Consider the following 144,179-nt stretch of genomic DNA (forward strand, 5'->3'; position numbering starts at 1 on the left):
TGAGACGCAGGATGCAGAGAGCAATTCTCTCCCTCAGGACAGTCGGTCTCTGCACTGCTTCCCGCTGCATGTCCTCTGCATCTCTTGAGAACCGCCACTTCAGCCAGAGTTTCTTCACGGCATCTCGCTTTCAGCAACCCGCACCAGAAGGTCCTTTAAATATTTAAAGGTCCCACTCATGTGTGGTTTATTACAACCACTAGACTGCATACTATGGTCTGGTAGTTCTGAACCTCTATTCCTTATCCCAGTACTTGTCCTCGTCCAACTGGTTGCCCTTTAGCACTCGACTAGCCCAGGGGCCCAATCCCCCTGACCCCTCTCCATCCCAAGAACTTGCATGCTCTCCACTCTTTCTTTCCCATTTTAGCATTAACGCATTCCGCTCTGACCGGCAATCCCCCCTCTCCCCTGCACTTTTTGTTACTGCACTTGCATGATCAGAATGACACAAGGCCTAGTAGGGCCATTTTTTGTTATTCTTCGCCCCCTCCACAATCCACCCTTCTTTGTCTTCAGGCACCTTGAAACACCTTTCTGCTGTATAGGCACATTATAAATACTCAATAAAAAAAAATAATAACATAATGGGACTGGAAGCCCATAATATTCTTAGTTGAATTAACATGAAATTCTTCAATATCTTTTAATTCAAATAGGGATTTATGAGACAAATGTTTAATGGAAGGTTTTAAGGGAATTAGGGCTCCTTTCTTAGGTTTATAAACGGAACCCCGTGTAGAATCAGTACTACTAAAAGTAGCAGCATTTATTCCCTGCTTTTGATGTACATCCTTTTCATGCTCACAAAGAAGTATATTATATTTGGTACATTGGCGAAGACTGGGGGGGGAGGCCCTACAGTGACAATATGTCATTAAATATTCAGGCCTTAGAAAACCCTCATCTCCATAAGAGGATGAATACTGTGTTTCTCATTAAAGAGTCACCACATTTCCTTGATAGTCTTCTCCTCCCATGTGATCCCCCATCCCACGATACCTCCCCCAGGGTTATGATTAGGATGTTTCTGCCTATCCCTGGCTACATGGCAGGGAGCTCTAGGCTGGATTCTGGGATGACTCTGCAGGGTTCATCGCATATACTTCCCACATTACAGTACCCAATGCATCTAAATTCAAACCTTTTTAGACACACTTTCTCTGTAGCTCACCCACATTTGCAGAATTCGCTGTCTACCAGCTTCTTTTTGGCATAATGTCTGCTTCAATTTGGTAAAAAAAAAAACCTATAGAATTTTGAATATTCTGCTTACTTTTATTGCACTGATCTGCTTCTTTGTAGATATTTTTTCCTGCACACTGATGCCCACTGGTTAGGATGCACATTATAAATATTTTAACATAAAATAACATAGCGGACATACCAACATGGACAACTTCAGGGTTATGTCAAAGTGCAGATTCCTAGCAAACCATAAAAATGACAGGTTTCTGGCCCTAGTACATGCGGGAATCAGACAGTTCCTCTATCTGGTATGACATGCCATCTAACAGCGGCCAGGGCACTGCTTCAGTGTTTATCCTGCTGCAACTTTGTCAGCCTACGATTTTGAGAACATGAAATTCCACGGTCCTGTTTATTTGATCTCATTAATGAATCCTATATCTCTGACTCCAAACAGTGCCTCTTTGGGGTTGCCCAGGGCGCCTCCGTTTCACCTCTTCTGCTCTATCTGTCCATTGCCCTGCATTTCAGAAATCTCTGACCCTTTCCTTATGCTAGTGATACACAACTAATCGTGATAGACATCTAATCCATGAACCTTCTAATACCAACCTCACTGATTGTTCCCACCAGATTGACCAGTGGATGGTGGGTAACATCTTGCTTTTTAACCCACAATAAACAGAGATCATGATTACAGGAAACATTCCCTATGTCCTCCCTTTCTAACCGAACTAGAGGAATCTTCCCTCACACTTGTGTTTTCAACCATCATGAGGAATCTGTATGCACTGGGACCCAAGATTGCTGCTGTAGCCAGACAATAGTATGGCCATTTTAAAACACGGAGAAGAATGATCTCATCATGCCGAAGCAGGACTCTGCTAATAGTCTAAGTCTGGGCGCACTTGCAGATCTACCTCCAAGATTGCAGAGTGTACGAAACACAGAAGCTTATCTGCTCTTCACGATAGGGCATAGGGAACATGGTTCTCCTACAATAATTTCAGCACATTGATTGCCTCTAGTAAAAGAATCACTTATAAAGCCTATGCATTGAATGATATTTGGGGGCAAGATCTGGAGTCTGTCATTCTAACTCAAAACAATGTTTTCCCACTTGATATATAAGGTCCTCTACACATCTAGGCTCACAGTCCCAACAGATGAACAACTAACATCTTTGGAGGGCTCCTATGTATCTATTTACCTTAGATTGAAAGAATGGATACTCCCTTACAACTAGGTCCACAGACCCTCCACTTCCCACCCTATCTGAGATATCTGAGGTGATCTGATCCCCACTGTTTCCTCCGCTAGTTGTTTTTATATCCCTTGCTGAAAATTGCCTGCCCCCCCTCCATTGTTAGATCCCTGCTTCCCCAGAGTGTTCTTTCCCCTATGATTGTAATTCGATCTGTTGTCTTCCGAAGCTAGGCGTGCGCTCAATAAATGCCCTAATAACAATAATAATAATATCAACAATTAATAATAGCTCCACACATTTGCAATTCAATATCACACAATATCATGTCCATCAAACAATTAAGCAGCTGTTAAGAAAGCCACAAACAGCTGACTATTTCCATACTAACACAAAATAGTCATAGGCGTCCCTCTGCGAGAACAAACATGGCTAAATGACTTGTTCTTTGGGAAGGCACCCACTTGAGAATCCGCAGCCACACTTTAGCTCACTGTACCTTTCACAGAAGGGAAATATCCAATTGCACATCAGTCCAGCACCAAAATGCTCAGGCAATTCCTTTCTGAACAAGAGTACAAAAAGCAAACCCATGCACGTGCTTCAGCCTTGTTGGGCCTCATCATTGAGGTGGAGCTGTGCCTCTCTGAGTACAGTGAGCAAGGGGTTCACGTCCGGATGACCCTAGAAAGCGTAGCGTGATGAAACCTAAGTCCCTTAAACAATCATAAAATAGTTGCTGTTGGTACTCTTGTTCAGAAGAGTATTGCCAGAGCATTTCGGTGCTGGACTGCCCATGTGGGCGGAACAAAAACTGAAATGCAAATGTATATTTCCTTTCTATGAAAGGTACAGTGAGCTAAAGTGTGACTGTGGACTCTTGAGTGGGTACCTTCCCAAAGAACAGGTCATTTAGCTATTTTCGTTCTCGCAGAGGGGCGCCTAAGACCATTTTTTGATTATTTCCGTACTAATCCTTTGTCTAGCTCTATAGGGCTCACTTTTGGGGGGAATGAATAGCAATAATTAAGCTAATAACCTCAATTATGGCCAGTTATTTTACACTGAAGTTCTCAAACCATCCAGATATGTAACTAGGAGGGGGCGAAATTAATAATACCGAACGAAAATCAGCAAAATGTGCACTCAATCTGCTTAGCCATGAAACAGTTTTCTTTTCATCATTTCGTCATTTTTTTGTCGAATTTCATGTTTTGCCTGAATTGTTTGATTTTTGCTTAAATGCTATTCAGCCCCCTAATTGGCTGAAATGTTGGTGTTTTATGTTTTATGCAAAAAAAGTTCCCAAAATATTTAATTTCGTAACAAAGGCAAAGTTGCCAAATCCGATGTATTTTGCCCATAGTTCTTCAATTTATCGGTGTAGTGAATGTTGGCCATTTCACATCTTCTGTTAAGCCTGTCATGATTCTATGACATGCTCAAGTATTTGCCATCGGTTCTTGCTCATTGCCTTATGCTTTATGTTTGATATGCCTTAAATATCGTTGTATTTAATAATATTCTTGTGCAATGTATATGCTTCTGCATGCCACAATTTGTTTTATGCTCAATCATTTTTAAACATTGATTTGCTTAATGATGGGCTTGTAGGATAATCTTAACCAGATGCTACTCACTGGAGGATTACAGTTTTATTTTTAACATATATACTAAATCATGCATCAAATCACATTAATGACATGCTTCTGAGATGTGCTTAAGGGTATGCTTTATTCTGCTACTAGATACCTTTTGCATTATGCTTGATACAGTTGAAGTAGGGACTTGCTTAATGAGAGGCCTTCAAGATGCGCTTAAGGATGTATTACTCACAGTGTGATTAGAGGATGATTTTATTTATTCTATCCTGCCCTAAATCATAGTAGCTTAGCCACCTTGCATTTTGCTACATCTGCTTTTTCCTCAGGGATTTATTACACGTTTACTCGTTATTAAACACATCACAATATGAAGATATTTCTATCCTTGTTTCCCCAGTGTGTGGACTCTTAATTGGACATAGTGGCACAGGCCCCAAACCTATTATAGACTATCACACCTGCACTGGTAACAGGTGCACTAACTTATAGATCTAGACAGCGAGGTGATCAAACAATTCAGACATTTGGTTGCCAAGACCTGCTTCACACCGAGTAAGACAGATCCCCTTCTGCCCTTGCCTTCCTCCATGGCTCAGTGCACTTACACCTGCCACACTGTCTATTCTGGACTTGGCTACTCCTGGCCTTTAGCTTTCGGTCCCAGTACTATGCTGCCATTGGTTTAGTCACAGACATTAATTGCATTCACAGACACCAAAAGCCTCCACACTTCAAAGTGTCGCTTCAGCACATCCCCTTACCCATCATTCAGCCGTACACTACAAGTTAACATTTTCCATGTTGAACCTGCTATAAGGTAAATCACCAGACACCTTCAAACCTTCTCTTAATGTTCTGCTAATTTTTCTAATGTTCCAGGCGTACTGAAACATCATGCTCCCAAGATTTTACAAACATTACCCCTCTCTCTTTTTACCTACTTGCTGATTTCGGTCACTGTTCAGCCCTTACTTATTAAAACTTTGGGCCTAATGCACAGAAGCGTTTTATAATGATACAACTCCATTGGGAAATGCTCTGTGAATTAGGCCCACTTTTCTCTGCTCCCTGCTCCTTTTCCCTTTCCCCGCCATCCGGGAAACCCTCAGCGGGGGCCAATATTTCCTTTTTCGGACAAGCTTAGGCACTCTGACTCTACTACAGTGGTGCTTTGATGCAGTATAAACATATTTTTATATAGCATAGCATGACTACCTCTAATGGAAAACCAGAACCTTGCAGCGCTGAACACACAGACAGCGCACCGTGCAAAGATTCCATACTAAACCCAGGAACCCAGGGAGCTCTGTCCAAACGATTTACACCACCAACCCACTGCAGCAGGGATGAGTTGAGACGTACTACAATTTTTGGAATAGAATGAACAAATGCATTTTTTTTTTTTTTGCATTAATGCCATTCATAGGCCACAGAAGGAAGCAACAAAAGCATCATTGTGCCATATTGCAGGACTTGGAAATAAAATGTGGCGGATAGAAATAATAGGACAATTGTGCTTACAAACGCATATAGCACAGAATAAGGCAAAGGCCACTGGGACTCATGAGCAGGAAATCACTGGTCATTCCACAGGAAATGTGCAGTTGCTTCAGTACAGATATGGTAGCAGACACAGGAAACAATCAGTGCAGTGACAGCTGCTGTGTGAGAGGATGTTCTATTCAATTTCCCCAGTGCTAGAACCAGTAATGAGGATCAGTGACTTAGCCAGTGTGCAGCATGAGGTGCAATGCCCACCCACATTGCCCCAGACCCCAGCCTACGATTCTGGAAACAGCTGAGCTGTTTTCAGATGTGTTCCTGACAACTGATGAGGATGCATATTTGCTAGTTTGGCAGTCAGAAAATCATTTTCATTGTTTTTGTGGAACTGGAAATGTTATTAATGTTATGCATTACAGTAAGCTATGTTAATGGCGACTGCAGTCATGTGACTGTCCCAGACAGAAGCTGTTCTGGTGTGTGTTCACCCCATTGTTCAGGATATTGGATTGTCCAGTGCCAGGCCTGAAATATTGGGTGAATAAGGTTGCATGGGTGTACGGGCAGGTAGATGGATGAAGTGGGGGTATATAGCTACACTGGCGGATGGTTAAAGTGGGGGAATAATGTTGTATGGAATGTGCGCTACATTGACCCACTGAGCAGAGTTTCCCCAAAACCAAGCTGCATTTGCGCAGAAACAGCAAAATGGTTATGCTGGCTCCTGTGAACACCATGGCCTTAAAACAGTGTTTTGCAGCAACACAAAAGATGCCTGCACTGTCTTGCCATGCGTACATGGGGCAGGATGGAACAAGGGGACACAGAGGGAGCGTGCCAGTGTTTTCTGACCTATACAGATGGAATAAAGTGAAAAAGCAGTGTTGCCTTGCTGTAAGCCCAAAATCGTTATTAAAAAGGAAACTTTTCACCTTTAAAAAATGCTGCTGTGATGCTATTTCCATCTGTTTTTCCTTAAATCACTGTGATTAATAAAGGCCCTGCCATGCCCAGTATCTCTCATTGTGCTTCAGCAAAACCAGGCATGATTTATGAATGACAGGCCCTGTCAAATCAACTCTGAGAAAAATCAACAGGGAACTCCACTTTTACCCCGCACAGGAAAATGCGTTCATTTTCTTTACAAAGTATCAAAGCTTAGTAGTTCAAAGAAACTCCAGCTATGCAAGCCATGTCAATTTCAATGCATCTCTGCTTCAATCAAAACTCCTGCATACCAGAAAATAACTATAGCTGCAAGACATCGTGGGAATCCAGAGGGATATGCAAACATGAATTTAAAAAGAAATGCCAGATTTTCACCACACATGTAAAATGGGCTTTGCAAACTCAAGGTGAAAGGCCTGTTTTAAAAGTAAACTGTTGAATGAAAGTCTGCCATTATCTAGCAATGTGAAGGGGTTTGTTGCTGGGGAAAATACACACATGGGTCATTTTTTTCAACTGGCTTGTTTAATGCAGGACCAAATATAAGAAAGTTAAACTGTTAAACCATATTGGCTGGAATTTGCAAGTTCCATAAGAAAATAGGTTTCTGTTTGGGGGGATGCAACCAACTCCAGGGCCTCTCTCAGCAGATACTAACACCCCAGTGGTAATTATTAGGTTGGACAGAATCTAGTCTAGGCTGAACCCACTGCCAATGGGACTTCCAAGACAAGGAAGTGTGAAGTGGGGAAGGGGCAGTCAACCTGCAATCCAGATGGGAAACTCCCACATTGCTCTGGAGGAAATTACAGTTGGTGGCAGCTGAAGAAATAAATAAATTGGCCAGTGACAGAAAAAGGACTGACATTTGCTTACAAAGACTATTTATGAATACAAATGTAAAGACTTTTATCTCTGAAGCAAGACTTTGTAAAAATGTAAAAATGTTGCAGTTTAAAAGTAATTTTATGGGCTTTTATTTAAGACATGGTAGAATTCACTGACCCTTTGGGAATAGAAATGGCAAAGAATCAGGGATTACAAGAAAAGTATCCATGATGCCAATGCACATTTTCATACTTACATCCCTTATGTTAATCCACACATGTGTATAAAGTTGTGGATTTTTAGGCCGAAGCGTTCATACTCAAAATTACCAAAAAGTAGTAGAAGGGTGAAACAATGACTTACGGATTGCAGAGTTGGAGTGCTATGCCAACCTGTGTATATAATTTGCTAACAGATTTCCACTGTATAAATGTACCGTTTGTGGCAAAATTGGATTTTGGCTAAAATAACTGTGGGAGGTTTTTTGAACATTGTAAACTCACACCATAAATCTGCCCTCCTGTTTTGAAATCCAACCAGTTGAGAGTGAGGCAGAGACTAGCACCCCTGACCAATCCCATCAGTTAGAGGTGTGCTTAGCTAAGCCTGCCCAGCCATATACTTGGAGGATGGCACTCTGCATTATAAATAAGAGTCCCTGACAAGACTCCAGACACACACAGTCACACACTTCCTGAATTTCTTGCACTGGCGTTCCTGTTCTATTCATCCTGCTGAGTCCAGATTCCAACTACAATGCCAAAGCACTACTGACCCTACTCCAGGGACCACTGCAAAACCCAAGCAGTGCTGATCCTATTCCAAGCAAGGCCACTGATCCAGAATCAACCCACTAATCTCCCATTATAAAGGGGAAAGCTGTGGTACCTTTTGCATCATGAACCAGCCTGGTTTGCTGCGCACTAACTGCTTGCCCAGTAACTGCAACCAGGGGTACCTGTGCCATCCAGTGACCAGAATTACCATCCGGTGACCCGACCTGCCCAGCTGTCTTTTCCCAGCTGTACTTTGCTAAGCGCGCTGCCGTGTTGTGACTAGAACCTGTTGACGATCCAAAAATCCCAAAACTAAAAGTGGACTTTAAGTATAAATCCTACCCCATAGAAATCCATAGTCTACTGTGTCTTGAATTTGTCCTTGTCCCACTCTCTAAACCATCCGAGCCTGATCCTGGTAACTTGTTAAAACTGTCAGAATTCTCTGTGTTCTTGCCCTTGATCTCCAAGCGTTAGCACCACTTTTCTCTTAATTTCTGTCTTGCATAAATCATAAGTCATTAGCGATATTGTGTTTAAATAAATACATTTTCCCTAAAGAAAAGGGGTACACTGCATGAAGGGTTACAACTGCAGTGTAACTTTGATATTCACGGGTGGCGTTCCTCTTTTCTTAGCCATTAAATCTAGTTTGAGTAAAACTAGCCTTTCACTTTCAAAAAACAATTTCTCTTTTTCACTGCTGTATTTTCCTAAAAAATGAACCACACTCTACCTTCCAAATCTCTCTCAATTCACCAGCTAGTGACCTATTTTCATCTCTGTGTGGTACCTGTGTTATATATCTATCCTCCAGCCCAAAAACTGCACTCAAAAGCAGAGCATTTCACTCATTTTTATTAAGAATCGTTTTGAGTAAATTTACACAGAAATTGAAAGGAAAAGCCACTTTTACACGTGTCATTCTGCTGCAACTTGTTTTAAAATTTCCACTCAGTTTTTAATTGTATGCTCTTGGCAATCCATTGCTGGTGATTGCTAGTGTCTATGCATTGGTGCTTTAGTGAGAAATTGTATTTACCTTGGAGTTTTATCCACACATTAATTATTTATTTGTCCATTTCCGAGTGTCATTTCACAACATTGCAAGGGGTTTGAAATCTGTTTTCCACTCTTATTTGGCGAGGGAAGGTCAGATTTGGATTCTGCCTCTTATTCCTAATTACCTGCTGTGTCTTTCTGTCCATTCAGAATAGATTATTTGTGGGTTGGGGGAACATTGCAGGGGGAAATCCTAACTTGGGTGCTATCTTTCCTAAATCAAAAAGTGCTCCTATTCCCTGGTGTTTTGTATATGTTCCACTAGAAGGTTAAACCAAGTGTATTGCTTATATCCTAATTGTAATTATCACCTGTATGATTTTTTTTGAATTTTTAAATAAATAAATAAATATTGCATTTTACCAACCAGCCTGGTTCATGGTCTATTGTGACCCGGGATATTTGAAAAGGGTGTGTGATACGAGTGGTGTACCATCTCAAATTGAATCTGTATAAAATAAGGAGAAAAGAATCTCAGTTGTGTGCTACATACTAGGCCGAGACCAAGGTGTGTGTCACCTGATTGAAATCCTTAACAGAAAGGATGAGTGTGCATATGGTTGGATTGAGGGATTGGATGAGTGGTGAAAGTGGTTCTGTGGGTGGGTTGATGGACGGCAGAATTAGTGAACAAGGTTGTAGATGGATTAGAGGTTACACAATGTCTGCATTAGTGGGTGTATGAATAAGCGAATTTGACTCTATGGCTAGATGAATGAGTGGGTGAATATAGTTGCAAGGATAAATGAGTAGGTGGCTGTTTGTGTGTGTGTTTAGTATAGCTTTACGAGCCCAGATAAAAGCTTTGACCAAAAGAGAGGACAAACACAAGCCCATCCTACTGCTCAACTATCCTAAAATTATAGTTTTTTAAAATAGGTTTACAAAAACGCACCTGAAGGGACAACACCATGTACAGGAGTGTGGACAACTGCCTTCCTGCACTGCCCCTGTAACCCTCAATGTTTGGCTGGTAGGGACTGGAGCACTACGACTCCTAGTATGCTGTGGCAGACAGCACAGAGCAATGAGCGGTCTACTGGTGACTTTGAACAATGTTGTTTCACAAGGTAAGTGCCACCGTCCCCCATAGATTCTTGTTCCATCCCAAAAATCATAGTTGCTTTTCCTGCCCCCTCCCAACCAGCAGTGTCACCCCTCTTGTGTTCCCCACTCCCTCCTGCCTTCCAACAAAAAACGGCCCTGGCCCAACCCCTCCGAATCTGGCATTGCCTCTTCCAGCCTCCCACTCCTCCCACTCCCATGCTTGCCCAAAAACACTAGCCTTGTCTCATACTCACTTCCCATCCCATGGCTTCAAGGTGTTTAATCCCTGTTGCTTTAACAAGTAGCTCTTGCCTTCTTCCATCAGACCCAGAAAGTTTTGTTCCACAGGTAATGGAGGGGACAAGAAGGAAAGAGAAGCCCAACAGAAAAGCAAGATGCCAACCCCCTTCTCACTTCCTCTGCTGTCCTCTCTGGCTATTGAAATCCCACTCCATTCTCAAGCCTACAGTTCAAAGTCCCTTTGGGGTTCAACGCCCTGGTGAGAGACTGGCATTTGAGATGCGGGTGCCTATTTGAAGTATGGTTCAAGCCAGGGCCATCTTAAGCACTTTTGGGGCCCTGGGTACGGATATCTTTGGGGCCCCCCCTCCACCAAACCAAAGGAATTAAGGGATCAACAATACTGGTTGCGCTGCCCGCCCCCAACCATCGCGCTCACAACCTACAGGTTGATATGCTGTCTCGCCGCATAGTAAGCACGTTTACTCCCTTTAAGTCCCCTTACCCTCTTCATTCTTGCTCTAATCATAATGATAAACAAGTAGCATTTGAAGACCAATACATTATCAAACATGACCATTTTTAAACAAAATATTATAGAAGGGTGTTATGCAAAATGGGAATGATTCTAGCTTAATTCTCTCCATCATCAAGGGAAGTATATAAGTATCAGCACCCCAATCGATGTGATTTAACAAATTTAATCTGGGTTTGTCTTTTGTATTTTAAAGCTTTAAATACTTTCAAACCAATGGCTTGTGACATTTTCATTTATAAACCTGCATCAAAACCTTTGACTTTTACCAAAAAGCAAACCGTTTCTTGTGTCAAACAAGCAGACCTTACAATATGCTTGCCTGAGGCCTGCAACATCTGGTCCTCTCTCTTTTGTCCACCAACCCTTCCACTCAAATGGCCTACATAAGAAGAAAGATCAAATAATGGGCTAAACGATACCAGCAGCATGCAAGAAGGCAAACCTCACAGAAGACAGCACAGTAATATATTTTCTATGATTTGACCAGGATCACTGTATCGTCTGCTGGCAAATCCAGGATACAAGCATGAATGCTTTCGTTCCATAGTGATGAATTTTAATAACAGTTTATGCCATTGTTGGAGGCAATTGCTTAGGTTTTACAACACCCCAGCTGAACAAAGCGATTTCTAGACCGTCACCATACGGATGATATGTTCCTTTTAATAGCAACCCCTATCTGGTGCAGGTACATTGCTGATAATAGCAGATGTTGTTCTGCAAAACCAAGTACATATGCAGGCAGGTTTAGAAACTTCAGAAATAGGAAAAGGCTCAGCCAGCCTTGCTGGAATGTGATATTCTAATTTTGCATATGAACATATATCTCTGCAAAGGGTGCTTCACACACTGAGCTAACTACTGAACCATTGTGGCACTCAATTTATCAATATGCATTTCACTGTTGCCTATTGCACATGATCAACATGATTCCCACAGGAAGGAAAGAATGCTACAGAGTTGTGCCGTAAGGAACAGACACACAATGTATACCACAGTGAACACAGAAAGCAATACATGATGAATTGATCAAGGCAGAATGTACTTGTCAATACAGAAAGGCAGTGGGTTTAGAGCCTCAGCAGCACCCCATAAAATATCCTGACGTGTGCTATTGAAGACTGGTGAAAAATTGAATCTTACTTCTTCATATCAGGCAGCCCTGTGGGGCCCCCTCCAAGGTGGAGGCCCTGGGCAAGTGCCCATTTTTCCCTCCCATAAAAACGTCTCTGGTCCCAGCAGATCTCCTAGTGAGATTTCCTGGGCTCGAGGCAAAGTGCTACTCATCCTCCCAAAGAAATAAAGGAGAGAAGCTTTCTACCTATTGTCTCACTTCCTGAAGTGGAAACAGGCAGGATAGCCATAAATCCAAATAGACTTCTCATAGCTATGTGTCTCACAGGGTTGGCACTTGTATGATGCCAATTTCATTTGACTTTATAATAATTGTGGGCTCTTATCAATCACCATACTAAAGCCAAGAATAATTTATTGATAGAGTTTGCTCTGCCACCAGACTGATAGGGCCAAAGTTATGATGTTTTGATTAAGAGGTGTAGACGTCTAATGCAGCCTCTGTCTGCAGTGATTTTAGACCAGAGAAGCTGACAGAATGTACATGTGACCTTTGAACCGCACTGTGCTACTGAAAGCATGTTCTGCAGATGTCAAGATACTGATACAACCGGGCTCAAGTATACACTACGCTTCAGGCACTAGGTTTTGTGAAAGGGGGTCTGATTAGCAGACCACACTTTCTGAGACAAAATTAACTGCAATTATTTTATTATTTAATACAAATCAATAAAGCTGCGGCTTTAACGCTCTCGCCAGATGCCAATCCTTCATAGAGTGAATCTGGTTGGATGGCTGGATTGGTGAATATGGTTGAACAAATGGATAGGTGAATGGATATGTCGAGTTGGCAAAGCACTTTGCATATGCATAGTAAGCACAGGATGGACTTTTTTTCAAGGCTCTGCTACGTGTGCGGAAGGGCCGGTAAGCACTAGCAAACTCTCCCTGTTCTTCCTCACAACCTCTCATGTCTATTATTTTGTGGCTGTCTCCTAGCCACAAGAGAGGAAGAGGGTGTCATAAATGTACTAGAGTAGGTGGTGATGGCTGATATCTACCCTCTAAGGAGCTTAGTGGTCAGGCACGAAAGTAAACAGAGGCGAGCAAGGTTCCGAATATGTTTCAATGAAGGCGGGAGAGTTTGTTTTATGACAACAGATACTAAGGGAAGTATGCAAATACATAAAATAAGTTTCGTGGTGGCAGACAGTTTTCCTCTCTGTGGAAAGTTAGGCTGGGATAAACTCAAGTAAATGGAGGCTGAGACGGGGTTAGCAGCTCTTGAAACTGAATGGGGGTCTGGCAGCAGGGCTTTAAATGGGCCAGGGCTAGCCGGAGCAAGCTCCACCAGTCTCCAGAAAGGGCTCCCGATCTAGTCCCAGCCATGCCAACACCTCGGGCAGACGTGTAACCGAAGCACTGCACAGTTACAAGGACTACCTACAGGTGTCAGGACTTCAGAAGTACTGACATCTGCAGACACCCAGTGTAAAAGTGGCTTCGGCTACACGGCTGCCAGATAACTCTGAACTCCGAAACAGGAGGTGGGCTGGAGGGCCCAGTCTCTCCCTTTGTTTCCGACTAAAGAGTCATCACGCAGCATGAGGCCTGTTAAATGAGACTTCATGATGCGTGTTGACTCGTTACTTGGAAACAAAAGGAGAGACTGGGCCCTCCAGCCCTCCTACTGTTTCAGGCGTACAGTCATCACGCAGTAGGCAGCCCTTTAATTCAAGGGGCCTGTGGTTTTTAACCATGCAGCGCCTTCAATGTAAGGGCTGACTGCGTGTCAGAGCTGGGGCACACTGGGGTCACACCTTTGGTGCGCCCAGCATCGAGCGGCTGGGTGGACCAAATCTAAATGCCTGTGTTCCCCAGCTCCCCTGCATTCACCAGCCCCTGTCCCCCATTGGTGAGGAGGGAGGGTCTTGTTAGGGGGTGTGGCTTTCGTATACACATATAGGCCACGCCCGCCCCAATGAGAGCTCCCGCCCTCGATTTAGCATCCCACTTAATCCACTGGCTGGCACTGACAAGCCTTCCCTTTCCCCCTCGCAATTCGCAGTGTCCATCCAGTCGCAGCTCCCACTTGTCACCATGGGAGTAATTTTAGGGGGGACAGGGGTGTTTGCCCCCCCAACTTTCATGGCACACCATTCTGTCCCCATTAATTTGGCTGGGTTACCTTTTCTTCAGATGTCATGTCCCCCCAAACATTTTCAGCAAAGTTACTCCACTGATTGTCACACAGGGGGAAGAGTTTTCCAGAAATAAAATAAAGTGGGTGGTGGCAACCGATATCTCCTCCTCTTCAGGAACCTAGATGGGACACACATAACTATAGAAGGGGTGAGCGAAGGAAAGCGGATGTGGCAATGAGGACGTGACGTGAGATTATTTTTTTTCTCGGAAAAGTCATTTAGGAGGAAAGTAAGAATAAATAGAACACTGTGGGTGGTGGCGCCCATTATCCTTTCTCTGTGGGAACTTGTTAGGGATAAATAGAAGTAAAAGAAGGGTGAACGAGGGTAACGGCGTGACATACGAAAGGGGAGCCTAGTGTAGGTGCGGCAGCTGTAAGGCTGAGGGATAGTTAAGCTATGTCTCAAACCGCCTCAGACTTACCCTTGCACTCGATACAGTGCAGTTCACCTATTGATCCTGCGCTAATCTCGATTCACCACACACTATGCCACTGCTCCATCACCACCACACCACTCTCAAGAACATCCATATAAATGATGCCACCAGGCCGTCACCACTGCTCAACACTTTTCTCCACCTGACTCATCCCTGCTGCCCAGGAGTACAGGGCCATACAACCCGATGGCCACTCGACCATACCTGCCTACGTTTGAAAAATCAAAATTCCTGAGATGTATGCCCCGCCCACAGTCACACAAAACTCTGCCCATTTTCGCATGACTCCGCACACATGTCAAAAAGGTAAACTCTGTGACGTCAGAAATTTGCAGTTCATATTGAAATATGCACATTTCATTAAATTGCCTTTTCAGAACCACCCACATTGCATAGGACAAAAGGCATTCGCCTTCCATAAAATCAACACTTTAAAATGTGCACATGTAACCTCCAAGAACCAATACAAAGGTTTTCCCTGAATTTTGCACTGCCGAAATTGGACATTTGACCTTAGTTGTTTTTCATCAGGTTATTTAGTGCAGTGGTGAGTTGTTCAGCCTGCAAACCTGTTGGCTGTGATTCAATGAGGCTGAGTGCACCCTAACCTGGGAAAAACGAATGAAAGCAAAAGAAACGCGCGTCATTGAAAGTCGGCAAAAAACAATGAAAGGTGAAGCAAAATATCGCGCATTTATTTTGCTTCACCTTTCATTGTTTTTTGCCGACTTTCAATGACTGCATTCTTTTTGCCAATGTGCTGGAAGCGTTACAGTCATTGCTGCAGAGACAAAGCCACACTCAGGCAGGGAAACCGCGGTGGCGCAGTCCTGCAAGCATAACAAAAACAAACAAAAAACAATGGGCCTCATTACACGGTAGGCGGTAAGGGTTTACCGGTACCGGTATTTTACTGGTACCGGTAAACCCATACCGCCTTACTACGAGGTCCCTTTGCGGGTTGGTACATTAACACCTGCTTTTAGCAGGCATTAAAAAACGAACCTGCAAAGGGACCAGGGTGCTAATTAGCGCTTTCCCCATTCCCATTATGCCCTATGGGGCAAAAATGGGAATGGGGAAGGGCAATGGAGGAAGGAGGAATTACCGCCTTCCCAACCTTGGAATAGGGGCGGTAATTCCCCTTTCCTCCAAGGCGGTACCGGTAAATTACCGGCATGAACCATGGCGCTAATAGCGCCATGGTTTACCGCCTACCGTGTAATGAGGCCCAATCAGTGAATGCTGTCCCCCACCAAAATTCCTGAGATTCCAGGGTCTTTCTCGGAGACCCGGAGAAATGGTTAAAATTCCTGAGTCTCTGGGAAAAATCTGTAGGTTAGGCAGGTATGCACTCGATGCTCCTGTCCTTCAGATACATGCCAAGACCAACGTTCCTTCATCCATCAAGACCCAGTGGCAGTCCTGTGGGGAGAGGGGAGGGCGGGAGAGTTCCATGTAAGATGGTGTTGGGGTTAGGTACCAAGTCATGGCAGGGAAGAATATGTTGGTAAAACTGTTTAAAAAAGCAGGGCTAAAATAACACTCAAATATATAGAGTTGAATTGAAAGGGGAAAAGATGCCTACATAAAGCAACCTGGTAACATATTTCTGTTATATTTGAAGGCTTTTATACTGCCTCAATTCACCCCCGTAGTGGTCTTAGAGCGCCTGGCGTCTCTGTAGGTTGGCACAAAAAAACTGCCTGTCTAAAAATTGACAAGTTACCCAGTCAGACTAATGGGGAAAGAATACAATCCCTCTGTTGTATTCCTCAAAAGAAATGTATTCATACTAAAACACATTGCACATATATAATAATGGCAAAGCAATTCATGTACATCAAAATGTTTTCATTTTATCACCATTTTTGATTGGGAGAATTAGAGTAGAAGTCATATATCAGACCAACATTTCATTTGCGGCATCTAACAACTCGGCCGAGCTCTTTAAAATCTGCAAGGAGCTTGCCAACCCGGCTGCAGTCTCTACCTCTCCTGTCCCCTCCCAGGCCCTCTGCACTGCACTGGCCTCACTTCATCTGTAAAACTCAGGACATCCTGTCCTCACTCTCCTCCTATCACCTCCCTCCCTCTCTTCCTGGCTCTTCCTCTGGCCCTTCTGCAGCCACCCCTCCTCCCTCCTTCTCTGCCTTTCCCCTTTTTTCTGCTGACGAGGTTTCCAGACAAGTCCGATCTATGAAAGTCTCGTCTAAACAGGTTCACCCCTGTTCCTCCAAAACTATCAAGGACCACATCGACTCCCTGGCTCCTGCCCTGGCTGACTTTTGCAACCACTCCTTCGCCTCTGGAGTCTTCCCATCCCCCCTTAAGCACTCCCTTGTGCACCCTCTTCTTAAGAAACCCTCTTCTGACCCCTCCTGCCCGGCTAACTATCGCCCAATCTCCATCACTCCCTTCCTGGACAAGCTCCTGGAGAAACTGGCCATCTCCCAGCTTAACCTCCATGCTGAATCTGCTGGCAGTCTTCATGACCATCAATCTGGCTTCAGAGCTGCCAGAAGCACGAAAACTGCTCTCCTGAACATCTGTGAAGACCTGCTCTTGAACCTCGACTCCAACACTCCGTGTGTTCTCATTCTGCTCGATCTCTCTTCTGCCTTTGACACTGTCAACCATGCCATCCTGCTCAACCGTCTCCGTGATAACCTGGGTATCACTGGTCAGGCTCTGGCATGGCTGACCTCTTTCCTCTCCAATCGACCCTCCCAGGTCCAACTGGGGTCCTTCCTCTCTGACATCTTTTTCTCCACCTGTGGTGTTCCCCAGGGATCAAATCTCTCCCCCTGGCTGTTCAACCAGTATCTGGCACTCCTTGCCCACCGCATTGCCGCTCTCTGCCCCAACTTTCAGTGCTATGCGGACGATACCCAGCTCATTTTCAGGCTACCCTCGGCCTCCTCCTCTCCTTCCCTCATCTCTGACTGTCTGTCTGCTATCCAGGAATGGTGTGCCGCCAATGACCTCTGCCTTAATGCCAGTAAGACTGAGATTCTACTCATCGGCACACCCACTCCCTCCTTCCCTGCAGCTCTCTGGCCGGCCTCTCTTAGCCCTCTTTCTGCTCCTACCTGCAAGGCAAAAAACCTCAGGGTTATCTTCAACTCCACACTCTCCTTCTCTCCTCATATATCTGACGTCTCTAAGAAGTTACACTACCAGCTGCACCTCCTCAGAGGTATTCTTCCCTTCCTCTCCTTCCCCCAGAAGCTCACTGTCTCACGAGCCCTGGTTCTCTCAAAGCTGGACTACTGTAACAGCCTCTATCTTAATCTGCCTGCCTCCACTCTCCGCCCTCTGCAACTCATCCAGAACAGAGCTGCGAGACTTGTCCTTGGCCTCAAGCCCAGGGACCGTATCTCTCCAGGACTGAGGTCTCTACACTGGCTCCCAGTGGCTGCGAGGATAAAGTTAAAAACCCTCTGCATTGTCCACAAGCCCTTCTAGGGCCTTGTGCCAAAATACCTTCAACTCTCTCTTCCTAAATATCTTCCTTCCCGAGCCCTTCGCTCATCCGTCTCCAACTCCCTCAGGGTCAGCCGCTTCTCGAAGCAACGAGCTGGGGGTAGATCTCTCTCCGCGGCAGGGGCCTCCCTCTGGAACAGCCTTCCTGCCTCCCTGAAACTTGAGGAGAACCATCTCCGGTTCCGGAAGGACCTCAAAACCTTCCTGTTTGCTTCTGCTTTCTCTCTCCCTCTCCCCTGCTAATTCTTCGCTGAAACTGCACCGAATCTGCAACTGGGCCACTCTCACCGACCTCGGTCCTGGGCCCAGCCACTCTCCACTTGCACTGCCTCCCTGGCAACCCCTGCACTGCGGGACTGTCTCTGTATCCCTACAGCCCCCCCTTCCCAGCACTTGTCTGCACTTACCTTGCACTTGCCACCACCTGGCCCTTTATTTATTTTATTCTACTTACCTTGTAATGCACTTCCCCCCTCCCCTTCCCCATGCACTTTCTCCCTTCCCCCTACCCCTGCACTTGCACGATCTGAATGACACCTGGCCTAGTAGGATTGTTGTCTGTCTTCCCCTTGTTTCCCCCTCCCTGCCTCGTCGCGCCATGAAACACTTGTGTATAGGCGCGTTACAAATGCCATATCATATCATATCATATAATTTCTAAGAAGAACACACACAGAAAAAATAACAATAAGATTCATTCATCTGTATTAGACAATCAATAAATATATTCATTGATCACCATATTCTTTTGTGTGTTATTGTCTTATTGGATAACAATCCTAGACTCATGTCTGTAGATTGGTGCATTGTATCCCCACCTGGGGTATCCGGACCTTAACCTGCAGAGGACATAGGAGAAGGGATAAATAAAAGGATCGGAAAACAGCTGAAATGCTGCATCAACAGGGACGGGGTGATGTAGAAGGGGGAGAGGAATGTTGTGTGTTAACTTGGGGGGAGTGGATCCATTAAGGTGCACAGTAGACCCCGACTGCAGGAAGTGTGTTATATTCTAATCCTGATTAGAATCAAGCTGAGTGTCTATGTGAAGCAGTTTTTTATAACATTTTTACCAAAAAGAGCATGTTTGTAGCTTTATGTTCTCCATCCTCAATGTAAGTTTAGGAGTACTGTTGTGTTCTACTCTGCTTCCCTTCTGGTGAGCACTAGTGCTATAGGCCCCACACGCCATCCACAGAAGTGCACGGAAACAGGGAGGAACTCAACTGCTCTTTATTAACCTCTACAGAGTTCTGCCTTCCTCTACTAGCCCCTCCTCTTCTTTCCCCCTCCCCTTGTCCATGGCTTCCCTCCTCTTCCCTTAAGGTGGATCTCCTCTTAAGGTGGGCTGGCCCTTTTGTATGTCATAACAAGTACCAGCATGGAAAATAATGTGACTCAAACCTAGATTTTACATCTCTACTGTCAAGACTGAAAGAAACACAGTGCACAAATAACACATGAACCTATCAACTGATTCTACTTATTGCTTCACACAGCATGCAGCTTAACAAGATACAGAACATGCAGCCTCATTCTGAGTATGCCGGTATCCTGGCGGTAGAGCCACCAGGACACCGGCATCTGGTACTGACCTTTACCGGTGGCATTGCTGCCGAATAACGAGTGCAGTATTACGAGTGCCGGTAGGACTGTGTAAATCCCCATTCATGGAATCTCATAGGACTCCATGAGGGATTTGCCATCCGGGCGCGGTAATTAAGGCTTTTATTGGCTGTAGAGCACCTGGGTTACCCCCACCTTTTAGCTGGAGGTAAGCCAAGGTGGCCCACCAGCAAACCCATAGTCAGCTGGTCCGGTAAAGTGCCGGTATCCACGGATACCGGCACTTTTTTACCGGACCGCCAAACTTTAAATGAGGCACATAGCCACTCCAAATTACCATTCATTGTTGTGCCTGTAGTTCACTAACGGGAACCACTTCCTATTTTAAATGCCCTGCGCTAGCAAAGAAAAATTGGATAGGCTCATATTGTGAGCGAAGCCCCTGTGCTGCCCTCTTTCACATATATGCTAAATGTAAATGAAAAAAAATGAACCTTAGCAGGGCTTTTCTGATGTTGCAAATTAGTCTATGATCAGGCCTCCCAGCATACCACTGGTGTTGCAATGCTATATGGCTGTCTGGTCTTGGGCTTTTGTTTCCCCAGAAGCAGGTATCGGGAAAACAGTTCTTGGATAATTAAGGATCTGGGGAGATCCGGCTCTATTCGTGCCCTATGCACACCACAACATGGTGTGCATTTTCGACCTTAAATAGATGATGTTGTTATAAAAAGAAATCAGTGGGGCTCATTCTTTTATCCCTGGAATGATGAAAGACATACTGGGTCATTACATGTTCCCCAGTCCGGAAAAAATGCTGTTAAAAGATCTGGGACCATAATTTTTTCCAGACTGGGGAAACACAAGTTTGCTGACTTACCACCAGGTCTGACCTGCTGGTAAATCAGGCCTCCATTGGCAAATAAATGCCGGAATTACCAGCACCGGTAGTGCCCTAATTCTGGCAGTCCTCTCCATGGAGTTCTATGGGTCCCCATGGAATGTGGATTTACCACCCTTTCCGCTGCTTGTATTGTCCCAGTAATACCAGGATATCAGGTGGTGGAAACATTAGGGGAAGTTTGCAGGCGTCTCTCCGGAATTACTTGCAGGATACCGGCACACTTGTAATGAGCCCCATAGTCTGCCAGGATTGAGTGCTTTGACAATCAATAAACACAGAAACACTTTAATTAAGTGCTCACCTAGAGGGCTCACTTACACACTGGATGACATTTCATGCATTTTGTAGTTTGCAGTAGGTCAGTAGCTATTTAAGGTAATGTTTTTCACATATTGTATAAAACAAGAAAAAATAAGGGCACCTGGCAGGGTCCTGATATACCCAGGAGGGTACATATGTAACAATCAAAAAAATCAGGATGAGAGGTCCTACAAGCAATGTGCGGTTCTGAACATATAACTATATTTCAAGAACATCAGTTTATTCTTAATTTAGTATACAAAACCTTCGATAAGCACAAAAGTAAAATGACAACGGACAGGTGTGATTCTAAACAGTGGAAATACCAAGTGTGTATAAACCTCTATAATGTTGAGGTAAAGACTCCACAACAGGGCACAGACACATATGACAGTCGGGTAGACCTATAGTTAGACCAAAGTACACCCTGGACAGGGGATGGTCTGGGGCGTAGTTAACACATAGTGCACACAACAATATCTACATAACATACACAAGGAAGGGTTTTGGTTGTGTCACGGGGGGGGGGGGGTGGGATCGACACAGGTGTGTTTCGGCCAAGGAGGGCTGGATTGTAGCCTGTCTGGATAATGGCTTTCTTCAGGATGGGCACCGGTTTGAGGTGCTGTCGGTAATATCTGTTGACGAGATAAGATAAGGCTTGTAAGGATCTCAGGGTAATTTAATGATTCAGGGATTATTGAATAATGGCTTAATGATGCCGTGAGGATACATCACTTGGTGTATCAAAGTACAGCTTACCTGCTGCTGTGTTCGCAGTGGTGATGCTGTATGTGGGACAATCCTTGATTGATTGTAGGATTGTTGGTGCAAAGCTGCACATTGGGGTAAGCCGTTGGTTCCTGATGGCTGTCTCAGGATCCCGTGGGCTTGATGAGGGCCTGAAAAGGTCCCTATCCTATGAAAAGAAGTGGACCGTATGGAGTCAGTGTGGTCACAATTCATGTAAAATGGCTCGGATGGAGGAGCCCATCTGGGGGTAGGTTAACCCGTGCTACAAGTCGACTCTGAGGCTGGTGGGCAGGTGCTCAGTGTGACCTGGGGGGTCCAGGCATGGTGCTGGTGGAATCTACCTGTGACTTAATAATGCCGATTGGATGTGTGGGAACAAGACCCGTCTCTGTCTGTGAGGAATGGAGGACCCATGCATTCGGGGTGCCACACAATGTGCTGTGGTGTGACTTACTGCTGGGCCATGGCATTTTTGTGAGATGGGTTCCAGTGGACTGGAGTCATTTAAACCAAAAAATGCGTGCCACGTGGTTCGAGAGAATGGCAATGGCTGAGTGAAATATTTTCCTGTTGCGCTCTCCCAATGGAGGTTGCGTGATCTGTGCAACGGGGTGCCAGAGTCTCCAACTATGGAGTAGAGGGGCATCCAAATATCAAGTATATAGTATAAAACAAGGTGTTGTCCCTTTTTTTCCTTCAAATTTTGATTGAAAGGGGAACAGCAATTACAATAAATCACTTCAAAGTATTGTTTCCAGCTTCCCTTCCTTTCACCGCTTGCCTGTCCCCCCTTTGTGACACAGCTAATTCAAAAATCACATGAAATAGGTCAAACGACAGCACCTACGAAAAATTGGATAACAGTAACAATGCATGCAATCATCTATCAGTCTAGGGGCCTCATTACGAGTATGGAGGTAGCCATGCCGCTAAAAGCAGCATGGCTACCCCCATACAGGGTACCAGGTATGGGTTCCTGGAATGGGGAAAAGACCGGGCCATTCCGACCTTGGAGGGCCCGGTATTCTCCCATTCCAGGAACCCCGACCCGGTACATCTCTATTTCCATTTGAGCCCCTATAATGGGAACAATGCTAACAATGGGTTCCTTAATTACGGGCCCATTGTTAGCATTCTGGTCTGCTAGCGGGTCCCGCTAAGGACGCCTGGCTTTACCAGACGTCCTTAGCGGGACACGCGAGCAGACCTCGTAATGGGGCGGTAGAGGGTTAACAGCGCCGGCACCTCTACCGGCGCCATTAACCCTCTACCACAATCCTCGTAATGAGGCCCTAGGTCTCTAAGGAAGCGCTTATCAAGACGGTGCAGAGGAGCCTCCAACTTTGTACTTGAGAATGAACGAGGACCACCCCACTTCTCCGGATGGGCTACACTCATGTAGTATACCAGTCAAATTCTCCATTTCTAAAATCTTCCGGACCAAGCACACCCATTCTCCCTTGATCTATAATCCATCCCTCTTCCAGGTAATGGTTAGGCAGGCCCTAGCCGCTAAAAAGATAAAATGAGTCAAGTGCGGCAGGGGTCCCCAAGACTCCCCCCTTCCCTTGAGTCTGAAGTGGGTCAGTATCGGATCTGCTTCCCTGTGAATCACATCGAGGTCCCTAATCCACCCAAGCATCTCTTTCCAATAGTTCTGTACCTTTGGGCACGCCAATCACATATGCCAATAACTGGCCCTTTCCCCACATGTTCTCCAACATAGTGGACTCAGTCCCAGGAACATCCTGGACAACCTAACCGGGCTGGACTGCCCCCAATGGAGTAGCTGAATAGCATGGACTCTACATGCTATTGATGTCTTGTGGGCACGAGTGCACACCAATCTCCAAGTATCATCCACCAATTCCATTACCAAGTCTGCTTCCACCTACTTCTCACCCCCAGCGTCTTGTTCCCCTTTACAATCACCTGAGACTCATAGAGCTTTGAGATCAAAACCTTCAGTATCAATTCTTTCTGAATTAGTTACCTTTGAAGATGTTGATTCCATTTATTGGCAGTAAGCACTTCCTTCACCTGCAAGTAACTAAACATGGACAGTTTTCCAATGTTCAGTTGTGCCTCTAAGTCATATATCAAAATTAATTCACTGGCCTTCCAGAGACGTCCGACGCTTTCTAATCCTGCCTTGTACCACTTTTGGAATCTGGACAAATTCGGGAGTTCATCTCTTAATAGGGGCCCCATATATGGCTTAGTGGCAAAGGCCAGTGGTGATCCCCTCCATTGCTTTACCGTTTCCCCACAATAGCCAAAACATACCCAATATACAGCCATCCCTTATTTGTTTGGGTATCTTCCCTTAACCATTCTCGAACAGTCACTGGTATCAACCATGAATTTTCAAGGTATACCCATGGCTTATCTTGATCCATTCTGAGGTGTGGGATCAATGCTCTCATCTGTGCTGCTCTTAAATAACATCCTAGGTCCGGGAGACCCACACCTTTCCCTAGGAAAGTGAGAACATCATTTCCAATCCTCTGCTTCTTCCATTACCAAAGAAAGTAGGTTGTTTTACTCTGAGCTTCCCTAAACATCGATTCTGGCACCTGCACTGGCAGCATTTGAAACAAATAGAGAATCTTGAACAACAACAATGTAATTTTGAGAGCGTTCAATCTACCCATCCATGAGATCATTAATTTTACCCATACATCAAGATCCCAAAACAGTTTATTAAACAATGGTGGGTATTTGATGCACATAGTTTCCCAATAGTCTTAGTAACCACCACTCCCAAGTATTGTATGCTATCTCATTGGACCCTCAGCGGTCATCACTATCCCCTCTCCCCTTCCTATCAAAATGGAAGAGGATAGGTTTCTGTATATTAACTTAAACCGTATTCCTGGACGATGGCGAGGGATGCCGGAAGGTGCTCAATGCGGAACACAAATGTGGCATTATGTCATCTGCGTACATCCCCAATTTGAATTCTCCACCACCCACTCTAATCCCCTCAATCAGAGCAATAGGCCTCATTACAAGTTGTTGGTGTGGTAATAACGTGGCAGTAATAACGTGTACCAGCATGTTACCACACCGGCCAACTACAGGTTTGCTGATGGGGCACCTGATTTACCTCCAGCTGAGAGCTGGGGGTAAATCAGGTGGCTAACCAGCAAACATTGCTTGTATTACTGGCACCAGTATTACTGGGCCACTAATACTGCCAAATCCCCTCATGGAGTCCAATTGGACTCCATTGAATAGGTATTTACAACCGTTGTTGCCACTTGTAATCCAGAGGTAATACAGCCGGACGTAGTGGCAGTAATGGTAATACAGTTCGGTGGACAAAGGACAACCCTGCCTCATACCTCTTTCTCAAATGAATGGACTCAAACTTTAATACTTTACCCTCAACCATGCCCTGGGGTCAGTATATACTGCCAGAATACCCACAAGACTCAATCAACAAAACCGTATTTGCCCAGAACGGCATAAAGAAAGTGCTCGTTTGAAGACTTTTCCAGCATCTAACGTGGGAAGTACCGGTTCGTCTCCCGTCCCCCTCGCTAATTCCATCAAGTTCAGGGTTTTCCACAGTGTGTCTTCCCCCTGGCAGCCTGGGATAAAGTCCACCTGGTCTGAGTGAACCAGTTTGGGCATAATCCCCTTGAACCTTGAAGCAATGGATCTCGTGAAAATTCTTTCATCAACATTCAATAATGAAATAGGTCTATATGAGGCACAATTGGCGGGATCACTCCCATTCTTATATATCACTGAAAGATGGGGGGGCACATCTCATGCTCAAGATGTAGTTAAATACCCTGGTCAAGTGTGGGAGCAACACGTCCAAACATCTCCTATCAAACCCTGTGGAGAATTCATCCTCCCAAGGGGTTTTCCCAGGCAACATTCACCTGATGGCTGTTCCAATCACATGCTTAGTCATAGGGGCCTCTTCTCGGGAAAGAGCCAGCAAGACCATTGTCTCTAAGAAGGGAGATATCTCCTGGCACTGCCCTCTCACTTCTGCACAATAGAGATTGCTGTAAAACAGGCTAAGCAGTTTGCAATATCCCCAAAGCTAGTACACGACTCCCCACTTTCTTCCCTTGTCTCCCTCACTCTTGGCCCTCCGTCCATGGAGCAATGCTTCCAACATAGATCCAGCCTTATTTCCCTTCTCATAAAATGTCTGTTTTAGAAATCGCAGCTTCCTTACTGATTCTCCAATCCACAACACCTTCAAGTTGAGTCTCTTCTGCCTCAATGTTAACAAACACTCTTCACTATGTCCTATTCCTTCCAAAACCTGTTTCCTCCTGGGTACAAATCTCCCTCCTAAGAGCATCCTCAAAGAAAGCCCTTTCCATCTTCTTTCACAACCACTCCCTGATCAGCAGGCCTCTCCATGTTGCCTTTGCAGCTTCGCACACTGTCTCCAATGCCACATCACCTGTATCATTAAACTGAAAGTACTCCTTGATTGCGTCTCCTAACACTCTCCAAAAACCCTATTCCACCATAAGGTATAATTACACCTCTAGATGAAGTCTCTTCTATCAAGCCTATAGGTGATCAGATTACCATATCATGATCTGTCCAGCCTACTGGTTGTATTGTGCATGCACTTATCCTTCCTCCAAGTTTATTCTCAATAAGCAGTTAGTCAATCCTAGTGTAAGTGTTAAAATGAGGAGAAAAGAAAGTGAAACCCCTCTTCTCGGATGCTTACATCACCATATATATCGAACAGTCCCTCTGCCTCACGTATACTTCTGAAGCCATCCCTCAAAAGTGATCCCAAAACAGTGTTGGTTGTTTCCAGGGATAGTTTGTCTAATTTTGGGTCTGCCTATAAATGAATGTCTTCTCCTACTATAATCAAATCAGCTTCAACACCCAGAAAGTAATACAATACCTGCTTACTAAATGCTAGTTGACCCTGGTTGGGCAGTAGATAGAGGCCACAGAGATTCTCATGCCTACCAGTCACCAACGCACCCAAACAAACCTCACATCTGCGGATCTATTCACCCCTAATTCTTGAAGGTCCAAATATCTATGGAAAATAATCCCCACTTAACCTTGCTCGGCATCCCCTGAGGCCAAGAATGTTTGCCCCAATTAAGGCCTGTTGGGGTATCTTATCAGACCCAAAGCCACAAGGCTACCTCATGTTATTCTTATATTGGTATCATGAGTGGCAAGCTAAAAACCTCACCCATTTGGCAATAGTTGGCCCACACTCTGCTATCTTTGGCCTTGAAACTTAGCATTGTCTTGGCAGCTTAAAGTCTACAGTTATGTTTGAGATCTGCTTCTTGGATGGTGAAGAAGAACACATGATAATAGCTATCTACCTTTGTAGTTGTTAAAAGTTACTCACACCTCACTTGTACTTTATTTTCACCTAAAGAATGCTTGAGATATTCACACCAGCAGACTCAGCGAAGAATAGGTTCAGTCTGTCCTTGGTCTCAGCATGGCTGTCTCTGCCTCAGGGCACCCTCCTTCCTCTGGAGCAGGCCTCTCTCACTACTGCTTGGCTGGTCAGTGCCCTCTCATGGAGAACACTTCTTAGCTGCTTCTATCATTCTCAGCAGGGCAAACCCAGCAAAACACTTGCCAGATCCTCAGTCAGCAAAGGCAGCAGCTCCTCCGGGAATCATCCCCCCAACTCTCTCTGCACTTCCTTTTAAAGGCCTCTATCAGTGATCTGCCCCTTGATGTATGGTTTCCTACAGAAAGTGTAAGAATTGCCTGCCTCTGACTGTGAAGCCACATGCCAAACAGACACCACCTCCCAATTGGTCAAACCTCTAGAAGGTTCTAGAGGACACAGGTTTCACCGTTCCACCGCAATTCAGGACAGATGCCAAAGAGCTACATTTCTCTATGACGGCTTCCTGAAGCAGAACATGAACAATGGCGCTACTTTGAGCAGTGTGCCTTTTCACATTCCTCAGCTCTCATCTTCATTACAGAAGCAGCTTTTCCTTGAATTTTTCATGCAACACAGCACAGTCTCTGCTTGCAATCTCATGCAGTGGGCCAATTTGTACCAATGATCTGCACCAATATTTTCAACCAATGAGCTATGGACTGAGCTGACTTCAATATTAGTAAGGAATTCAAGAATAGTAGGTTAGGGTATTGATAGTAATTGTTAGTCTAAGGCTTTATTGCAACTCAGTCCATGCTATATCAAGGTGTGGCACTATGCTACGGTATGGCTACCATGCAAAGCCAGGTTCACATTTTTCTATTTTGTCTCATGTGAATTCACAGTACTGACTCGCACCAGATACACATCAGAGTCTCACACCACAGCCTCACACCTCTTGCTGTTAGAGTCTGAGTCCGTGATACAATTCTGCCACAGATGAAATACAGAACCTCTCTTTCCCTACAGGTCCCACAAGTCTATGCTCCCACACAGTTTTCCACTTAGTCTCTTGTAGAAAAATGATATCCATTCCCTGCCTAGAGAACTCTCTTTCAACTAATGCTCTCTTTGTCAGGGAGTGAAGCCCCTTCACATTCAAGGTCCCCACCCTCAGGCAACCTTCACCTATCCCACCCCTTCCGTTCACCGCCATTGAGAAGATCATGATGAGGCAGAGGAATATGTCATTACCAACCTCTGCCCCATTATCGCAAAGGCGAAAAACATTACAAACTGGGACATCCTTAACACCCCATGAACCTGGGTGTTGTTGACAATATCAGTTAAACCGAGCTCCATGAAATAATATGCTTAACTAAAGTGAATGTACATGCAATCTGCCATAAAGGATTAGTTTGGTTGTGTGACACAAGAAAGGACTAAAAGGAGGTTGTAGAATGCACACATAGTGTGTAGTATAAATAGTGAAACACAGTATAAAAGGACAGGAGTTTCCTGTGTACCAAGAGAGGGACTTGTTACATTGATTGGGTGGTTGGATTATACGTAGATAAGATGCTGAATACACGGGCAGGGATACCATCATATGGCAGACATACAAGATGAATAGACACGCCGAGAGGTCACCACTATCGATACAGGAAGACAGAAGTACAGCCATTTTTACAATGCGGAGGCCGCAGCAGGTCTTAGAATTAGCAAGGCCTCAGAACCCAAGATGCTGAATTTACAAAAACACATGTATTATAGAAACTTGTGCAGAGCCCGGACAGTAGCTCATGGCCAGAGCCAAGGTCAAGAACTAGGAAGGGAGTAATAGATTAACGGAACACAGCTACCAGATAACATTGCCCAGGATGAGAAGTGGTAGACTCCTAAATTAATACATTTTAATAAGAGCACAAACAACCATTGATGTCCAGATGAATTAGTTCAGTAGGTCAAAAGACGTTTTAGAAAAAAATAACTCACTAGTGTCCCAAATTGCAGCAAAGAACAGAATATGCACATCAGAATTGGCTAAAACCTTAATAAATAGAAGGACATACACTCTCAGACACAGTACCCTAACACCTGATCCAGAGATAAGAAACACTGGCTGGTCACTATGAGCCAAACACAGATAAAACACCAACAGAACTCCCAAAGCACACACGCAGACACCAGACAGCACACAAGACCAAGTACATAGGAAGGGGAAGGCCTCATCGCCCCTGGATGACCAGGAGTATTGTTTAATTGGTATTATGGCAGATGACAGAATTCTCTTCCCCACTTATGTCTTGTGAATATCTTGACATCTCGTCAAAGTGTCCAAGATTGCTAAACTAGGTGCCAACAAATGGGAATTCCCCTTGCCACGTCGCCTATAATGGATAATGCTAACAAATTACCCATCCCTGTAATGTTATGTTATGTTATTTGGCATATATATAGCGCTCTATATATCATTGGTATGATCTCAAAGAGCTTGTGGGTTGAACGCCCTTGGGGACCATAGTCCAGGTCAGTCGAGAGAGTAGGGTAGTATAGGGTGTTTGGGGGCACTCAATATGTGTGCAGCTAGTGTGATTTGCCTGATGGTAGCTGCATTCTAACATTAGGTGTGGTGGTAGTGAGAGATCAGTTGAATGTGTGCAGTCAGGTTGTTGGTCTCCGAAACCGCATTCTGGTGGCATTAGGCTTGTGTAGGACATTTATGTGTGCAGCTAGGCTGATTTTTTTATGGGGTATAGCTGCGGTCTAATAGGATGTTGAGGTGTTCAATGATGTATTAGAAATAGCATATATGATGGGAATGGTCCAGCCATCACATAGGCATAGACCAATAAAGTCTCTAACTCCTATGCATCCTATATGTAGTCTGAGCTATTAACCAACCCAACTTCCCCATAGGTGTTGTAGACTGATAGTGTAATGTGATGTCATTGCTGACATAGTTTTGGAACAAATTTTGCTTGTAATCATTGTAAATGTTGAGAGCTATGAGAACATGATGATTGTATGCTGTCCCAGCTAGGATTCATTGTTTGAATAAAATTGTGTTTTGACGTGCACCTGAGCCCTCCATCATTGAGTATTATTCTGACTAATTGTGTTGTCTTGGGTGCACCTTTACAGGATCCTCAAATGACAATACATCGTTGCTCCTTCTCTTCCTGCATTGTTCTATCAATCTGAACATCATAAACCGTCCCCCTGCACCATGTGGCATTACTCAACTCCCCCATAACCTCTCCCTTCTCAGAAAACACAACCCCCGGCCCCCACCCCAAAACCAAGAGACGTCCATATCACTATGGGCCACTAGGGACGAACACTCCCTCCCCAAGCCAAGCATAATGAGTCAAACAATCAACGGCCACCCATATTCATGTGTCTATTCGGGACTTTGTAAAAAACACACATTTTATGACCCCTGCAGATGGAGTTCTTAGCAAAGTAAAGGATTCCAAAGTCACGTCACTGGTGACTGGGTCCCCAGTTGCCTACATTTTCCATCACCAGGTATTCTCTTCCATGGCATAGGGTACCACAGAGTTGTACGGGGGTCTTTGAAAGTTAATTCTGTTGCCAGGGGGACACCACCCTCATCTAGACCTGTGAGATGTTGTAGAACCTGGGTTGCTTCCACCCCTGCCGCGACCCTATAGTTCATTCCTCCATATTCAAAGATCAAAGAAAAGGGGGAAGGCACACTGTAAAGGACTGGTAGGGGGTGTCTGTACTTCTGCTCTCTATATGGTAAAAGAGAGGCACAGAAGACCCCAGCCAAGATTCTCTATTACGGTAGCAATGGACGAGCAATCAAGGCCTAGCTTCTCAGGAGGTGATGCAGGCTGGTTCTTAAGTACAGTGTAGTCCCCAAGCCCCCACAAAGGAATGTCCACACACTGTATTGGTTAGAACACAGTCTTTATATAATCAATATTCAAGGTTATGTACACTTATCATAATAACTCACTTTGTACTTAGGAAAATCAACAATGGCAAATGTATACAATTCTAAAGTGGTACCACCCTTTGTATTAGATCTCTTTAAAGTGCATCAACAATACTGTAACAATGTCACACAGATCAATAGAGTGAAACCAGCAATAGAGAGAGGAGAGAAAATAAGATGGTTGAGCAATAGTTAGAATACTGGCCCCTATCACTAGACACAGTTCTGTGTGGAGATCCCCCCACCTGAGCAACCTGTAAAATAAAGATATAGCACAAGCCCAGTCCATATATTGCTCTGCAAGTCTTATTCCCTCCTATAATGATTTTACCCCCCCCCCCGATGTACCTGGTGGAGTCGAGTTCTTTGAAGAGGCGTCGACAGATCCTTCTTGAGCGACCCCCTTTCAAGCGGGAGTCACGGATCGTCGAGAGGCGTCGAGAAGCGTCGAGGAACTCGGCGTTCGGCGGCGGGGAATCGACGGCCCTTCTTGAATGCCTTCCCTTTCAAGCGGGAGACACGGGGCGTCGAACGTCCGTCGACAAACAGGGTAGAACGGCGTCGATGAGGCGGCAGCTTCGTCCGAGCGGTGCTCGTCGGCGTCGGAACGTCGGCGTCCTGCAAGGCAGAGGCGTGCGGGGCACCTCGGTGACAATAGTTCTGGACCGCAAAGATTGTGGAGACGGAGGCCCAGCAAGGGCGTCGAGTCGTTCGAGTCTTTGTGGTCTTCGGGTGGCGGGAAACCCACCGGCAGGTTTCTCCTCGGCGCGTTGGTTCAGCATGGAGCTGCCACCAGCCCATACCCTGCTCTGTGGGCCACCCACAGGTGCCCAAAAACATACACTAAGGGCACAGGGTTGTACCCCAACCCATGGGTGCCATAAGGGTATCCCATGGGTCTGTTCACCAAACCAAAAGAGAGAGCTGCACTGCCAGGAGTCCCACATGGACACCTGGGCAGAAAACATGACAGAACACACAATAAAAAGCAATAAAGGACAAGGATTCAGAGGCCCTGTCCCTCTGATGCATTTCCAGCATCACAGTCGCCCCCCGCAGACTGAGGTGGAGGGTGTCTAATCTCCCACGGGATAGACACCCTCATCCAGACGGTCAACATACCTTCTGGAAAGGCCATCTGCATTATCGTGACTCTTCCCTGGTCTGTGCTCTATGGTGAAGTCTAGCCCTTGCAGGCTAATGGACCACCTGAGCAATTTCGGATTCTCACCCTTCATCTGCATAAGCCACTTCAGGGGCTTATGATCTGTTTGGACCTTGAAGGTAGACCCCGTAAGGTAGGGCCTAAAATGCCTAAGGCTCCAAACTATGCTAAAACACTCCTTTTCAACAGTAGCCCACCTAAGTTCTCTACCCTTGAGTTGTCTACTGATGAATATGATAGGATGTTCTCTCCCTTTGTCATCTAACTGGGACAAGACAGCTCCAATTCCGGTGTCGCAGGCATCCGTCTGGACGATAAAGGGTCGGCTGTAGTCAGGCGCACACAACACAGGTGCCCTACACAGACTTTCTTTCAAGCCGTCAAAGGCCCTTTGACAGTCTTTGGTCCAATTAACCTTCCTAGGCTGTTTGGGTGAAGTTAGAGCTGTCAGAGGTGCAGCTATGGTTCCATAGTCTGCCATGAAATTGCGATAATACCCAGTGAGGCCCAAAAAGGCTCTCACCTGGGTTTGAGTAGTGGGAGTCTCCCAGTTCTGTACATCCTGTACTTTACTGGAGAGAGGTTGGATTTGACCCCCTCCTACCTCATGACCAAGATAGGTAACTTTCCCCTGAGCTATCTGGCACTTGGTGGCCTTGATAGTGAGGTTAGCCCTTTTCAAGGCCTGCAACACCTTATCCAGATGTGTCAAATGCTCTTCCCAGGTGGAACTGTAGACGGCAATGTCGTCTAAGTAGGCCACACAAAAGGCTTCCAGCCCACTGAGCGCATGGTTGACCAATCTCTGGAAGGTGGCAGGGGCATTCTTCAACCCAAAAGGCATGACCCTAAACTGGTAGAGTCCCTCAGGTGTTGAGAAGGCCGTCTTTTCCTTGGCATGGTCCGTCAGAGCTATTTGCCAATAGCCTGAGGTAAGGTCAAAGGTGCTCACAAATTTGGCAGCACCTATGGTGTCCACGAGCTCATCAGCCCTGGGGAATGGGTGCGAGTCAGTTTTGGTGACGGCATTGACTCCTCGGTAGTCCACACAGAACCTCCAATCCTTGGTACACGCCTGGGAACTTGCCTTGGGGACAAGGACCACTGGACTGGACCAGGGACTGGTTGAGGGTTCAATAACACCCAGATCCAACATCTTGGCGACCTCAGCCTGGATGTGGTTCTTGACGGTATCTGACATACGGTAGCACCTGCTTTTGACAGGCACACTGTCACCAGTGTCAATTTCATGCCTACACCACGGTGTAAGGCCTGGCGTCAGTGAAAACAGAGAGGCATACTGTTGGAGCAAAGCCCTGCAGGCCCTCTGTTGCTCTGTTGTCAAATCCGGAGAGAGATGTACTCCCTCCACTGAGCCATCCTGAGGGTTGCTATGCAGCAAATCAGGAAGGGGCTCACTCTCATCCTCTTCTTGCCCTGAAGCTAGCAAGAGACATGAGACTTCTGCTCGCTGGTGGAAAGGCTTGAGCCTGTTGACATGGAATATCTGAGGGGCTACCCCAGAGGCTCCCATGTCAACCAGATAATTGACTTCGCCCATCTTGGAGATGATCCTGAAGGGTCCAGTCCACTTGTCTGCCAAAGCTCTAGGCTTGGTAGGCTCCATCACAAGGATTTCCTGTCCCGGAGTCCAATCCACTTGCGAGGCTTTAAGGTCATGGCAGTACTTATTCAATTCCTGGCTGGCCTTGAGATTTGCGGTTGCCTGACCCATCATCTGTCTCATCCTCCGTCTGAGGCCTAACCCATAGTCCCCCACTTGCTTGGCGGGACCTGGAGGGGTGGCTTCCAAGCCTTCTCTGATCAAGGCGAGGGGCCCTGTAAGGATCTGTCTTCTCCTGCATCCTAGTGGAATCTGGAGTGAGTGTTATGAGTGACATTGGAATGTTACTGGATGGAATGTTTGTGTATGACTGGTGTTCTCTGGAGGGGAGTTGAAGATGTAAGCCTGAGAGAGAGGATGCCGGTGCTTGCCTATGTGAACTGGAATCTACTATCTGATTAATATGACTCTAGAAACTGGATGTTATGCTTGGAAACATAATAAAGAAGTCACTCATCCATACCATGATGTCAGAGTCATTCTACCTGAACCCAGATTTCCACATTGGCGACGAGGATGCTGGCTGTGCTGGGGGGACAGCACAGAAGAAGAGACAAGCACCGCCCCCCCAAACCAAGGAAGACCCTCTCTCTCAGGTAAGGCGAGCGCTAAATGCAGTAGGCGCAGAAAGGCCTAGCGCCAAGGGCACAGGCGAAGGCAATATAGGTCATTGGCGTGTATAACAAATTGTTTTTCACACAGATGGTCTCAAAAGTGAATTACAGTGTTGATTGACCAGGATGGTAGAGAAACCTCGCTCAAGGTGATATGACACGTGTTTGCTGCACTAATAATTTTCTTTTCCAGGATGGACATTTTAGTTGAGAGTGGAAAACACTGATGTTTTAAATTCAAATGCTATGACTTGACTAATATTTTAATTTTTCAGGTGGATCGGTTTATACATGCTAGAGTTTTAAGAGTTTTAAAGTAGTGTGTACAATGTTGTCATTAAGTGCAATGTTAGGAACATTATATGTGAAGATTAGGTAATGAGTATAACGTGAGTGATTCTAGTGATATGTGATACACTAGTGGTATGTATGTAGTGTAGTACTCCCGGAGTTAGGTTTTTGTGTGAAGAGAACTTTCAACACAGGCAAATGAGGGTAGTGGGGTCACTGAGTTTGTGAAGTAGTTACCCGAGTATTAGATATACTCAGCCTGGTTGGAAGTGGTGTGTGTTTAGGCACACCTGGGTCTTGTGATTGCAGTGTGTAAGGGAGTTAAGTGTGTGTTCTATTGTGGGATGTTGGAGTTAGGATTTGTATGAGAGGTCTGGGTGCCTCTATGTGTGGAAAGTTTAGTTATGGTATTTCAGTAGTCGGAGGTGCCTCTTCTTCACTTAGCCGAAAGGGGAAGGGGCATTGTTTTAAAGTGTGTCCCACGGCTGTGAGGACGTTCATTGGTGTTGGGAAGTTGTTTGCAGAATGTCTTTGTTTGGTGAGATGATGCATGTGCATTAAACGTGTAGGTGTCTGTGTGTGTGGGTGTTTTATATAGCTGTCATGCTGAGTTAGCTGGTCGTGTTTTTGATATCTCTAAGGAGGGGAGATATGTAAGGATCTGTCTTCTCCTGCATCCTAGTGGAATCTGGAGTGAGTGTTATGAGTGACATTGGAATGTTACTGGATGGAATGTTTGTGTATGACTGGTGTTCTCTGGAGGGGAGTTGAAGATGTAAGCCTGAGAGAGAGGATGCCGGTGCTTGCCTATGTGAACTGGAATCTACTATCTGATTAATATGACTCTAGAAACTGGATGTTATGCTTGGAAACATAATAAAGAAGTCACTCATCCATACCATGATGTCAGAGTCATTCTACCTGAACCCAGATTTCCACAGGCCCCCTCACGGGATGTCCAAAGAGTAACTCAAAGGGGCTGAAACCAACACCCTCTTGAGGTACCTCTCTGTAAGCAAACAGCAGGCATGGCAGGAGGAGATCCCATTTCCTCCTTAGGGGTTCTTCCAAAGCCCCTAGCATGCCCTTGAGAGTTTTATTAAATCTCTCAACCAGACCATTGGTCTGGGGGTGGTAAGAGGTGGAGAACTTGTAGGTTACCCCGCACTCTTTCCACATGGTTTTCATGTAACTAGAGATGAAGTTGGATCCTCTGTCAGAGACAACCTCCTCGGGGAATCCAACACGGGTGAAAATGCCCAGGAGAGCCCTGGCAACCACCTTGGCAGTAACAGTCCGAAGGGGTATTGCCTCAGGGTACCTGGTGGCATGATCTACCAAGACCAGGATGAACTGATGTCCACCTGAAGTGGGAGGGTCAAGGGGACCGACGATGTCGATGCCCACCCTCTCAAATGGTGTGCCAACCACTGGCAATGGCTGCAGTGGGGCAGTGACACTGCCTCCAGTCTTGCCAGACAACTGACAAGTTGGGCAGGTCCTGAAGTGGGACTCCACCTCTATTCCCATCCGTGGCCAGTAGAAATGGGCAGAGAGCCTCTGCTTAGTCTTCTTGGTCCCAAGATGACCAGCCAAGGGCATCTCATGCGCCAACTGCAGTAGGAAGGGCCTGTAAACCTGGGGTACCACCAACCTCTTGAGGGCACCAGGTTCAGGCTTAGTGGGCTCACTAACAAGGAGCTCACCCTCCTAATAAATCCGGAATGTCCTAGGCACTTCTCCTTGTGCCTGGGACAGGGCCTGTTTCCTCAGTCTCTCAAGAGAGTGGCACTCTCTCTGTCCCTTACAGAAGTCTGCCCGGGAGGGGCCCCCTTCAGCTAACAAGCATTGAAGGTCGGGATGATCCTCCGGGTTGAGAACCTCTCCCACAGGAGAGTCTTCTGTCTCTTCTCCCACAGGAGTTGAGTTTGGGTTTTCCACTGGACCCAGCCCGTCCGGAGCATGGATCACAATGGGTGCTGTCGGAACAGCAGGAAGAGAAGGTGTTCCCTCCACAGAGGTGGCCTTCTTGGTCTTCCTTCTTCTTGCATTAGGCCTCGCCTTTGGCTCGGGTACCTGACCCACAGCCAGACCCGGTGTCACCTGTGACCTAGTGACTGCAGCAGCAGTCATGGGAAGACCATCCGAGATCAACCCCAACTCTACTAGATCATTTCCTAACAGAATGTTAGCAGGGACATTGTCCTGAACCAGGACAGGAAGCTTTGCTGTCTTGTCTCCAATCATGAGTGTGACTAAGGTTACAGGCGATAATTTGGGAGGCCCACCAGCTAACCTGGTGGTTCTCAGAGGAGCACCTACATAGTCCTCTGGCTTGAGCAGGGTCCTGTCCACCACTGTCATGCTTGCCCCAGTGTCTCTCAAACCAGTAGAAGGCTGGCCATTCAAGAGGACACTTCTCAAAAACCTACAGGTGTTCTGTGGGATAGTCGCCAGTACTTCTGCATACTGGTCCCAGGCCCCAAGGGACACTAAGGAAATCTCTACCAGAGCACCAAATGTGATCCCAGTAGAGGAGGGGAGGACAGTGGCCTCCACCTCAGACACGGGGTAAGGGTAGGTCAGGCTGACAGCCTGTACTCCAAGTGCCTTACCTTTACACTTGGAGTCACCCCTTCTGTGATCCAGAGCCCCACAGTCCCAACAAGCGCCAGGAGTGCGAGGTACGGTACTGGAACCACTGGGAGCCTGCTTTGCAGCAGGTGGACCACTACTCTTATTCCCACCCACAGATGACTTATCCCCATTAGATTTTTGGGTCTTGGGAGAGGAAGGTTTAGGTTTACCCGACTGTGACTGCTTGTGGGACTCCTCAGCTTTCTGAGAGGCCCCCTTTTCTTTGTCCTTGTCCTTCCCACTGGAGTCCTTAGGGGACACCCGGTGGGAGACCCACTTGTCAGCCAATCTAGCCAGCTTAAAGGGGTCCAAAATGTTCTGGTCAGCCACATACTGACGCAGCTCTGGTGAACAGGCTTCAGAAAAATGCTCAAAAAACAAGAGGTGGGACAATTCAACAAAAGTCTTAACTTTGTATCCATCGATCCACCCCATCATGTTCATGTGCGCAGCACTCACCCAGTCAACCCAAGACACATTCTCTCTTTTCTTAAAATCCCTGAACCTTCTAAGGTATTGGGTAGGTGTCTTGCCAAACTTGGCAATCAAAGCAGACTTCATACACTCATACTGACCCCTTTCTTCCACACTCAGCTTCAGAATACAGTCATATCCAGTTTGAGGCACTCTGCTTAACAAACACTTAGCCCAATCTCTTTTATCAACATCATGAATCGCACAAGCCATTTCAAACGATTCAATCCATTGGAGAATATCTGAACACTCCACAAATACACCAACCAAATCTTTCATAAACTTGGTGGCTGGGGACCTGACACTCTCACTGGTTTTAGCTGAAGTCTCCACTCTAGCTTTCTCTAGCTGGATTCTCTGACATTCAGTGTCCTGGCTCTTGAGTTCAAGGTCCTTATTTCTGAGTTCAAGATCCCTATTCTTGAGCTCCACTTGTTGAGCCAACTCCTCTTTCTTAAGTTCAGCATCTATTTCCAACTTGCGGTATTCAAAGGCCAATTTCATCCTTAATAACTCAAGCTTCAAGGAATTGCTGGGGTTTGGAACAGAGGCAGCAGGAATGGCGGCATTCCCAGAAACAGATTCAGCAGAAACCCCAGGGGCAGAGTCCTCATTGGTTGCATTCCCCCCCTCATCAAGAGTTTCACCATCAGTCTGGTAGTCCACCAGGGCAGCTATCAGCTCAGCCCTAGACTTATCCACAAAGTCTAACTCCCTGGCTTCACAAGCACTCTGGAGAGCCTCCAAGCTCATCCGTGTCAATTTGCCATTTGCAATAGACTCCATTGTTTGTAATGCAGTTATCTTGTACACAACTAAACCTTAATTTAATAAAGTGCAGATATTTTGTAAGTGGCACGGTTATACACTGATTCTTAAAACCATAAGCATCCCACCGCTGCCACCAGCTGTAAAGGACCGGTAGGTGGTGTCTGTACTTCTGCTCTCTATATGGTAGAAGAGAGGCACAGAAGACCCCAGCCAAGATTCTCTATTACAGTAGCAATGGACGAGCAATCAAGGCCTAGCTTCTCAGGAGGTGATGCAGGCTGGTTCTTAAGTACAGTGTAGTCCCCAAGCCCCCACAAAGGAATGTCCACACACTGTATTGGTTAGAACACAGTCTTTATATAATCAATATTCAAGGTTATGTACACTTATCATAATAACTCACTTTGTACTTAGGAAAATCAACAATGGCAAATATATACAATTCTAAAGTGGTACCACCCTTTGTATTAGATCTCTTTAAAGTGCATCAACAATACTGTAACAATGTCACACAGATCAATAGAGTGAAACCAGCAATAGAGAGAGGAGAGAAAATAAGATGGTTGAGCAATAGGCAGAATACTGGCCCCTATCACTAGACACAGTTCTGTGTGGAGATCCCCCCACCTGGGCCACCTGTAAAATAAAGATATAGCACAAGCCCAGTCCATATATTGCTCTGCAAGTCTTATTCCCTCCTATAATGTTTTTACCTCCCCAATGTACCTGGTGGAGTCGAGTTCTTCGAAGAGGCGTCGACAGATCCTTCTTGAGCGACCCCCTTTCAAGCGGGAGTCAAGGATCGTCGAGAGGCGTCGAGAAGCGTCGAGGAACTCGGCGTTCGGCGGCGGGGAATCGACGGCCCTTCTTGAATGCCTTCCCTTTCAAGCGGGAGACACGGGGCGTCGAACGTCCGTCGACAAACAGGGTAGAACGGTGTCGATGAGGCGGCAGCTTCGTCCGAGCGGTGCTCGTCGGCGTCGGAACGTTGGCGTCCTGCAAGGCAGAGGCGTGCGGGGCACCTCGGTGACAATAGTTCTGGACCGCAAAGATTGTGGAGACGGAGGCCCAGCAAGGGCGTCGAGTCGTTCGAGTCTTTGTGGTCTTCGGGTGGCGGGAAACCCACCGGCAGGTTTCTCCTCAGCGCGTTGGTCGTCCTCGACTTTCTCCGGCAGGATAAAGCGGTCGACGGTGCGGACGAGGGAGTCCTTCGATTCAAATGTTCTTAGGCAAAGGAGCGGGCGGCTCCGTTCGTCGGCGGCACGGCGTCAAGTGGTTCCCACGGCTGGGCAACACAACTTCGACGAGCCTCCAGCGGTTACACAAACCTGCGAACCCTGGTCGACGGCAATGGACTTCGACGGCGGCGATGTCCGGGTGCTTCACTTCGATCTACTCGGCGGTCCCGTCTCGGGTCGGCAGCCTTTCGAGGGTCTGTCCTTCAGGGCGCTTTGGCGAAGATGGAGCGGTGCTCGATGGTCCCTCGGAGCACGGGAAGAGGGCGCCTTACCAGGTCCTCTCTCGGGTCAGTCTTCGACGATTTCGGCAGCCTTCGGATCGGTCGAAGCAAATGCAACAGCAAGTCTTCTTCCTCCAGCTGGACGTCGAGGATCAGCAGTTCCAGTTACTCTTAGAGTGGAGACTCAACTCCAGAACGCTTCTGAACGCTTCTGAACAATTACCAGTGGTGAGAGGTCCCCAGATATACTATTCTGTCTCTCATCCACACTGCTGGCACACACTCAGCAGCCAATCATACAGAAGGGCATTCATGCAGTCAGTCAGCCAATCAGGCACACAGTGCATTCAGGCCACACTCCTTCCTTTCAGGCACTCACAACAAGGAAAGATGGATTGGGACAAGTACCCAGCCATTCAACACTACACACTGCATTCAGGCCAGTTTCGGGCAGGGCTGTCTCAGTCTTTGTCTCTCATGCCAGAAACCAGACAACCACAACAAGGAGTGTATATTGGTCACACATTCCATTCACCCAGGTCCCACCCACAGGAGGTACCCACAACATACAGTCACTGGGAAGGCTCCAGTCAGTCTAGCTGGGCCTTCACAACAACACCATATATGGAACTTCCACCCAACAGCCAGTCAGGGGGAAGGGACAGAGTCAGGGCTTCCCAGGACTTTGGGAAACAAGGTAACAGGCAATAGAAAGCAAGAGGCCACAGGGGCCATCTTGTTTCCTATCAGGAATCAACTGATCCCAATGGCAGGGCCTGGGTATCCCAAAATGGAGGACACCCAGAGCACCTGTCAAATTCAACATGGAGCTGCCACCAGCCCATACCCTGCTCTGTGGGCCACCCACAGGTGCCCAAAAACATACACTAGGGGCACAGGGTTGTACCCCTACTCATGGGTGCCATAAGGGTATCCCATGGGTCTGTTCACCAAACCAAAAGAGAGAGCTGCACTGCCAGGAGTCCCACATGGACTCCTGGGCAGAAAACATGACAGAACACATGATAAAAAGCAGTAAAGGACAAGGATTCAGAGGCCCTGTCCCTCTGATGCATTTCCAGCATCACACACACCAATATCTTACATTCCTTTCAGATAACCACATGGTAACCTGCCGACAATCGCATCTTCAGGAAAGCGTAAGGCTCTAGAGATCTTGAAAACTTGTGATGGCATCCTCTCCATATCAGATCTCCTTCTGTTGCTTTGCCCAGGCTAGAATTTCCACATTATCCAGATAATGGTGGAACCTCACCACAATCGACCTGTTCCATGTGATAATGTCCCGGCAAAAATGTCGCCATACAAGAATGGTGCTGTTTTTTTGCTGAGACATTATCATAAGGAACATGGGGAGCGGGGGACACCCCCACAAATCCTTCTCGCATTTACCCCATATATTGTCCCCATATATAATGTTGCCTATGCCATTTCCTGTTAACTATATTTATGGCAACATTATATACGGGACGATATTACCTGATACTGATCGACCTGCGGCCTCAATTGTTACTTTGTCCACCCCTGTGTACTGTGTTGATGTTAACGTCACGCCGACCTTCTCCTTGAAACAACTCATTCACAATGCCCTTCACCACCATTTCAATATCCTTTTAGGTACTCGACCATACTCTCCTTCAGGCCAAACATCTGTAGATTCTGCCTCCTCTCCTTATTTTACAAATCATCGACCTTCAACAAAATGTCCTCCTCTCTTGTTTCAAGGTCCTGGAGCATGGCATCCAACTTCTTTTCTATCAAGTTTCCACTAAACTGGTTGTTCCCGGGGAGTCCACCTTGCCTCTCAGCTCTGCCACAGAGAATTGAATGTCCCCACAGAGAGCCTTGACTTCAGGAAGCAGGTCTCCATTGTGGCCAACTGAAGCTGGGTTGCACTGGATTCCTCAGCTGCCATACGGTCGCCTCTCCTCTACTTCTGTAGGCCTTGTATAAATGCACTACCTCCACCGTGCTCTGCTGCATTCACCTCAGGCATAGGCCCCAGCACCCCACCCCTCTCGATCCTGCCAATGGTGCTCCACTATTAGAATGTGTCTTCAATCACGGCTTTACAGACTGGGAAGCGCTCCACCAGGGCACCACCCTCCTAGGGCGGGCACCACCGACCACACAGTCCTCCAAGGGCTCAGGAGGGGACCATCGGGCCATGCCACATCGCCTCCCAGCGACGCTCCTCACCTGCCCCTGTCCCCACACTGTCACAGGTTTTCGCAGTACTTCGGCTGCGGTCTTCAGAGAAGCGCCTGGAATCACGGCAACTCTGCTCACTTTCCTTACTCATGCAGCTCACAGGTTTCTCTACAAGTTGATCTGAGCACCACGTTCAAGCCTTATCTGCAGAGCACCTCTTTATCTCCTGTCACACTGATGCGAGAGGGAGAGGCGGCCACTGGCATTACTACTCGTTCAGCAAGGAGGAGAGGAGCAGTTCTGTATGCAGTCATTTAGGTCTGCGCCCCCTAGTGGTCTCCCCATTTTGTCACTTTAACATACCTGCGAAACTTGAGAAACATTGCTAGTGGTCAGAAGCACTGCAACACATGTATTTTACTAAGGTATCTCACAGATCAATAGCGGCTCAAAGACTCCAGAACAGTCCGGATGATTGGCAGCCATAATCTAATCCTCTATTGTTTTTGTCTTTCCCACCTCATCACTTCCGCGTTCTATATTTGCTCAAATTGCTGTGGGAGGCCTGCAGTTCTGCTGAGAGTTTCTGTCACCACCAACCAGAGTGAGAACCTGACAGGTGACATATTCCTCTATAATACATCAAAATGAGTCCCCTGAGAAGGCAAATGTATGTATTTACCGTGTTTGTTTTAAAACGTTATTAACAGTTTTGCCTTGGTCTGGCCCCTGGGGGATAACTGAGAATTAGATATTTTGAAACGGGTTGCATTTTCCATGAAGCCGGACAGGAAATAGGCAGAAGGTCAGGCAGCATGTAATGTAAGTCTTGTACAGGCAGCTATTTGGGAAATGGGCAGGGTTTGAGTTAATTTGAAGAAACGACAGAGGCCCGATGCAATCGTTCTCTGGGTCGGAGTAAGATGCGTAGGGTGTTGGGTTAGAGCACAGAGCGTCTGTGTTGCTAGAGGGGGCCGCCGGGTATTGTCACCCCGATTGCCTGCTTGCAAGTGCCGCCCTGTGAGCATGGTTGGGCTGTGCAGAGGGTGGCGGTGCAGAATGGGCTGGTAGTGTGTTGCAGAGTTTGCTGGGTGTTGCTTCTGAGAGGGGAGAGCTGCTAGCAGCAGCCGGCATGCTGGAGTCAGTTCCTCAATGGCTGAACTTGAGTGGTGTAAGGCGGAGACATATAGAATGAGCGGTTTAGTGAGGTGGACAGATGCTTATTGGAATCCATTGCACTGTTTCTGTGGTGAGGGTTGCACTGCAGCAAGAATTGGACGTGATGGTCCATGGGGCTCGATTGCATCGGTACATGTGTGCCATGCCATTAATATCTTAGTACAGTGCTGATCCATGCACGCAGGCAGGCTTGCAATGTAATGGCCCATGGGGCTCCACTACACTAGTATAGTGGAGACCGCTGTACTGCAGCAGGTTTACAAGGTGGTCCATATGACGCTACACTAGTTAACTGATGATATGACTGCATGCACTACAGTAGTGTCTTGGTGATACCTGCTCAGCAGGAGAAGTTAGCCCGATGTTCCATGGGCTCTACCACACTATAGTATATTAGGGCTTACATGGCACAGCTTTGGGTCCTCTAAGATTAATCGGGTATGTATCTGGATGGCTTTTTTCAATGGTATTGATGGCTCCTCTGCCTTTCCATATGCCTACCCCCACTGCTCCCATTCACACAACCCCCCTCCCAGCCCCCACCACTCCACCCTCCAAGCACCGGCCTGAGTTTACCACTGCCATTTTCACTTTTCCACCTATTCTCTCTCTCTCTCTCTCTCTCTCTTTCTCTGTCACTGTGCTGCAACGTTCACGTACAGTGGGCAGGTAAGAGCAGAGGGGCAGCCTGCAGTTCAAAAGGCTCTTGGGTTCTTGGAAAGATACCTTTTAATTGGAAAAGAACAAGGATGCTATTTGAAAATGACACGTGTCAGTGCCGCTATCGAGTAATTATGCATGCTGTATTCCCTTTGCTTTATTTTTAGTTTTGGCTGTTAGGTGGAGCTAAAGTGCCACGTATAAGCCAAAACTATTGCAATAGAGCGCATCTAGGAAGGAGCACAACACTTGAAGGTGTTGTTTGGTTATTTACCCCCCATTGACTACCCACGGCCATGCTAGTCCCTATGGCCATCCCACCCACGTCGTGCGTTGCCCTCCACGCCTAAAGCATATCCTCCTGGGATCTCTTTGAGCTATCTTTATCAAGCTTTACCATGTAACTTTGTGATCGAAGTGCCTTTCAGTGGTATTTTTTCAAAGCAGTCTTCTGAGAGATAATAACTTAATTGGTGCTGTAAACATAATACTGGTGTAATAAAAGTGTCTTAACCAGGCCAGTTAAAAACACTTGCAAAGTCAACAGTTTGGTCCTGTGTATAAGTATTAGGCATTTGCCAGGCATTGCTATTAGCTGCCCAGGTACACACAGCATTTTGCAGCTGCTACCATGAATGGCTAGTTAATACCACTACGGCAGTGCCTGACAAATGCCTTTCCAATGTCTCCACTCAAGCCAAAACTGTTAGTTCTGACTCCTCCTTGCCACTCATCTAAACACCTGCCCTTTCGCCCTGTGAATTGTTGGTGAAATGGAATGCCACTACCAGCATTTTTAAGAGCTGACTGTAAATGGCAACAGCGAAAGCTAATACCAAAATAGTGCTCCCTGGATATGGGGATGCAAGCCCCCCTGCTTCCATTTTTAGTAGGCAGGGGGCAGGCTGAACATATTCACAGTTCTCACCATTGCCAAGCCCCGGGGCTGTGAAGAGTGTGCTTCCAACAGATTCGGGCAAGCTACACTGTTTGTTACTATAAATGTGTCTTGCTGCCTTTAACAGGAGGCAGCTGCGAAACAACTATCTCCTTAGAACCTGGTCTCAAACACCCTAGGCAAACCTGGCATTCTGATTGACGAGTGGAATTAAAGGATGAGTTAATGCACTTTGGAGACGTTTCCATTGTTTCGGGTCTGGCTGCCGAGTGACATTGTCAGTTCTAGTCCGAGTAGCTTGATTCGTGGGAAATGTGTTTGGGTCACAGACGGGGCAAACTGGGACAGAAAATATTGCCTTGCAGAAACAACAACAAAAATGCAGCCCACATTTGTGAATCTCAGTTGTGCACGGTGGCAAGTCGTGCATTTTAAATCACCTTTGCCAAGCAACGTTGCTCAAAATGATCTGTTGCACAGTACACCAAATCAGGAAATCGTCTATTGTCTTTTTTTCCCTTTGGCGGGTCATGCAGAAATGGAACCTTTCATAGTCCGGATTGAAATCTGGCTTGAATTTGCTGGTTAATGCTAACTTGTCTGTGTTGTAATCGTCTGCAGCTCTGTTGTTAGGGAGCGTATTAAATAGGCGCAGTGCTGCCGCACCAATGTTCAGTAAGAGGAGTGTCAGTTTCCTTTTTCCTTCAGTGATGTCCCTTGTTTGTACATGCAGTTCGAACTGTTGTATATATATGGCCCAACGGAGCACAGCCCCTGTGGTGTAGGGGTCAAATGGCCCCATGAGTGTGGTCTGTGAGGTACTTGGTTTTCTGGTCTGAATATGTTGCTCCTTCTATCAGTAGTACAGCGCCCTGTTCTGAATGGGCTAGCATTTGGGCTCGACATATTTGCCGCCTGTTCTGAGCTTGCAGACAACGTGGTATTCGTGCTTCCCACATTTTCCTGTTTGCGATGGAATGTGTGCACACACGCTTACCAAGGAATCTTTCCTTGCTCTGAGGGGGTTTGAAAAGTTTCTCACTCTTCCCACTGTTGAGGCTAAGTATGCGCCATGTTCCTGCTTAGAAATTGTCCAGTGGTAAGGTTTGTGGGTTGGGCCATATCCTTAATGGGCCATGCTTGCTAATCACTGCTGTGTGACCTGAGCGGTCAGCAGGCAGCGCAGCGTTGGGATTCGGAAAGACTTTGCAGCGGTTGTGCTGCTTACCGGCATGTTGGTGTGGTCGAGTGGAGCGTTTCGAGTTCTTGTTCTGAAACGAGATATAATCGCTTCAAGTTCGTTCCTTGTCGGCATGTAGAACGCCCGAGTAGAATGCTGCGGTCTTAGCGTGGGCACTCAGTGCCTTGCCTTCCCCCCCCCTGCTTTATCCGGCCCTTCTTGCCCCCCCCATCCCTACTACCCCCCTCACCCCCCTCTCCGCATCAGTCATCCCATGCAGGCGGAAGCAAAAAAAAATTGACACGACACCAGTTTATGATTGGAAGGTTAACATGCCTCAGCAGCTTTATTTGCATAAAGTCTTGGAGTTATCTTAAAGGCGACCCGTAATTCACCGTCACTGATATACTATTCCAAGTGCGGCTACCTAGGGCTTACCCCCCTCCTCCCCCTCCCCATTGTCCTCGTCCGGTGGACGCCTCGGATTGAGCCCAGCCCTGGCTATCCACCTCTCTCTACCCCGGCCGTTGGTGATGTCAATTTTTGCCCCATTTCCCCCTGCCCCCCATTTTTCTAGGTCTTTGTTGCGGATGCCCGACCCCCCCGCACACTTCCCCTTGTCCTAATCGGGCTCTAGCTAAAACCGGCAGCCACGCGGTGCCTCGCTAATGTTCAGGTTCCTATACCGGCACCACCACAAATGCCCTTACAATTTCCTATACCGGCACCACCACAAGTGCCCTTACAATTTATTTACGTATCCGTATTTGGGCCGGCACCGCCCTCCGATGCCGTCCCCCACTTTCTGCCTGCCTAGTTGGTCGTCGCTTGCGACGTCCATCTAACCTTTTCTTACCAAACTTTACTCAGCCCCCCCTACGCCTTCGCGTTGTTCCGGTTATTGGCATCCCAGTCCTACCCCCACTATGCAAACCCCCCCCCCAGGTCTCCCTCCTGTGTCCCCGAGCCCCCAGAAACTTCGCAGGTCCCACTCACTAAAGGCCCCCCCCCTCCAAATGCAGCCTTAGCAGGTGTCCCCCCCCCTTAGCTGGTGTCATATCTCTTCCGGATTCCCTGTCCCTCGTACTATCTTCCTTTCCCAACTGTCTCCCCCATTCCCCCCGGTCCCCTTATGCTGCGCCCCGCCAGGCCCCCTCTTTCCTGTCCTTGCTGGCCCTCCTTGTCCGAGCCCCCCCCCCCCGATGTTCCTACCTTTCTTACTCCCTCCTCCAGCTCCCCCCCTCTTGCCCCCCCTTCGTGACGACTTCCCCCTGCTGTATTTTTGTCCCGGTAGCATAACCCCCCGTATTCTCCTCTTGTTCCCCCCCAACCAGCTTCACTTGCTGCCCTTTTTTAGTTTGTTGTTCGTTCCCTCCCCCCCCCGCAATTTGGGTCTTGGAATTGTCTCCCAAGCCCCCTACATCCCTCCCCTTTTAACCCAGGGCCTCCCCCAAGCCTATTGCTCTTGGGGCGCCGTGCATCTAAACTCTTGGCTGCTCATTCCCCTGTGGGTCTGCTGGCAGTGCTTCGTAAGGGGATCGCAATGTAACTCCGCTGGGCGACCTGTAAAACAAAAGAAAACATTTTTCATTCACATACTTTTTACCGGGCGGGTGGGTGGGAAAACGAACGCTGCTCCGGCGAGACGGGAAACCGAGGGAGGATGTGTGGTTGCTCACACAAGTCCGGGCTTTTATGGCCGGCTTCTCCCCGGTTTCCCGCCCTGCGCCTCCGCTTTCGCGCTCTTCAGGGGGGGGCGGACCTTGTATTACGTCATCCTCCCGCCCCCCCGGCGCGTTATCTCTTACGGGCATGGGGGGGAGGGGGAAGTGCGGCCTGGACCGCCCCCACTAAGGGGCGGCGCCCGCCATGCCAGCTTTCCTGGCGCGTTCGCCCGCCGTAGCGTGGGCACTCAGTGCCTTGCCTTCCCCCCCCGCTTTATCCGGCCCTTCTTGCCCCCCCCATCCCTACTACCCCCCTCACCGCCCCTCTCCACATCAGTCATCCCATGCAGGCGGAAGCAAAAAAAAATTGACACGACACCAGTTTATGATTGGAAGGTTAACACGCCTCAGCAGCTTTATTTGCATAAAGTCTTGGAGTTATCTTACAGGCGATCCGTAATTCACCGTCACTGATATACTATTCCAAGTGCGGCTACCTAGGGCTTACCGCCCCCCTCGCCCTCCCCATCGTCCTCGTCCGGTGGACGCCTCGGATTGAGCCCAGCCCTGGCTATCCACCTCTCTCTACCCCGGCCGTTGGTGATGTCAATTTTTGCCCCCATTTCCCCCTGCCCCCCATTTTTCTAGGTCTTTGTTGCGGATGCCCGACCCCCCCGCACACTTCCCCGTGTCCTAATCGGGCTCTAGCTAAAACCGGCAGCCACGCGGTGCCTCGCTAATGTTCAGGTTCCTATACCGGCACCACCACAAATGCCCTTACAATTTCCTATACCGGCACCACCACAAGTGCCCTTACAATTTATTTACGTATCCGTATTTGGGCCGGCACCGCCCTCCGATGCCGTCCCCCACTTTCTGCCTGCCTAGTTGGTCGTCGCTTGCGACGTCCATCTAACCTTTTCTTACCAAACTTTACTCAGCCCCCCCTACGCCTTCGCGTTGTTCCGGTTATTGGCATCCCAGTCCTACCCCCACTATGCAAACCCCCCCCCCCAGGTCTCCCTCCTGTGTCCCCGAGCCCCCAGAAACTTCGCAGGTCCCACTCACTAAAGGCCCCCCCCCCCTCCAAATGCGGCCTTAGCAGGTGTCCCCCCCCCTTAGCTGGTGTCATATCTCTTCCGGATTCCCTGTCCCTCGTACTATCTTCCTTTCCCAACTGTCTCCCCCATTCCCCCCGGTCCCCTTATGCTGCGCCCCGCCAGGCCCCCTCTTTCCTGTCCTTGCTGGCCCTCCTTGTCCGAGCTCCTCCCCCCCCGATGTTCCTACCTTTCTTACTCCCTCCTCCAGCTCCCCCCCTCCTGCCCCCCCCCTTCGTGACGACTTCCCCCTGCTGTATTTTTGTCCCGGTAGCATAACCCCCCGTATTCTCCTCTTGTTCCCCCCCCCAACCAGCTTCACTTGCTGCCCTTTTTTAGTTTGTTGTTCGTTCCCTCCCCCCCCCGCAATTTGGGTCTTGGAACTGTCTCCCAAGCCCCCTACATCCCTCCCCTTTTAACCCAGGGCCTCCCCCAAGCCTATTGCTCTTGGGGCGCCGTGCATCTAAACTCTTGGCTGCTCATTCCCCTGTGGGTCTGCTGGCAGTGCTTTGTTCAGGGATTGGCCTGTGATTCCTCCAAGACTCTCTGCTGGCTGCCGGCGGCGGAGAGTTCCCCCCCCAGCTTGCTTCCACAGGGCACTCCCTGTTAAATGGCTGGCATCTTGGGAGGTGCCCCCCCACTTGGGCCCCTCATACACATCCCGCATTCTGAAGTGCCGTCATCCATTCCAAAGACATCAAAGCAGTGCCTACCTCGGACAAGTGGGTCCCGTCCCCTTCAAAATACCCTGGTACTTTTATAGTGATGAGGGGATGCCGAATCCAAATCATCCCCCTGCTTTTCAGAAATCCGCCCATCCTATTATTTGTTTTCCGCCTTGCTTCTTCTATGGCGCCGTGGCGCAATGCCCCCTTCCACTCCTGTCTTGTGATTATCTCCGACCACATCACCTCACATCCCCTGAACCCACTCCCCATCCCATGAAGTAGTTTTCGCAATAGTTCTGACAAGTCCTTCCTTCCTTTTGTCACCAGATCGTTGCCCCCTATATGTAACAATATGATGTCAGGCCAGGGATGTTGCCTTGCCGCCTGTTCCAAGGTTCCCCATACGGATGTGACCTTCAAGCCACCCTTGTATATCCAGCTGATCTGTGTGTTCCGTAGGCCCAAGTTCCCGTCCCTAAACGCCTGCGGTGCTCTGGCCGCTGCATGGGCCACGAAGGAGTGCCCCACGACCCAAACCCTGGTGGCTTCTGTGGAGACATGACAAATCGTGTTAGCGTATGTATACTGAATAATTTCCCTCACCCCATATGTCGCCCTAAACCCCCCGCTCCCCCCTTGATTCCTTCCATTAGCGCACATATAATTTGTATTTATCCGATGACCATCTCCCGATCCTCTTTACCATGTCTTCCCCCAGCCCTTCCCTGCTTGCTGTTGTCGCTGCACCTATGCGAAATGAGTGAGTTGAATACAGCCCCGGATCCACCCCCGAAGTTGCCAGAGTTCCCTCCAAGACCCGCCTGAACTGAAAATTGGTAAGTGGGGTTCGGTCCTTATGTAGGAATAAATACCCCGGCTCCACCCCCCTGATGGCAAAGTATGCCGTAGTGCATACCACTGGACAGAAAGCCTCCTGACCTAGCCTGGCCAACCGCAGTTCGCTTCCCTTGGCCTTCTGGTCTGTTTTGGAGATTCTAATATTGACCGATAACCCCTCCCCAATGTGGCGTACATCCCCCCATAGCAAGGCTCTGCCGCTAGAATCATTCTTGGCTTTGGCTACCAATTCACTTATCCGCAGCGCCCCAAAAAAGGCCAGTGCGAAGCATGACTTGAACATAATGCATTCGTATTGCGAGTGGCACACCCTCGAGGTTGCCGCCATCACCTTTTGTAACAGCTCAAAATCAATGGGTTTCCTTACAATGTTGGGGGGGGCCGTTGCTGTGACTGCCCCTGCCCTGTCCCATCCTTTTATTGCCGCTCTCACTAAGAATCCTTTCGTCGGGTCCGGCTGGCCCGCCAGCTGGCTATGAAATGCCACTGCGCTGAGATGTCCTACCAGCCACGATCTTGATTTCCCCGTCCCCTTCGCCCACAGGACGAACCCATCCACACTTTTTTCCAAACCTTCGTCCTGCAAATGCCTAGTGTGCAACAGAAATGTCTCATAATTAGCCTTGTATCTATTCCAAGTGCTCCCTGCTAGCGCTCTGGAAGCGAGCTTTCTCATTCCTTGACCCAACTCACTAACTGCCATAGTTCCTTGTTGAACGGAGTCATGATGGGCTGGGCCAGGCTGTGTGCTTTCCGGAACCGTGTCATCTGTAAACGAGAAAGTGCATCAGCCGCTTTATTATCCACCCCGGGTACATGTCGTGCCTTGACAGCCGCATTCATCTCCAGGCATTTGCGAACCAAATGTCGTAGTAAGCACAATGTTGCCGGGCATTTAGCCGTGTGCGTGTTGACTGCCTGCACCACAGCCAAATTGTCCGACCATACCACTAATCGTTTGTTGCGCAGCTCATGCGACCAAATGTGCATGGCTGCCACCACTGGGAACAGCTCTAGCATGGTGATGTTTTTGCACCACCCCTTTCTCACCCATGCCTTTGGCCAGTCAGCCCTGCACCATTCCTTCCCTAAAGCGTGATCTGATATATATCCCGGCGGCCAACACCACTGCTCCTATATTGATTCCACCTGCTGAATGCACCCAACATAGCTATCTGCAGAGGTCCCTTAACAACTATCTTGCAACTACAAAACTGTGCCAACGCAGACAGGCTGCACTTGCAGTGCCAGCTGAACATTTTGAAACTCCATCAACATTCTTGTCTCCCCACTCCCCCCGAACTTTGGTCCTTAGCAGACCAAACTGCCCTTTCAGAATATAGCCTAGTTCCCACATAGGCCAGTCCATACTACTCTCGGACGATCAACCTGCATGCATAAATGGCTTTGCAATAAAATAAAACATTGTTAACACGAAAATTATTTAGTGAAATGGGACACCCCATGCTCAAATCCAAAGATATGTGGTGGGTACATTTCTGTCCCGAAAAAAGTACAGCCCCACATTCCTGTGTAGACAAGACCGGCATTCCTCGCCCAGTCTGCCTAAGCAGAGGCTTATTTGAATGAACTTGCCCCTGCCCGGCCCAGGGCCAGCGCACAGCGTCACTGGGTGAATTAACAGATATCTGCCCACATCGCAACCAGTAACAACGACAATAAAAAGGCGGTAAACACCGAGTCAGCAGTTATCTCAACCCAAGAAACCGGCTCGGCCCCTTGCATTGCTTGTCTGATCTGTGCACTGGTAAAACATGCTCTCTGGAGCAGAGCTGGGAACAACTCAGCATTCCGCAACTCCTCCAGCCGGCAGGCGTCAGCACACCCATTTACCTTCTCCATCCTCCGCCTCCCACTCCGGCGGGCGACGCGCCAGAGAAACTGCCATGGCGTGTGCCGCCCCCCAGTGGGGGCGGTCCAGGCCGCCCTCCCCCCCCGCAAGAAACAATCCGCCGGGGGGGCGGGAAGGTGACGCAATACCGGGCTCCGCTTGCTGACTGCCTTGCCGGTTCCGGGACCAGTGTGTCTCATGCGCTCAGCATACGCCATGGCCACCGAGGCTGGGAGGTGGTCTTTGTTAGAGCCCCCGGGTGACCGCCACAGCTCCGCCGCCGCTGCATCCGAGGACGGAATGAACGAGTCACAGACGAGGTTCGTGGAAGCGCGCAACAAAGCCTGCACGGCCACCAATCTCTCCCAGGTCGCAGAGGCAGCGCGCCGCCATGCCCCCGCACGTCCCCCCCACTGCGCGCAGTCCGCCCCGCTCCCTCTGCAACCCACCCCGCACCGGCAATACGCCACCGAGGTTCCGGGAGGGTCACGCGCCCGGGCGTCACCCGACGCGAGGGGGACAGGGCCGGGAACGACCCTCCAGACGCGCCACCAGCCCCGGAGTCCCCACTCCAGTGCCATGAAAAAAGGACATGAACCCCATGTGTCCCCCAGAGCGACAGCAGCTAGGCAGCCCCGTGGCATTCCCCGCATGCCCCCCGAAGTCCACACGACTCGCACAGACTGTCGCCAAATGCATGCATCCTCCGATCCCACCAGACCAAAATGATGCCATTACAATTTGACGCCTCCATCCCCCGTCCCTTTCTTCCTCCCCTAGCGATGATGCCACAAAACCATTGAGCAACCCATGGGCCGGCGACCCCGTGTAGGCATGCACTTCCCTCAACAACATACTTGTTTGGGCATAATATGGACGTCATGCGCAGCTACACAGTGCATTCACAACCCAAATTACAGTGTCCCCCGCCACTCTTTGGTGCCCAAGCCGATCCTGTACTCCCGCAGCGGCTGATAAGTGGACAAACATGCTCCCTGCCACGTGAAAAAAAAGGCGCAATAGGCCCATTAGAAGTATTAGAACCAGGACAAAAGAAGTTATGGTCATCAGGGGTCAAGGGAGGGGGGCAGACAAGACATATTTGTTACCAGAGGCGCGGGGCCCTTAAAAGTGGGGCCCTTAAAAGTGGGGGGGGGGTGGTACTCGAACCCGCCACTTCGGTAGCTTGACGGAACCAGTTTAGATAATAATAATTTCGCACTTCTATACCGCTATGAACCCTGGGTCTCTGTGCGCTGCCCCACCACTACCCACGGTGTGTGGCACCCATCCATCGACCCCGGAGGACGAACGGCTGCCCCACCGGCATCGAACCCGCGTCAGCAGACTCCCGACGTATGAATGGCTGAGTCCGGCCCCGCCGGGACCAGAACCCGCGTCGGCAGACTCTGGCATGAACATGAGGATAAAATGTATGGCCAAGCATTGCTCTACTCGCTGTGCCACTCGTCCTGTTCAATACTAATTTTTTTTTATTTTTTTTTGGGGACTACTTATAGTGCTATGAACCCTCTGGGTATCCGCGGATGCAAGAGTTTGAGTTTGGCCCGCCGCCGGGATTCGAACCTGCGTTAGCAGGCTCTAGACGGATATACGAGCGAGCGCTCTGCTCACTGTGCCACTCGACCAGCTCCTACAGAATGTAGCTCGCAGAACAGACCAACGAAGCTACTTCAAACACCAGAAATTCTTTGGGCTTGAAAATAAACGCTGCACCGCACCTTCTATAAAAGAGCCACCCATGTAAGGCACACTGACGAACGGCGGCCCTGTTAACCTCCCAGCAGTTCGGAGGCCATCCTATAAACAGACACCACCTGAAAATCGCCCTTGAAATAAACGCGGCACAACACAAGAGGCACCTAAATGCGGCACGGCGGCCAATAAAGACAGAAAATGCCCCTCCCCCCACCGAGAACCGGGCCCGACACCGTCTCCACTCGCTCACCCCCACCTCCACATCACCGCAAACATATATCCCCAGTGCCTACCTCCAACGTTTGCTCCTCGAACCGACCACTGCAGCACCGGGAACTCCCTCGAACTCGTCCACGACCTCCTGCACCGACGCGATACCCGTCCTCCTTCTACCAACGCTGGAACGCCACCGATACCACCGTCACCACCTTCGACCCTATCCCCAACCTCGCGTCCACTGCACACGATGCGGAATGCCTGCCTGCGACAAGAAAACGAACGCTGCTCCGGCGAGACGGGAAACCGAGGGAGGATGTGTGATTGCTCACACAAGTCCGGGCTTTTATGGCCGGCTTCTCCCCGGTTTCCCGCCCTGCGCCTCCGCGCCCTTCAGGGGGGGGCGGACCTTGTATTACGTCATCCTCCCGCCCCCTGGCGCGTTATCTCTTACGGGCGTGGGGGGGAGGGGGAAGTGCGGCCTGGACCGCCCCCACTAAGGGGTGGCGCCCGCCATGCCAGCTTTCCTGGCGCGTTCGCCCGCCGTAGCATTCTCTCCAACACATGGATGCCCATGCATGGTTCAGATATCCTCGTCACCAGTGTTCTGTTCCGACAAACCTGACCTCTGGTGCAGATGAGGGTCAGGATTGTATTCGCAGGCCCACGCGGGCCACAGGTACACAGCGCGTGAATAAAACAAATGCGACCACTTCGCAGGCTTACTTGCTCCGGAATGACGTAGTTCCTGGCAACCTTTATTCAACGCCCACATCACATGACTCCAGTTTCCCTTTGTCCATGTGACTGGGTCTGCCCTTGGCTACACCACACAGGGCAGGTTCTGTGTCTGCCACAAGGAGGGTTGCTCCTACTCGAGGAAGGACCACATCACATTTTTTTTTTGTTGTCTACACTGCACAAAATGGTCCTTTTGCTTCAGCTCTGTTTGAAGCCAAAGAATGAAGCAACATTTTCAGAGTTTTAACTTGACCAGCGGCCAGTATTTTAAGCTTGCTTTCCTAACAGTTTCCTAACAGTATAACTGTTATCGGCAGTGGTGTCACTAGGGTGGGAGCCGGGGGGGGGCGTGCCCACCCTCTGAAATCCTAAATCCCCCCATGTTCCACCCCCACCTAAGGCGAGCAGTGACCGTCTTCTCTGTTCCTGGTGTTATTTGTGACACTCACTAAGGCAAATGTCTGCATATCACACGGCAAATACTCTCCTTTTGTCTCAAAGCTAGCAGTGATCTTGGTATGCATTCTGGCATCCGTATGAACATGAGCACGAGCCACTTCTCAGGTGTTCCTGCCCGGCTTCTTTAAAGTGCCCTCCATAGTGTGCAGAGCAGCTTGCAGCCCCTCCCATCAGAATGTAGTGCACAAAACTGCTAATGGTGGGCCATTAGTCACTGAATGTTTTTGTGTCTGCATTCTGATGGGTGGGGAGGTGCAGTGGGGTGTGGGTAGTTGGTGTGCACAATAGCCTCTCTGCAGGAGAGCTTGTGACATCACACATTACCTTTCATAGGCGCCCCCCCCCACTATTGTCTGTGGCCCCCTCTACTTTTTTCTTTGGCCCCATCTGTGCACCTCCTAAATTTGATTCATGGCGACGCCAATGGTTATCGGTGTACCTACCTGTTGACAAGCTCATTTTATTGTTCCCCTGTTGGTGATCATCTAGCAGTGGCTTGCGCTTATGTTGAGACTCTTTACAGGGACATTTTGATTTGCTTCCCAGGGTGTTGTCTCGGCAGCAGCTTCTTCTGAAATTCTTTGGCATGGGCCAGATTGTCTAGAGTGGAGCTGGTTTCAGAGAATTGTAAGGAATGGCCCATCTGGTTAATTTCCGTTGAGTGATTTGGGGTGGAAACCAGAGATCTTTAATGCAGTGTTTTGGACACTTTCTTTATGGTATTTGTAGCAAATAAGGTGGTCTTCTGTCTGTTTTAACTCAAGGTCCAGAATAATTTGACCAAACTGCACAAAGAAAGGAGAACGCAGCTTTGTTCATGGGCACACGCTTTCAGTCCGGCCATGCTTGCAATCCTTTTGGGATGAGACCAGTCTGGTTTTGCATAAGATTTGCCCTCTCTTGTAATGGCATAGCATACTGAAAAAGGATGCATTGTAGCGTGGCCAAGAGCAATGACAGTGGTTATGATTGTTTGAGAACCACCCACCCATAATTCATCAAACTGTAATGTTGTTTTTCTGTCTTCCCAAAGGGAAATGGCCTGGCTTTCCACTCATGAATATAAAAGCAGCTACCCATCTAGAAGGACGAATTACTCACTGGTCCCGGGTTTGGACTTATTGGACCCTGTGCTATGTGTGCAGCTTTATAGACGCTGTACACTGTTGTATCACACAAACAGTGACAAACATGTGATGTGAAACGACAGTAGGGCAAAGTCAGTCACAGGACAGGTGGCTAAGAAAATTGTTACTAATACTATTTGTCAGCTGTTGTCATCTTAAGGCCAGGTAGTAGCATTATGACAGTGTCCAGAAAGTTCCTACCCCATGCCTATCCAAAACCAAAACGGTTGGCCTTGGCAACACTTGTTGAATAGTGCGGTATGCTCTAACTGTGTATTGGATTAACAGAAGGAGAGAGCAGGCTCGGACTGGCCTATCAGGGAAATAGGCCCAAGGCCGAACCAAGAACGCAAAATTATGGTGTTGGCCCAGTTTTTTTGGTCAAAAGTGGGCCGCTTTTTTGGCCAATTTGGAAGTTTGATGAGTTACTTGACTATGCGGCTAGTAGTTTTGACCAGTGTTGCTGAATAAATATTCTTTAAAATGCACAATTTTCATCCATGTTACCAACACCTCCCCCATCACCCCCCCCTACCCTCTTGGTTACTATTCAAACAGCATCACAAAAGGAATGAATAGCCATGTGCAATTGTGACCCACTTTTTCGTTGGCGCCCGAGACAATTTTTTAGCCCAGTCCGACCCTGGGAGAGAGGCTGGCGGGGAAACAAATACAAATTACAATATTATGTAATGCGGCGAAACAAATTAGAAGCTTCTCGCAGCCGTGTTACAAAAACCCAAATGAATCAAATGTACACACAGCTTTAAATAGATATATACATGTGCATCTTGACCAAAAATGAATGTCTATATTTTCATCAATTCATATACGTCCCTCGTGGCAACAATTGGACTATCTCGCTGCTGCTAGCACCATCCTGCAGAAAATCTGAATTTATTTTGTATTCGGGTCATTCCCGAGTAAAGGCGGACACCTCTGCTAATTCAAATCGCTGATCTAAAGCGCATGGTCTTAATGCCTGCGACCTCCGCATTAAACGTTCCCCTTGCACTGGCGAGAGGCTGACCGCGCCCCCGCTGGCGGCTTGGCATAGTCAAGAGGTGTTTTGCTTGTTCGCGCATTCTAGAAGCTTGTAGGCGATTGCTAAGCATTGTCGCGTGCTTACGGAGCAATTTTGTGGGCGTAACTTACACTCACTGTCTTCCAGTAAACATGCTTCCAGGAAGAGCTCACCCCCTGCTCTGCTCTCTCAAAGTAAGCGTCACAGGGTGACAGCTCCCTGGACCGTTAAAAACCGTTTAAGAACTTCCTTCCCCAGAGAGGATATCATTATCCCACATAATCTGTCCGAGTTGTCCTTAATGATACGTTAGCAGAGATGTAAACAATAATTAGTCCGACTGGCATTGTGTCTGTGACATCTGATGCATGTATCCCCCTGGTTGTAACCCTAGGGGTGCTTAGACCCATCCTGGGCCTGCTCAGACATGTCCTGCCCTAGGGCCCTCATCAAGCAATGGCAAGCAGGCTAGCCACCTCCAGGCCTCTTGGTCTCCACAGTGGCCCTTCTGTTAGGGAACAGTAGTGCACATACTGAGCTGTAAAGCAGGAGCCTGGATTAACCTTGCAGAAACTGCTGTCTGTGGAGGCTTTGTTATGTTATGTTATTTTGCATTTACAAAGTGCCTTATATACCATTGGTATGGTCTGAAGGCGCTGGTAGGTTGAACGCCCTTGGGAACCGAAGTTCAGATCAGTAGAGAGAGTAGAAAGAGTCAAAAAGGTGCGTGTGAGCACCGGGTATGTGTGCAGCTCGTGCAGTATTCGAGTAATAGCTGCTTCTTAGCGGTAGGTGTGGTGGTTGAGAGATCAGGAGAATGTGTTTGTTCTGGCAGGATTTATCCAGAACGGATGTGGCTGCGTTAGGGCTGAGGAGAACGCCTGGCTGGGGGTGTGAGACCAGCAGTTTTTACTTAGAATGATGTGGAGTAAGCGGCGGATGTTGGTATGAGAACAGTTATACCGAATGGTGTCATAGTATCTCTGTGTTCTAGTTGAGTGGTGATGTAAAGGAGAGAGTAAGCGTGGTGGTGTGATATGATGGGTTATATGCTCTTTCAAACGTTCTCTGTATTCCAAACCGTACTATATACGCTATGCAATTCTATGCGCTCCAGTGTATTCCGTGCGCTCCTATTCACTCCATGCATCCCAGTCTGGTCTATACACTCTGGTCCGCTCCCCGCACTCGTGCCTTCCAGCCCGCCCCGCACGTTCTATTCCGCCCCTCGTGTTCCAGTCCACCCCTCGCGTTCCAGTCTGTCCCACGCATGCACTCTTGTCCGCCCCACGCATGCACTCTTGTCTGCACCACGCATGCACTCTTGTCTGACCCACGCATGCACCCTTGTCTGCCCCACGCATGCACCCTTGTCTGCCCCACACATGCCCTCTTGTCTGCCCCACGTTCTGCGCATTTAGCAGCTCTACGTACTCATCCTGTCTACGCACTCATCAGTACTGGATGCAATTGGCTACTCGTCAGCTCTACGCAACACGTCTGTTCACTCTGGGCACTCGTTCGCTCCAGCACTCGCCTGCTCCAGGCACTCGTTTGCTCCAGGCACTCATCTGCTTTATGCCCACACGCGTATTATGCCTTCACCTGTTTTACGCACTCAACCCCCTCTACACACTCGTCCCCCTCTATGCACTCGTCCCCCTCTATGCACTTGTCCCTCTCTACGCACTCATCCGTTCCATGCACTCATCCGCTCCACGCACTCATCCGCTCCACGCACTCATCTCCTCTCCGCACTCATCCGCTTTAAGCACTTGTGCGTTCACGCAATCAACAGCAATATCATGTTCTATATATTCATCTCTACGCTCATCTGTTCTACACCTTCATCTGTTCTGTGCATTCACCCGCTCCAGGCACTCACCCGCTCCAGGCACTCGTTCGCTCCAGGCACTCGTTCGCTCCAGGCACTCATCTGCTTTATGCCCACATGCATATTATGCACTCACCCCCTCTACGCACTCAACCCCCTCTACGCACTCATCCCCCTCTATTCACTCATCCCCCTCTATGCACTCGTCCCCCTCTACGCACTCGTCCCCCTCTACACACTCATGTCCGCACCACACACTCATCCGCTCCATGCACTCATCTCCTCTCCGCACTCATCTGCTTTAAGCACTCGTGCGTTCACGCAATCAACAGCAATATCCTGTTCTATATATTCATCTCTACGCTCCTCTGTTCTATACCTTCATCTGTTCTGTGCATTCATCTTCTCCGTACACTCAGCCGCTCTATGCACTCAGCCGCTCCATGCACTCAGCAGCTCCATGCACTCATCCGCTCTATACACTCGTTCGCTCTATACACTCTTCTGTTCTATACATTAGCCAGGTCTGTACATTCATTTGCCCTGGCGATCTACACATTCACTGCACTTCCGTATTCATCCACTAGCCACACTCATGCGCTCTACATACTCATCCGCTCCACATTCTCTGTATTTACGCACTCGTTCACGCTACACGCTCGTCCGCTCTATACACCCAGCCGCTCTACACACTCATCCGCTCGACATGTTCATCCATACTACACACTCATCCGATCTAGAGATTCATTCGATTTCCACACTCCTTCGAACTACATAGTTATCTGTTCTTCCACTCATTCATTCTTCAACTCAGCGCATTGATCTGATTCACCTGCTCCATTCATTCTAACTATTTTGTCCACGCCATTCACTTTGTTCATTCCTCATGCGTTCTGTCCATTTCAGGAGTTTAGATCTTGTTACTGTTTCAGTATGATTTACTTCTCATTAACTATTTTTATTGCTTTGATCTAGTTTGTTCGCTTAACTCAGTTTGTCCTTCTAGTCCACCTTAGGGGTTATTAGCTGTCAATTTCTTGCATCAGGTAGTTTGTTGGATTGGTGTTGTTGATTTGCTGTTAGTCTGTTTGGGTTAGCTTGGGACGGGTTGGTTTTAGGGGAAGAGCCAGGTTTTCAGCAGTTTGCGGAAAGACGTTAAGTCCTCAGGTAGGCAGATGTGGGGTGGGAGTGAGTTCCATAGCGTGGGGGCCAAGGCGGAGAATGATGATCCGCCTAACCTGACTGCGTTTTTCTTCGGTATGACTAGGAGGCCGACTGAGCTTGAGCTTAGGGTGCGTGGGGGGTGATAGGGTTTTAGCTTGTCTTGAAGATATTGAGGTCCAGTTTTATGCAGTGCTCGGTGTGAGATGCATAAGGTTTTGAAGGTCACCCTTCGGGCTACTGGAAGCCAGTGCAGTGTCTTAAGGGCCGGGGAGATGTGGTCTTTTGGGCCGAGCGCAAGTAGTAATTTGGCTGCCGCGTTTTGTGCCCTTTGGAGTTTATTCAGTTGGTACGCATGGATTCCGAGGTATAGGGGGTTTGCGTAGCCCAGTCTTGATATAATGATTGATTGGACCGCAGAGAGTCTGTTGGGAAGGAGAGATATGGAAAGAGGCACCTAAGGGTTTTAAGGTGGTAGTGGCAGGACTTTGAGACGTTGTTGACTTGGTGCGAGAGTGTTAGGTCAGAGTCAAGGGTGCATCCAAGATTCTTCACTGAGTTGGAGGGTGTCGGTGAGTTGCCCATGGCGGATGGCCAGGGAAGCAGGTGCGGAAGAAGTTCTGAGTTGCCACATATCATGATTTCCGTTTTGGAGGGGTTTAACAAGAGGTGGCTTTGGGACATCCAGAGTTCAATGTCAAGGAGGCAGGATCAGGATGCCAGGTTAGATCGGGAGTTGGGTTTTGAGTTCAGGAGTTTTAGAATTAGTTGAGTGTCAGCGGCATAGTTGTAGCACAGGATGTTGTGTGAACGAATTATTGGTGGGAAGGTGATCAGGTAGAGATTGAATAGGAGGGCAGATAGGCATGCTCCTTGTGGGACTCCCGTGTCGACTGGTCGGGCTTGGGAGGAATAGGTGGAGAGTATCGTTATTTGGTACCTATCTTTGAGGAATGAGGCTATCCATTTAAGAGCAGTTCCACAAATTCCTAGGGAGTGGAGGCGGTCTAGGAGGATTGAGTGATTGATAGGTCAAGAAGGATTAGAGCGGCGCATCACGCGGAGTCTGCTGTCATTTTAAGGTCATCCCAGATTGAGGTTAGGGTGGTTTCAGTTCCGTGACAGGCTCTGAAACCTGATTGTGCGGGATCAAGGAGGTTGGTGGCTTCGACAAAGGCATTTAGTTGGGAGTAGGCGGTTCGGTCAATGAGTTTGGCAAGGAATTTGGTGTTTGAGATGTGGCAGTAGTTTTTGGGCTCTAGGGGGTCGAGAAAGGTTTTTTAATTAGAGGTTTGACATGAACCATTTTGAATGCGTCGGAAAAGATACCAGAGGATAGGGAGGCATTTATGATGGATCTTACGTGTTCTTCTGCGCAGGTGGAGGCGAACATTTCTTTGAGGGTTGTGGCTGGGCAAGGGTCCAGCGGAGAGCCAGATGGTTTGCGGGCAGATAGAAGTTTGAGAAATTGCTCTGGAGATATTGGACTAAAGGATTCGGACGTTGGTTGTGTATTGGTCGCAGCTGATGGACTGGACAGTAAGGGGGGAGTATTGTCTGGTGGATGTAAGAGAGCTAGTTTGGTGGCTAGAGTATTTGTTCTTTTGAGAGCCGTGGTGTAAAAGTGGAGGGAGAGTGAGTCGCACAGTGATTCTGAGGGGGTCGGGATGGTCGTGGTGCAAGCCGGTTTGGTGAATTCAGTAATGATTTTGTGGAGTTCTTTGCTTGGATTTTTCCAGTTTAGGATTCGGGCGTTGTAGTGGGCTTTTTTTGCTTTCCGGATTTCGGCCTTGTACTGATAGAGGTGTCGCGCCAAGGTGGCCCTGCTCTCCTCGGTTTTGTCTTTCTGCCATTTGCGTTCTAGGTATTTATATAGTTGTTTAGTGGTCTTCAACTTCAGAGTGAACCATCTGGGAAAGGGGCCATGGCGGGTTGATGGTTTGCACGGGGGGGTGAGCCGCATCAGAGATGCGTTGAGCCACAAATCAAAGGCGTCAGGGGTTAGTTGTTTATTGAGTTGGCAGGCAGGTGGTGGAGACTGGAGGAGTGTGTTGGCTAGGTCCGGCACGATTATTAGTTTTTTCCAGCATTTGCGTAGATTCGGAGGTTGAGAGTTTCGAGTACGGGAAGGGGGTCGTGTGAGTGAATGGTGAAAAAGAGAATGAAGTGATCTGACCAAATGATAGGGGAGGGTGGGTTTAAATGAATCCGGGTGTTGGAGCTAAAGAAGGCATCAAGAGTGTGTCCTTTATAGTGCGTCGGGCCATTTATGTGGGGTTGGAGGTTAATCGCGTCTAAACCGTCAACCAGAGAGTGTGTCATAGGATTGGTGGGGATGTCGAGCCATATGTTGAAGTCTGAAAGAAGGGTGAGGTTGGGATGGTTTAGTTGAAGGGTGGCAATAGAGTCGCAGAGGTTGTTTGTGAATTGTCTATCGTAGCCAGGGGGTCTGTAGATTATTAGGAAGCTATGTGAGAGCGACAGGGAGAGGGATAGTTAACGAGGAGAGATTCGCAGGGAGGAATGGAAGGTTGGTTGTCGATGATTGAGGCGTGGAAGAGAGACTTGAAGACGAATGCTATTCCCCCTCCTCTAGATGGATGGTTCAGTGGGATGAGGGAGTACTCAGATGGAAATGCTTCATTGGCGATTCGGGCAAAGTCATTAGAGAACCAAGTTTCGGTGATGAAGACCAGGTCTGGTTTGTCAGAGGTGAGGAGGTCAAAGATGCAGTGTTTGTTTTTTGCTACGGATCGGGCATTAAATAGGATGCAGTTCACATCGGCAGGCGTGGTTGGTCTCAGAGCTGGAGCGGAAGGGGGTGGTGGCAAGAGTGGAAGCTGGAGAGGGAGCGTGGTAATTTGAGGGATGGTTGTTGGGAATAGTGGGCGTGCCGAAAAATTGTAGCGCTTCGGGCAAGATTGGGTGGTTGCATGTGTTATGATGATCGGGTTTGGCTCGGCGGATTTGAAGGTGGGTTGTGGGCGGTTAGGAGTTTCGGATGCAGTTGATGAGAAGTCGAGGGAGAGGGGTTTGAGGAAAGGTGAAGCCATGAGAGAAGAAGGTGATTTGGGAAAAGCGGAGGTGGGTCGAGATAGGGGAGGCGAAGAGAGTTGAGAGATTGAGGGGGACCAGGTACGTTTCCTATTAAATTTCTTTTTTGCGATTGGAGTGTGAGAGAGGGTAGGGGGGTCAGAGGGGTAGAGGGATGCGGCTTTGGTTCTTGCTAGGGCTAGGCGTGCAATTTTTAGGGAGGGGAAGGGGTGTGGCGGTGGTGGAAGGACAAGGTGCACGTACCACGTCTGGCGAGGCCAGTCTGGGGCGATAACGATTACTTTGCAAGAATTCATCCTGATTATCTGTACTATCCTGCGTAGAGAGATCCGATGAGGGATCGCACAGTGACCGATGCACTGCGCCTCTCACAACAGGGCCTTAGACCGAGCCCATCCCTGCTTCTGCAGTTGCATGGTCAGTTAGGACTTCGATTGTCTGTCCTCCCGAGTACCGGCAAGAAGGACTCGAGTACCGACCTGACAGCCCTATGCTCGAGCAGCTTTAAGTGCAAAGAGGTTTCGTGGGGAAGCCACAGTCCTCCGACCTGTAGCTGACCAATGTGCGTGCCACATCCCTGTAGGGAGACATCTGTGACGAGTGTCCTGATCGGAGCTGGCTGCTGGAATTGATGTAGGCCCTGTCCGCCCACCAATGGAGCTGTGTTGCTAGCCCGAGAGAGATTTTTACCTGGTCTTCCATGATCTGGAGGTCTTCCATGATCTGGAGAGTTGGTCACTGTCAGGAACTCCTGCAGCAGCCTCATGCACAGCCTGCAGTGTGGGAGGGGTATTCAGGATGCCATAGTTCTGAGGAGCCACATGCAGTGGCGTACAGTCAGCCATTTCAAGGGTATGAACATTGGGAGCAGCACTCCGAGGGAGTGCAGTCTCCCAGCCAAGGGCACACTTTGGGTTCCTCCGTAGAGAATTACGCCATAAGAAACACCAGCTTCTTGGACGGCTGGATAAATAGACAGCACACAAGGTTGCTTTTTGTTTTCATTGATGATCCAAGAGACTTGAGTTACCTGGCCAGCAGCCCTCTGAATAATGCTGCACAAAACAATGCAGGTCTTGTTGCCGAGCACGAGTCAAGAAAAGGGATATCCATTTGGAGGTTTTCTATTATTCACTTTATAAGGTTCAATATAGAGGTGGCCGTTGTAAGGATATGTTCGCAAAACCCACCACCTTTCCCCAGAGGAAGAAGATCCCAAGGAAGAGGACAACACTTCCTGCAGGGGGCAACAAGAGAGCAAGTGAAGAGATAAAATCCAATATCCAGGAAGTTCACGAGACTAAGCCATTTGGGGGCTAGCTCAACAAATGTAGGCACACTGCGGTTACAGGGATAAGACCTGCCAGTCTAGTATTCTTCTTGCCAGCTGTTGCGTCCGGTCTGAGGAGAAGACATCTCATCTGGTGATGAAGGTGGGATCTACTGCAAGGATCCTCAATCATGAACACTAGGCCTAGTCGCTGCTGTTGTGCTGCGTGGCCCACCGCTCTATCGTTGACTGCAAGCTCTGCTGTCTGGCAAATATTGAAGCTTCAATACAAAACAAAACAAACAAAAATGCCCCAGATACTAAATGTCTGGCATCTTCGAGCACCGAAAGAATGTAGAAGACCTGACATCCAGGACTAGAATTCAAAGTGCTTTATACAGATTTCCAATGAGTTCTAAACTGATGTCCATAGTTATTGACAACAGATAAGGACACATAGGGGGTCATTACGAGATTGGAGGTAATAAACTGTCCTTACAGGCATGGAGCAAATACTGTGTCCATGTAGGAAAGAGCCCGCTAACAGTGGGCTAGTACGAGATCGCGTGCACGAGCGTAGCAGCACGCCGGTATTGACAGTACCGGCATGCCGCTAAAGTCGCAAAAATGCCCCTTAGCGGCATCACGGAAAGCGCAGACAGCACTACCGCTGCCGTCCTCCCCTAAATAACGTGACCGGCATCAATGGATACGGTATTACCGGGCACCGCTATTAGCGGCCACTGCTATTTGCGGTGACCGCTAATAGCGGTGCCCGCTAATAAGCGGAACCGGAAGTAGCGTCATCGCGCAGGAACTGGAAAGAGCACAGCGGCCATCTTCAAAAACACAATCCATTGCCATCCTCACTACACAGGACCTGGAACCTATTTCCAACTGCAGAAATAAACCTTCACCACCAGCATCATGCCTAAGGCTGTCAAAAAAGGCGCATCCCGGCAGCGCAAAGAGCCTTCACAGAGGTTGAGCTGACAATGCTCACAGAGACACTTGCAGATAATGCTGAGGTTGTCTTTGCCAACAACCTCAAGAAAGAGGCATAGATTAAGAAAAAGGAGATCTGGTAATTTGTTGCCCAAAATGTCAGTGCAGTAGGCAACACCCCGCGCACAATCAAGGACGTGCACAAGCGATGGGACGACCTATGCCTGAGAGTCAGGAACATAATGTCTGCAAACCGGAGCCAGGCCATGGCTACTGGCGGTGGTCCTAGCTCACCCATTAAGCTAAGCCGGTGGGAGGAAATCTGCGCCAGCACTATTGGCATCGAGGCAATAGAAGGTGTGGCCGAGATGGAACGTGGCGCCACCTCATCGGCGATGGAGGTGAGTGTCCTAAGAAAACACTGTAATGCAAAGTATGATGATAGTCCACCAATTTGTCCGTCCAAAGAGGTAATGCATGGCCCATTACATACACATTGACACATCCCATCCCTGCCTAGATGCCATCCACAGACACATCCACATGCATGCAGCATGGCAATGCCATACCTGACACACATCACACAAATATGAAAACACCACAAGTCGCAATGCACGCAGTCCACAACAGAAATGCATGTCACACAGCATATGCCAGCTCCAACATGAGTGACCCTGACGGATGCCAGCATGCTCCACCCATATAGCAAGCAACGTGATTGTCAAAACTCCAATACCTAATCCCCTCTAATGTGTAGAACAGCAATAATACCAATGTATGCATGATGCTTGTCGAACCATCACTGATGCCGTCCCTCTCTCGGTCCCCCACAGGCTCAGATCCTGACAGCGAGGCCTGTGACTCAGCCCCTTAGGCAACAACTCCCCAGAAGAGGGACAGGGAAGAAGGCAACATGCCTTCAACATCGAAAGGGCCAGCCAAGCCATGACAGGCACAGAAGGGGCAAACACCACAGGATGCCACGGCACTGGTGCCAGTAAGGGCCACTGCTACAGTCCCCACAACACCTGTGTCCCCTGGACAGGAGACAGTGGCCGATGGTGCCCTTTCAGCTGCAAACAGCTCTGTTGAGGAGGCGGCAGCTATGGCACCCCACACAGACAAGGACGCGCAGAGTCAGGGCCAGGTTTGTGTCCCTGTGGAAGATGACTCTTCGGACTTACCTGCCACACCCAGTCCCACACTATCACCCCAGGTCACACCTTTTACACCACTACCATGACACCACAACGGAGCAGTCTGGAGGGGAGAAAGGTCAAGGGAGCATGAGTCCCACAGAGGAGCCACACAGATTTGGGGATATGACACATGCTCCATCCACCTCCACTGGTGTCCAGGCAGGGGTGCATCAGACAGAACATACAGTGCAGCACCAGGAGTAGCTGACAGCCCTAGTTAGGCAGTTTGTTTCAGACGGTGCCCAGGCAAGACAGGAGGAGCATGACAACACTGCGTCCCTGAGGCAGGCCATTGAGGCCAGCACTACGCATATATGCGAGGAGGTGTCTGCTCTGAGGCAGGTATTCTCCCGCATAGCAGATTCCTTGGAGGCTGAGCATCCAGCCCCCAGACTGGAGCAAGCGGGCACCCCATCATCATCCAGCTCCACTCAAACCAGCCCCCATCGCAGGTCAGCGCGCACCTTGCGGCGATCGGAGATGCCGCCACCAGGTGTGGGAAGTGGACGAATGTAGATGGGGCAGCCTGATTAAGACAATAGACGCAGACACCTGCAGCATTTGCTTGGACACCATGTGTGGGGGAGTTGTGGGGGGAGGGGGACGGGGAGAGGGGAGAGGGTGTGTCGGGGAGTTGTGGGGGTCAGGCAAGGGGGAGAGGGTGTGTGGGGCGGTTGTGGGGGGAGTGGGAAGGGGGAGAGGGTGTGTGAGGTGGAGGGTTTGAGCACTTTGTACTATTGAACAGTTAAATACACCAGTTGTGTAGCAGAAAAAATACTTGAGTGGACATTCCTTATTGCATATGTGTCATATAAGGTGTTGTGCCTTAGGTATTTTCGGGGATTGCCAAAATAAGTGAAAGAACCAGACCCGATCCTGCAGAAGACGCGAGAAGACGCGAGGAGGCAGCAGTTTTCCTGCTCCGACATCAGACAAAAACGAATGCCCGCGTTTAAACTGAGTAATTGAGGCGTGCAAACCGTGAAATGCAAAAGAAAAAAACGACACAAGGCGGACCTAAATACCTAAGGCACAACGCCAGTCAAAATATGTAACACAACACCATACCTGCAGAACTCTTGGAGAAACATGCAGGCCTGACTACCATCAAGAAAGGCAGCATAAAACCAATAATTCGAAATAGACTGCAGAAATTTGTGGAAGATATCCCAATAATCTGCATAATAACTTACCTTATGAACACGTGGAGGGCAGAATCTATCAAAATCTATCTAATCAAATCAGATTTTCATTACGCAATCTACAGGAAAAAAGCAAATCTCCTGAAAAATCAAAAACCAATAACGCTCCAGTCCAACCTCAAAATACTGACAAGTTTTTTTGACAAACTGTGACCTATTGGGGAACCTTTTTTGAACACTGATTCGACTAATTAAGAAATCATCTGTCCTGAAGAGGGCCATACTAAGACATGCATAACACCAGGGATGGTGTTGATGTAATTCGTCAGCCAAACATATGTAGACATCCTCGTGACATATTAACAACTGTGTCATATTAACTTCCTTAGATTAAATGATCCCCCCAAAATGCAATGTGAAAACTGCCCAACATTTATATTGATCTATGTGATGTACTACCACTCATGTCACTTACTAACCACAGTCACCAATATCATTTGGCATTGAATATCTTTTGGACCTTTTTAAATTTGGTCGTATTAAGTGCCTTGTGGAAAGCATTTATTATTCCTTTTCTTCTTAATGACTATATTTGAATAAAATGTGTATTAAACATGTATAACTGATTTGGCAATTCATGATTTGTATAGGATATGTGAAATAGATAATATATGCATACGTTCTCTTTCCTGACAAGCTACCAAGGTGGACCGAGCAAGGGGTAATTGAGTTGTTTGTTCCTTTTCCTTGCATTTCAATAGTTAAAGTACAGCTTCATTTTCTGAGCAGGCACTGAATTCTTATATATTTAAGGAAAACAGTGCGCTGATAAAATGAAGCTGCTCTTTATCTGGTCAATTAAGTACAGATTCCTTTTTTCTGCGCGCACTATTTTACTTATGTGTAGTGACATACTCACCCCTTCATTCATGTAATCACGTCGAAACTTACCTGCGCTGATAGGACTGTGCGCCTAGAGGGAAAATGCAGTGAAGCAGCCGCGCTTCAATGGCCGGCGCTTAAAGGCTCGTGCCAAAGGACGAGGTGACCATGCGGCCCTGGAATTTAGCTTACCATCACTTTGCATTAAAGCACTTGTAGTCCTGCATGTTTATGCAGCAGGAAAGAAGCTGTGTATTTTGGATTCTGGGACGTGTAGTCCTCCATATATAGTACAGAAATAAAACGAAACGACTACACAAACTAAAACGTGATTGCTTTCGGAATATCTCACGCCAGACAGGACATACATTGGAAGCTGTGCTTCTGCACGCTTTTCAGAAATTAATCTAAGACAAGATAGGTGTTGAATAAACAGCCACTGCTCATTCAAAATTAATGGGTTTATTGAAGTGAAAACACAACAGGCAGCAGACACAACCCTGTGGCACAGCTGATGCTCTCAAACTGCCTGCCTCAAACGAAAACACTCTAAATGGAACATACCTGACAGAATTCTTCATACAGAATAATAAGTGGGTAAAGTTCCATACTCATAACATAACATATATAAACTTAACACACCTTCCCCCCTTGCATGTTACACAGGACAAAGTACCAGGCACTTTACTCCAAATAAAAATCCTTATATCGATCCGGAAATTTCTTTGTTCTCTTAACTTGTCTATCAATGCTGAGATTCAGATCTTTCAAGTGTCCTTCATTTGATTTAGTTATATCTCTCATGTTGTTTTCCTCTGAATGTAATGTCCTTTGCAAATTTCCTTCATCTTGTTCATCAGTTGACTCACCGCCCTCGTCAACACCCTCCATGTTGCCTTTGTCGACTATAGAATCTAAAGTGCTTTTGACAAGCCTAGAAATAGACCAACATTCACCACCATCGAGTATAGCCACATTGCCTCGAATGGTTACTATTTTTCTTGGACCTAAAAACTTGCTTTCAGAACATTTTACACCAAAGCGAGGATTCTTTATGAGAACTATGTCTCCTTCCACCAATCCCACTTCTTTAACATGAAATGTGGAGTCAAACCTTTGTTTATATACATCTTGGGCCTCACATATCAAAGTCATTATCTTCTTCCTATCTACTTTCACACATCCAGCCAATCCTAACCATCCTGGGCATAATTTGGAGGCAGGTTGTCTCTCTTTAAGTGAGACAAATGGTGAAACCTTAGTGGTGGAATGTGGTGTGATACAATAACTCCACACCATTTCCCTCAACAACCTAGACCAATCAATACCCGAATTTAGTGCCAATTGAATGCCACCTTTAATGAATCTATTGGCCCTTTCAACCATGCCATTTGCCCTAGGATGATATAGAGCAGTCCTGGAATGCTTGATCCCATAGCACTGTAAGAACTCCTTCATTCTTTGTGAACAGAACTGCACTCTGTTATCTGTTATAATTTCTGTGGGAAACCCTTCTTTGTAAAATAGCTCCTCAAAAAACATGATCAATTCGTTGGTGGTAGCCTCTCTTAATGCCTTACCCTATAGCCACTTGGTGTGGTAGTCCATTAGTACCACCATGAATCTGAAACCATCCCCCAGACCTTGGATAGGGCCAATAATGTCCACTGCGAGTTTTTTCCAGGGTTCACTAGGAACTTTAACTGGACTGAGTGGAACTTCTCGGACAACTTTACTTTTATCAGCATTTGTACATTCCCTACAGTCTCTAACTTTCTTCTCAACCATGCTGTCCATCCCTGGCCACCAATATGACTGTCGCACCAACCTGTTGGTACCACTTATGCCCAGATGGCCCTGATGAGCTAGGTCAACCAAGCGAGCTCTAATACTTACAGGGGGAATAATCTTGCATCCTCTTCTCAATATCTCACCATTCTCAGACAAATTTAATTCTAACCTAATTTCATAGAATCGATCAAAGTTTCTAGAGACTCCTTCCTGGGCCATCCCAACCTAGTCCACTCCTTCACTCTGGAAAGACACGAATCCACTAGATCAGCTTCACTCCACTCTCCTTTCCCCACAGCATTCTCTGTGATATTCGAGATACACAAATCCTCCTCATTCTCTATGCTGGGGACTAGTCCCACCTGATCCAAAGGAAGCCTGGACAGACAGTCAGCAACTACATTGTCTTTGCTTGGAATGTAACTGAGTGTAAAATTGTAACCTTGCAGCCCAATCATCCATCTTGCAATCCTGGGCGAGCCTTTTGCCCAATCACAACTACCTAGAAGTTGTACCAGTGGTTTATGTTCTGATTTAATCAGGAACTCCTGTCCCCATAGAAAATACTTAAAGTGTAAAATGGCCCAATAAACGGCCAAAGCTTCTCTTTCAATTTCCGAATAATTGCACTCAGCTCCCTTTAATGGTCTGGAAGCGAATGCAATCGTATGAACCTCCTTACCTGAATCTACTTGACACAATGTGGCACCCAACCCAGTCAGGCTCACATCAACTGAGAGAACTGTCTTTCTACCACTAATGAAACTGCCTAGGGAGGGTGCTTTCGATATACTCTCTTTTATGGTGGAAAATGCTTCCTGGCATGCTGTTGTCCAATTAAAAGACACCCCTTTCTTTAGCAAATTCCTCAATGGTGAGGAAATGGTTGCAAACTTTTCCACAAACGTGTGGTAATATTCGGCCATGCCCATAAAGGATCTAAGTTGATCTTTGTCTGTCGCAGCAGGAACACCACAAATATTCTCTACTAGCTTAACTTTTGGAGATATTCCTTGACTTGAAACCTTATGACCTAAGTATTCAACTTCTCTAATAGAAATGCGACACTTTTCCCTCTGCACTGTGAGACCAGCTGACTTTAACCTTTGCAGTACATTTCTCAATATACAATCATGCTCAACCTCAGACTCAGCATACACTAGGATATCGTCTTGAAAAACTGCCACCATCTTGAGCTCCTTTAATACTTCTTCCATCACCCTTTGGAAAACTGATGCGGCAGATGCCAGCCCAAAAGGCATCCGTAAGTACTTAAAGGTGCCCAGAGGTGTTACAAATGCGGTAACATGTTGGCATTGTTCTGATAGTGGAACTTGATGGTATGCAGCAGATAAGTCAATTTCTGAGAACCAACTGGGTTATCCCAATGTGGCTAGAGTCTCTGAGATGATGGGTAGTGGATGCCTCTCAATGAAGATGTTCTTATTCAAGTCCCTCAGATCGACACACAGCCTTAAGTTTCCATTGCTTTTTGCCACTAGAACAACAGGAGAAAGCCATTCTGTCCCTTCGATGCGTTCTATCAACCCTTTCTGCATCATATTATCAAGTTCTTCACTCAGTTGTTGTCGTAGTTTGAGTGGAACTGGTCTCACCTTGTGAACAACGGGTCTGGAATTTGGTTTTAGCTTTATATCATGTTCAAAGTTGGATAACTTTCCTAGATTGGATGTGAAAACTTCCGGGAATTCCTTTTTCCACTTGTCTTCAATCTCAGCAATTGTCACTGGTTCACTGGCATTAGCTTGAATGCGGACACCAAGTTCTCTTTGCTCATCCCACCCCAATAACGATGCGCCCTTTTTCGCTACCAAGATCTTGGCCATACATGCTCTCCCTTTGTATGCTACTCTTGCTTGGAATTCTCCAACCATGGCAATAGATGACTCTCCATATCCACATGGTTTTACTCCTGTTTGGGATAATATGCTGCATTTCTTCCCTAGAACGTTCTTGAATGTATCCAGGGATATTATTGTCCAAGGGGAGGCTGAGTCTACTTTCATTTCAATGTTGCAGCCATCTAATTCGAATTGATCAATAGGACCCTTACTGTCGTCGGATACTGCATAAATGTGGAATATGTGGCGAGTACTGTTTTCCTGATTGGGAGCTTCATTAATTGTTCTGCCCGATGTGTGACTATGACTAACAGATGCAGGATCTCTTTGTTCAATAGCATTAATGGAGGATTCCCTGCAGACATTTGCGAAGTGCCCTCTCTTCTTGCATTTGTAGCACTCTGCGAATCTCACTGGGCATGTGGGACAATTTGCCATGTGTCTTGAATTGCTACACCTTGTGCACTTCTGAATCCACCACTCCTTTTTGTTGGGTGTTCTCTTCTTTTGTTTAACAGCACACACTCCTTGTGCCAAGCCTTGTGATTGTTGCTTGTCGATTTTCATCTCTCTCATGTACTGGGACGTCTGTTCAATACTATGTGTTAATTCTACAGCTTGCTCCAGCGAGACATCCTTGGCCAGTAGTTTCTCTTGTACTCTGGAGCTATTCGTGCAACGCACTAGTTGGTCTCTAATGAGAGAATCAGTGAGTTCTCCAAACTCGCATGTGTGACTCAGTGTCCTGAGTGAAGCCACGTAAGATTCGACCGACTCCGCACTATCCTGGGTACGTTGAAAGAACTTATGCCTTTCAAAAGTAATGTTCTTTTTTGGCTCAAAGTGTCCTGCAATTTTTTGGATGGCTATAAGGTATTCATCGCCGTCACCAATACCTTCCTCATGGGTTTGTGTGAGGCCATCAAACACTATGCGACCCTCTGTTCCAAGATTGTGAAAAAGGAGTGCCTTTTTTCTCCCAGAGCTATACCTGTCACCACCTATGGCCACCAGATAGTTTTCAAAGGTTTTGATCCATCTATCCCATCTCATCGGAGGGCGACCGGGTTCGGAGAGAAATGGAGCTGGCGGCGGTATTGCTGCTGCCATTTTGTCTGTTCCAGGTGAGGGGTGCAGGTAGGACAGTTTCCAGGTGAGCAGAGGGCCGGGAGTATTCTGTGTGCTTGCAGAATGGATTTATCTGAAGTTTGATTAGCTGCCCTGAGGTTACTGTGAATGAATTTGTGAAATGGAATGTTCCAAGTTTCTAATATTATTATGTGTCACAGTGGTGAGTCTTGTGACATCACAATGGGCCTCTCCAGCAGTCCGGGCTTCTTCCTTAGGCAGAGTATGGAGTGTTCAGGAAAGCATTCATTGTTTAGTGGTACATGGAGATTCAGGCTCAGTTCAAAATTAAACAAGAGTCTAGCACTGTATATGCACAGACTCTTGATTACTGAAATACAATGTATAAGTCCAGTCTGTGAAAGTACATCCCCTAGATACTCTGCGCACACGGATAAGATTCCCTTCCCCTCCCAATCTGACCTGAAGGGCTCGCAGCCCTGCGCCTGCTGCCTGTGATGCTGTCAGCTGTGCTGGGAAAAGGGCACCGCTCAAACTCCCATCACTGGGGGAGCGGCAAGACGGGGAGCCGTTTCTGTTTGATCAGCCGTGTGCTGATTTCATGTTCTGGTGTCCAGGCTGCTGGGAGGGAGGCGCTGTGGAGAAGCAGTGGGTTGATCCTCGTCGCCAATGTTGAATAAACAGCCACTGCTCATTCAAAGTTAATGGGTTTATTGAAGTGAAAACACAACAGGCAGCAGACACAACCCTGTGGCACAGCTGATGCTCTCAAACTGCCTGCCTCAAACGAAAACACTCTAAATGGACCATACCTGACAGAATTCTTCATACAGAATAATGAGTGGGTAAAGTTCCATACTCATAACATAGCATATATAAACTTAACAGTAGGTTTCAGAGTTAATTTCACTGTGCTTCAGCATTTCCTTACTCAGCAGTTACTCGAAAAAAAACTTTTACCGAACAAGTGACTTGTGTAATAGTTCATGAATGTAAGCTTCCCCCTCCCCCGATACAGTCGTCTTCTTTGTTTCCGATTGCACTCAGATTACATAAACTTCAGCCCTTACTCAAGTTAAGAGTCCCGGTTCGGGTCAACAAGGAACACTGCGGGTTGGATTACCAACATGCTGCTGTCTCTGAATGTCCGGTTCAGCTAAGGTCCTTTTCATGCCAAAATCCTGCCTGGGACTGGGCCAAACCCCTACCCACTGGCCTTTCAGAAGCATCAGCCTCTTAGAAATCCAATCCTTACTTAACCACCTTGCATCCAATCCTTACTTAACCACATCACCAGAATTGTGTGATCCTGGGCAAATCTCTATACGTGTCTGCATCCCAGCTCACTTGTTTGCCAAAATGCAGAGTGCACGTCTCCTCGCCTATCCTTACCCTGGCTAAGCATGCTGTATTTAAGTAACGCGCCGCAAGGTAACCCCCCAAGGATCAAAGCAGGGGCCCGAGCTAAGCGTGGGCTTGAGGTAACAGCCCCCTACCCCAAGTCACAAAGGCAAATGGTCGTTACACGCCGTGCCCACCCACCATCTGGTGATTAATCCTATTAGGAGGCACCCAATAGCAGGCCGGAGAGAGGGATATTGATGGCATATATGATGTTGGCCCGATTGGCCTGATGACTGGAGGGAGAAAAAAGAGAGCTGAGCTGGCCAGCCTCACCCAATGGCCAGTAAAGAGTGACGCAAATGCCATGATCATCGCTGCCTCAGGCGGCCTGGAGAGAGGGGAGCAATGATGATGAGATTGATGACGTGACAGTTCATGATGATGTGCACTTATGTTGTCGCATTCCAATGGTAGATGAAATATATTAAATTCGGACTAATACCTTCCAGGGAATATCCGTGTCTGATGTCCCTCACTGCTCCGGCTGCCTGCGTCGCCCATGTTAGTGGGGTTGGATTATTAAAAAGAAAGGAAAATGTAAAGCCATAATAGAAAGGAGTCAATGCCCATGCAGAGACCCTCTGTCATCTCTTTAGGGTCTGGCCAGGACGTTTTCTAAGAGGATCTGAAACGAGTAAAGGCAAAGGCAGCAGCCCAGTCCAGAGAGTGGTAGGGGGCAAGGGTTTGGCTGAGTGTAAGGGGCAAGGTGAGGAGTGGGTAGGGTGCAGGGCGCAGGCACACGATCAAGGGGGACAGCATCGAGGCCGAGAAGGGGCGATGAGCAGTGGGCCAGCTGTGAGGAGCCATCGAGGGCTTATTCTGGTGAATACGACCCACGATCTTTGGCTCCTGATTGGCTGGCAGATTCCTACAAGGTGATCATTTATGTAGAGCACATCTGCAATGGATACAGAAATGCAGTGGCAATTATAAAGAGGTTTTCCACAGCTAAACCATTAAAAAGGGCCTTTTTCTTTTTTAAATAAATGTGTACAGTGTTGCTGCCAAAACAAACTATACTGGATGAAAAAACTCAAAAGTCGGCCATTCTTGCTGTGAAGATATTGCATGCGCAGATGGGTGAAGGTTTAAACTGTGGCCATGACTGAACTCTGAGCCCAGCAATCTTGTGCCCAAAGCCCCCTTACACATATGCCACTCTCATTGCATGCCATGAATGAGTTAGAGCTAATATAATGCAGACCTCATGGTCAAGCTTTGGGCAGGAGTCATGGAAGGCAGAGCCTGAAGAAGCAGAATACTTCACTGCAATGCCAAAAGTCCCTGGAGCTAACATTGCTCTGTATCATGATCATGTCGGCGCACAAGCTCGGGATCCCTATAGAGTCAGGAGGCATTTTTCACACGCAAAAAGCAGGCGGACTCCATAGAGAGCCATTGTAAATGCTGGCTGCCATGTTTACATGACAGTGTTTAGTCAATTTGCACAGCAGAGTGAAAAAAGGGGAGGGTAAAAGGCGGCGTACATGCTTGTTCCCACCCCGTTCACACTCCACTGTGCAAATGACCAAAATTCAGAGGTGGGGACCTGCTCACGTGGAGGTGTACATGTAACTGGTCCCCACTGCCTAATTACGGGGAACTCGAAAATATGCCCCCCCTACGTTTCAGTACAGCTTACACACAATGGAAGGATGTGTGATTCTGTGGTAAAGTGCTCAGGTTCAAAGGTCAGTGTTCTGAGCCCACTGTATGGTCTGAGGATTTGCTCACTATACATCCAATTGGAAGCAGAAAGACATCCCAACTCCGTTTGAAGCCTTAAATGCTGCAGATCTCCCTATGTGGAAGCACCCAATGTACAGTTGGGGGATCCTAGAACCAAAACCAGCACCCTTCTGTCCATTGAAGAATTCATGGTGCAGTTATGGTAGAATTATGATGATCCAGAGCTGAGGCCAGCCAGCCCCCGGCTAGGAGAGTGTCACAGCGAGTCTAGTTGTACCCTGGGGTGGTGACCCCATCAAACCCTAATGTCCTTGTCCTCCTCGAAGCTCCTTTGAGGGAAATGTATAGTGGACCTCTCAGTGCGTACAGCTCTGCCCCCACACTCTCTTCATCAATGCCCTCCCAGGTAAACATATCTGTCACTGAGGAAGCCTGGGGCTAGAGGGAGCAGGTCTGTAGATACCATGGGTTGTAATTATAATTGTAATTGTTTACGCGCTTAATACCAATGAGTGGTTTCTAAGCACAGGATCGGGATTTGAACATGTGTTGCGCTGCACTGTCTTGCTTCCAAGACAGACGCGTTGCCCCTGAGCTATCCTTCCTCCCCAAGAGGGAGAGGATGGCTTGCCCAGAGCTGTCTTTGCCTCATTGCACTCCTCAGTTAGGTTCTAACTCACTGTTCGATTGTTTGTCATCCTCAATATTCCTCTTCCAACCTTGATCCTCGCCCGTCTCTCCTATTCCCACCCACCCTTTCCTCTTCTTTCCCTACATGGCTTTGGAGATGTCTAAGGGCAGGGTTAAGAACTGTGCAATGACCCTATGTGCCTACATGAACAGATTAAAAAGCTCATTTATTCATAGATTTGATTGGTCTTCTGCAGACTAAACAACTCTTGACTCGTGTAATTTAAGGCACCCTTTTTCCCCCACCAATGACTGCTGTGACCTTTATTTCAATGTAGTATCGTCCAATCTAATAATGTGCTCCCACACATTTCATTTATACCTATTTTGAATTGCCCTCATACAATTCAATCGACTGTTTGATGTTTTGGACTTTGCATCAGAGTCTCCTTGATCTTGGTCCAATTTGTTCATCCTGGTAATTTTCAACGTGTCATATGTCCTTGGTTTCCTGGATTCAAGTGGATCTCCCCAGCCTGTTAACCCCTGTATGCAGTGAATGTCCAGCATAATAAAAACTCTGGCACCCCTTCGGCCAGACGGGAAGAACGTAGGTGGAGGCAGGGCTTCGGGTCGGCAAGTGGCAGTGTGCAGAATTCAACCATCCGCATGGTGAGTGTGCGCTCGCCCGGGCTTTTTGAAATGTTTTATTAAATGGAATGATGGTGGACCAACCTCAGGAAAATGTGTGGGGCTACTCCACACATATTTTCCTATGCTCGCACCACAACAAAAGTATAGACTCATGTACTCCGAGCTGAACATCGCCTACAGGCACCGTCTGCCCATGTCCTATTTAGCTGGAATGTGGCAGCCAAGGAATGCATGATGTCATCTCCAGGAAGGGGGAGGACAAAACTTCCCTCTTCCATAGTCTGCCCGATTAACTGACAATGGCTCCATGAAACTGCCCTGTTCTTTTGTTAATCACCACAGCGGCTGGCAGCGTTTAACATACAAATAGAGGATACTTCAAACAGACCTACATGGGGCCTGGCTGCATAGGTTATCAAAGGAGACAGGACACCTAACAACCCTTCATATGTTACTGTGCCAACCTGAAGCCAGCTCCAGACCTCAGTATCCATGACAGTGAACAGTCATGTCTGGACCTGCTGTTTACAGTAGGCCACCCTGCTGGGGGACACCATTCATAAGGTACAAGCATGTGGTTTGCAGGAGCCCAAGAGTCTGGTCTCTCATCAGCTTCAAGGGAGACCTGGCACTTTAATCAGGGACCACACAGGGACATCCATTAATCAGAGAAACTCTTTGATCCCAGCGGGACTTAGTAGCATCAGGGAGCGAGCCCAGCACTCTTTCTGTTGAGATAAAGTTTCCACCATCTTGGTTCTGGGGCACCCACTGGTTCCTGTTTTACCCCTTTACCCTTTCCTGTTGCAAAGCACTCTGGTCATGACCTCACACACATAGAACATTGTTGGTAGGGACCCCAGGATTGGTTCAGTAAGGTAGGCTTAGCCTATAAAAATCACTGCAGCTCATTTGGCTTTAATAGACAGCTGAACCCCTGTGTTGGTAAATCATCTGAGGACTTAACAAGAAGTAAGAAAGGACAACTCAAGCGTCTCGACCCGTGCTTCAGAACCACTGATCAGCACTGAGACAATGATTCCTGAACCCAAGCTGCCTTGTAGGCCAGCCCACATCAGTTTGTCCAGCTTTGCTCGCCGGACCGGTGTGCCGCCTGATACCCGCAGTGATTGCCGTCTCAAACTCTGTCACAGAAGCCTGATAAGCACCCTGAGGTTGACTTGACCCTGTCGAGCATCAAAAATATCTACAGCACAATGTAAAATATGGCTCTGCTTCCCTGCTTCTTCCCATAAGGCTCATGATGCATGGTTACCTAGGGGGGTGCCGAGCTCCAGACTGGGGCGATCCTTTTTCAAAATATAACCGGCTTTACACCAGTAATCCTTCTGCATCTCCCTGCATCCTGTGGACAGACCTCCACAGCCTGTTTCTGTCGATCCACGGAGCCTGGAACCCTACAACTGCGGAGATACGGTGGCTTCCAACACAAGTGGGGGTGCTTGCCGACTCTCCCTGGACTACAGTTCCAGGGGGCGCGGCCCACCCAGCTGCTGTGTGCCGCGGCACGGTGGCCTGTGAGGGGGAGGGGCGACTCAGCCCTCGCAGCGTGCCTGCCTGCTGACGGATGACTGGGAGCAGCGCGAAACGCCCGATCAGGGCTTAAGCTGTCCTCGCGGGACCGCTCCGGGGGCGGCCGCATGCCCGCTGAGCCCCGAATACCTGAGACTCGATCCTGTTCCTTGCGGGCGGGCCGGCAGTCGGGCACTGTGCTGGGCTGGTGCGCTGCTGGAGAATAGCGGCATTGCGGTGGTGCCCGCACTGATCTCCTGCCCCTCGCTGCCCCCCCCAGTTGGCAGAGGAGCCCCGCGTACTGAAGACACGGTAGGGAGCTGGGGGGATTGCTGGACATAACGGAGCCCAGTGGGGTGGGCCCTCGCAGTGGTGGCTCTCATACCTGCTGCCTCTTATGCCGGAGTGAGAGACTATTGCCACTGCATGAAATATTATTGGCAGCCATTATTCGCTCCTGTGCACACTGCTGTGAGTGGCTCCACCTCTGATATGGTGGCCCTACCACTGGGTTTGGAGGGCCACCCACCACCATCTAACATCCGCGGGTACTGGGAGCAGACTGCCCGGAGAACTGGAACACAAGCACTTCCTTCAATTAAATCAAGCCCCTGACCTGTCACCCTACAGGGGACCGCCACAAGCTGGGCCCTACCCGCTGTCCCTGCCCTACATTTGATCAGCCGCCTACTCTACACACAGATAAATGGGACTTTTCAACCCAGCACCTGGCGCGAACCCCTCAACAGATAGGGTGAGGACACAATCTCTGCTGTGGCATACTCGCAGTCCCCTTGGAGGGGCTGGGGCCAGAACTTACCTTAAAGGACCCAATACAGCTCTCTTAGCGGTCTGACCGGGGTGGCTTTTGATATCCTTGTTCACGTGGAGTGGCAGTGGAACTTTGACTCTCTAGCCACCCACACCTCCCCATATTCCCGGAAACCCCCTCCACTGACACCATGACCAAAGGAGTGGGTGCGGGGAAAAAACAGAGCTCTTTGAACATGTTCACAAAGTCCCCAGCTAAATCAGCAGCTGAGACACTGGATGAGGCCCCGGCAACATCAGCTACACCGGCCCCTGATGACTCGCAGAAGATGCTAGAGTATATCCGCGAGGGGTTCACCACTCTATACACCAAAATTGATGACATGAATGGCATCATCTCGTCCATAAAGGCACATATTGAGAAGACTGATGGCTGGGTAACGGAGATTGAAACAAGGGTGGGTGCCACCGAAGATGAACTTGATTCTCTACGGGCCACAGTCTCCTCACTCTCTACTCGGGTGCTTGCGGTAGAAAAAAAGAACGATGACCTAGAATCTCGCTCGAGACGCAATAACCTACGCATAGTCGGAGTACCTGAGGACAATATCAACGAGCCCATGGAAGACTTTGTGGAACACATGCTGCTGACAGTTCTAGACTCGCCAAAACTCTCCCCAATTCTTTAATTCCGAAGCCTAAGCCTGCCGCACCTCCACGCCCCATCATAGCCAGAATCTTAAATTTCCAGTACCACGATGCTCTCCCGAGAGCAGCTAGAGTCAAGGGGGAACTGGGCCTGGGGGCGGCGAGGATCCATCTTTACCCGGATTTCTCTGTAGCGGTGCAGCAGGATTGCAAAACCTTTGTGGCAGTCAAAAAAAGACTCTGAGATATAGGGGTTAAATACTCCATGCTATTTACTGCCAAACTAAGAATTGAACACTCTAATCAGACATTCTTCTTTACGATACCGGAGGAGGCCTCAAAATTCATTGATAAACATTTTCCGGGCTGATCCTCCACCATCGGGATGGTGCCGATGTGCCCCGGTCTTTGCACACTAAGTCCTTGCTTGGAAACAGTCCCATCATCGGCCGCATATACAGTTGAAGCCATGTCCCATGGGAATGCTTTAACATTTTATTCTTGTTCTTCTACTGAACAGTTGATCCTCCACTCACACAATCTATACTAATTACACTGGTTAATTGTGCGGTATTCACACTTCCCCAGTCCGGAGCGTCACAGCCAGGCCAACTAACAGGCCCCCAGGCATTGATGCCGATGAGTTGATTGTTTTTATGGTTGTGTTGGGTTATCATTCCTCTGTTTGGGGAAGGGATGCGGGAGGGGGGGAGTGGGAGTTATGTTAAAAAAGTCTTGACAACCACAATAGATGCCACACATGACGCAGTATTAGGTCACAAGCATACGGATAGTGCGACGTGTCTGTCCCAATTGGGTTGGCACAGGCCACTGCTACTCCGCAGACCAGAGCTCAACTAACACCCCCATACAAATGGCGGATAGTAGCTTAATGTTCATGAGCTGGAATCTAAGGGGCCTGGGTAACCACAAAAAGATGCAACAGATACAACTTCATGCTGAACGCCACGGCGTTAAAATCCTATGCTTACAAGAGACCCATGCTCGCTCTGAACAATGCAAAAAATTCCCCAAACAGTGGGGGTCCCAGAGGTACTACACCAATGACTCCATCCAAAGTCAAGGTCTCCTTACTTTGATACACAGAAACCTTAAGTTCTCATGCTGCCACTCACAGAGAGACCTGCAAGGGAGGTATGTACTCACCCTCGGCAGACTGCAAAATCAAGAGGTAGCCATTTTAAATATCTACAGCCCGAACATTGATGACCCAGATTTCTACCTGCACCTGGACTCTGTGTTGTAAAGTTACCCCCTGGTCCCGATTATATGGGGTGGCGATTTTAATACTATACTAGACATCAACCTAGACAGATCAGGCTCCAGACCCCGCCAGTTGTCCAGGGCAGACCATACTATTCTGACAACCCTCCCCCGTTTGGCGGTTGTGGATGCTTGGCAGCTCATGTACCCCGACTTCCGCACATACTCCTATTATTCCTCAGTACACGACTCACATTCTAAAATTGATAGGTGGCTCATACAAGACATATTGGTTAGATGCCTATCCCATCTGGCGATCCTCCCTAGAACTCTATCCGACCACTTTCCAGTGATTATCTCCTTGAACTGGGGTCAAGACTACAATAGAGCAAGACAGTGGAGATTGAGGCTGCATGCCCGTCTTTATCAGATCTTCGCCTCTGAACTCGAATCTTCCATCGAGGAATTCTTTGAGGTTAATACTAATTCTGTGTCATCACAAGCCACCCTCTGGGAATCCTTTAAGGCATACATTAGGGGTATCGTCATCCCCAAGGGAAGTGGTATCCTGAAAGGAATCCGCTCGGATATCACCAGGAGCGAGTCAACCCTGGCTACTCTTGAGACCCAATATGCCCTGGAGCAGCCCCCTGAAACATTAGCGCGACTAGGGTCAGAACTAGACACATTCCGAAGCCTAGCCGAACGAGAAGTTAAATTCCTGGACAGCCACCACTCGGTAAGGAAATATGGCGAGGGAGAACAGCCAGGCCGATTGCTAGCCAGGTTGATACACTGAGAATTTGGTGCCCCCAACATACCGCAATAGAGAGATCTGATGGAACACTAGCTACATCACCACAAGACATTAATTCAGAATTTATATCGCTCTATACTTCCCTATATTCGAAAGTTGATGGTGCCCAGATATCAGAAATTGACTCCTATCTAGAAAACCTCCATCTCTCGGTCCTCTCCACTGACACCAGCAGTTCCCTGGAGAGACTGTTCACTCCTGAAGAAATTGCTGAAGCCATTGACTCGCTAGCATCGGACAAGGCCCCGGGTCCGGATGGCCTCCCCATTGACTTTTATAAACAATTCAAATCTCTCCTGGTTCCACATATACTGGCCCTATGGGAGGAGGCATGTTAGAGAGGTATACTCCCCCCTCACTCTGCGAGGCGATGAGAACGGTCCTTCTCAAAACTGGTAAACCCCCCACCCAATGCGAATCCTACCACCCCCTTTCGCTAATCAACTGCAACATCAAAATATATGCCAAACTATTGGATATCCGACTAGCCTCATTCATGCCCCACATCATTCACCCTGACCAAGCGGGATTTGTCCCAGGTAGATCCACCTCCCTGAACCTGAGAAGACTCTTCAATGTGATCAGTAGAATCGGGCCGGAGGTGCAGGCAGTGGCGGCCACCTTAGATATGCAGAAGGCATTTGACTCAGTGTCTTGGGAATATCTGTGGCGAGTCCTAGAGAAATGCAAATTTGGCCCCAACTTTCGAACCTGGTTTAAGCTGCTCTACACTGGTCCATCTGCTAGAGTCCGCACTGAGGATAGGTGCTCTACTCTCTCCCAGATAGCCAGAGGAACACGACAGGGCTGCCCTTTCTCCCCGCTAATATTCGCTATAGCCATGGAACCCTTTGCTGACATGATGCGCCAATCACATTCCCACAGAGGCTTACGTACTGTGTGCCAGTGCGACATCGTCTCCCTGTACGCCGACGATGCCCTCCTTTATATCCGCTCCCCTGAAACCAATCTGGCTCCGATCCTAGAATATGTGGTCCGATTTGGACACATATCCGGGCTGAGGGTAAATTGCTCTAAATCTCTCCTATTTCCGCTTACAGACTGCACGCAGCACCCCTCTGACCTAAGGGGATTCACATGTTCCCAATCCAACTTCACGTACCTGGGGGTAGTGGTCTCCTGTCACACGGTGGAACTGCGTGAGGATAACTACCGAAATTACCTCACAAACCTGGCCACTAAAACCGCTAGCTGGGCTAGACTGCCTACTCCTTAGCGGGTCGGATAGGAATACTTAAAATGGTTGTACTGCCCCAACTCCTTTACCGATTCACTAATCTCCCCCTGTGGCCAGGCAATGACTTCTTCCGTACGCTACGCCATATAACCAACACCTTTCTATGGCATTCCGGTGCAGCCCGACTCAAATTATCAACATTGACCACTTCCATGGAACTTGGCGGGTTCAGCACCCCCGACTTCACCAGGTATTGGTAGGTAGCCCAGTCCCAATTTGCCTCCCACTGGTTTAACACCGCTGACCCCGCCCCTCACGTCCGGTTAGAGAAATTAACGGTCAGTGATCGAGTAATTGGCTCCCTTGTTCTCAAACCTGTCCCGGCTGACCCTGCCTCATCGGACCCGGTCGCTAGTACATCCCTGGCTCTCAACAAGCTCTGAAAACTGGTGGACACACCTCACCCTTTCCACAGGGACCTCCCGCTCCGGAACTTCTTCCCTGATGTTCCACACACCCCACAATCCATTGTATCTCGTTGGGCTGACGCAGGCTTCTTGGCACTCCGGGATGTCTATGAACAGGGCAACTTTCTCAAATGGGCAGACCTCCCACTCCCCCTCAAGCGGAAACCTTAGGCGTGGCTGCATTACTCTTCTCTCTGGAAGAATCTCAAGGCTAAATACTCCAACTTCCCCACAATGCCACCTGATGAGCCCATAATTGCGCAGCTGTGCTCCTTCGATTCCTTTAGAGGGAAAGTATCAAGGCTTTACACTCTACTGCAGACCAGAGCTGCCCCCTCCTTCACTAAATTGAGGAGATTACTGATGAATGCTGGTCCCGAATGTGTGCTCGCACCCATAACGTTTCCTATAACTCGCGGTTTAAATGAATACAATTTAAGGTGTTGCACAGATATCACCACACACCAGGCAGACTTCATCATATGTTCAGTGAACTCCCTTCCAGCTGCCCTAGATGTGGTGCTGACCAAGCTCCCTACATCTATATGATCTGGTTCTGCCCACGACTGATGCAATTTTGGACCGAAATATGTTCCACATTGTCTACCATACTGGACCATACTATAGACCCATCCCCAGTGCGATGCCTTTTCCATGACCTCCCCCAGTTGGGGTGCAATTCAAGGAAGCTAGCTGGACTCTGCATGGTACTAGCTGTACGCTGCATCTTGATGAACTGGCTTCGGCTTAGAGCACCCACATATACGCAGTGGCTCAGGGCAGTCACATGGGTGCATGATACGGAGGAGGCCTGGGGTGCGCTGCAGCATCCGCACTCGAGACTGAGAGACATATGGCGGAACTTTCGTAAATCTATGTCTACCAGGACCTCGAGCTCAGACACTGAATCCTCTAACCCCGCTCTTCCCCCTAGCACCATCCCATGAACTGTGACTCTTGAACCCTGTACCCTCGACATCACCTAGACCCCGACCATCTTAATGTATGGAAAATGCCAACACTGTATTGTAAAATATGCTTGTGAAAAAGTATATTTTATTGTTATGCTGTGAGCGTCTCTGGTTGCCCGTGTGTTGTCAAGTCAAATAAATAAAGGTTTTAAAAAAAAAACATGGTTCCCTTTGTGCTAAAGCCAAGAAACCTTAGCAAATTGTTATGGTTATTAAGCATACCGGCTCCCCTCCTGTCAGTATCCAGAGTGCATCCCCGTTTTCCTTCTTTGAAACTGTCTGTCCTCTGCATTCCATTACAAGGTGGCCTTTATTTCACAGTGTTGTCAGACTATCTGTTGTGATTAATAACGTAGATATTTTTTGATACAACCTTGACTGCACAGTCCCTTTTATCATTGGGTAATAATAGTATTTTCGCTTTGTTTCAACTAACCAACAATCCACAACCTTTCAGAGATAAGCCTGCCGTTCCATCCACGTTTCCAAAATTAGACAAGGAGGTTTATAATCTGCTTGTTATTCCAATCTGTTTGGATCCCTTCTGGTGTACTAGAGGTGTGGGGCTGATTGATGGTTTAGAAACTGATATTCACCCCTCAACCACTGGTATCCCAGAAGTTGATTTTTCACAGGCAGAGACAGCCACCAGCAGCCAGCAGCAAGGGGGTGGAGGCAGGGCATCAGGGATTTAGTTTGTCCTAGTTGAACAAGGAGGCATAGCTCTACCAGGCAAGGGTCAGCGGTGGTGACACAATGGAAGGGGACATGATGCACATTGCTCTCCCAAAACAGCACCTTGTATGCTGCTTCTCCTGCCGTACTGCTGCCACACCCCATCTGAAAAGCCTGAAGCACCTGGATGTTACAGCATCCGGTGATGCCAGAAGGGGGGCAGCAAACGGACGAGGGGAGGGGGAAGATCAGGGATCACCCCTTTCATGGCCGGCCTGGTCCTACTACCCTAACCTCATTATGACCAGGCTTGCCATTATTTGACAATGACTTCAGTGGATTTATTTTAATTTCCTAATTTTCAGTTTAGGCCATTTGGTGGCGCTTGCACCACCTATAAGCCAAAATTATTGCATTATAGTACGGATAGTTAGAAATTGCATATGATGAGAACACACAGCTTGTAGGTGTTGTTTGATTATTTGCCCACCCATTGACTGCCTTGGTCATGCAAATTCCTGTGGACATTCCCACCAGTTCAAGCCCTTCCCCGCCCAAAACACATGGGAACTATTTGAACTTGCATTAATCAAACCTTACCATTCATACTTTGCACTCAAAGTGCCTGCCAGTGTTTTTTTCAAAACAGTCTTCTGAGAGTTAATGGCTTAATTGAGGTGTAAACCTGCTTCTGGTGTAATAAAAATGTCTTAACCAAGTCTGCCTTCAGCCACTCAGTTTATAAGCACTATCCCTGTTCTTCACAGAAGTACTGTTAAAAACAGTAATTGTCAAAGCCAACAGTTTTGGCTTGCGTATTAGTATTAGGCATTTGTCAGTCACTGCTATTAGATGCCCAGGTACTCGCACCATTTTGCACGAATGGCCAGTTAATAACACTATGTTAGTGCCTGGCAAGTACCTTTCCCATGCCTACACAAAAGCCTAAACTATTGGCAGTGCCAATGCTTGCCATCTCCTGGAGCCCCTCATGAGTTTCAATAGTATTCTCGTTTTGACAAAATGTGAAACCCACAAATTGTAGTCAATTAACCCAGGCCATACTTCCGACAGCCCACTGACATCTCACAGATTTCTAAAGTGCAATACCACTCAGCCTTACATAGGGTGACATTCGAATGCAACCTGATATGCACTTTGCACTAGGGACTGACATAGCCAACCACACAACACATTACAAGATTACAAGCACAGCATTTACAGTCTGGAAAGTAACATTAAGGGACAACCGACTACAGTCCCCTATGTTGCTGTTTTGCATGTATTGTTATGCAAATGCCCACTTGCACATGATATGTAAGCATCAAATTCTTACTAATCACAGTGTTTTAATCTGTGTCATTTATTGTGCAATGAATTAGGGTCAAAGGTTTCCCGACAGTTCTCTTCTCTGAACCAACCCTCTCAGCCCCACCAATCAACAACTCACTTCAACCCCGCCGACACACAGAGCCACACTCCTTTGATGCTTTCCGGGTCCCACGGGGCCCCTAACCCCATGTCTGAAACCATCGGACTGGACGTCGCACAGAAGCGCTCATAACACTTCATCAAGCCCAGAGGAATGGGGACCCAACAGGCCCATGAGGAGCCTCACCCCTACAAACCCAGACTGGAACGGGATCAGAAAGCTGATGGGTTTCTGCCCCCTCTACTCTGAATGTCTCCCACCCACATTCGAATATACCGCGTGACTGGCCAACACCGCTCAAACATTCAGAGATCATGCAAGAACGGAGTCAGCACTACAGGGTCATTTAAATGACAGGGATGCACTTTAAAAGTCCAACATAACATAACATGACATCACCATCTTATACCCAGAGATGTAGTGGGAAATGTCAGAGGTGGTCTGATGTAAATGAACATGTGGAGGTATCTGGGCTTGCTGGTGCCGCTGATGATATGGGATGGTATTGTTTATTTATAAAGTGCCTATACACAGACAAGTGTTTCAAAGCGCTCAACAGGTGAGCAATGTCAGGGCAGAGCCAGATAAAGGGGTAGCTGCCCCAGATCATCTGGCCTTGACATCTCCACCCCTCCATGCTCTCCATTCAACGATTCTTCCGCACGCTGCTTCCCTCACTGGTGTCCCCGGACCAGCATCCTTGCGCAGAGACCCGGTCTCCCTCCAGCTTGGGCCCACGGATCGTGGTTGCCATGTAGGTATCCTTTGGCAGCAGCTCGGTTGCTACAAACGATCTGCAGCGATTTATTGTTTCCAGAAGCTTTTAGTGAGCGGATCAACGTGGTGCATTTCCTGTGCTTTTGTTCCTCTCTAAATCAAGTACATAAGTATCCTTCTCTTGACACGCCTGCAGTGTTGTGCTTGTCTGGCCGGATTATCATTGTGGGGGAGTGGGGCAGTTGTACTAAATAACATGACCTCCCACAAAGCACAACAACCATGGGCTCGCTGGTGTACAAAGGCACAGGTGTAGTCTTCAGGGCTGGGTGTGCCCCGCAAAACCCCTCCATAGAGGTCTGATGTGATTGTTCATCGTTGACACTGCACGCGCAAACATTCGCACACCGCCTTGAGTGACAGGCCGCTCTATTAGGCAACTTCTAGTTACATTTGTAGCATTTATCAAGCACAGATCTGTCATTTATATGGTTTCTTTGCACTCATTATCTTCTCAATGGTATGTCATGTGCTAGTTGTGGGTTTCCTTACAGCAGTGGTCTTCAGACTGAGGGGCTGGCCCCACTAGGGATGGAGGCAAAGGATGTTCAAGGGGGCCCCATACTCTTAAACTGGCTGTTAAGGGATTAAGTTGACTCCTTTTAATAGATTAATATAAACTGTAGTGAATCTGTTTATATTTTAAAGAGTCTAACCTCCCTCCCCTCCAGACATCCCTTTGGCCCCGTATGTATTTATTTATTTATTTGTTTGTTTATTTATTTATGCACTTGTTGCGGCACACAAAACCCCAGGTATTTCGGCGCTAGTTTCATTGGGGTGTATTAGTTACAGGGGTGGACTGGGGCACTGGGAACAAAAAGAGGCCCTGGAAATAATTGTCAAAGTGGCCCCATATTACACATTTTAGCAAGCCCAACCATTTTCCTATGAGAACATTTGGAAATAAAATAGGTTATCACACAAAAGAGGCCCAGGGTGCAGAGGCCTAACAGGAAATATCCAGAGTTCCCGATAGACCAGTCCACCACTGATTAGTTAGGTACACTAGTTACATTGGGTAGCAAGGTTACACTAGTGAAGGAAGTTAAAAAGAGGGGGGCAACCCCTAGTTGAAGGCGGCTGAAACAATATTTTTACTAAAGGGGGAGTGGGGATGGTATGAAAAAGTTTGAATACTACTGCTCTACAGTGTGAGAAAATATGTGAGTCGAGCTACCCTCCTCCATGCCTATGTTTGTGTCTAGACAATAAATAACACATTATTGTGTTATTGTGCGATATTAGGATAGATGCACGTTGCATTTTACCTGATGTTAACCATTGTTTGTCGGTCGTCTTGACTTTGCTGGTAAAATAAAAGAAATGTTATTGTCCTTATGGGAGAGGGTTTCAAAATAGGTTTGGCAAAGGTGGGCTGAATTTGCAAAGTTTGTGAGGTGTGCGTGGCTCTTTCCTCCTGCCCAAACTCTCATTTGCAAGTTTTGGAGTGAGTTACTCAAACTTTACCTGAATACGGCCGTCCTGCTAAAAAGTTGTTTGCAGGAGTTGCTTACTGATGGCTGTTATGTGTAACAGAGCCGTGTGGGTACTGAATGCTACAGAATGCGGGTGCAAACACCTCGAATAGGATGTTTGATGTTGGGTGTCATGCCTGGGGGTTTCTTTGAGTGAGGGTATTTTGAGGGTTGCATGTGAGGTTTTCGTGTGAGTGTGCTGAGCAGTGAGTTTCATGTAATGCTAGGCTGGTGTGTTTCTGTAATTATAGTGCGTTATGTTTGGGGTTTGGGGTGAGTGTAGACCAGTGGCGTCGCTAGATGGAGGTCTCGGGGTGGGCCCCTCCTCTGAAGTCCTGGGCCCCGCTTGTCCCCCCACCCACCTCAGCCTGGCTACTTTTTCTGCACTGTCTGTAGTGCTGTAACCACCAGCACAGCACACACACAGGGCCGCAATCAATGCTGCTGCACAACAATGAAAAGCTGTTACGTTCCCCCTCCAGTCCAGAGCAGTCCCACCAATCAGAATGTAGCACACAAAAGCACTAATGATGGGTCAATAGTGACTTAATGGTTTAGTGCCTACATTCTGATGGGAGAGGCGGTGCAGTGGGGTGTGGTAGTTGGTGTGCACAAAAAATTCTCTGCAGGAGTGGTTCTGACGTCACACATTGCTCTTTTATAGCCGGCCCCCCTATTTTTGTCTCCGGGCCCCTCTGTGCCCCTACTCAATTTGATTCCTGGTGACGCCACTGGTGTAGACTACAGACATAGGGGATCATTTTACATACATCTGAAATAGTATGGTGAGGAACTATATTGCATCCATGGTCCTCCCCATGCTATTGTGATGTGCCCTACAGCATGCATGGGTACCCAGGTGGTTCCATGTTTCCTTGCCTGTCTTTATCCAATCACATGAAACAATTGGTACTACCAGAAGGTATGTACATACATGGCAAATGGCACTAATACAAATCCCATATGGATTCCCACCTGTTTTTTCAGGTGCAAAGAAAAACAGAAACCACAGCAATCCCTGCAACTCTGCCAGCAGGAACATTCAATACGGACATAGGTACATGTGGATACGTGCATGGAGCTTTGGAGAAGGTGGGAGTGGACTTTACGCTGCAGCCCTAGCTCTGTGTACCAGATCAACGAACATGTCACAATCTTAATTTAATGGCAGAGATGATGTTTTGCCAAAAACATTCAATCAACCCTCTGTTCTGTCCACCACAGGCACCAGTGTGTAATACGGTGCTGTTTGTCTAGGTAGATTAGAATGTATGAGGTGCCTGGTATGTGATTTTCCAGGAGGTCTTGTTCTCGTGCAGCCACAAGGTGCTGTGTATTGAGCTTGGTTTTAGTGCCTGTACATTGTGTTTGGTGTTGGCTTGTCTGTAGGCAACTCTGATAGATGTACAATACATTTGGTTTTGTATGTGCAAATGTAGGTTGCGCGCAGTACAGGCGATTCTTATGCTTTTGAGTGGTTCTATGTGATATTTCCTCATATTGAACACCGAACACCGAACATACTGTTTATTTTTCAGCTATATTTCGGCCTTGAAATATATGAAAATATGGCACTAAATGATCCCCCCAACCTCCCACTCCCCCAAATCAGATATCCTACCCGCCCCAAGCCTCCGGCGCTGGTGGGATTTCTTGATAATCAGGGGTGTGACAGGGGTTCACCCCCAAACCTATCTTTTCCCCTCTGCCGCCTCCCTTCCCCACACAAAGCATTCCTTCTTTACCCACCCCCGCCACCACAGACACACAAACACGCACACACAGATGTGTAACCACTCCCTGCCCCCTCCTTTCCCATCACAAACATTACTTGCACGCAGACACACAAATAAACATACAAACACACTTTCCTGGTCTGCAAGCGACTTCCCTCTTCCAGCTCTGCTGTGCTTGTCAGCCAGGGGTGTTGCTAGGTCTGGAAAAGATCTGGGGCTATGCAAATGTTGGGACTGGGAGCTAACTAGCCTTTTTGGTTGTAACCCCTGAGCTTCTATCTGGGGCTACAATCAAAAGAACCGGGGCTATAGCCCCTTCAGCCCCCCCTAGCAACAGCTTGGAGAGGTGGAGCCAAGAACACCGACCTCAATCGACCCGCCCCTTTTACCTGTATGCTGGAAACCAGAGTATGTAACACATGCTGAATCGACAAAGAGCAGATTATGTCTCGGGAGGATAGCCCAGCTGCAACATGCTCGCCTTAAAAGCAAGACGACACGGAGCACCAAAGGTTCGATCCCCGGGTTCGCGCTTAGAAACCTCTAGGTATTAAGCACGTTATAAGCAACATATCATATCATATTATATTATATCATGGACTCAGTCCAGTACCAGTGAAAGGGTTAGTACCTAAGAGAATCTGGGAGCCAAAGTACCCATTGAGAAAACCATATCTTCCCTCCTTAGAGAACAGAAACAACACCTACCAGAACCAAGTGCACACTCACAACAAACACATAAACCACACGCACACCGTCTCCTGTGCGTGCATAACTACCAAACTCCAACCACCACAACTGCACACCATGAAAATGTCACCAGCAATAATGGTACCAAAACACATTCCAACAGTACCCTTCCCCTTTTCAACGCAGTGGAGAAAGGACACCAACCACTGAAAATTGCACCACTACAAATCCTCACGACCTCAGGTACCTCAACTTCTCTACACTTCTGCACAACTTGCACCACCCAACCAACTTCGCATCTGCTACCCCCTCACAGCCACACCAAATACACAACTCCAAGCTGTGCACCCACACATTCCTAAGAACCAGGCTGGGCGTTCCAAACACCCAAGTGAAACGACATGAAACAAAATTAACACCTACGGTGCTGTGAAGCTACCCCCATCATTACCTGTGTTCCCTGAAACCATGCTATCAACCACAACTGCTGTGAGGAAACATCATCATTAGACGCATCACATCACTAAAAGCTTCAGGCACACACACCACAAAGACCACACACCACTCCCACACACTGCAATAACAAATGATTACAGGCGAAATCTTATCGTTTCTTCTAAACTCAGAACAAACCTCCTAGTTCACAAATGAACACAAAAAAGTACCACCTGCAAAGCAAAATATTATTGTGGCATAGCAATGTCACTACACATTTTATATAACATTCAGCATAACCCTACTAGTCCACACTGCCTATGGCTCTCAAAAAGTCCATCTGTGGAATGAAAAGAATTAAACATCTTATTACCATCAAACCATAATTGCACTAATGCTTCTGCACACTTCCTATTTCCTTAAAGAGTCTGTGGGAATAGAACTTTGTTAGACCCACTAAAGTACTCAATCTATCATAGTTCTCACACAAACCTAACTTCACTACAATTCTTATGAAACGGAGGCCACAACACTCAAGCTCTTCTGACTCATGCCACTATCACTCACTTTCAAATGTCTCATAACCATTCAGGCCTCACATCACGACTACTATAAATATTCTAAAAACCCCTAAAAATGATGTTGCAAACTGATACCCAACAACAGTAACATGAACTAATAAACAACTTGTCTCTATGGCTATTGCTCTTCCTGCCAGCTCCCCTTTGTCACGTTGACGCTCCAGTGTTACGCGGGGGCGGGACGGGAAGTGAAGACGGGAAGTGATGTAACGGGTGGTGGGATCGGGGAGTTAGGGAAGGCGAGAGAATAAAGAGGACGTTTATACTGCACGCTCCGTGTCCCGCCTCTGTTTGATGCGCAGCGCGCCCTACTTGTAGCACAGTGCGACAATGGCGACGAGGATGGGATCGGGGGCAGGGCCGTGCTGATAGAACTCCAGCAGCCCACCCCCGCTCGAACACAAAAGGACGCCGCAGCGCCAGAGAAGAAGCCCGGACATCGCGAAGACCGCCGGTTCGCAGCTGCGAACATCGGGCCTACGCAGCAGGAAGACCACGCCTGCTCTACAGGCCTGCAGAGGGCCGGAGGCACGTGAGCCCACGCCCACAGCTCGGCAGGTGAGCACGGAGGCCACAGCACGCCAGGCGGAGCGCCAAAGAGCCCTGGAAAGGAGTAAGCAGGATAAAAACCCCCTCTCCTTGATGGTGCTCGTGCCCCGCGGGGCAGCCATCCCAAGACCAGAGAGAAGGGCCACACAACAAAAGAAGAGCAAGGACCAGCCTTCCAGGCAGACCACGTGGTGAAGAAGGTCATAACACCACCATGTCAGGACAAGACGATGGCCAAGGGGGGCAGGTACAAGGAAATGCACTCCCAGCCCCAGGAACACCTGCACCAGCCCACGTGCCTTATCATCTCCCAGATACCCTGGCGGCCCAGATGCCGGGAGCATTTGACGTGTCGGACACTAGCAACATGGGTCCCCGGTGGACCAAATGGATCCGAGACTTCGACCTATACATGGGAGCCACAGGCCCAGTTGCCGACGCACGCCAGGTATGCCTCTTAAAGCTAGCGGTGGGCCCGGCAACCTGGGATATCATCGACGAGATGCCCCAAGACTCCATAGATTCGATCAAAAACCTCAAGGAAGCATTAGCGGCATACTTTGCGCCCCATACAAATGTCGATTATGAGAGACACCTATTTCATAGCACCAAGCAGATCAAAGGGGAGTCCATGGACGCCTACGTCATGCGACTACGCACCAAGCTAAAGCACCGTGACTTTGCCAACTATTCTAACACAGAGGCGCTACGATCGCAGATCATCTCGGGGTGCGAATCACAGACTTTCAGACGGAAGCTACTACAGAAATCCCGCACACTAGAAGAAATTCTGGCACTGGCACGTGTAGAAAGAGCCATTGACTCCCAGGTCGAAAGTTTCGGCAACACCACCATAGGGGAGAACGTCAATAAATTGCAACTAGAGAGGAAACCTGAAGACCTCTTCTGCTACAAGTGTGGGTTTGAGTACCCGCACAAAGGGACCTGCCCAGCCATAGGTCAACGGTGCACCTCGTGCGGCGAAGAGGGTCACTTCAAAGCTGTCTGCAGGCTGTTTCGGGACCGTGGCAGAGAAAGACCCAAGGAAAACTCTTCTCGCCCTCGAAGTAAGCACGGAGGGTCGAGGGGCAACAACCCCAGCCCCACCACAGCGACAGCTCAACACCGAACCGTAGGTGACCAGAGAGACCGAGAGTCGGAAGAAGATCGGCAGAGGAGGAGAGAAAGACGAAAGGTCACCATGCGCCCGAGAACGGAACGCAGATTGCTGCACCACGTACGATATCTAGTGGAACAATCCCCCACAGAATCCGACCTCAGCTCATCAGGGAGTGACCAAAAGAGGAAAGCCTACGTGTACGCCCTGGGAAACCCCACCGCGACCACCCACAGCCCAACGCTCATCATCAAGTTACAGGAGAGACCCACGGAATTTCTCATAGATACAGGCGCCACCGTCAACGTGGTAAGTGAGAAAGTCTACAACGATCTCCCACAAAAACCCAAACTGCACCCGGCAACCGTAAACATATACGCATATGGAGCCAAAACACCATTGAAATGCCTGGGACAGTTCAACGGTCTGTCCAGATACAAAAGCCACGAAATGAAAGTGCAAATTCATGTACTAGCCACCGAGACTGATAGTGGGTGCGTCCTGAGTTTTAGGTCAGCGGCAGATATGGGGCTAATTCACATCTTATACAACATCATGGTGCACAAATATATAGATCCAGTGGAAATGGTGAGCAACCTCTATCCCAAGATCTTCAAAGGAATAGGCAAGCTCCGCAACAGACAAATACGGCTCCACGTGGATGAATCAATCCGCCCCATCGCCCAGCCATACTAGGGAATTCCGGTTAACATTCAAAAAAAGGTGGAAGATGAACTCCAAAAACTGCTCGAGCAAGACATCATCGAGAGAGCCACCGGACCCACCACATGGGTCTCCCCGATAGTCCCAGTCCCCAAGATAGGCTCCGAACCCATAAGGCTATGCGAAGACATGCGACGCCCTAAACAGGCCATCAAGAGAGAAAGGCACCCCGCACCAAGAATCACCGACATGATACACCTGCTGAACGGTGCAAAGGTGTTCTCCAAACTGGATCTACAAAAGGGTTACCATCAGCTAGTTCTACACCCGGACAGCAGGAACATCACGACATTTGTCACACATGTCGGCCTTTTCAGATATAAGAGGCTCAGTTTCGGGGTGTCATCGGCCGCTGAGACGTTTCAAGCTGAGGTGCACGACGTTATAAAGCACATCCAGAACTGCCTAAACTATTAAGATGACATCTTAGTCTTCGGAACAGATGCCAACAAACACGATGAAACTCTAATGTTGGTATGCAAAGCACTACATGATGCAAATCTCACGCTCAACAGAGAAAAATGTGAGTTTCGGAAACCCACGCTGAAATTCTTTGGTCATATCTTCTCCGCAGCAGGGATGACCCCAGACCCAGACAAAGTGGCGGCACTGAATGACACGGCGGCTCCAGCAAACGTGTCCAAGCTCCGGTCATTCCTGGGCCTCGCCAGCTACTGTAGCCGATACATTCGGGATTTTGCATCAGTCAGCGAACCACTCAGACAACTGACGCACCAGGACACCAGGTTTGAATGGACACAAGAGTGCCAGAAAGCATTTGAACTGATAAGGGAAAGAGTGGCCCAGGCGGAAAACATGTCCTACTATGACCCAAATAGACAGACCAAGCTCACGGTTGATGCAAGCCCCGTTGGCCTGGGGGCTATTCTGGCGCAAAAGGATCCGAGAGATCCGTCACGGAAACACATCGTGGCCTACGCCAGCCGTAGCTTGTCATCCACCGAGACTGCATACTCCCAGGCAGAAAAGGAGGGACTTGCCGTCGTATGGGCGTGCGACCACTTCCATCTATTTTTATATGGCAAACCATTCCAAGTTGTCATGGACCATCAAGCACTGTTGTTCCTGTATGGGAATCCGCAAGCAAAAATGCCCCCGAGAATCGCCCGGTGGGGCTTGCGTCTTCAGGACTATGCATTTGAGATCGTCCACCGACCAGGGAAAGGAGAAAACCCGGGGATTTCTTGTCCAGAAGGCCGAGAGGGGACATCACGCCAGAACCGTCAGTGGCTGACAGGTATCTTCGTTATCTCGTTCACCAAGCCACCCCGGAGGGGGTCCACCTGGAGACACTGGCAAGAGAAACAGAAAACGACCCAGCCTGTCGCATCATCTGTGAAGGTCTGAAGTCAGGACAGTGGCGCAGGGCAAAAGAAAGGGGGAGGGCAGCAGACGGCAAGGTGCAGGAAGACGTGGAGCGGCTAATGCAAGTGAAAGACGAACTCGCAGTATCAGAGGACCACATGATCCTGAAAGATTGCAAACTTGTCATCCCAGAGGCAATGAGAGCAAAGGTCATCGAACTTGCACATGAGACACACCGAGGCATGGCGTCCACAAAACGCATGCTCCCACAAAAGGTGTGGTTTCCACGCATGGATGAGCTAGTGGAGGCCACCCTGAGGGCCTGCCCCACCTGCTGTCTAATCACGCCAAACGTACACCCGGGACCGCTGATCATGTCGGAGTTCCCTCAGAAAATATGGGAGGCGGTGGCAGCGGACTTCTTTGGACCCATTGAAGGAGGGAAGTACGTTTTAGCAGTGATGGATGAGTACTCCAGGTATCCTGAGGTGCGACTCATACCCTCCACAGCGGCGCATCACGTCATCCCCGTCCTGGACCACATATTCACAGCATACGGGATACCGAAGGTGCTCAAGACTGACAATGGGGCCCCATCCAGCGGACATCAGTTTGCTCAGTTTGCAGAATACATGGGGTTTCACCACAGGAAAGTCACTCCTCTGCGGCCCCAAGCCAATGGGATGAAAGAGAGATTTATGGCCAACCTGAAGAGAGCCCTTCAATTTGCCCGGCTCACTGGCCCACCCTATGAGCAGGTACTGAACCAGTTGATGAGAGATTATAGGGGAACCCCTCAAAGTACCACCGGAAGGACATCAGCTGAACTCATGTTCGGACGAGACCTCCAGACTCGCCTCCCCCAAGCCAAGGATGCTACACCATCGCCCGTTCTGGATCAAGAGGTACGAGACAAGGATGAAGCGGCAAAGACTCGCATGAAAGAGTATGCAGACGCTCGCCGGCGAGCCCAGCCATCCGCCATCGGGGTGGGTGATGTGGTAGCAGTCAGACAACCTATAACGCACAAGCACACGGCCCATTTTCGAGAAGAACCCTTGCTCGTCACTCAAAAGAAGGGGTCCCAGGGGTCAGAAGGGTCCATCACAAGGAACTCGTCTCATTTCAAAGAACTCCCACCCAGCGGGGCCCGGAGACTAAGCGGCAGGGTGCAGACACCCATGGACCATGAGTCCGATGACGCATACCAAGCGGACCAGTGGGACTCGGAGGACGCTGAGTCAGAAATCGGGAGTGCCAATGTGGAATGCGGGCCTTTGCCTGGACCAAGTCAGACTCGTCCACAGAGGGCTCGGAACAGACCTCGCCGTTGGATCGAGGAGATTGACTAGGAGCCCTTCAGACCCTCGCTCGGTGCGAAGAGACTGGTAACTGTTTAAAAAGGGGGGAGATGTCACGTTGACGCTCCAGTGTTACGCGGGGGCTGGACCGGAAGTGAAGACGGGAAGTGATGTAACGGGGGGCGGGATCGGGGAGTTAGGGAAGGCGAGAGAATAAAGAGGACGTTTATACTGCACGCTCCGTGTCCCGCCTCTGTTTGATGCGCAGCGCGCCCTACTTGTAGCACAGCGCAACACCCTTAAGAACAAAAGTACCTTTGGGAACACGGCCCCACACCAGCTGGCCACTCGACCAACTTCAAGTTCCTCTGAAATTGCCCAGATTGCCGCATCTGCTCACTGGCATGTCTTTTCCATCCAGCCGCACTGCAGCCATGCGCTGCCTCCTCTGTAATGCTGGTGGCATTTACCCACCTCCAAAGTTGCTCATATGTTCGTCATTGCCTCCAAATTGTCACGAAACATTCCCTTGCCGAGCAGTCCAAATATACATCTGGATAACCTGCGGCGCTCCAACATACCATTGCTGCTGCTGAATTTACCTGCTTTTATCAAACTTGCAATACAATTCTTTTCTTCTGCGCTGCCAATGCTGCTAACAAAGTCTTAAATTACTAAACGTTTTGTACACAATGTGGGTACTCCGACCAAAGCCAGTCTTTAAACTTTACTCTGTGGCCCCATTCACAAAATGCTTACAATACGCAGGCAGATTCCAAACCTGCATCTCCCTCTTCTCGTGACCAAGCACGTCACGTACCTTCCCACGTTGGAAGGTTCCTTTCTTTAACCTTCAACGCAGTACCATACGCATCTCCTGACCGCCTCACACTGCCGGCGTTCCAAAGCATTGCCAACTCCTCAGGCACTCGCTCTGATGTCACTATTCTCGAAAAGACACAGGAGAGCACTGAGCTGGAAGAACCAACAATCTCTTCCCCTGCAGGACTGCCGCTGCCTTACAGGTCCCCCACTGCTCAGAGATCTGTTCCTCCTACCCTGCCCAGTTGGCCTTCTCCACTAATGGACACTCACAATGGAGATAACGTTTTCAAAGCGCTCCCCAATGGTCACCAGCACGCCTCACCAGCACACCGCCAACATGTACCTTGCACCGGGTACAACCTCCTTCACAGTGACAAACCAAAACACCCGCACCAAGTGAGCGCTGCAGCCTTCACCAGCACCTCTTAAGCTGTTTCTCTCACTGGATTTCGGTAAACAGACTCCAAGCCCCTCCTAAGTGCAGATCTAACTCCTCCAAACGCTGCACCTGGGCTCCAAGCCCCTCTAAGGCTCATCCTTGGCGCAGCTATGGATCCCTGGCCCCTCTATCAATGTCACTGGGTCTTAAGCCCCATCAAAGCTCATCTTCAAAGCTGACAGTCTCTAGATCACCACTGTCCTTAGCCTGCGCACTGATGGCACTGATGTAGTGATTTGGTATCTGTGTTGCTTTTGTTAGTATGAGTGGAATGTTGGATGAGTGACATAGAATGCTGCCTATGAGAATGTTTTTCTATGGTTGAGAGTTCTGAGTGAGTCAGTTGGAGTAATGTAGCCTACCTGAGAGGATGCCGTGCATGTTGCCTGGAGCTCAGATGGACTTGGCAAGTTAAACCTAATACAATGTACTGGAACCTCAATAAAAAGCTACTGGAACATCACTTGAGGTCAGAGTCATCACTGAGAACCCACAGCTTTACACAGAGCCAATAAACGGCAAGGATGAATGGTAGTATCACTAACCAGTGCCAAGTATATGTTGCATGGAGTTGAAGATGAAGTACATAAAAGAGATGCAGTGGCTAGAGAATGCAGATATTCTATAAGGCATCAAGAAAGCAATATGGATAAGTGACATCTTGGGCTCACGGTGAAGAAACATATGCCACTGAAACAGATGAAGATATCAAATCATTTTACACGTGTACAGATGCAGAAGACACGCAAGCAGCAAAGTCATTGTGAAGCTAGCTCTAAGCCTATAGTAAATAGACTGTGGCAAGCGCCAACGTATACATACATAGGAATGAGAGAATTAAAGATGTTTCCACTAAATGTATTATAGCCGGTTGGACATTAGCAAAAAGGCCTCAGTTCAGTGTTTCGCAGTTAAAAAGCAGAAATTGAATTACAAGCAGAGTATCAGTGAAAGGCGGGGCTGAGCAAGCCAAGAAGGCAAGGTCTTTTCAAAACTGGAGTAAACTGACTTTGGATACAAAATCGTGTGAAAGAACAAACCTCCTGTTCAAAAGGAATGAACATAACAAGGAAGACATCAGAGGTCTATCAGAAAATAGTATTAAATACACGAAAAGGCTTGATTTTATGGTCTCTAATCACATGAAAGTGAAGTGGGAGAATGGAAGAACAGGCTCCCGCCCTTCCCCTCTCGCGCTTGGCCTAGAGGATCACGGCCTAGACACCCGCCACGAGATGAGTTTGCCTATCTACCAGACGACCAAATACCCTGGTACAGGAACATACGGATGTGCCCATCTACCTGCCCAGCAGCCCGCCCTGCCCATGCCGACACCTGCGGCACGGATCAACTCGACTAAAACCTACACGTCGTTAGAGATGCCATGACGACCTAGCCAACGGTCAGCACACCTGTGCAAATATACACACCGGACAATCCCACACCAATCCACACGAAGAATATACTCAGTGCTATGACGTAGGCGACAGACATACTCACGGACCTGCATCTTTATTATTTTCCACATAGCCTCTCAAAATGCAGAAACGCAAGACGCATCATGAACTTATATAAAAAAGGCTTGCTCACGCTTCTTCTAAGAGCCATGTACCATAATGAAGAATATAACGGGGACACGATACTGAGGATAAAGCAATATGATACCGTAACCTAAAGCGCCCTGCATCAAACGGTTCCACCTATGCACTAGGCCCAAGTAGGCCGCAGGCAAAAGCTTCCATGAACATTGAATGAGCAAGAACTGGGTTGCTGACCCTGCAAAATGAGCCCGACGAAAGCACACCGCCAAGGGCACGATGTTGCAACCTCGCACACTGCAAGCCAATGCCAAGGTCGCACCTGCAAGATAAACCAGGCACACAGTAGGAAAAACAATATTAATTGTGTTGAATTTTGCCTCAAACACGGTCCCACCTCACTTGACAGAGCCAAATCTGACAAGATGCCAAGCCCAAGAGGAAGGAGACGCCTGAATCCCACGTTTCAAGACACAGGCAGATACAATTAAAAGACTCATTGGACATCTGCAGCAGTGGGAGTAGTCGACCTCCCAACATATGAATAAACCCTCACATTGTTTACACCTACCCATATTAAAACATTGTTGCAAATGACAGGTGCACCGCGAGCTGGGAACAGCGATAGTCCCAGACTGGGAGGCTCGCGAGCGGACCAATTAGAACATGGGGTTCTTATCACTGACGCCATTCACATTGACCAATCCTCACAGGTCTTCATGTAACAATTTTCATGTATCAAATTGAAGGGACAGCCCAGGGTTACCAGCTGATTAACCCTCAGCCACTAACACTGTTCTCTATATGTGCGCTATACTAACCCTACCACTCGAGTAACCAATCCAGAGTGTAAATAGGTTTTTTACTAAACTTTGTAAGATGACGCAAGTAGCGCGTCATACTAAGGTAAAAAGGGCCTGCGAGCCCCACGATTGTGTGTGTGTCAGGACGGACGCGTACGCTCCTTGACCCATCCCTGCCGTATTGTCTAATAAACAGCAGAGTCACCTTGCTTCTTGCGTGTGTCTCATACTCTATCTCTTTTGGGATATACGGAAGGAGTTGGGGCCTCCCTGCCTGGAGGTCTGCGGACGGCCCGGCCGACCCCGGCAGAATTTCCCCCCGACAAGTTGGAGGCACTGCTGAGATCTGTTTAAGATCTGCTTTTTTATTTTTACTTTTTTCCAGGTACTACTGTTGTGAGGAGGCCCGGCGGCGCGGCCCCCTCTGCCGTTGCCCCCTTCTGAGGACTACAGGACCATCGCGGAACTGTGAGAAGACCGGACAGCGCAATCCGGATATTGGCCTTCGGGAGCCGGTTGAGAAGTGTCCCGCCCGCGGTTGGCGAGCGTCCAGACGTGGTCCAGACGAGGGGAGGTAGCGAGCCGCTTGGAGGGGTGCACGCAGTCGAGCGGCCCCGCATCAAGAGAACTTGGTGAGCATGCCACGCACAACAAGCAATGTGAAATTGTGAGGGAGGGGGGAGGAATTAAATACGGGAGGTGGGAGGTGTTGCACAGGTGCGCGGCGAAGGTTTTGACAATTTAGTGTTGGCAATGAAATGAATGATAGCCGAACGAGTGCGAGAGCAGTCGGTTACGTTATGCCAGAGAGGGGGGCGGAGCACGAAAACATCACGTGCGGCCGCTCGTAGACACTGATTGGCCTAGGTCGCGACTACGTGTAAGTGTGTGTGTGTGGTTTCCTACGATTTGGCATTTATTGATCAATGAGTAGATGAGGATCCCTATTGTTCGAGCAAGAAACTCGATAGGTAGATGACGTTTCCCTGTAGGCGGTAGCTAGTTAGTTGCCCAATACGGAAGATAATTGGCTGGTTAAGCCCTCCTGTCGAGGGGCGTATCACACGCGAGGCGACGCAGCGTGCGCAGTCCGATTATATTATTGATTACCTTGTTCCAGGAGTGACAGGAAGACAGCTGTGAGGTTAACGGGGGTAGATTGCAAGTATATTTTGGACTTGAAGAATATATGAAGAACTTACCAGTAGCTCGAAGAGATCAGTGACGTCACCAATAGGGCTTTCATAGGATATCCCAAGCACAAGGCATCTTTCGTTCTGAGGGTGGTGGGGAAGAGAACTGTGGCAAGGGAGTGGGAACGGAGATAAACGGTAATGAATTGACCAAGGAAAGGCGAAACGGGGGACGTGGCGGCGCACGGAGAACGCCGGCCACGGCAAGTGTAGAAGAAGGAGGAGGAGCAAGTGAAAATAGGACGACTGTATAAGAACGTCATAAGGGGTACGCAGCCGCAGGGGGCTACGTGCGCCTCGGCCGCAGGGGGCCGTAAGGGTGTCGTGTAAAGGAAGAAAGAAGGAAAGAAAATATACAAATGTAAATACTATATTTTTAATAATTTTCCTTAGCGGACTATCGCAAGTCCCCAAACTTACGGGGCCAGGTAACGATATAAGGGTGTATATTGGAAACTGCTAGTGAGATAACCGCTACCAAATAGGGGAAGGGTAACAAGTGGAGCGCTACTATGTCACACGGGACAGGATCGGGAGGGTGGGGGAACACCCTCACTACCCCACTACAACACATATGTACCACACTGTCACCCCATAGGGAGAAACTGATCAAGTATAGTATAGAATGGACACAGGGGACGGACAACAAAATGATAACACCATGGCCGCCTAATGGTAGCTTCGATCCATATGCCCAACATTCACTATTAAACCATCTGCATAATACATACAAAGGGAAGAAGTTGGCAAACCACGTGGAGGTGTTTAACTTATGGAGGATGTTCCAAGGGTCCCGACCAGGACCAAATGGAATGTTCACTGTGGGGGAAATACCGGAATAAAAAGAGATTAAGGAGGAAGGAGAGGATGGGAAAAAGGGGAGTGAAGACCCAAAGAACACGGGGAACGGACAAGAGGGAGGAGAAAAGAATAATAAATCAAATGAAATAAAAAAGGAACCGAGCAACGATATACCCCTAGCAAAGGGAGTGAAGACAGAGGGAGGGGGTTGTACCCTTTAAGGGAGTTAGGAGAAATAGAAAGAGGTCAGTTAAGGGCGGCTGAGGGGTACTCGAACCCGGCATACAGCCCTCCACCATATGTGGCTCATAGGAAGATGCCAGCAGGGGAGGGGAGGACTGGAGAAGAACAAACTGTGGAAATAGGAAATGATGAGTGGGTAGCTGCACAGATACTATTAAAATTACGAGGTTCATTAACAGGAGAAGAGAAGGAGGTAGTAAGGAAAACAGACGAGGATAATACCAGGGAGAGTGGAATGAGAGGGGAAGAGCTGGTACGACAAAAGGAAGAGATTTTGGAGGAACGACTAGCAGAGTTAAGGGATGAACAGAACGAACTGATCAAACAGCTCGAGAGGGAGGAAAGAGAGAGAGCGAGGAAAAGGAAAGAAGGTAAGAACGAATTGGAAAAAATAAGGGAACAAACTGAGGAGCAAAGGAGAGAAGCTGAACGGGTAAAAGCAGCAGCAGAAAGGGTATCAAGAGCAGTGCTGCGAGAAAAGAAAAGGTAAGAAGAAGAGAAAGAAAAAGAAATGGCAATGTGGAAGAGGAGATTACTATCAGAAACGACTAAGAAATACGAAGAAGGGAGGGTGATAGAGAGCATATTAGAAAGGGAAAGGGTGAAATGGGAAAGGAGGAAAGAGGATGAAAGAATACTGGAACAGATGAGTAGTGAAGTAATGGAGGAGTTAAAAAGGAAAAGGGAGGAAAATGGTAGGGAGATGGAGGAGAGAAATGAAGGAGAAAGAGAAGATAGGAGAAGGGAGAGTGAAGTATGGGGGGATGTATATAAAGACACAGAAGTAGCAACAACATCAGCGCAGAGGGGAGCGGTTGATAAAGGAGAAAAGGGAGAACTGGACCTAATAGACTTACAAACAGTAAAAATAAAGGGGAAAAAGACCGAGTGTTTATGACTGACTTTTGTAGTGAGGAAGAAGAAGGAGTGGAGAAGGAAGGAAGAAACAGTGAAAGGGAAAGTCTAGATAAACTATACATCACCCGGACCAACACAGACTCACCATGGATCCGTAAGAGAAAGGATGAACTGGAGAGAAGTGAGGAGGGAGAGCAAGTAATAGCGGAATGACAGACACATGAGGCCGCACCGTCCCCATCACGCCCTCTCCCATCCCACCCTACATGCTCAACCACCTCACGCTCGTTACGTACAATAAAACTTGCGCTCTTCACAGACGAACTGACACCCTATGCATGTCGGCTTAGAGACCTCCCTAGACGCAGGCAGGAAGGACGAATACACACGCCCACATTAAATACAGGAAATGATGGAAGAAGGGGAACGGATGGAGAAGAAAGAGTTATGAGCAGGGGAAATACGGATGAAATTGACGATGTAGAAGAGAGGGAAGAAGAGGAAGGGTGTGAGGATTCGATTTTATGGAACACAAAGGGCAAAACGAGACATAACTTAATGCCACTTCTGGAGAGGGGAGGGGTTAGACCACAGTATGTCCCTTGGAAGCATACAGACAAAGAAAATATAAAATGCAGGCTCCCATCATTAAGTGGAGGTGCGGGTAAGTGGATATATGAAATGGAAAAACACACTGCAGGACAGAAACTGGCAGTGGGAGATGTAAAGGGCCTTCTTATATCGATATTAGGGGATGCAGCGGATGACATTTGGAAGAGAGCGGGATTCCCTGGGGTAACAATAACAAACACATCGCATGATGGGGCACCATTCGCAAACTGCAGACATGCACTATGGCAGGCACTGAGGGTACAGTACCCAGACACATCAGACATAGGAGCAATTACCTCACGCAAGATGCGTGAGAACGAAGATCTTGTTGATTATATCCAGGAAATCCAAGAGAAGTGGCGCATGGAAACTAGAGAACAATGGGACAAAACACCAGCAATATTTTATCATATACTAGAACAAGGACTCCCAGAAGGAGTTCAGAAACAACTAAAGAAAGTAGTGGGAATGGAAGCAAAAGCATGGCCAGAAATACAACTGACTATAGTGCATCATTGCAGGACATGGCAAGGAAAGATGAAACAAAAGGAAGAGGACAGGAAAACGGAAGAGGCTAAACTAGTACAGAAAAAACTTACTAAATACACGATGGAAGGGGCGCTAATAACTACGCCTACAACAATGACCCAAAGCCCCACACAAGTAGTGGCTGCACAAGATCCCTCGCAAATACCACCTTCACAGACTATAACGCAACAGGTGCCGCCACTCCAACCATACACGACCAACATGGGAGGAGGATACCCAATGCAAGGAGCTGGGTATTATAATTACAACAGGGGAAGAGGAGGAATTATGAGAGGGAGAGGATACGGATATAACACACAACAGCAGTTGGGAGGACTTAGAAATTCCTACCCCACAGGGCAACCAGTATACCAGGACAACACAGGGAGCCTTGCATGGCAGAGTAGAAAACCACCGGTGTGTTGGAGTTGTGAATTATTAGGGCACATGTCACGCACGTGTAGAGTTAGACCAGGAACACCATCATGGAGTGAACAGGGACAACCAAGGCCCTTACAGGAACAGCAGGGCATACAGCAACAGCAGACGTTGCAACAGGGAAATGAACAGCAACAACTAATAACACAACAACAGCCACAGACACATTCACTGCCACAACAACAGGTAGCGATAACACAACAACCCCAACTACAACAAACACAACTGGGTAGGGTGACGGTCCTGGGACACAACGCTTACACAGGAAATGGCCAATCATTGTACCCTCAATAGGACAGCCCACAGACGGCCTTGGTGTGTCCCATCCTGTCAGTAACACCTAATAGTGCGGAGGAACCACACATAGAGGTAACGATAGGTGACAAAAAGTTATCATTCCTTGTTGACACCGGGGCGACCCGGTCTTGCATAAGGGAAGGTAAATTTAAGATGTCAGGCGAAGCCATGAACACCCAAGGATTCTCTGGGGCTAGAGGTTTGGTTCCTTTTACTGATAACATTCCCTTATCTATAGGAGATTATGACATGTCAGTTCCACTTTTATATCATAGTGCCTCACCAGTAAATATACTGGGGAGAGACATAATGAACAGGTTGAATATGACGATCTCCTTTACTGAGGACGGCATAATTTGCTCTACTCCAGGGATTAACATGCTCACAGCACGACAGATTATGCAAGCATACTGCGGACAGACAGCGATTAGGGCGGAGCCAGTAGATGGCGAACTCTTCCAGTACGGGGCAGACATGGCATTTGCATGGATGCCAGGGATAGAAGGAAAAATCTGGAGGAGGCCAGCAGCCTATCTGTTCAGACCAGAAACACCAGTTAATGAACCAGAAGGAAAGGGGGTTCCAGTGGACATTGAGAGCATTATAGCAACAGCTGATTACATTGCTGTACATGCCCAAGACAGAGAAGGAAGAGCATGGAGGGCAGTGATAGCACTAGCAGAAGGATGTAGACTCACCCAGGTGCCAGATGAGGAGCTGTCTCAGAAGAAAAGGAGGAAGGTGAAATGGTGTTTATGATGAGTGTGGAAATATGGCTAAGAGTGGCATACAAACAAGTAGCACAGAAAATTGCAATGGCACTTGAGGCACCCTCATCCACCCCAGTTCCCTTCTTTAAGGAGGATATGACAAAGGTACCCACATCATTGTGGACTACTAGCCCCTATGACGTGGGGTGCATAAAAAGTATAGGGGAGTAAGGATAAAATTGAAAAAAGGTGCAATACTCCCCAGAGTGAAACAGTACCCACTATCAAAAGAGGCAGATGAGGGCATATATGAAACCATAAAGGCCCTTATAAATAATGGCATATTAGTCCCCTCAGAATCACCTTGTAACACGGCTGTATACCCAGTGTGCAAGGCTAAAGGGGGGTCTTGGCGCTTCATTCAGGATCTCAGGCCTTTGAACAACATAGTAGAAGCAGAATACCCCATAGCAGCAAACCCGGCCACAATATTGTGTGGCATTCCAGCAGAAGCATCACGATTTACAGTGATCGACCTTAAACATGCATTCTTCTCAATACCATTACACCCAGACTCACAAGATCTGACAAGCTTCACTTACAGAAACACAAAGTGGAAACACACCAGATTGCCACAAGGGTATTGCGAATCACCCTCAATTTTCAACAGAGTAATACAGATGGATTTGGTAACATTGAAGTGGAAAGCACAGTGTTGCAGTATGTGGATGACATAATAATTTGCAGTACAAACGAAAGAACATGCAGAGAGGACTCATTAAAGATGTTGACAATATTGGCTGAGAAAGGTTACAAGGTAGACATGGAAAAGCTACAGTACTGTCAAGAACAGGTACTTTACATTGGCCAGCTCATATCCCAACATGGAAGAAAGATGCACCACAAAGGGCACAGGCCATTTCAAAAACGCCAATCCCACAAACAATGAGGGAACTGCAGCAGTTCCTGGGTCTGTGCAACTACTGTAGAGCATGGGTATTTGATTACAGTTCATACATAGGAACCCTGCTTGAGGCGTTAAAGGAAGCTAATAAAGGGGAGAAGAAGCTGGGGTGGACAATGGAAATGAAAGAGGCTTTTGATGAATTGAAAGAGGCGATATCAACTGCTCCGGTACTGGCATCCCCAGACTATGAGCGACAAATTTTTATATTTTCACATTGCGACTCAGCAGTAATGAAAGCAGTGTTGGCCCAAAAAACAAGCATGGGCTACAAACCAGTAGCATTCTACAGCGGCCACTTAGATCCTGTGATGCTAGGTAATTTCCCTTGCGAACAAGGTCTCGCCGCAGCTGCTTTTGCGGTAGAGAAAGCATCAGCAATCACCATGGGCTGCCCAACTACACTGGTTATGGAACATGCACTATTTGCCATATTGAATAAACCGAAGTCCACCCTAACCACGCAAAGGGCATCAGGTTATGAGATCATCTTATCCAGAGCTGAACTATCAATTGTTAGATGTAGCACGGTCAGCCCTGCAAGGTTCCTAGCAGAAGTAATTGAGGAGGGAGATTATGCCCACGACTGTACGCAAATAACTGACATGTACTCATGTACTAGAAAGGTTGAATAAAACGCACTAGAGGGAGGTGAGCTCTTGTTCATTGATGGGTCATCAACTATCGACCAAAGGGATGGTGTAAGGAGGACTGGGGCAGCAGTGGTAAAAATGATGGAGGTACCGGTGTGTGTGGCCATGAAGTGTGTACAATTACCACAGCATTACTCCGCTCAAGCAGCGGAATTAGTTGCACTGATCTTGGCGTTGAAGGAAAGCTTTGACAAACGAGTGACCATATATTCCAACAGCGCATATGTTACATCCACTGTCCACTCAGGGCTGTCTAAATGGAGAAGAAGAGGGTTTAGGAGAGCTGATGGCACTCCAGTGCAGCATGCCCTCCTATTGGCTGAACTAATTGAAGCAATAAATGACCCCCAAGAATTAGCTTTGGTCAAATGCACCGCACACACCAATGGTGAAGACCACATCTCAAAAGGGAATGCAGCAGCAGACGCACATGCGAAGTATGCTGCATACTTTGGTGAGATATGGGACCCCCCAGAGTCACAGAGAGGGAGAGGGAGGGGAATGGCTAAGGAGATGTTGATAAGAGAAGGGTACACCCATCTCCCAGCCACACAGATTATGGAGCTACAAGCGGCTGCAGCAATGGCCGAAAAAGAAATATGGGTAAAAAGAGGATGCACAATGTCACCAACCGACGCACTATGGCGCCAGGGTGACACTGGAAAGATTGTAATACCATTGGCACTATTGAACACCGCCCTGAACCAACTACATCACCCAGCCCATACAGGCAAGGAAGTAATTGCAGCACAAATTAGGGAAGACTGGTTCTGCCCTGAGTTAAATTCTCATGTGGCAAATTTTATCAGCAATTGTCTCACATGTCAACAGTTTACGGCCGGTCATACCCTGAAGGTGATAAGAGGTACTATACCCCGGCCAGAGGGACCTCTCCGGCATCTCCATATTGACTATGTTGATATGATCAACGTATGTCAAGGAAATAGGTATATGATTGTAGTAGTATGCCCATTTTCGAGGTGGATTGAAGCAGGGCCCTGTTCACACCCAGATGCATTTAGAGCAGCTAAATCCCTAGTGAGGGAGGTCTTCCCTAGGTGGGGAGTGTGCGAGGTACTGAGGTCAGACAATGGCCCACATTTCGCAAACGAAATGTTCCAGCACATCACATCCTTGCTGAACATCAAGCATAAATTTGCATGTGCATACCACCCACAGGTAAATGGTATGTGTGAACGCCTGAATGGCCTATTAAAGGAGGCAATTGCAAAAATACAGCAAACAACAAAGAAGAGTTGGTTGTATTGCCTTCCATTAGCCCTATTTGAGCTAAGGAATAGACCAGGTTCCGACAACCACCTCACCCCTCATGAGGTGGTTACCAGACGTCAAATGCGCCTTCCCCTAACGCCAACATCAAGAGCATTTACCGACCACGAGAGTACTGCGAGTGTTCTTGGTGATGAAATGTACCAATATGTGTCTTCTTTGATTACTAGTGTAGCGTTTGTGTCTCAACAGCTCGAGCGCACACGGGGCGGGTCTAACAGCGATCAACAAGAAGACGTGGATAAAGAATTGGAAAAGGAAAGACTGTGCAAAGTTGCTAAAGGTGACCACGTACTACTTTACAATTTCAACAGGAAGTGGAACAGTCCACGATTCACTGGCCCCCATCTCTTAGAGGAGGTATCAACGAGAGCAGTAAAGTTACAGGACAAACGTGCTTGGAACCACCTACACGACGTAAAGATCTACAAACTCCAGACCCGCCCCAGCGCCACCGACAGGGCCACTGGAAGAACAACAACAGCGTCACCAACGGAGGAAGAGACTCCTACCACAACTAATTGCCTAAGTGTCCCTATACCCTGCCACCCCCCAGATTCCCCAGAGACAACTATTAGGAAAGAAAGGGGTGATCACCATACCGCCCACCCCATGGTTACACGATCAAAGGGTAAAGAGACTTCCGCCAGCTGAACCCCAAACCCTCTGCCCATTGACCCCATGCCCACTGTAGTAACAATTGAACTGAAGGACACTGTTTTTGCACATAAACACATGTAAACACCTGAATGTTCTCTTTCTTTTCTCTCGCACATGCAGGTACAGCGTATTATTGTACTGTTAAGAAAGTAGATAACTAACCAATTCACTGCCCAGGAGTAGATGGTACCCTCAGACGATAATTAGCTGGAAGAATTGTCACACCAATTTGTATATGAAGTAAAATGGCCAACGTACCTGAAAAGAAGGATGGTACGTGTCTACTACACAGCATTCCTCTTGGCCATAGAACATTCAATGCCCCACCTCCAACCATACTTGCCTGCCCTAAGAGATAGATCGCTTAGATTGGCGTGGGAACAGCTCTTCGCCTGGGCACTGAATGACTACTTGATAGGGAGAGCTTAATAACAATAACTAACCTTAATAACGAGCATATTAAGAATTTTCAGGCGGGCAACTGTAACGTCGCAAGAATACGCTGCCGGACTGCAGCAAGGTAAGAGCAAAATGCCGGTGAAATTAGCATTTGTAATAAAATTGATAGGGATTTTAATGATCACCGGGTTCTTGGCTGCCTCTGTATGGCAGTACCGCTATGCTATTGATATTATTGCTTTACCCAAACCTAATATACCCCCACCCCCAGCTGCAACAGGTGTTATGTCAGGTGGTACTAGTAAAATCTCACACAAGGAAAATAGAGTTAAACACAGCACATACTCAGATAATAAAGGCATTGACAATTACGTACAAGCTTCAGCACACATCTCAAACAACATATGGTATCAACACATGACCCACATAGGTAAGCAGACAACAGAAGACAGCTGCTACGTTTGCTCATTGATCCCATACGCCATGAGCGCTTCTCGAACATTTGTTGCTACGGAGATAGATGGAAAAATAGCGCGATGTATAATATACCTGGCACTGTTCCAGACGAAAGGAAGATTTCAAGGGACAGTGGTGCATCTGGTGTGGAAAACACGAGATACATATCCAAATGAAAACAACTTCCTCAAGACTTATTTGATTTACCACAAGAGCAGTTTACATGCTGAAGGATTCAAATACATAACAAGTGGTCCTGAAAAAGGAGAAACAAAGAAGGTAACACTGCAGTACCTACCATGTGATTGGTACGCCACTGAAGTCCCTGGTAAAAACGGATGTTGGGAAAGACCACTGATGATAATAACAGGGAAGGTGTACATGGACAACAAATGGGACATAGGAGTGGTTGGCAGCAACATGGTAACAAGAGAAAATATTTCAACTATTGATGGACATAACCATAGATGTTGGATGACTTGGATCAAGTACGTACCCATGCTCACGTGGATGGAGAAGGATGAAGACCCAATAACAATACTGCCGCTAACTGCGCCTAAGGTATGCTACCAACATAAAGGAGAGGTGGATGTAGGATACAATACCAACTGTGAAAGCGTGATGGAGTTACCTGAGGGGGGAGCAGGAACAGCAGTAGTAATGGACCATTACTGCGCCTGTGGAGACAAGGCGTATTCCACACTGCCCCCTTTGTGGAATGGTGTATGCACTATAGTACACGTTAATGTACCATCATTAGTGGTACCCCAGAAGCATGTGAATATGGCGAATTTCCCCAAGATGGATGAAGGAAACAAAAGAAAGAAGAGATCTGCACAGCCTTGGAAGGGGCAAGAGAACCGACGCAACAGCAACAACACTGTCCTCAACAGAAGGAAAAGACAAGGAGAACCTCTGACAGGAAATTACCTGTGGGGAAGGTCGGAAACAGCACTGACCTCAATCCCGCCGGAACATAGACTATTCAGCAGAGCAGCTATGTTCTTCTCCTCAATAATACATCCTGGACTGCAGGCTTATGCAAACGCAAAATGGCTCCAGATAACTAGGTGGGAACTAATGATGACAATTAACTCTACAGTAAATGGATTCAACGCAATAAAAGAGGAATTGCGAGCAGTAAGAATGGTTGCACTACAGAACAGACATGTACTGGACCTCCTCACAGCAATGGAAGGAGGAGTTTGCGCAAAGATAGGACAATCATGCTGCACATTCATTCCTGCTAACGATGCTGACAAGGTACACTCACGGAAGCTGTATCACAATTGGCCCAGATGCACTCAAAAATGATGGATGAAAGTAAAGGTGTAAAAAAGGATGAGAGCTGGTTTTCAATATTATGGTCATGGATGCCATCTTGGCTGTCAGATGGACTGAAGATTATAGTTGGATGTACTATTCTGGCTGGAGCTGCACTGATCATAATAAGATTTTGGAAAGCCCGGAAGGCACGCACCACAGACAAGATGATCGAAATGGTTGGTATACACCTCTTGATGCCAACAGATGACGGCCAACACACAGGCACAATCATAAAAGAGAGAGAGAAGTTGTGCAACCAGATCATCACCAACCACCTGGACCCACCATCTGTCAAGCTCGAAAACCCAAGAAACCCAAGGAGCTACATAGGGAAATGGGTATACTGCACTCCCGGAGGAACCTGTGAATATATGTATTGGTCATTTGAAGACCATGTTAACCACTATGGACATTTGGGAGGAATAACTAAAATATGGAGAGTAAGAGGAGATAAAGAAAAGGATATGTTTGTGGTCGACAAGTCGACCAGAGGGGGGACTTAAGTGGGAGAATGGAAGAACAGGCTCCCGCCCTTCCCCTCTCGCGCTTGGCCTAGAGGATCACGGCCTAGACACCCACCACGAGAGGAGTTTGCCTATCTACCAGACGACCAAATACCCTGGTACAGGAACATACGGATGTGCCCATCTACCTGCCCAGCAGCCCGCCCTGCCCATGCCGACACCTGCGGCACGAATAAACTCGACTAAAACCTACACGTCGTTAGAGATGCCATGACGACCTAGCCAACGGTCAGCACACCTGTGCAAATATACACACCGGACAATCCCACACCAATCCACACGAAGAATATACTCAGTGCTATGACTTAGGCGACAGACATACTCACGGACGTGCATCTTTATTATTTTCCACATAGGCTCTCAAAATGCAGAAACGCAAGACGCATCATGAACTTATATAAAAAAGGCTTGCTCACGCTTCTTCTAAGAGCCATGTACCATAATGAAGAATATAACGGGGACACGATACTGAGGATAAAGCAATATGATACCGTAACCTAAAGCGCCCTGCATCAAACGGTTCCACCTATGCATTAGGCCCAAGTAGGCCGCAGGCAAAAGCTTCCATGAACATTGAATGAGCAAGAACTGGGTTGCTGACCCTGCAAAATGAGCCTGACGAAAGCACACCGCCAAGGGCACGATGTTGCAACCTTGCACGCTGCAAGCCAATGCCAAGGTCGCACCTGCAAGATAAACCATGCACACAGTAGGAAAAACAATATTAATTGTGTTGAATTTTGCCTCAAACACGGTCCCACCTCACGTGACAGAGCCAAATCTGACAAGATGCCAAGCCCAAGAGGAGGGAGACGCCTGAATCCCACGTTTCAAGACACAGGCAGATACAATTAAAAGACTCATTGGACATCTGCAGCAGTGGGAGTAGCCGACCTCCCAACATATGAATAAACCCTCACATTGTTTACACCTACCCATATTAAAACATTGTTGCAAATGACAGGTGCACCGCGAGCTGGGAACAGCGATAGTCCCAGACTGGGAGGCTCGCGAGCGGACCAATTAGAACATGGGGTTCTTATCACTGACGCCATTCACATTGACCAATCCTCAGAGGTCTTCATGTAACAATTTTCATGTATCAAATGGAAGGGACAGCCCAGGTATACCACCTGACTAACCGTCAGCCACTAACACCGTTGTCTATATGTGCGCTATACTAACCCTACCACTCGAGTAACCAATCCAGAGTGGAAATAGGTTTTTTACTAAACTTTGTAAGATGACGCAAGTAGCGCGTCATACTAAGGTAAAAAGGGCCTGCGAGCCCCACGATTGTGTGTGTGTCAGGACGGACGCTTACGCTCCTTGACCCATCCCTGCCGTTTTGTCTAATAAACAGCAGAGTCACCTTGCTTCTTGCGTGTGTCTCATACTCTATCTCTTTTGGGATATACGGGAGGAGTTGGGGCCTCCCTGCCCAGAGGTCTGCGGACAGCCCGGCCGACCCCGGCAGAATTTCCCCCCGACAAAAGCATGAAGTTGGATGAAAGAGATGGTCACACCTGCACATGAAGTCAGACTGTGCTTCTCACTCCCTAATTTTGTCAGAGCTAAGAACACTCCCAAGGACAATATTCAAAGGCTTAATTGACAGTAGACCACTGAGGTGATGATGGATTGATATGCTAATTGGTGGGAAGCTAAAGTTAAGGCAACCTCACCAGCATCTGGATGGCCAGCCTGCAGGCTGCTAACGCCTTTCTATCACCAACTATCACAAAGCTATTATAAATGCTAAAAAAGCCTATTTTGGTCAGATGGTAGAGGGGGCGCTGAATAAACCTAAGACCCTATATGATCTGGTGCAGGTTTTATCGAACCCTGAAAAGGGGCATACTTCAGTGTGTCCCTCACAAGACCTTTGTAACTCCCTTTCAATGTTTTTTGTAAACAAAATATCGACCATCCGTGAAAATATTAAAGCAGAGGCATCCACGCGTCCAGCCGCCATTGACTGCGGTGAACCTCCTGCGGCTAACAATGTGTGGTCTACATGTCCCCTCTTCTCTAACTCCGATATACTGGCAGCAATCCATTCCATCATCTCAAATCAGCATCTCCCTCTGATGCGATACCTCTGGCTATTTTATAAAATACATCTACTGAGTTGATTGGTCACATTACTACTGCAGTTAATGCCTCTTTTGTCACTGGTGTAATTCCCCCCTCATTGAAGCATGCATTGGTCATCCCTCTGCTGAAAAAGCCTTTGTTAGACCCCGAGGTTTTGGCCAACTATCGCCCCATCTCCCTTCTTCCATTCTTAATGAAGATCCTTGAAGCTCTTGTCTCTCCCCTTCTTTCCAAATTTCTGGACTCTTCCAGTTATTTTGATCCTTTCCAATCTGGGTTCTGACCCAGAGAGGGGCCAAATCTGTGCTGAATTCAGCACTAGACACCTGCAGCGTCTAGTAGATCAGGGTGCTGTCGGAGCAGTCCTGTCGTTATATCTCTCGGCTGCTTTCGGCACTGTTGACCATGCTACCCTGATCTCCCGCCTAACTGTGGCTGGTCTTTCAGGTCAAGTTCTAAACAGGTTTAAGGCCTTTTTGGTTGACAGATCCCAATCAGTCTCCCTGCCCCCTTTTCGCTCTGATGCAGTTCTGCTATTTTGTGGGGTGCCACAGGGCTCAGCACTTTCCACGATCCACGATCCTATTCAACGTCTACATTGGACCCCTTCTGTGCCTCATCTAGTCGTATGGGTTTTGTTATTACTCATACGCGGACGACACGAAAATTCTTCTCCGCCTCAACCTCACCCAACAGCCAGCCGCCTCAAAAGATGCCTTGGAGACTTTGGGGCCTGGATGGGGACAAACTGGTTAAATTTGTACAGCAGTAAGACTGAGTCATGGGTACTATATCTCCCCATCTATTTTGGACCACTGAGTTCTGGACATCCTCTCTTGACCCTCTTCCCACCCCTGTCATGTCACTCAGAAATCTGGGGTTTACATTTTCTGTATCCCTCTCCATGGGTGAGCAGGTGGCAGTGGTGTGCAAATCTGGACACTTTAAGCTCTGCATTCTCTGAAAGATTCTTACTTTCATTCCTGATATCTGCCAGGCTCCAGTGGTTGCAGCTCTGATCCTTAGTGTGTTGGACTACGGCAACTCACTCTACCCAGCACAGCCTTGTTACTTTGATTAAGCGGCTCCAGCTATTGCAAAAAGCGGCGGCCAGAACTATTTTTCATCCTCCATTTGGAACAAATATATCACCTTTGCTTAGGACACTTCACTGGCTGCGTGTGACAGACTGGATCTCTTTTAAGTCCATGTGCATAGTACACTGAGCCTTTTATGGTCTCGGAGCGAAATACCTGCAAACCAAATTCCTGGGCTATGTACCCACCCGGTCCTTATGCTCCCACTCTTCACTTCTGGTGGTTGTCCCCCGTGTCCGACTTGCTCGAACTGGAGGACAGGCCTTCTCAGTGGCAGCTGCAAAGGTTTGGAATGACCTTCCTCTTGCATTACGTGGCACTGTTAATCATCTCTTGTTCAGACGGTTATTAAAACGTCTCTATAGAAAAAAACTGTAGTCCTTTTCCTCTAGATGTTCTCCCACACTGCCAGCTCCAACATGCCTTAGGGTGTACGTGCGCTCATCTAAATTCTGTTAACATAACATATCATAACTGAAGGTGGATAGAGTGCCAACCAATTGTAGAGGACCTGTGTATTCAGGGGGTCCTATAGTATGTAAACCAATGGGACGTCATGTATTTAGTGATGTTCATAGTGGTCATTTTGAAGGCAGGGCTTAGTTGCCCCACCTGATGTTAAGTAACCAATCACACAGTTACACTTTTTAGACTTGTATGGATCATATACTTAGACGTTCACTCAGAACAACTAGCCCATGCTTATAAGTATTGTAGTTTGCCACGTAGGATGACGTTAGTACACATGTGATTCAGACGTCATTGATGACACATTTTGCTTATAAAAGTGCATTTGTTTCTTAAAGTACTCGGAGTTTGAAGATCGAGCGATTGTGTTGATGTTCGTTATGCTCCCTGTTTTAGATAATTTACATTAAAACAGTCTTCCTTTTGTCACCTTTCTGAGTCAGCTTTACTATTGATGTCTGAGTAAGGTCTGCATCCCCATCCATCTTGTGTATGATGATGTCATAAGTGGAAAATATTATTTGATTAGTTAGAATTGAACCTGATGGTATTTTTAGTAAGATTAACATTTTAAAAAAATGTTGTTAGTGGAATTGGAGCTTGCGACGATTGGTGCTCGCTCATATTATTTTATTTTTATTAAATGTATTTTTTAAATCTGTGATTGAAAATAAACAAGTGTTACGCTAAGTTAAGAATATACGAGTCACGAATGGAGGATATTACTCCACTTGTGCATTTCTGTAAGCAGTTACCGAAGCATGCACCTAAGCTCAAACAGTACAGTGCGAAATGGATTAAAGGAACCACAGGCCCCAAGGAGGTTCACTATCGAAGGCAGTTCTGCAGCATATGACAACATATCTGCATGCAGCATACACGGAGAAAAAGCTAGAGAAGCAATTAGCTAGTTTAGAGCTTTGGAAAATGTATCAACAAGAGAAAGATGAGGAGCCTCCTATAGATTGGATACTTAATATGTGCAGAGAGAGGGTGAGGAGCCTTCTGCTCCCCCTGCCCCAGCTGAAATAGGAAACGAGAGAGAGAAAGACGATGGGTTATACCCATTAAGGGAGCTCAAAGCAGCAACAGGATATAGTAACCCGGCATATGAGTCACCTGTGCAAAGCAGTGACGAGAGCACAGAGAAAAATACTGAGAAAGATGTCATTCTTAAAGTCCAGAGGGATAAGGAGAGACACAATAAGGTAAAGAAGTGATCGAGCACGTACATCTCTAGACATTGGCAGAGAGATAAAAAGCTGGAAAGGAGAAAGCAACAAGGCTGATGAGACAGCGCTTTTACAGAACAAATGGATGGGCAGTCAAATTTTACTTAAACTCGATGGTAAGAGCAATGAGGATGTAAGACAATGAGAAGATCAAGACAAACAAGAAAAAAGATAAGGAAAGAGTGGAACTATTGAAAGATGAAGGAGCTAAAAGAAAAGATAGGCAAAGACGAGAGCAGTTATACCAAGAAAAGCAGTCAAGAAAACAAGAGAGAGCAGAAGAGCAAAGAAAACGCTATAATAGACAGAGAGCGATTGATTAACAGGAAAGTATAGAACAAAAAAGAATAGAATCAGAGGAACATAAATTAAGGGATACAAGAATACAGAAATGAAAGGATGAAGAGATACGCAGGGAAAATGAGAGAAGGGATATAAAGAAAAAAGAAGACAGAGTAAGAGAGGAAGCAAGGAAACAAACAGAATGTGATGACGATATGGAACGTAAAATAAGGCAGAGAGCACGCGATCTCGATCACCTGGAAAAGGAGATAAGAGATCCAGAGCCAGAAGTAGCATGGGATGACATAGAGGAATTCTTCCCAGAGTATGAATCATTACCAGGCCCGTCTAGATTAAATCTAGAAGATGAGTTTAACTCTAGGAGCATTGGGGAAGCGATCGATAAAGTATATCATAAAATGAAAGCCCAGAAAGAATTAAAGGGGAAGGGAAAAAAACGATTGACTCGACAGTACTCAGTTGTATGACACAGAAGGAGCCTGATGTAGTATAAGATCAAAGGAGCTGTCTCTAGATAGAAGACAAAGACATATTTGATGGGGAAGACAGCGGTAACGTATGTGTCCCAGAGGGATGTTTTTCCATGGAGAAAGAAGTCAGATGGTCAGATTTGAACACACCTGTAACCAGGGCGCCAGAACCACTAACACAGTTAGATCGACCCAGGGGGCAATTCCACAGTGAAAGGGGAGAATAGCTGCCATATGTGAGCAGATTAAGATCGTTACCAGGAAGAAGACGGTGTGGTAATATCGTTCCTGCATTGGACAAATGATGAGAGATGAGAATGAGTTTGGGGCGTCAAAGTTCCCCTTTGTTAAAGAAAGGAGGAGTCAGACCGTAGTATGTACCATGGCCCCAAATGGACAAGGATAATTTAAGATGTAAACTCCTGAGTTTAACTTTCAGGTGCTGGGAAATGGATACATGAGTTAGAGAAAATGACAGGAGGAAAGGTTTATAGTGATAGCACAGAATGCAAAAGCATTAAAAAAAATGCATCAAAAAATGCATTTTTTTCCATTTCTTTTAATGAGGAAACACGTTGGCTATACGGGACATTAAGGGTCTCCTCATCGCCAAACTTGGTGAGAGGGCTGATGACGTGTGGACAAGTGCAGGTTACCCTGGTGTGACTGTAGTCAACACTGCTCATGATGGAGCACCATTCAATAACTGTATGGCGGCAGTCTGGAAAGCGCTTAGAGTACTATATCTAGACACGTTCGATATGGGAGCTATAATGACGAAAAAGATGAAGGATGGAGATGATCCGTTGATTTACATTCCAAATTTTCAGGAATCCTGGGCTTTGGAAACGCGCAAGTCTTGGGCCAAATCTATACTGGTATTCTATCATATGTTATGCCAGGGACTACAAGAACCTCTACAGAAGCATCTCAAGAAATGAGTGGGTATGAAAGCCAAACCGTGGTCAGAGATTCAGCTGACCATTGTGCACTATTGCAGGCTCTTGCAGGAAAATAATCACAAAAAAGGCAATGCCCGGAAGGGTGAGGAGGTAAAATTAGTGCAGAAAATACTGTCTTAATATGCCATTGAAGGGCGATGTTGAGAAGTGTAGATGGATCGAATCCACAGCAGAATGCAAGTATACCACAGGTGAATAACCAAAGGCAGTTTGACCAGAGTAATAATGGGTTTACTCCACGCGGAAGGGGTAGATTTTGAGGAAGAGGTTTTCAGAATAATCAAGGAAACTGGCAGAATAGTTGGGGAGGCGTTTAGAACAATTAAGGTGGATTTCAAAATATGCAGAATGACGGTCAGAACATACAGGATGGGCAGATTAGGAGGCCACCTATATGTTGGACATGCTGGATGACAGGGCATTTTTCTTGCATGTGTAGAAGTCAAGGGTTCATGCAAAATGACCAATTTTCAAGAGAGGGGATTCAAACCTGCCTACATATTCGCAGCAGTATGGCGATGGGTTTGCTCAGAATCAAACGATGCAGCAGCAGCAAGAGTGCAGCAAGGCTTGCAGACATGGCAGGTAGCAGTGTCTCTGCCACAAGGACAGTCACAGCATGCGCCCATGCAGATTCAGCAGAGCACAAGTACAGGACAGTTAACGACATCTAGGATAGGGGGTGTCACAGTTAGCAGAAAGAATCCATTTTCAGGTAATGGAATGAGTCTGTTCCTGCAATAGGACAGCTCACTGGGAGACTTAATGTGTTCAGTCCTATCCGTGATGCTGAATCCTCACGAGGAACCAGGGGTAGACATCAACATAAGAGGTAAAGGTTTTTTGTTTTTGGTAGAGACGGGGTGCAATGCGCTCATGTATACATAAGGGAACATTTTTAATGTCTGGCACTGCCATGAATACTCAAGGCTTTTCAGGAGCTACAAGCAGAGTTCCTTTCACTGAAGAGTTACCAGTCTCTGTAGGAGAATGTGACATGAAGGTGCCTTTGCTATACTCTAGGCAGACACCTGTCAATATATTGGGTTGAGATTTGATGACGAAGCTCAATTTTACGATCTCGTTTACTGATGAAGGCATAGTGTGCTCAACACCAGGAAAGCATTACTTAAAAGTGTGCGAAATTATTAGAGCATTTGCAGGGCATGTAGCCATGTGAGCAATACCTTTAGAGCCAGAAGTTTTTCATTATGGAGTGCTTGTACTATTGGCATATCTGCCAGGCTTAGCGGCCAGAGCAATGAGAATACCTGATGAATTTCTGTTTAGACCAAAGGTACCTATGCATGAAGAAGAAGGGCAAATGTTTCCCTTAGAGTTACAAGCAGCCATAGTGCGAGGTGAAATGGCTTTGCTTAATGGAAATGATGACAAAGGCAGACAACGGTGTGCATTGATTTTCATCAGAGAAGGTTACAGATTAACTGAAATCACTGATGAGGACATATTTGGCGATCATCCATCTGATGACAAAGTGATATTTGAGATGAGTATTACTTATTGTGTAAAGGCAATCAAACGGGAGGTACCTCAGAAAATTATGATAAGACAACAACGACCTGAGTATTTTGTCAAAGACATGGGAAAAGTGCCAGCTTCATTAATGCCCTCTTGCCCCTATGATGTAGGCCTATTAAAGGGGTCGGAGAAGTGAAGATTAAACTGAAACCAGGAGCAATTTTACCTCGATCACGACAGTATCCCATGTCTCGATAGGCAGATGAAGGTATTTTCAAGACAATCTCCGCCATGATGGAGAAGGGCATCTTAGTGACGTCAGAGTCACGGTGTAATACTGCTGTATATCCTATCAAAAAATATAAGAGGCGGTCTTGGAGACTACTTCAAGATTTAAGGCAGATAAACCAAATTGTAGTAGCTGAGTTGCCTCTAGTCCTTAACCTGTCTACTATTCTATGTAATATATCTGTTGGAGCTCAATATTTCACTGTGATTGATTTGCAGGATCTGATGTCATTTACGTTCAGACAAACACGACTGAAAAGCACTTGTTTGCCCCAGGGGTATTTACAGTCTCCATCGATTTTCAATAGAGTCCTGCAGATGGATTTAAGCAATATTGATTTGGAAAGTGCTGTTCTGCAACACGGGATGACATTCTAGTTTGCAGCACTTCAGAGGAAGAGTGCAGATGCAAATCTGTTCAGCTAATGATAATACTTGCTGACAAAGGATAAAAGGTTGACAAAGAGAAGTTAATGTATTGTGAACAAGAAGTGTTGTATATTGGCAATTGATTTCACATGAAGACAGAAGGTTACTCCTGAGAGAGCTGACTTTATTTTGAAAACTGCAAAGCCACACACGATAAAATACATGCAGAGATTTTTGGGATTATGTAATTACATCAGAGCATGAGTCTTTGGTTATAGTTCATATATAAGGCCTGTACTGCAGGCTTTAAAGAAAGCACAGCCAACACGGGAAAAAAATTGTGTGGATTGAGAGAATGGAAGAAAAATTTGAAGAGCTGAAGAAAGCAGTTTGCACAGCTCCAGTTTTAGGGATTCCTAATTATGCTGAGGAATTCTTTTTATTCTCACACACAGATGGCACTGTTATGACAGCAGTTCTCACGCAGAGAACCATATTGGGGTACAAGCCCCTTGCACATTACAGTGGGATTTTAGACCCAGTAATGAGAGGTCACTTTCTGTGAGAACAGTCTCTGGCTGGCGCCACGTTCACCATAGAGAAAGCTGCAAGCATAGTGATGGGATGCTCCATGACATTATTTGTAGAGCACACACTATTTACTATTCTAGAGAAACCTAAAGGCACATTGACTTCTCAAAGGGCTTCTGCCTACGAGGTAGTCATATCAAATCCAGCGATCAAAATAGTTTGATGCAGAGTAGTGAATCCTGCCATTTTTGTAGCCGAACCACTGGCAGAGGACAGGGCATTATTGTTCGAATTATGATGAGTTTCATGACAAAATCCCAAAAGTAAAAGAATATGCTTTGCCAGGTGGAGATATTGTTTTTATTGACGGTTCTTCAAGAATCAATCAAAATGATGGACAGAAATATGCGGGTGCCGCTGTGGTAAAATACACAGCCAAATGGGGCATTTCAGACATTGGTAAGTGCACGACTCCCGTCTCACTATTCAGTACAAGCTGCAGAGTTAGTGGTGCTGTTTGTCGCGCTCGAGAATCATGCAGACCAGGAAGTGACAGTGTACAGCGACTCCGCCTATGTGACGTCAACGGTGCATGCAGGGTTATCACATTGGAAAAGGAGGGGCTACCTCCGAGCAGATAGCACGCCAGTGCAGCATGCCACATTATTGGACAGGTTTTTTTAAGGCACTGCAACTCCCAGTGGCCATAGTGGTCATTAAATGCGCAGCTCATACTAAAAAGGCAGATTTTATCTCATGCGGAAACCAAGCAGCAGACGATGAAGTGAAAATCGCTGCATGTTCAGAAAACATAATGTCTTTTGAAACACTCGATGTAAAAGAGAAAATGGTTGTGTTGATGAATGTGGTTGAAACATATAATGATTTGTCAAAAACACAGCTTGTGGAGGTTCAGGGGGAAGCATCTCAAGATGAGAAAGATTCATGGACATGAAGAGGGTGTTCTTTAAACCCCTCTGAAGCATTGTGGTGACAAGACAGCACTAGTAAACCGGTGATGCCTGTAGCCTTACTGAGGGTGGCTCTGGAACAGCTACAATATCCCATGCACACAAATAGGGAGAACCTTGTTGCAACAATTACTGATGACTGGTTTGTACCACATTTGTTAGAGCATGTTGCATTTTTCATGACAAATTGTCTGTCAAACATTTATGGCTGGGCATACACTGCACACAGTTAGGGGGTTATTCCGAGACCCAATGGCCCCTTTCAGCATTTGCATATCGACTATGTCGATATGATTCAAGTATGTAATATATATGTTTGCATGATTGTTGTAGTGTGTCATTGGAGGCAGTCCCTGTACACATCCAGATTCTACTTGGGCAGCTACATTTTTAGTAGCAAAGTCTTTCCTAGATGGGGAATATGTGAGGTAATAAGGTCAGACAATGGCCCGCATTTTGTGAAACAGACATTTGAGCAGATCAGCTTGTTGCTTTGTATAAAGCACAAGTTTTCCTCGGCTTATCATCCAGAAGAAAATGGGATCTGTGAGAGGCTCAACGGCTTGCTTAAGGAAAGGATAGCCAAGTTGAAGCTTACTCTGAAGAAAGGGTGGTTGCATTGCCTAACAGTGGCATTATATACTTTGAGGATTTGAGGAACCAAACGGGTTCTGAACACCATCTCACGCCTCACGAAATTGTGACTGGGAGGTGAATGAGAACACCCCTAATGCCTCCATCCAGAGTTAGAAGTGATGCTCAGTCAACTGCAGATCATTTTGGAATGGAAATGCATGATTATTTGAACTGTATGACTTCCAGTATTTATGTCATGTCAGGACAGTTACAGCGACAAGGGTGCAGGGCAGTACAGAACACAGAAGGAGATGCTTCAACAAAAAAATCTCCAGAATTCCGTCTTCCCAAACTATTTGTCGGAGATGAGGTCCTCATTCGGAACCACAGAAGAAAAAGGTGGGACGAACCCTGTTTTAACGGTCCATTCATCGTGGAAGACGTCACGCCGTCTGCTGTCAAATTGCAGGGTAGGCGTGCTTGGATATTCATTGACGATGTTAAAATCTTCACTGGAGAAACCTCTCTGCCCTCCACACCCCAACGAGAAGCAAGTACAATCATCGGGGATGAACCACAGCAAGTGCAGATGAGATCTATGACAAGAAAGAAGGATGCAGAAGCTGACAAATAGAAAGATAAATAATTTGTTGGACTGTGGCTTGGCTCAGGACACTCCATTTAGCCTTCTCTGAAAGGATTAAGGGAAGATAATTCGAACACTCTGTGCAAATCCGTTGCAGGGTCAAGGGATGATCTGTATTCTTTAAACTACAGTAGTTTATTAACTTTGGACTGAGGCATGCTTAAGCCTTGATAAGGAGAGAAATATGCCAGACTCTGATTGTGGCTTTGATCATTGGAAAAGAGTGCAGGATTCTGATTCGTTTCATACTGAGTTCTTGTTCGGATGTGCCCATGGTGTTATCCAATGACAACATTTCAAGGATTATATTTGAGGTTTTCTCTATGTGCTGCGTTCATATCCAGCCATTGTGGGGAGAACTTCTAACATTCGTGCTTTCTTGGAAGATCTAAAAATGGCCCGATTGTGAGGAGACTACTTACAGCGTTCATCGAGCAAGTGTTGCAGTTACCTGAGTACAGTGGGGATAGCAGACATGCCCCTATCACCTGAGACTGCACACAGACTTGTCGGAAGGGTTTTCTTTTGTCTGATTGAAGAATACCCACATCTTGTTGACAGACACACAGATGTGCTCACATTCCTAAGGGATATCAGAGACATTGAAAATCTGACTGTGATCTTGGAGGGAATAGTTATTCAAGTGAGCCTATACTCTGAGAGAACCCACAGGATTTTGGTGTGAAACTTTCCTTCAAGGGACAGATCGAGAAGGTTGCTGGTAAAGACAGACCTTTTGTTTCACGCTGAAAGAAGTTCACCATGTCGTCTGGCTTAAAGCAGATTTGAGGAGTGGACTGGGAGTTGGTATCTGTTGTTGAACTGGTCTAGACATACTGAGAGCAGATTTCTTCTTGCTGGAGACATTTATATTTCATATGGTCATAAAACTGCTTCCAGAGAAATAGAGATCGAGAGTTTGTTCTTATTATTCAACAAGCAGACAGTGGATCGAGGACGAAAGTGCTGAGGCAAGACAGCAACTTCCAGGAGGAGTGTATAATGCTGATATATTAAAGATAACTTTTTCCTTCCTTAGGCAATAAAGATGGGCAGCACTAATAGCAACTTTGTGGTACCTGATGTAGAAAGGCATGCGTGCCATCCATGGAATAGGTATTGTACATCAACATACTTTTGCCTTATTTATGGTTGCGTTTTGTTTATAATCATACTGCTCTCACTCACAGTCCGCACATCCTACTACCCTGATATACATGGAGCTAAGACTCCAGTGAATCTTCCTGAGCATAAGGAAGTAGCAATTGTGGCAACTACTAGTTACCCAAGACCCTATATAGTTATTCCTGTTGCAAAGAAAGATGACCAATTACCTGAATCTGAGATAAGTGCCATTAGCAATCATTCACATGCAAGAAAGGTTGTAGAGATTCTGTTTGGACACAAAAAGCAGGCCTGGCAAGATGGGCAATATGAGAGGTTGCCAGACTATGTGCCTATACAGATATTGCATGTAAAAACACCTGATCCTGTGTTGATTGACCCAAAGGTAATCCCCAGAAGACAGACACACATGGAGATTTTACAAGACATGTGTATGCCTAAATGGTATGGTGAGAGGATGAAACTCTGAACTTTCTCCTACCCAGAGAACACATGTAGGTGTACCCCATCCACTGACAGATGTGTCTATGATTTATCCAGAAAGAAGGAGTTATGCTGGTACACTTCATGATTTGATTATGGAAGGTCACATGAGGAGAATGAGAACTAAAAGAAACACTCAAGAAGATGATTTCGAGCTAAATGATTACTTGGACAGTACGACACATTTGGGAAATGTTCGGTGTCTTGATCCATGTTCAAGTTATTATGCTGCAACATTTGGTGCTGTGGGCTTCGAAAATCCAAGATGGCCGAAAAGCCCACATTTGCACCAGAATCCAGGAAAACCGCGCAGTTTGCGCACACCAAAATGGTCGCCTAACCTGCCACCCACCAGTGCGAGCGAGGTGGGCCAGAAGCGCCATGAGTGAAATGTGGTGCCAAAGGAAAAACATCAGTGCCAGTTAGCTCAAAAAGCGCCTTGAAATCACCTTTGTTTCTCTGAAATGCAAGCTAAAAATGGCTATTTTAAACATTGCAAGATATTCAAAAATCTCACTGAACACCAGCAGACATTTGGCAGAATGTGGTCTTGTGTGCATACAAAATCTGGAAAGATGAAGAGCCCAAAACAATGTTTATAACAAAACTGGCTGAGCTGTGGATGTCAGCAGCTTAACTGAAATTGGATTTTAAACCACAAAAAATCTAAATGTTTAAAATAAATGAGTGACCTACTTTTGAGTGTCACATAGGTTGCAACTGTTTAAAGGTCATAGTTGTGAACTTAGAATCAGCGTTCTAGCTGCATGTGTAAAAATTGAAAGTTTGATTTGAATGAAGAAAACTTTTTAGACTAGTATGGATCATATACTTAGACGTTCACTCAGAACCAATAGCCCATACTTATAGGTTTTGTAGTTTGCCGCGTAGAATGACATTTGTACACATGTGATTTAGACGTAATTGATGACACATTTTGCTAATAACAGTGCAGTTTGTTTCTTAAAGTACTTGGAGTTTGAAGATGGAGCGATTGCGTTGATGTTCGTTATGCTCCCTGTTTTAGATAATTGACATTAAAACAGTCTTCCTTTTGTCAACTTTTTGAGTCAGCTCTACTATTGATGTATGAATAAGGTCGCCATCCCGGTCTATCTCGATGGTAATTGCTGCTCATCAAAGGGGCTGGACTATCCAGTTCAGCCTCTGCTGTCAGCCTCTGCGAGCACTTGTGCGCACCGCAGGGGCTAACAGTTCGTTCTACAAAGACCGCTCAGAGTGGTCTAGCTAAACCAGTGATTTATTAAAACGATTTTTTAAAATCGATGTATTCACTTACCTTTTCAGTAGCAGTGTCAGGGTGGACATATTTCCATTTTCTGTACATGTATTTATTTGTTCATTTGATTAATAAAGAGAGCATCAGACAAAGAAAGTTCTGCCTTTGGGCGCCAAAAAGGTTAACAAGGCGACAAGATGGAGACGAGCAGGGGAAAACAGAGAAGCAACACATGGGGCTTCATTACGATGCTGGCGGACAGCCGTGCTGCCGGAGTCGTTTTTTTCCGGCGCCCTGGAATGGGCAATTACCAAGGTATTACAACCCCGGTGGATGCGGTAATTGCCCATTTCAGGGCGCAAGAAAAAATTCTTCCCCATTCCCATTGAGCCCTATAGGGCTCAATGGGAATGGGGAAGCGGCATGGACCGGCACCATTTGTGAATGGTGCCGGTGAATGCGGCACGCTGCGCTCGCGGGTGTCGCTCTGCCCGCCAGGTCCGACCTGGCGGACAGAAAGGCACCCACGAGCACAACTCGTAGTTTTCCGGTCCGGGAACTATGGTACAGCCAAGCTTAACGGTACCGTAGGTCCTGGACCGGTAAACTTGTAATGAGGCCCATGGACTTCAATGTTAATGTCGGGCGGAAAAATTGTTACAACTATTCTGATCCACAATGCAGAAAGTCACTACATTCTGCAATGTTTTAGGTTGTTGGTTTAAGATGGTTGAGTTCAAAGTCTTAAAGATTGTTTCAGTGTAAATATTAGGGGAACATACCATCATCAAGGAGTTTTGTTTTGAGCATTTGTCTGAATTTCCTTGTGCTTTGTTCTTACTTGATTGATAAGGGAAGGTGATTCCAAAGGGATATGTCATGTTTGTTTCCAATCTTGGTTATTTTAGCATGGTTCCATGACATTTTTCTGGAAAATAAAATACTTCAAGGTAATTTATTTCGAAGTGATTACTTTGAAATTTTACTTCAATTTAGTTTGTTTTTTTAACTAGGTGGGGGTCCCCTCCTATGCCCCCCTTTGCCTTCACTACTACCTCTACCACAAATCCCCCACCGCTGTTTTGCCCCTTAACCCACAACTGCATATATATTTCGAAGTAATTTTGAAGAAATCACTTCGAAGTAACTTACTTCAAAGTAATTCCCATTGTTGAAACCATGGGTTACCCTCAGCATGACCAGAGAAGGCTTGCATTGCACGTCTGCTTGGTTGATAGTGCTCAATATTCTTGATCAGGTGGGATGGACATTTTTTTCGGTACAGCTTGTACATCAGGGTCTTTTTGTGGGAATTTCTCTTCTTCGTATTAAGGCAGTGGAGGTTTTGGTTGTCCTCCAAAGAGTGCATATGGTGTTACCTGTTGGCAACAACAGGGAGAGGGTAGAAGTATTGTATTGAGTCTCCGTTGGGCAGGAGATTATACCCCCATGCACCAGAAATACGTAAAACTATATAGATACTTAATTAGAACACATCCAAACAAGCGCATACATTCCTGACACTGTGGTGCCCCTCTGCAATACCATGTTTTCCTTCTAGATTGTGCTGCAGAGACATGGTCATGTTCTACTCGTGTTATTATCAGATGGAGTTTGCTTGTTATATGTTTTTGTCAACCAAGATGGCAACTGAAGTTACTGGTCACGTAAGGGGTGATTTTCTTCAGAAGATAGGACAGGAAAGATTGCTCTGGGGCAACAAATTTGTCTTGGACGCAAGACAACACAGCAGAACACAGGTTTGAATCCCGATCCTGCACGTAGGAACCACTTTCTGGTATTAGGCGCGCTATAAAAGAGCAATTATAATTTGGGGGTGAACATATTCAGTTAGAACCTTGACCTTTGCAGTGGATGAGATAGTTGAGTCAAACAGGATACCCAGATGATTTGCCTTCTCTAATGTCATAGATAGGGGCCACCAAATATTAGGCCACTGGAAAGGAATAGGTTGTCTAGGTTTCAGGCCACTGTGGATTTTTTTTGTTGGATTAAATCAGAGTTTATTTTGAGACATCCAGTCCTGATTGGATGTTATGCAAAGAGATACAAGTGGTGTGATGTGACAATAGGTGTGTTGTTTGACAAGTAGTTGTGAACTTTAAGGAGAAGTTGTGTGTCATCAACACAGAGTAGGTAGGAGTCAGAGTGGGTTTCCAGCAGGTGTGTGAGGGCAAGCATTTAGGTGTTAAACAGTCATGGTGAGAAAGACCAGCCATGGGGAACTCTGTGGTTACTTGAAGTGGAGGATATATAATGACCTTCTATTACCTGCAAAGTATGTTCATTCACCTTGAAGTCAGCCCTTTTAGAGCAGGGCCCTGAATACCAAAGTATTGATGGACTCTATTAAGGTGTGCTGCATAGTCTACTGATTGTGGTAAACATTAAGGACCTGATTCATGGAATGTTTTGCACAGTTCAGAATGACTTTGCACTGCCGACACAAACCCTGATTCAATGAATTGTGCAAGGTGTATTCTTGCAGTGCAAAAGCAGAGCCAAGTCATTTTGTACTGCAAAAATGACTTTCAAAATGTCTTTGCACTGCAAAAATACACTTTGCACAGTTCCACGAATCAGGATTTGTGTTGGCAGTGCAAAGTCACTTTTCAGCAGTGCAGAGTCATTCTGAACCGTGCAAAACATTCCATAAATCGGGCCCTTATGGTGATATTATTATGGCTGCTTTTGGTCGTTTAAGCTGACATTCTTTCCAGTTTCCTGGATTAAGGTGGTATCATCGACATGAAAGAATACCTTTCAGGGGATCGTCCAAATGTGCAGATTGTTTGAGAAAATTAGGATATCTGTTGTAGAAATAACTTCAAATTATACATTTTTATCCAGTGGATAGCTATTTTCATAGCAGTTGCTGAGTTAGGGGGTTAGGTCTGGTGGATCCACTTGGTTGTCAGAAGGGGTGTGAGGATCTGCCGTGTGCTAGCACACAAGAAGGGAGTGTGCCTAGGCAATGTAGGCATAGTGATATCTTCATCTGAAGTTATGATTTGATTGTGTTGGAAGAAACGGTTGTGTTTGACAATTTATTTTTTTAGTTAGGAAAACCTAACTGAGCTGGAGAACAGCTAGGAGGAAATAATAACAAGTCAGGGTTGTACCAGGCTCATTTGAACTAAGATGATAAGATTTGAAAGATGCGACAATCTATAGAAATGTAGACTAATTAGGGAGGGGACACTGGAGTAGGTGCGGATTTGGAGCTTGGATGTTTAAGCACACACAGATTACAGCTTTAGTGAACATGTAGACAGACAGGGAGGGTCATCAGAGGCTTGTTTAAGGAGTATTTGAGTGAAGGTAACAGAGGTAATTGACTACTTGTTCACCATCCGCCAAGTACCTCAAAGTCAGCAGCCATTTTAGGGAGATTGTTGAACCTAATAGAGTAGAGGAGAGGACGAGCCAGTAATCAGGCAAACAGGTGGTAATCTTTGCCATCCATTCTTCACATTCGTTCGAGTGAGGAAGCACATACCCATATCCTGATGAAAGGTTAGGGCCTGGTCACATGACATAGTGGGACCAATCACACTGCAGATGCTACTTCACCATTGTTTCAAGGGAAAGAGTTGGGGTCATGGTCACATAGCTGTTTTGTTTCTCCAGTTGATCCAGGAGGTTGGCAGCCTGTGTCACATCACATTACTCAGGCTCCACTGTTGTAAACAATATGGTGGTTTTGTTTGGAGTATTCCTGGGAACCTCACATCCTTCTGGTTGCTTGACCTGGTCCCATTATCCAGTTGCTCCAATTATGTTGCTGCTTCCACATTGTTCCACACAATGGTACAGGAACAGGGTCATTGAATTATTTTCATCCGGGGGACCCAACAGAAGGGTAACTCGGTTCCTCTCAGGCTTTAGCAATTTTGTTTTGAGTGTCACTGTGGGATTTTCTGTTGGGTGTGGGCTCAGCCTGGTCACATGACCCACTTGGTAAAATCATATTGGAGCTTCTAAGTCCTGATTTTCCAGGGGATGGGTTCAGAGTTGCTAAATCGTTTTCTTCAGGGAACCTTGCAGATGGTTTGATCTGCTCATCTCACACATCTTATGGGCAAGGAGTGGGATATGTGGTGGAAGACTTGGGCAATACAGTACTTTTATTTATTTATGTATTTATAGTGTAACAAAGACTGCAGGCATCTGGGTGGGAAGGAATTCATGAAGATGGGTATTTTATTCCTTTTTGATTTGCAGAAATTAAGAGGCAGGTCTGACTTGCCATGCAAATTGATGGTAAACTCTTTTAAAAACTTTTTTTAATGATCTTCCTCAGGAAAGATAGTTGGTAGTTGGCTAAGTCAACTGGGTACACAGTTTGCTTTTCTAGTAAAGGGATGATCTGTGTTTTTTCTGGAGTGGGATTTTATGATGATGGGAAATTGACATCTTTTGCTGATTGGGGCGATGAAAGAACATTGGTGCGGTTTATGTCAGAGCATTACTTGATGATGATGTACATAGTGGGGTTGGAAGAACAGTGGCCATTTGCTCCCTACTGTTAATGTGCTGTCTGATATTGCCTGTAAGATAAAGAATTGATAAAGTGGTGTAAATTGTATTTCTTTTCATTTCATAGATTCATAATCCAAGACCCTTCTGACAGAGCAGTACTCAACAATGGATGACATAACAATGGTCAATTTATGAATATAATTAATCTTAAACATGAATTAAATAACAGTTACATTTGAACATGCAGATCAATCATGATCAAGAGTAATAATACCATTTTCTAAAAGAACAAGGTATTTGTAGTTCCCGTATCTGCCACATCAAAAACCGTTAATATCAAAAGTACTGCTGGAATTAAAAAAAAAAACTAAAAAAAACGTTAGTTCTTTATTAAAAACCACTAACGTAGGACTCAAGGTAAGCAGGAAAGAATTCTACAACACTAGGGTGCAACAGGAAACAGTTCTCTCTATTAGCTCTTTGAATGTCCAACCTTAGGGTTGCATTACCGCAGGGGGTCCTCATATTAGCTGACACCTGTAGAGTCCCAATCAGATAAGCAAGGTTTCCCTGCCTCAAACATGTGTAGCTAAGGGATCCTCCCTCAAAAATGATATGTGCCTCCAAATGAAACCACTGCAGGACCACCAGTAAGGGTGATCCAGAATCAAACCATATATTTCCTGCTGCCGTTAGGCTGCCGTGTGGAACTCAGTTTTTGAAGGTATTGAGATCCTTTTTGGTACACCCATCAATATGGCATTGCCACCGTCTGTATGGACAACGCAGCAACTGTCTCTCTTCTTACATTCTTACGTTGGAGGAAATTCATGTTCTTCACAGGTATAATTGAAAACATTATGTGTGCGCTTTTTTCTCAACATGTGCCTGAAAGTTGAAAGAAGGATCTAAGAAGAAGAGAAGTGATGGACATTACCAGTCCTGAAAAATGTCCTCTCCTCCTCGTTTCAGAATAAACTCTGTTTTCAGCGGCAGATGACAGTTTAAGGTATAATTGTGGTGTTTGGTGTTGATGTATAGGGACGACCCTACTCCTCCAAGAGACCCCAACCTCGTGTCACCATATATGTGTTACATCATCTGAGACAGGATTGATCCACAGTCAACAGGGAAGGATTGTATCAAGATTAATCCATCTGGACAAATTGGCTAGGCAGAACAGGTTAGAACGATGCAGTACCCTGTGGCTATCCCCACACGCTATGAGAAAAGGGTCAAGAGAGCCAATGGTTGATTCTATGAAATGCCCCTGTGGGATCTAAAAGCACTGGCAGGGGCACTTCATCATCACTTCTTCATTTGTAATGGAGCCACCTAGAGAGCTGCTGTCTAGAAACTGCAGTGTGGTCTGATTCCTGACTGATATGATTGAGACAATGAGGCCTGTTCTTTAAGTCATTGGAATTGAATTGTTATCACTTCTTGATCATTGTCCAGAGAAAGGGAAGGTGAGTGATAGCTCTAAACTTGCAGCAATATGAAGGGCCTAAATGTGCCTCCATCATAGGAGCAGAATACAACCAGACTTCAAAGGAGAAGGATAGAAGTGCTGCTACAAGGAATAATTTACAATAATACCCATAGAGTTCAGAACATTATCCTTCAGTCCTTTATAGATATTCGATGGCATAATGTCATCAATCTATGACATGGCTTTCAGATCAGATTAACTGTAGTTAAGTCGTCCCAATATTATTCCTTCAAGGGGAGACATGTATGGTCATGCCTATGTATTATTTGAGAGTTGGGGTAAGGGTCTGATATCTATTTCTGCTACATTTGATCTCCAATTTTAGCAATTAGAAAAGTATTTATAATAATAATTGAAATAAGTATATTTTTAAAACAGTGCTCAGCTGTTTGGTCAGGCAACAGATGTGGGTGTTATGGGTTATAAGTAGCTAACAACCAACGTCCTGCCATTGTTGTTTTACCTTGACAATACGTGGTTTTGAACAACTTACATTCCACTCTTTTTCTCTTTCATAATGCTTGCATTTGGGAGAGCAGTTTTGTGGAAACTAATTTCCTTCTGACCATTTTCTTCTTGTTATTCAATATTGGCTATACAAGAAGGCATTTTGTCCCCTGTTGATAGGGCGTTTTTTTCTGGTGCATCTGCAGGGACATATTTAGGGTAACCACCTTGACGTCCCTTCACTGACAGGAAACCACTCATTAAACACATTTTAAAAGGTCAACATTTCTGTCGCTTTAATTTCAGTTTGCTCTTATTTTTAGAATGGTCACCATTACTATGAAAGGTAAAAGGTAACAGTTCGTGGACAACAGGCTTGACGCATGTAAGCAAGGCCTCTGGTGGCAATATTAAAGTTCAATACTTTGCTGTTCTTATGTGTAGGGTCTAGAGATATATTGTTCTATATCTAATGGCAACAGCAAAGTCTCTTCTTCTCTTTCCAACTCCAGTGTGGAAGCCTTACTAGGAAGGTTCATAAAGCTTACATTTACCTAGCAACCTATTTCAAGATCTTCACAAGACACACTCGAATGTAAAATCGAACACAAAATTAATACAAATATCACCTGTGCCAGGGGTTGCTCAATAGTATGAATAGACATTACCTTAAGACTTGTACATTACTGGAAAAAAGCCTCCTCTGGCAATATGGCATTAACCATATCCTTCGCCGAACAGCTCATTCCACATAGTGAAGAAGGAAATGACAAAACACATATTATAGTAATGGGAAGAGCATCAAAGTCAAACTTCCACATCGAGAGTTTTGCAGTAATTTGTCAGTAAGTGCACCAAATTACCAGCAAACACATTTACTATTACAGCCAATTGATTCTGTAGGCTTACCACAGGATTACATGTGATAGAAGGGCTATCTAAATCCCATTTTGGAGTCCGTAGGACCCCATGGGGATTTTTGCAAAATTACACTGAACTGCAATTCGGTCTCAGTAATTTTGCACATGTTTGACTTTAAAGTGGCTGATTTACCTCCAGCATGTTCCTCTTGGTGCATCTTGCACTTCAAGGTCAAACTCAGAATTTGGAAGTGCAGTAAAAATTGAGGTAATTCTGTTACTGCACCCTTGAGCTCATTATGGGGCCCAATTTCAGGTATTATCTCTAACGTGTGATGATTAATGAGCTCCAGCTAATCAATACTTTAATAGGCCCAATTCACATCAGTATGTACCATTACCTTTCTTTGGTGTGCTTCTTGATATGGAATTGTTACACGACTTGTTTGATTAATTCCTTTGCAAACACGTTCTTCTTCACACTTGTATCCCTTGTTAACACTGATATGGATCTTCTACAATAAATACTGTATTAGTAAAAACTACTAAAAATTATGTTAACGAGAATTGTTTTGTGTTGTGTAGGACATAGTCACTTTAAAACGGTCATAAAAGGCTGTTTTTTTTAATGGACCTTTTCTTCCTTCCTGCATGCAGTGTTTGTTGTCTATTTACTTCTGTGCTCCAAGAGGAAGAGGCTTCAGTTGCAAGGAGCACACCTCCAAATAGGCATGTGTCCATGTTGGTTTTCTGAGTGTAGTTGTGTGATTTGAGGAGGGTACTTCTGTTTGTACCAGAAGAGAGTGTGATGAGTGTCTGATTGAGTGCATCAATGGGGACAAGTGAAGCAGCAATATTATTTTTTGCTTGTTTTAGGTTGGCCTTGGTTGTTAGGCAATGTATTTTGAACTGGTGAGGTAACAGAGTAGTCTATCCAGTGTTGTTTGAACGGAGCTAGTCACAAGGAGTCACGATGCGGATAGAGGGATTACGTTTTGCCATGTGTCATGAATCAAAATGATTGACCAGGTGTGCGTATACATGTTGCTCTTTGGAGGCGTTAAGTCCAACTGCTGGAATTATTAAATTACGGAAGAAGCAGATAAACAGCATGAACCAAAAAATGTTACCAATCTTCTATTTGAAAGTAAGGCAAGTTGCCTCGTTAATTTTTGAGCCACTGCTCCAGTTCAAGTGGTGGTTCATTTGGATCAGAGGTGGGGTGCAAAGTAAGCAAAGGGTCCTAAGATATGGCCAAATATAGGAGTTGTTTGTGAAACTATCCTTCTTTGTGTCAGGTTCTGCAGAAAGGAAATCTATGTAAATAAGTGAAATAATCGTCAGTGCCTTTCTTGGAATATATCAGGTTGCAACAAAAAAAATAGAAGATAAGATGAAAATGTCTTAGATTGAGTCAGAGTGCTAGATATTTTGAGGACTCTAGGTAGACTTAAGTGCTTGATATGAAGTTTAAAAAAAAACTTAGGGACACTACCCCTAAAGAATACAAGGGTAGGCCTTTAGGTTGTTGGCTATCTGGTTCGCACTGTCATTAGTATGGCAATGGAAACAAATATATGTGGACTTTAATAACATATTATGATGTGATGGGAAAAACCCACAATGTATATTGTTATGGTGAATTTCTATAACAGCTCTTCATCCAGGGGGTGGTGGATTAGTTACAAAGAAGTAATTTGGCTTATTTTGGCATGTTAATTTAAAATTTGGAGGAAAGGCTTGGAGTCCCACCATGTATATTAGTAGTGGGCCATTTTAAAGCAGTATTGGTGTTCCAACCATTAGCTTCTGATGATATTATCTTAGAGGAAATGCTATCGGGAATACCTGCCCTGATAGCTTGATTTCAACATAGAGACAAGCTGGGAATAGCAATGTGCACATGGTGATTTTGTTCCAATATGAAGTCCATTCATGGGAACAACCCTTTGTATAGACCTGCTGCTTATATTTATGTGTCTACTCTTCTACTTTCCCTCATTGATTATATTTTTTATAAATCTGCCTTTGTGGAAACGAGTGTTAGATGACCCGTTCACCGGATGAATTGTAATCGATCCATGGTCGCTTGAGAGTTCTCCTTTACTTTGGGGATAACTATTGACACATCTTCATCAAAACGATCCATTGGACATTTTTAATGATGGGGGAAATATGAATTGGCCTGAATCCAATGCATTCTTGCATAAAGAAGAAATGATTACAGTGGTGTTCCAAAATATTGAATTTATCCTCGAGAATGAAAGGATTGGTATTCATGTTATTTATTCTTATGAACATATTACTTATTTTATGGCTGAAATTTGACCTACATCAACAGGCTTTATGGCTTTTAAGAAGAAGAAAGGTTGGTACGATAGATCATTTAAGAAAGCTAACGACGGAGGAGGGTATCTCTGTTTAGAACATTAGATTAGCTAGAAAATGTTTTAAGAATTGTATTGAAAGGAAAAAGCCTGCGCATAATTAAAATGCTGCGGTACCCTTCATGAATCTGTTCAGTGTAATGACCAGATAAGTTTTAGGGTAATAGTTACCAAGTGTTGTGTGGAGAAATCTCATCCATCAATAGTTATTATCACAATGGATTCGTACCACTTGCTCCTTTATAGATGAACCTGGCACTTCACCTCAGAAATATGAAGTGTATGGCGTGGTGGGGTCCAAAACATAGGAGTTGCTGATAGTAAGTCATTCTTTGATTTCACCCCTTCAATGGTGTTTCTCTGCTGCATGGCTCGGTTGGGCTATCTAAAATGGGGAGACGTCACATCAGGTACCTTCTTGCAGCAAATCAGCGAACACCAATTGGGTGCCAATGTTCCAACCACAGATGAGGGTAGAATTAAGCTCTCTCTCGCTGATTACAGAAGCAGGCCAGCTGATCTGAGCCAGAGCTTAGAGGCAGGTTTCAGGGAGCAGAAATGAAATTGAGTGGAGAAGGGTTTACTGTAGAGGCATAATTCCTTGTTATGTTAAATAGCTAGGCTGGATGTGAGTGAGCAGCATAAATCGAACATTTACGAAGGTAGGGCAGTAAGTAAAGTAACAGGAGATGGGCAAAGTTGGCCTATTTACGTTCTTGGCAAGAAAATGTCAGGGTTGGTCAGAAGATGAAGGGCGGGGGTTGTTTTTTATGCTGCAGAGTTCTTACATGTCCCAATGTGGGATTTGAACTCTTGCAAATTATGTATTTGAAGGTAGGAGTGAGGGGATGCAAGGCTGAAAATGTCTCTGGCTCCCCTCAGACCTTTGCTTCAAAGCATGTTTGACAGAAACCAAAACGGAGTGCACCTGTGGCAACATCTTGCTTGTCAAAATGATGTGCAGCTGCTGTAGGCCTTGTTAATGCATTGTCTCAATGATGCATTAAGCATTTCTTCTTATTGACACAAAGTAAGCATTAAGATTGTGGTGGCTATTGCAACAGTCAGGAAGAGCACTGTGCAGGGATGTGTGTTACATGGTCTGCATGAAGATGACTGCGACTTGTCTCTTTCAATACAATATAATTCAATTTTGCTTGGGAATGTTTGTCGTCCATTTGAATAGAAAGGTGGGTTGAGCTTAATGAGAGGCAGAAATCTCCATGAAGGATTTCTGCTCAAGACGATGCTTGCCGATTGTGCGTGAACGAAATGTAATGCAAAGTGAGGGAATTCCTGCTGGATTCCAGTTAACATCCTGCTCCCGGTGGTCGTTTGGGGGGGTTTAAAGGAAACCCACTTTCTTCTCAGATTGACACACATGTTATGTTAATGAGTATGTGTACTGCATCTGTCACCACCAGAGTGATCATATGCACCGAAGCTTGTCAAAATTGGTGGTATATTTTATACCCCACCTGGAGGAACCAGACCTGAGTTTGTAGCAGAAGTTGGCAGCGGGGAATCGAAGGAAAGAAATAGAAAGACCTATAACAATGTCAGATATATGGGAGGATACAGAAGTGATGAAGGAAACGGGGATATGATAGTGCAAGTGTCGTTGCATGAATAGTAAAGTAGGTGGATCGGCTGAAGAGCTAATTAGAAAAGAGGCATAGAAGTCCTGCTCTGGACGTTTGAGAATGATTGTTGATGCGTGCTCCAGTGCTTTTCATGAATGGCCCGGACTATAGTGAGTGCATGGTTGTGTGATAGACTCAAGATGTGCTCCAGTGATGGGGAGGCATGGCCAACTGGCCATGTAACAGGATGTGCTTTTCTGCGCAGCTCTGGCCGATCCGACAATGATCCTGGAATCTATGCTCAGAAATTACTTGGGCGTTCCAGAAATGAAGCTATAAGCGTTGGAACCAATGCTCTGCAGCGACCTCTGCACGTGAGTTAATCGAGCCGGGAACTAAGGAGAAAACACAACATCAAGTGGGCGGCCGCACAGATACATTGTGGCAAGATGGCGGACAACAAAGGGATTGTCCCCGCGGCCTTGGTGAAGACCGAAGAAAACTGAGCTGCCTTGCAGCACAAAGGTGGTGAGCCGCCGCGGGACGTGTCACGCTGGCCCCTAAAGCTCCTCCTGATAGCAACAATGTGGCAGAGCCCCGCAGCCTGAGCTGGCGAACTGACTGCCAAATGTGATACAGTTGCCGTGTCACGAAGACAGGCAACTGAAGCGTACGCGGCCCCCTGCCGCTCGCGACGGAGGTGGGAGGAGGCGCGGACTGCAGGCGACAGTGGAATCTAAGTGAGAGACACTGGCCGCGAGCGGCCGGTACTAATTGTGGACCCCAGATGCAAATGAGCAGCAACGAGGCACCCGAGAGTGCAGGTCGAATGGATGAAGGACGTGAGCCTGGCATTTAAAACAAGGCAAAAGTAAAAAATAAATAATAAAAAAATAAATAAATAAACATCTCAAACGAAAAAGGATGGTGGCGAGCTGCATGGGTGGAAAGTGCATGAAACCAACAACGAACATCCTTGGACTGCAGTGGGCCACACACACTCTTGATTTGTGTGCAGCACTGTTGCACTTCTGGTTGGGAGCTGTGTCCCATGGACTGTAGTGGTGGAGTAGCGCCTGGAGTGCGTCAGAAGTCCTCCCTCCTATGGGAGAGGGCCCAGGAACTGTATTAATACAGAAGGCAGTGAGAGCAGCCAGAACCGCACCAAGACATTGGGGGTGGACCCGGGTGCTGCCAGGCGAAGTGGCTACTTGGGTGTACCGCCACTTCAGTAGCAGGGGCAGCCTGCATGCTAGCTCCTCTTGGACATCTGCCGGAGGCTGTGACAGCAAAGGAAAAGGTGGCAGGCATTGAGGTGCACATGTAGCATTAGACACATTACATACCGGAGTTGCATGGGTTGTGGAGAAGGAGGAGCGCCTAGCGACCTAAGGGAATAAGCGAAAGGGGGGCCGACCACAACAGGCAGAGAAAGTACGTGGGAGGACACAACCCACTCGGAGGATTTGAAGGCATAGCCAAGCCCGCACAATGTCAGTCAAAGGGCCAAGGCATGGGGTAAGCAGTCCACAATGGAGGTCTTTGCTAAAACACAACGGACCCCTACGGCTCCGGCAGAAAACACACCAGTAGCCCCAGTGGATGCTGACCCTGAAGGAGAAAACAACTCGGTCCTGGCAGCCATAACAGAGCTGAGAACCTAATGGGTGACAACAATGGTGGATCTACGAACGGCCTTGGAGAATAAGATTGACGCGGTTGGAATCGAAGTCACGCTGCTGCGACAGGATGTCAGAGCGCTGGCGGACAAGACAAGCAATCTGGAGAGTGCCGTGAAAACCAATACAGACACTAGCACCAATAATGCAAAGGAGGTACATATACTTAAGCAACAGGTGACAAACCTCGAAAATCGAGTAGAGGAGGCGGAAGTAAGGGCTAGACGGAACAACATCCGCGTGGTCGGCCTGCCGGAGGGAGAGGAAGGCCAGGACCCAACGGATTATGTGGAAACCATGATCCTGCAGGAGATAGGCGCAGACAATCTCTCACAGAGGTTTACAGTTGAACGAGCACATTGGGCCCTCATGAGGAAACCACGGCCCGGGGCCCCACCTAGAGCGATCATCGCGAAGATTTTAAACTATAAAGATAGAGAAAAGATACTCGAGTACTTTCGTAAAGGTGGAACAATAGAAAGGGCTTCTACCAACATCATGGCATACCCTGATTACACCATGCTGGTGCAAAGACAGCGATACAGTTATGTGGCGGTCAAGATAAGACTGCGTGCAGCGGATATCAGGTACATGCTATTGTACCCAGCGAGGTTGAAAGTTCTGCACAAAGGCAGAGCGCTGTTCTTTGATACCCCAGAGGAAGACTGCGCGCAGTGGGGATCAAGTACATGCTTTTGTACCCTGCGAAGCTTAAGGTGCTTTACAAGAGTAGAGTGTTTTTCTTCGACACCTCAGAGGAAGCGGCTGCATGGCTGGACTTGCAAGGTTGCCCAGAGCGCAATGAGGAACAAGATCAACTGGAACGTGCGATGGAGGTGCGGGAAGTTTCGAGGGGATAAGGGGGGGGAGTCCCAGTAAAAGATCGAGGGACAACTGTATGACACTGTGATACTTTAGGACTTCCTGACTTTGTTGGACTAGAATATAGAGGATCAAGGGAAAAGATCCTGGAGTATTTTCGTAAGGGCGGAACGATAGAAAGAGCCTCCTCTAAGATTACAGCATACACTGACTATACTATGTTGGTGAAAAGTCAGAGATATAGTTATGTGGCGGTCAAGATAACATTGCGTGCAGCGGATATCAGGTACATGCTATTGTACCCAGCGAGGTTGAAAGTTCTGCACAAAGGCAGAGCGCTGTTCTTTGATACCCCAGAGGAAGCGGCGTCGTGGTTGGCCTTGCAGGGCTGCCCAGCGCGAGATGGGGAACAGGATTGCCAAGAGCACGATAAGTGAAGATACTGTATCATGTACACTGCGAGGATAAGTGGGTGGGGAATCTAGTATAGCGCCTTTGATGTACTCGATAGACGAGGTGTAGCCCTTGAACTTTTTGACTCTGTTGGACTATAATATGGTGTATAATAGCGCACATGAAAATGAGAGCATTAGGCGTAGCAACTTTAAACAAATAGGAGCAACAGGATTGCGGTTACCTACTCCCGAGAATTAGTAATAAGGCAGCCAATAGGGCGGCCTCACCTTGCGGAGCCGCGAGTACGGGTTTCACCAGAAAGGGCTAGATGCCGGGGTGCCTGAGATCCAGGGATGGAGCTGGGCAACAGTTGGGGAGGGTGTTGTTGGGGAAGGGAAGGGAGGCGGGAGCGAGAGGGGAAGGGGTGTTTGGAGTGTTTGTATTTGTAGGAAGTTTGAATTGGGGAACGAGCCTAGATAGATTGAGACAGAAGTGGGATCTGGACTGCACCGGTAGGAGGGGAAGGGGAACTCTAATGGGCCATGGGGGATCTTAAAATAATCATGTGGAAAGTCAGGGGACTTAACAGTTATCTAAAAAGGAACAAGGTCATGTTGTACCTGCGCAGGCAAAAGATAGACATTGCACTGTTGCAGGAGACTCACCTGACACAGGAAAAGATGGAGATAGTTGTGAAGAAATGGAAAGGGGTTGTGGTGGGCTCGACATACTCTGCTTATGCTAGATGAGTACTCATCTGGGTGGCGCCGCAAGTCCCGTTTCAACTGCTTCAGGAAGTGGCGGAAACGGATGGGAGGATGGTCATATTGAGGGGATTAGTGGAGAATAAGGAGAAAAGCATTGTAAATACATATGCCCCCAATCAGAATACGGCAGTGTATTTCAGAACTCTCTGCACCAACCTTAGCATGTGTATGGGTAGTGCGGCGATCTGGGGTGGGGATTTTAACTGTGTGTTAAACCCCAAGATAGATAGATCAGATGGCAAGATTGATAGACCCGCCCCAGCGGCTAAAGCACTGCAGACACTGCTAGACGACTTTGGTCTGGCAGATGTGTGGAGAACCAAACACCCCCAAGAAAGGCAATACTCGCACTACTCTGTCCCACAGCAGTTACATACGAGGCTGGACTATGTCTTTGCTACGTCGGAGGTAATATCAGAGATTACTCAGGCAGAATATAAAGCGAGGGTCCTCTCGGACCACTCTCCCCTGGTTCCCGGGTGGCAATACTGCCCCCTGAGAGCAAGGATTCCAACATGGCACCTCTGGGCAGAGGCGCTTAAGGATCCTGTTTTTAGGGAGGATATAAGGGAGGAGATTACAAACTACTTCGAGATGAATACCGGTAGCGTTAACTCGGCGAGCACGTTATGGGAAGCTTTCAAGGTAGTGATGCGAGGGGTAGCTATAGCAAAATCAAAAGGCTTGCAAGGTGGGGTTCTGGCTGACCTACAAGGAACAGAAAGGGAACTAGAAAAGGCATTAAAGGG

This window comes from Ambystoma mexicanum, chromosome 3p (assembly GCF_040938575.1).
Source record: "Ambystoma mexicanum isolate Mex_15411 chromosome 3p, UKY_AmexF1_1, whole genome shotgun sequence".
Lineage (NCBI taxonomy): Eukaryota > Metazoa > Chordata > Amphibia > Caudata > Ambystomatidae > Ambystoma > Ambystoma mexicanum.